Here is a 133450-nt window from a genome sequence, read left to right on the forward strand (position 1 = left end):
CCTCGGCTGGGACTCGGGTGTCGGTGGACTTTGGTCTCCTGGAATCTGCTCTGGCTAGGTCCCGGAAGAGGGGCCAGAGGACACTGAGCTGGGGGTGGGGTGGGGTGTGGTGGGGCGAAGATCCCCCTTTCACAAGGTTCAGGGTCCCAACTGCAGAATCTCGGGACAGCCATCCTGGGAGTCTCTGTCATGCCCCACGAGCAGGGTTCCCTGGAGTAGTGAGAAGGGAAGAGAAGTGGAGGTGGGGGGGGGGGGCGTCCCTGAAATGGACCAGAGCAAACTCAAGCAAAGTCGCTATTCATTCGCCAGAGAACTTAAACTTGGTCTCCTAGCCTTCGTCTTGATAGACTTGCAGAAAACCTTTTAGTAAATTTGCACAATTTGGACCCTTACTATAAGTAGTCCCTTGTGACTCATTCCTAATGTGGCATGAACAGTGCCATGGGCATGACTGTGCAATACTAAGACCGGGATCAAAGATGGCACAAGATTTTCCCGGAGGCTTGGAAAACTTGAGTCATGCAATGTAAGGATAAGAATTGGGTGGTGTACAAAGTTGAGGTGGTTTGCAAGAGCTCTTTCCCTTTGTGGAGTTTTTAAATGTGATTCACATATAGCTGAGTATTAAGTAACTGAATTGGTGGTTGCATTGCTTGGCACCGAGCGGCTGTTATATTTATATATATTATATATATTTATATATATTATCTTTATTTACTTATTGGAGAGAGAGAGACTTGCAGCCCTGAATCACTCCTCGTGAAGCTTTCCCCCTGCAGGGGAGGACCAGGGGCTTGAACCTGCATCGGTGCGCACTGTAGTGTGAGTGCTTAACCAGATGCACCACAGCTTGGTTCTAACCAGTGGATTTTTTTTTAAATGTGCATTTTAGCTCCAGGAACTTCTAAAACATTTTAAAATATGACTAAGCAGTAGTCTGTTTTTGAGCTGACACAGGTTTTCGAGAACACCAGTCTTGTATTGCAAATAATGTATTCCAGTGTTGCATGCCTTGAAAAGACACTGAGGCAGGGTTGGCTCTTAGCTGACTTCTTTTGATTCTTGAAATAGGGTTTGTTGATTTTTTTAGATTGGCATTCTTTTTCCTAAAAGGGTCAGAGAGCACATTTTGCTAGCCGATAGGCTTTGTTGCAACTACTCGGCTCCTTGTCAGCATGAATTGTGAACAAGTCATTAATTTTTTTAGAACTTATATTTAATTTCATATCACTTTCACATAGCATCAGGCTTTTTTTTTTTTCAGCCATGTAAAATGTGAAATTTTTTAGTATGAGGTTTGTACAAAGACAGGCAGCTTGCCAGAGTTGGTGGTAATGATATAGCTTGCCATTTTCTGGTGTGGGTTATTGACTAGAACATTTTTAACCCCGTGAAAGAACAAGTAGTTTTGCTATCGGTATATGTCAAAAATTTGGGGGTATTTGATCTTGGTGTGTGTTTATGTTTCAGGGGTATCTAAAGAGAAAGAGGTCTTTCCCTGAGGTCTGTCCCCTGCCTTGATTTCCTCTCCTTGGAGTATCATACATCAGAATGTCTGCACAGTCAGTGGAAGAAGATTCAATACTTATTATCCCAACTCCAGATGAAGAGGAAAAAATTCTGAGAGTAAAGTTGGAAGAGGACCCTGATGTTGAAGAGGGATCAAGTATCCCCTGGAATCACCTCCCTGAACCAGAGGTTTTCCGACAGCGATTCAGGCAGTTTGGATACCAGGACTCACCAGGGCCCCGTGAAGCTGTGAGCCAGCTTCGAGAACTTTGTCGTCTGTGGCTCAGACCAGAGACACACACAAAAGAACAAATCTTGGAGCTGGTAGTGCTGGAGCAGTTTGTTGCCATCCTACCCAAGGAGCTGCAGACGTGGGTTCGAGAGCATCATCCAGAGAATGGAGAGGAGGCAGTGACAGTCCTAGAGGACTTAGAGAGTGAACTCGATGACCCTGGGCAGCCGGTGAGCCTGCTGGTATCACTTTTCTGAGCCAGAAGCAGTAGGCAAAGTTATGAATTAATTCCACTCAACTAAGTTCTTGTACTTAATGCCACCCCCTCATCCTCACTGTTGTCCATTATCTGTGCTTTTGGTTGTTATTGTTGTGATTTTGCCACCTCTACCTCTGTGCATATGTGTTTTATATGATTTTTTATTATGTATATTTAATTCTGATTCCTATGTTCCTTTTTTTAAAAATTTTTTATATTTATTTATTTTCCCTTTTGTTGCCTTTGTTGTTGTAGTTATTATTGTCGTTGTTACTGATGTCGTCGTTAGGACAGAGAGAAATGGAGAGAGGAGGGGAAAGACGGGTGAGAGAAAGATAGGCACCTGCATACCTGCTTCACCCCCTGTGAAGTGACCCCCCCTGTAGGTGGGAAGCTGGGAGCTCAAACGGGGATCCTTAAGCTGGTCCTTCCGCTTCGCTCCACGTGCGCTTAATCTGCTGCGCTACCGCCCAACTCTATGTTCCTTCTTAACTGAACCAAGTCTTATTATTTCCAGGTTTCTCTCCGCCGACGAAAACGGGAAGTTTTAGTAGAGGAGATAGTCTCTCAGGAAGAAACTCCGGAGTTACCAAATTCTGAGCTTGATGCAGTGGAAAACCAGCTCAAGTGGGCATCCTGGGAACTGCATTCACTCAGGCACTGTGGTGAGGATCAGAGCCCTGTTGGGTAGGAATTGAGAGGATGGGTCTTTTGTCTAGAACTCTGCTTGTTCTGTCGCAGGAGAGAGAGTTGCTCACCTTAACCTGATATCCCAGACATACTAGGTCTGAGACACAGAATCTTGAGTTGTTTTTTCATAAGTAGTTTGCTGAGCTCAGATCTTTTATTTATGAGCACCACCACCCCTTTTTTCTAATATTTATATTATTACGATAGAGATAGAAACGGGGTGGGGGGAGAAAGAGAGGCACCTGCATCCTGCTTCACTGCTTGTGAAACTCCCCACCAGAGCCTCAAACCTGAATTCTCATAATGGTAACTTGTGTATTTTACCAGTTTCTCCACTGCCAAGCCACTGGATAGGAAGTTTTTCCCCTGCCTGAATTTTAGGACAATTTTAAACCATCTTTAAATAGCTTCATTTGGGGAGTTTAATCTTTTTTTTTTTTTCTCCTCCTTCTACTTCTTCTTCTTTTTTTTTCATTATGAACTTTATTCTTTTTTTTCTTTTTAATTTAAGTAAGGATTAATTAACAAAACCATAGGGTAGGAGGGGTACAACTCCACACAATTCCCACCGCCCAATCTCCATAACACACCCCCTCCCCTGATAGCTTTCCCATTCTCTAGCCCTCTGGGAGCATGGACCCAGGGTCATTGTGGGTTGCAGAAGGTGGAAGGTCTGGCTTCTGTAATTGCTTCCCCGCTGAATATGGGCGTTGACTGGTCGGTCCATATGGGGAGTTTAATCTTTATAAGACTAGAAAACTAAATTCTTCGTTTGCCATCTGCCCTACCTTAACTTTCACATTTATTTACTTTTCCCCTCCAGCCCTTCAGTCTCTTTATAAGCCTTCCTTCTTGATTTTTTTCCTTTCTTAATCATTTCTGATAGACTTGCTCATATTTACCCCTTTCCTAAAAGTAGCTGCTACTCATCCTGTAGACATTGTATTCACTCTGCAAGATTTGAAATTTCAGAAAAGTCACTTTTATTTACTTGCTTGGTTTTTACCAGAGCACTGCTCAGCTCTGGCTTATGGTGGTGCTGGGAATTAAACCTGGGACTTTGGAGTTTCTAGTATGAAAGTCTTTGTGCATAACCATTGTGCTTTCTCTCTGGCCCAGAAAAGTAATTTTTTCTTAACATTTTCTTTTCTTTTCTTTTGCCTCCAGGGTTATTGCTGGGGCTCAGTGCCTACACCTCAAATCCACTGGTCCTGGAGGCCATTTCCCCCCATTTTGTTGCCCTTGTCCTTGTTGTTATAGCTGCTGTTGTTGTTGTATAGGACAGAGAAAAATTGAGAGAAGAGGAGAGAGAAAGATAGATACTTGTAGACCTGCTTCACTGCTTGCAGAGTGACCCCCCCACTTGCAGGTGGGGAGCTGGGGGCTCAAACCAGGATCCTTACACCAGTCCTTGCACTTTGCACCATGTGCGCTACCGCCCAGCCTCCAGAAAAGTAATTTTTGCATAACCATTAGGCTGTCTCTCCATCCCAGAAAAGTAATTTTGAAATGAGACTTGTTCATACTTTTTTGCCTACAGGTGACTTTAGTATATCATGCTGATAATTCAGGGTTTTCTCTCACTAGATATATCTGATACTTGAAAATAATTACTCCTTGTGGTCCGTGAGGTAGTGCAGTGGATAAAGCATGAGGTCCTGAGTCGATTCCTGGCAACAGATGTACCAGTGTAATGTCTTTCTCTCCTATCTTTCTCATCAGTCAATAAGTTTAAAATAGAAAAGAATGAGCTCTCTTAAGTAGCAGGACACACAGTAAATACAACTTTTTACAGGAAAAATACTCATTTACTAAGAGCATTTGGGGGGCAGGGGTAGATAGCATAATGGTTATACAAAAAGAGACTCTCCTGCTTGAGGCTCTGAAGTCCCAGGTTCAGTCCCCTACACCACCATGAACCAGAGCTGCTCAGTGCTCTGGAAAAAACAAAACTAAGAGCATATTGGATTTGACGTTTTAGTGTTTACGCATAAGCACAGGATGTATCTCTAACTTAGCTTTAGCCCCTTCTAGTCAGGAGTTTTCTGAGGTTTTTTTTATCTCATTTTGGCTGTGACCTGATCTTAAGTCTTGTTTCAATTTTTTTTTTTCTGACTTTGTTACTCCATTGTTTCATTGTAGTTTATCTTTTTCAAAGCAAAAATATATTATGATAGCCAGGTTTTTAAAAAAATGACCAGGTTTTTAAAAAAATCTTTTTATTTATTATTGGATAGAACTTGAGAGTGGAGAGAGAGAAACAGACACTTGCAGCCCTGCTTTACCACCCGTGAAGCTTTCCCCCTGTAGGTGGGGATCAGGTGCTTAAACCAGGGTCCTTGTGCACTGTAATGTGTGCACTTAACCAGGTGCACCTCTGTCTGGCCTTGCCAGTTTTTTTTCTTACAAAGTTTCATATCTTGCTGTATCATCACTTTGTCTCTATAAACAATTTTAGAATCTGCTTTTTCTAGCCTTCCTTTTCTGATCACTTTACTTATATTTGAGATGGGGGAGACTGAGAAAGAGAAAAACAAACAAAACCCCACGATACTAAAGCTTCCTTCAAAGCAGTGGGAACTGGGCTTGAACCTGAATCATGCATAGGGCAAAATTCACACTATTCAAGTGAGCTAGTTTGCTGGCCTCACTTTTGTTCAGATACAGTTTAATTTTTCATTATGTTATTATTCAGCCTATAGTCAGTGTTTTCTCCTTTGGATACCAGGCAACCTTAACATTAGTTTTCAGAGTACTCTGTAGCTGTATACAGACTATTCATTGAATTTTTTTTTTTTCTGCGCTCAGGAGGTAGCTCACCTGGTAGACTGCACACTTTACAGGTGTAAGGACCACCAGCACTTCCTGAGAGCACCATGTACAGCACGGGGGAAGTTCCAGAATGTGGTGCTTCTCATTCTCTGTCACTCTTGCTGTCTATCTGAAGTTGAGGGAGTAGAGAGAGGAGTCTGCTGAGGAACACTGGAATCATGCAAGGCCCCCACAGGCAAAGAAAAGAACCCCCCCCTTTAAAACAATTTTGTATTAGTGATTTAATACTGATTTATAGAATTGTAAGATAACTCCACACCTTTCCCATCAACAGAGTTCTGTGTCCCCATTCCCTCCATTGGAAACTATATTAGTTCTCCCAACATCACAGATAGGAATTGACAGTTTTTCTATAACTATATATATATTTTATATTTGTCCATTTTTCCTACAGTCCTATCTTCTCTTCCTTTCTAAATCACACCTACTACTTTTGAGTGTCCTATCTCTCCCTCCCCCCAACCCCCTTCCTGGGTCTTGATGAAATTGGAGTTTAGATCCCTCTGGTCATCTTCCTCTATCATTTCTCCCCTGCTGGGAGTATGGACCAGAATTCTTTATGGGGTGCAGAAAGTGGGAGTTCTGGCTTCTGTAATTGCGTCTCTGTTGGACATGGGCCTTGGCAGGTCAATCCATACCCCCAGCCTGTTTCTGTCTTTCCCTAGTGGGCCCTCTCCTCTTTTTTCTCCATCAGGTTCTTTTCTCCGTGAATATAAAATGAGTGATAATGCCATTTTCTGTTTATTTCAGATGATGAAGCTAGGACTGAAAATGGAACTCTAGCTCCAACGCAGGAGATCCCTTTGGCAGTAGAATCTCATGAAGTTCCTGGAACTCTGAATATAGATGTTCCTCAGATTTTTAAATACGGAGAAACCTGTTTTCCCAAGGGCAGATTTGAAAGAAAGAGAAATCCCTCTCGAAAGAAACAACATATATGTGATGAATGTGGAAAACACTTCAGTCAGGGCTCAGCCCTGATTCTTCATCAAAGAATCCACAGTGGGGAGAAACCGTATGGATGTGTTGAATGTGGGAAAGCATTCAGCAGAAGTTCCATTCTTGTGCAGCATCAGAGAGTCCATACTGGAGAAAAACCTTACAAATGTCTTGAATGTGGAAAAGCCTTTAGCCAGAATTCTGGGCTCATTAACCATCAGAGAATCCATACTGGGGAGAAACCTTATGAATGCGTTCAGTGTGGGAAATCCTATAGTCAAAGCTCAAATCTTTTTAGACATCAACGAAGACACAATGCAGAAAAACTTCTGAATGTTGTGAAAGTCTAGGAGGTTTTTGTTTTGTTTTGGTTTATAAATCAGCACTCAGGTCTTTTCTTCAGAAATGAAGATAAAATTAAAAATTATTCATAATAGTTTTATTTCCCTATAGACTGCTAGAAAATCTAGGAAATGTGGAAAAGTTACCATCCACTATTACTTTTTCTTGAGAGAAATGGTGTCATACCTACCTGGAAACTAAAATTTTAAACTTATTCAGGTGTTAATACCTAAAGCTCCCATGTGATGTTTATATTCTTGCTATTTGTTCCAGATAATGAACTATCTTATTCTTTGTCCCATTCTTAAAAGTTACCTTTGTAGACCAATACACTATTTCTGTGTTGCTCACTGACATGTTCTTGTCAAGGATACATTCCCTTTTACACTAGAAATTACAAAGTCAGAAAAATAAGACTCGTTTTAAAATGTACCCTTCTGTTCCCTTTTACCAAGTTTGAACACACACATTTCAGAAAATGGAAGATAAATGTTGTCTAAAAGCTCAACTAAGAAGTGGTATTGATTAAATATCAGAAAATGAGTGGGGTGCCCAGATCGGGGAAGATAAGCAAGTCTTTGTCCCAGAATTGAAACTTACCTGGTGTGATTTTCTGCCTCCAGAAAACTCGAACTTAGTGCATCCTCTCTGCAATTTGAAGGAATCTCACAGCTGAAAATATTCTCCCCAGCACTATTAGAAATTGAACAGCCAAAACAACCATAAAACAAACTAGAAGTATGACACAAGGGAAAAATTGTAGTGAATAGCACTCATGAAAGGCAAATGCAGACCTACGAGTAATGGTCTATCTTGGCTTTCCAAAAAGACTTGAAGGTCTAATTTATTGTTATTTGCCTTAATTTTTGTTAAGGACAAAAAACATTCCTGATAGGTGAGCAGCAAGTATCAGGTTTGTTATTTGATTCCTTTGGTACAAAAGGGATGAACAGCAGGCTAGCAAAGCAGTCGTGCATTGATTATTAATATTTTCTCACGACAAAGACACTGTGCTAGGTACTGTAACTACTATAAGTAGGTAGGTATTTCTTCCACTGTAAGTCATTGGAGGTGTGGTACAAAACTGTTCGCACGTGTTAGGCTTTTCCTGTATCTAAGCCGTCCTGGGTGAGGTCACCTCTGAGGTTCTCTGACCAGGGTGTTCTGTTCCGGGGAAAGAAAGACTCAGTTTAAAGAGCTAGCCAGCCAGGCTCACATTGCTCAGAGTTGAATCCAAGATGTCCTTTCTCTTAACCACATTTTGGAGGTTTGTGAGTCTATAAAAACTAACCAACTTTTAGTAGCGTTGAGGTTATACTTATATGTTGAGTTGAATGGACTGTTCTATTTTAAAAATAACTAGGTTATTAACTAGTTTATTAACTATCAGGATTAATTGAACTATTTCTTTTTTAATTTTCAGTCTTTTTTTAAATGTATAAAAGTAATACATTGTAGTAGTAGGATTATATACTCCTTGGCTGAGAATCCCAGGTACTGTGGTTCTAATATTTAGTGGAAAACTCTGGAAGTTAAAATGCAGAACATGAGAAAAAGCTTTTTTTTATACTGGGCATTGTATGAAAAATGACCCATGTATATACACATTATTTCATAGTTCCAGAGATTGTGGTGACATCAGGTGCTTGGATCAAATTTAAAAAATGGAAGGTGAGATTTGCATGAGCCTTTTAAAAGGTGCAGTAATAAATGCAAAGCCAGCTGGTAAAGTAAGGCAGGATGGAGCTTGTTTATAGATTTCTGATAACAATTCTAAGAAATGTGCTTTATAGATTAAGATTTATTGAAGTATAAATATGTAGTAATGTTATAATGTATTTTAAGTTATACAAGAATATGTAGGGACTTTCATTTGGGTCTTTTTCTCTTTGTGGCTGAGAGACACAACTCAGTGTCCAATAAAGCTATAAACTCCTCCACTCTAAAGTAAAATAATCCTGGGTTGATTGGATTATTTATAACAGTCTTCTTTCCCAAGTAGGTTTTGAGGCGGCATATTTGAAATTGTGCTGATAGATTGTATCAGAGTAGGTGGTAAAGCTAATCTCTTTGTGGCTGGAAGTCTATACTTTTTAAGATCTTGCATCTTCCCTGTCTACAGAGAAACTTCCCCTCTGCTTGATTTGTTAAAAATGCCAAAGATGTTTGGTATGATGTCAGAGCTTAGAGCAAGTAGTACTAGAGTTGGCTGTATGTGTTTATCTTAGTCCGCTCTAATACTTGTGCGTTGTTTAGAAAGGATTCCAAAGTTAAAGCACAGCATTGTGGGGAAAGTGAGCCAGACCCAGAAAATCTGGATAATGGTATACAGGAAGAAGTAGTGTACTAGCTTAGTTTGACTCAGTCCCCACTTAGCATACTGGTTTAAAATAACTCCTGTGACTTATTTCACTGAGATTCATTTTATCCACATACATAATCATAGCAGTGGGGATGGGTAGCTGGCTAGCTGGCCTCTGAAGTAATCTGAGTGTCAGGCCTCAGACTAGCAAAGTAGTAATCATCATAAATTGCATGCACACTGCTGATACCTGCCCAGCAGCCACTGGGTTTTGTTCATTACGACTACATTTTCACTTGATTTCCTTGGAGACTAGGCTCTCCCCACATTTGCAGCCAGTTAGTTGGTTCTTGATCATTTAACAGTATGTCTGTCATTTATATAAGTTGAAGAGGTTATCTATACTAAAGTAATCTGCATGTCAGACATTGGATTATACCTCTCCCACTTAGATTTGTAGACTAGGAAGTAAGATTCAGAGATTGTGTGACTTGCATGTGGCCAATTAGAAGACTCAACCAGTTCTGTGAAATCCAGAGGTATATATTTTTTTCACTATTCCATGAGTGATGGCTGTTAAATCTTGATCAGTAAATTTTATGCTTTTATCTTTTGTGGTTAACAAATGTGAAAGCCATTGTCCATGCTTGTTTGAATTTTGTACTGTCAGTACAGAAGTATAAAATGAAAAAGGACATTCCTTCTCACAGTCTTAAGTGATAATTATTTGATTTGTATTCTTTCAGACTTAGGCATATACATATTTAAGCAAAAAATGTGTTAATAGCTAACACTTGCAGTCACTGTATCCGGGCACTGTTTGAAGCGCTTTACCGTGGCTTAACTTTTCATTCTCACAGAGATCATATGAGGTAGGTACATAGCCCTGTTTTACATGTGCTACACTGAAACTTTATTCCCCCTTCAGTGTTGACATTGTTTTTCATCGGTTTCCTATTCCATTGCATGAATATACTGTTGTTTATTTGACCAGCTCCTTGTTGATAGCTGATTTGGGTCACTCAGTTTTACTCTATAGAGAGATTATAGCTGGCATTCTAGTACATAGAATTTGCTGTGCTTTGTGGGTATTTTTGTAGGATAACTAACTGGAAGCAGATTTATTGGGTCAGAGAAGGAGCACATTTAACATTATGAGAAACACCATCAGAAATATCATACCGATATACAACTCTATCAATAGTTTTAAGAGTGTTTGCCCTCACTCACAACCCTGAGTCCTGAAATATTTTTACCAATCTGATGTGCAAGTGTATCTTTGTTTGATACTAATAAGAAGCATCTTTTCATGTGTTTTACCATTAGCACCTGCTGTTTGTGAGCTTCTACTTTTACACTGTACAAAACTCGAGTGATGCACAAGTATGATGGTAAAGAGAAGCCCTTTTCTCCACTACCTTCACTTCCATTCTTTGTGCCTGTAGGCTACTTCCTGTACATCCTTCTTGTGCCCTTTGTGCATCTCTCGGTGTGCTGTGCATACATGTATAAATGTAATTGTATGTGTTACAGTTTCCTTTTGTTTGTTTTGTCATGCTGCCAGGGTTTTCATGCCTGCATGATTCCCCTGCTTCAGGCAACTTTTTTTTTTTTTTTCTTTAATAAGGAAGGTAAGGACGAAGGAAGGTGAGAACGCCAAAAGAAATTCCACAACACTTACATTGCTACTGCAGGTGCTCCCATGTGGTGGCCAGAGACTTGAAGCTAGGTCCTAGAGTGTGATGGAGTGTGCAGTCTGCTAGGTAATCCAGCTCATGGCACTCTACAGCTTCCTTTTTGTTTATTTATTTATTTATTTTGTCTTAAAAACTATGCTGAAAGTCTTTACATTTCTTGAATGGTAGAATGGAATTCAGTACCATGAAAATGCCATTATTTATTTGCTTGCTTTCCCTTGCTGTTGGTATTGCCAAAGCAAACATCTTTCTTCATGTCTTTGTTCTGGTTGTTAGTACTTCCTTAGGATGGAGCTGTAAGTGGACTGATGAGTCAAAGGGTGTGCTGTCTGGTAAACCCACCTTAACTTGCGTCATAGCTTTATTTTCACCAACTATACAGAAAGTGCTTACCTTCCCTTGACAATTTTTTTTTTTTTAATCTGATGGGCAAGAAAAGAATCCTTTTGCATTTCCCTGGTTAATGGTGAAGTTAAGGTCATTGTCATGTCTATTGGCCATATATTGTTTTGCCATGGGTTGTTCATATCTATTGGGTTCTGTGTGGATATATGTTTGTTTGTTAAGCATCTCTTTTCTGGTCTTCTGGTAACAGCCCTTATTTATTGTGAGAACCCATTCCTTGTGGAGGTGAGTGCATAACCAGGCCTGGCCTTCTTGAGTCTCACAGCCCCTTAGCCACAGTGATTAAAAATAAAGAATGGGCATGTAACTCAAGCCAGGCTAACTAGAGCCTTCCACAGGACTTCTGCTGGAACTCTTGAAAAGAAGGCTCTGTGGAGATACCAGGAAATAAGGACTGTAAGCCTGAATTTGTGTTTTGTGGAGAAAGCCTACCTGAGGAGAAACTTAGATGCTAGCAGAAAGGAAAGAGAACTAAGTTGAGATGTCACTTTTCTGGAGGCCCTAGATCCAGCTGTGCCTAAAGCCTGCCCTACCTCTGGACTTTAAAGATTTGTGAGCCAATAAAGTCCCTTTCTTGTTTAAGATAATTGAATTGGGTTTCTGTCCTAATTAATATAGCTTGTTTGTATTTTCTTATTGATTTGTAGAAAGCCTTTGTAATTTCAAATTCTAGACTGATAACTTTATGAACTATATAGAGGTTAATAAAATTAGCATGGCCTTCCATAATTTGGCTTCTGTCAACTGCCATTTTTGTTACTCTACCCTGTATATCACACACTTCACACACACTATACACCAACAGTAATTAGGCAGTGGTGTTGGGAATATCTGGGTGAGAAGGTTTTTACAAAATGACATCTTGGATAGTGATCTTCCTGTACTTCATTCAGATTCACTAGTTTGAGACCTAAATGAGGGGGTCACTGCCGAGTGGTGCTGCACACCTCTGGCCTTGCTCTTGGGCATTCCCCTCCAGCACTCGGTGTATTTGACCACTGGAGTGCCTCCCCCTGACCTCCATGCCCTCTCCTACCCCCACCCCGAGGTTCTCTCGGACTCACATTTCAGTCTCAGGTCTGTGGACTTGAGGTTGCTCAGGTCCAAGACTGTCTGATGTTTATACCTACTCTCTCAGTGGAATCACATGGGTGGTTACCAAAAAAAGCATATTGGATCTTAAATGATAAGTGGTGAGAGGGAAATAAATTGAGGTGGTACTGCAATCAGGTTGTTCAAAGGAAGATTCCTCAGGTTTGTTTTTGTTTTAGAAGGTGAGAAACAAGAAACTGTTGACAATGCTCATGAAGCTTCCTCCCTGTAAGCACTCCTGGCTTGAAGCCAGACAGCTTGTACTGTCTGCTGAATGAACCTGAGGTGGACTTAACTGCCATCTAATGGGTAGAGACCCAAAATCATGCTAATCGTCTGACCGCATCACAGCTATGGAGCAAATATCAGTAGTGCTTAGACTGAGAAACTAGATAGAGTAGTGGGAGGGTCTTGCCTCCTTAGCGGGGGAAAGTTGAGCCCTTGACTAAATACTGCCTAAAAGACAAAACCTAAAAGGGTCTGAAACTACCCAAGTAGTTTAAAGACACTGTTGTTAAAATTCGTAGGCTCTTGCTGGCCGGGCTTGCTTCACGGCGGGTAACAGAGACGCAGAGACAACGGCTGGGCAGGGAAGCTGTATTTCTTTATTCAGGAACAACGATTCATAAACTAAGACAAACTAATCACCAAACAGAACTCTGCTGTCTCTTTGTGGCGGCACAAGCACTCTCTCTTACTCTCCAACTCAGGAACCCTCCAACTCTGGAACTCTGAAACTCTTCAACTGTGGAACTCTCTTACTCTCCAACTCAGGAACCCTCCAACTCTGGAACTCTGAAACTCTTCAACTGTGGAACTCTCTCTTACTCTGTAACTCTCAAAATCTGGAACTCAGGAACCCTGGAACTCTGGCAGGGTTCCTAGGGGCGGGGCCAAGCGGGCCGCGAAAACTAACTGGACTGATCTAATTCTCTTGGTGGGGGAGGGCTAGAACAAACCAATGTAAAGCATACAACAAGACACCTTAGGCAAAGTTTAAGAAAACAAGGATAAGTTGTAGAGAGTAGTCTCTTTTTTTAACTTTATTGGGATTAATGGTTTATAGTTGACAATTAAATAGTTTGCACTTGTATAACATTTCTTAGTTTTCCACATAATTCATCTCCCTCTAGTTCCCCTGACATGTTCAGGACCATCTCCAAACATTAACTTTTAGTCTTCCTCAGCTTAGAAAGTGGTTGCTGAGAGCAATAGCCTCCCTGCTGCCCTCTTGGTCTGAACCAGTTCTCAGCACACCAGTCAGATCATGCGTCACATTCTCACTTCGCTCCTCAGAATCCTGTCTTATTTTGCTTTGGTTTTATTTCCATCAGGCTTATCATGATCATGCCTACACAATTCCACTGCTTGTGGCACCATTTTTTCCCTTTAGATAAAGGGAGAGAAGAGACACCACAACACTGCTCTAACACTCATGGAGCTTCCCCTCTGCTGGTGGACCCACGTGGTGATGTAGAACTGGGCTCCAGTCTGGGCCCTTGTGCATAACATGCACTCTTTCAACTTGTTCAGATAGAAAGAGGTGATGGGAAAAACATAGCATTGATACTCCCATTGAGCAGTGGGAGCCAGGCTTGAACTTGGGGATGGAACTGGAAGTCTGAGGCATACAAGTCAATGCCTTACCAGTTTGAGCCATTTCAACCACAAATGACTTGTATTTATTATTATTATTATTATTATTATTTTACCTGTAATTAATGCCTCAAATTAACAGTGCAGTAAACTAAGAGCATATTTATAATAAGCATGAAGTGAAAGGTTGTGTGTGTGTGTGACAGAGACAGACAGACACACAGGTCTCACCACTCTGGGGTAACTTAGATAAAGGCTAGCGACAATTAGAGGAAAACACAGCAAGGAAGCTTTCCCCGGGTGTGATGGGGATTGGATTTAAATCTTCCCAGCTGAGGTATTTTGCTGGCCTTAAAAGTTGTAATTTGGTTCTTGGACTCCACCACTCAAGGCTGACTTGCTCAGAGAGAGACATAGAGGGTGTGTGTATGTAAGAGCACACGAGAGAGCATGCACATGCTCCCGTGGGTTCAGGATCGGGGATTCGGGGAGGCTGGGGACACAATCAGCACTGAAGCTTCCTAAATGCAGTGGGTGTTGGGCTGAAACCTGGGTTTCTCACATGACAGAGCAGCTCACTACCCAAATGAGTTGGATTTGGCTTTTCATTTCATTTTATTTTTTCAGTTCCTGGGAGTCAAGGAGGTGATAAAACAGTTGGAGCACATACCTTCCACACATGAAGTGCTGGCTTTGATCCTCAGCATCACATGAGAGCACCAAGAACAAAGACAGGGAGTCGGGCAGTAGCTCAGTGGGTTAAGTGCACACGGCACAAAGCTCAAGGACCGGCGTAAGGGTCTGGGTTCGAGCCCCTGGCTCCCCACCTGCAGGGGAGTCGCTTCACAGGTGGTGAAGCAGGTCTGCAGGTGTCTATCTCTTTCCCTCTCTGTCTTCCCCTCCTCTCTCCATTTCTCTGTCCTATCCAACAACGAAGACAGACAACAACAATAATTACAACAATAAAGCAACAAGGGCAACAAAAGGAAATAAATAAAAATTAAAAGAACAGACAAATTCTATGGGTGATGGAGCAGTGCTTTGATTTCTTCTTCCACTTTTTCTCTCACCCCTCTCATAAAGATGTGAAGTTAAAATAATGGTAGTAAGCCCAGCTCAGCAATAGAGCACATGTGTAAATACTCAATCCCCAGGACTGCATTTTTTTTTTAAAGATAATTTTCACTTAGAGAATTTTCTGCCAAGGACTGGGAGACATGTCATCTGATGGTGTATGGACCTTACCGGGCCTAAATGCCCACGTGCAAACCCCAGAACTACACAGGGATCTCTCCCTATCTTCCCTTCCCCTCCCTCTCAATCTTGCTCTGTCTCCAATAATAAATAAATAATAAGTGATTGAGAGGGGAGGAGGAGATAGAGAGGGAAAGACAGAGACATCTGCAGTCCTGCTTCACCACTCATGAAGCTTTCCCCTATCGGTGGGGACCAGGGGCTTGAACCCAGGTCCTTGCACACTGTAATGTCTTTTAACCAGGTGCACTACTGCCTGACCCCAATAAATAATATTTTTAAAAAAACTTTTAAAAACTTTATTTAAAAATACTATTTTACAAAAGCAGGGAGTCAGGTGGTAGCGTAGCAGATTAAGCACAGGTGGCGCAAAGTGCAAGGACCAGCGTAAGGATCCTGGTTCGAGCCGCCGGCTCCCCACCTGCAGGGGAGTCGCTTCACAGGCAGTGAAACAGGTCTGCAGGTGCCTGTCTTTCTTTCCTCCTCTCTGTCTTCCCCTCCTCTCTCCATTTATCTCTGTCCTATCCAACAATGACATCAATAATAACTACAGCAATAAAATAACAAGGACAACAAAAAGGAATACATAAGTAAACATAAAAAATTTAAAAAACAGGAAGGCTGGTCTTCCTACAGCAATTAGCTGACCCCTGGCTTAGAGATACTTTCCTTTTCCCCCTCAAACATGACTTTCAGAGATGAGATGATCCCATTCCTGCAGCTGCCAGTTGAGAAATTTCACTGGCTGTGTATAACTTGTTGTATTATTGAATAGGTAGACTAAATGAAACCATGAGAAAACATTTCAACAAAACCATGTTCATATAAAAATGACAGATTGCCTAGAGAAGTGGAACATAGTGATAGGTACACATTTAGTCATTTTGTAGATAGTGGGATTCTTTTTTTTAAATTTTTCTTAAATAGTTTTATTTGCTTATTTTGGATAGAGACAGAAATTGAGAGGGAAGGAGGGAGAGGAAGAGAGACACACCTGTAGCCCTGTTACACCACTTGTGAAGCTTTACTCCTGCAGGTGGGGACCATGGGCTTGAAACCTGGGTCCTGTTGCACTGTAAAATGTGTGCACTCCACCAGGTGTGCCACCACCCGACCCTTTAGCACTGCATAAAATAGCAGAGAATTCTTTTCTCTCACAATGAAACAGTTTTTAAATAAAAATTTAAATGGAAAAAAAAGACCAGGCCCAGTGCTAGATGGAGTACAGGCATTTCATGTATGGGACATTAACTTGACCCACTTCATGGTGCCTTCACTTCTCTTACTCTCTCTCTTTCACAGATACACAGTAAAAACTTAAAATATGCTGTTGAGGGGCTTAGTGGTGACACACTTGGTTGAGTGCACAATGTGCAAGGGCACAGGCTCACGCCTCCAGTCCCCACCATCAGGGGGGTGTGGTGCTGCAGGTGTCTTTCTCCCTCTCTCTCCCTTCCCTCTCAACTTCTCTCTGTCTCTATCCAATAAACAATAATAAGTTATTTAAAATATGTTGTTGATTTATCATTAGAGAAGTGCAAATTAAAACTACACTGAGGTTTCACTTTACACCTATGAGAATGATTTATATCAACAAAACAAGAAATGACAGGTGTTAGCAAGGTTGTGGAGAATAAGGGACTCTGTTAACACTGTTAGTGGAAATGCAGACTGGTGCAGCCACTTTGGAAGACTGGACAGAGAGTTGTTAAATAAAAACAGAACTACCAGGCAGGGGAAATAGCATAATGGTTATGCAAACAGACTGTCATGCCTGAGGCTCCTAAGTCCCAGGTTCAATCCCCTGCACCACCATAAGCCAGAGCTGAGCAGTGCGCTAGTGTTTCTCTCTGTGTGTGTCTCTCTATCTGAATCTCTCTCAAAAATAAAATAAAAACAAAACAGAACTACCTTATGATTGAGCAATACTCTTGGGCATTAAACCAAAGGGCATGTAAACACTAATTCAAAGGGACATATGCACCCCATATAGTTCATAGTGGTATTATTCACAATAGCTAAAAAGTGGAAGCAGCCTAAATGCCCAATGGCAGATGACTGGCTAAAGAAGTTATGAGATATTTACTCCATGGAATACTACTCTGCAATCAAAAAGATGATATTGCCATCTTTGAGACAAAATAGAGCTGGAGGTGACTGTGCTTAGTGGAATAAAGAGATGTAAGACAACTCTACTATATGGTTTCAGTCATGTGGAATCTAGAGAATTGATACATATGAACTTGCAACAAAGAAACACCCCCAGAAATAAAAGTCTCTAAGACTTTGTGAGAACTATGGTAGTTATCTTTGGGAGGTGGGAGGGTGAGGATACAGAACTTTGTTGTGATTGTAGTGTGGAACTATAACCTATGCTCTAACAGTCTCGGAAATCATTATTAATCATGAGTAAAAAATGACCCAAAATACACTGTTGTTTGCTAATATTTTGTTGAGGATATTTTTTATGTGATGCCAGGGCCTTGTGCATGCATGACATCACTGCTCAGCAACCTTCCTGGACCAATTTTCTCATTCTTCTCTCTGAGAGACAAAGGATAGAGAAGGAGAGATACCATGGCACTGTTCCATCATCCATGGAGTTCCTAGGATGCACTGTGGTGACCCCATGTTGTGCCTGAACTTAAACCTAGGGTGTTGGGTCCAGGTGGTGGCGCACCTGGTTGAACACACATGTTACAGTGCGCAAGTACCCAGGTTCAAGCCCCCAGACCCCACTTGCAGGGGGAAAGTTTCACAAGTGGTGAAGCAGTGTTGCCAGGTGTCTTTCTGTCTCTCTCCCTCTTTATTATCCCCTTCCCTCTCAATTTCTGACTGTCTCTATCCAACAAATAAAGATTAAAAATAAAAATAATTTAAAAACCCTTGGGTGTTACACATGCTCAGGCCCCTGTTTTACTGAGTAGGCTATCTCCCAGTGCCCTTGAGTCAGTATTTCCGGGATATGTTGATCTGTAGGGTTTGTTTTGTTTTGTTTTGTTTTTGTCTTCAGGGTTATCGCTGGGGCTTGGTGCTGGCTTTATGAATTCACTGCTCCTGTGGCCATTGTTTCCATTTTTATTGGTTAGGACAGAGAGAAATTGAGAGAGGAGGGAAAGGTAAAGGGGGAGGAACAGACGGATGGATGGTGCACACCTGGTTAAGCGCACTTAGTACTAAGCACATAGTACTAAGTGCATGGACCCGTGCAAGAATCTGGGTTTGAGCCCCTGCTCCCCATCTGCGGGGGGGGGGGGGGGAGTTTCACAGTCAGCAAAGCAGAGCTGCAGGTGTCTTTCTCTCCCTCTCTATCTCCCCCTCCTCTCTCAGTCTCTCTGTCCTAGCCAATAAAATGGAATCCATCAGGAGCACAAGTGCTTCACCACTTGTGAAGTGTCCTCCCTGCAGGTGGGGAGCCTGGGCTCGAACCTAGATTCTTATGCTCAGTACTATGTGCGCTTAATTGGGTGTACCACCACACGTTCCCCTAGGGTTTTTTTTTTCTGTGATGTCTTTAATTAAAGAAAATATATATATAAGCCAGAAGATATCTCACCTGGTGGGGCATGTGCCTTTGCATGTGTGGGGCTTTGATTCAAAACCCTGGTCTCCATGGGAATGATACAATACTATAAGTTTTAATTCTGTAAGAAAAAGAAAAAAAGTAGGAGTGGAGAACACTACTCTGTCACATGCAGAGTGGGGGGTCGAATCCAGGTCCTCCTACACTCAAGACAGCTGAGCCACTCCCCAGTCTTCTGGTGCTGTCTTTGACTCTGGTACTAGAATAATACTGGCCTCATAGCATGATTGTGGATGTTTTCCTTCTTCGGTATTTAGGAGGAGCTGGAGGATTGGGGATACTTCTTTAAATGCTTGATAATTCACCATATGGTCCTGGACTACTTTTTTGATTGCTCCCCCCCCCTTTTTTTCTGAGTCAGTCACTTGCCAGTTATAGGTCTATTCTGATTGGTTTTTGCTTTTAATGTTGACAGTTTCTAGCTGATAGGTCTTATGATTCTAGATATTTGTCCATATCATCTAGGTGATCCAGTTTGTTGATGTACAGTTATTCTTCACCCCTTGCAATTTTTTAAATAATATATTCAGTAATGTGACTTTTGTCATGTCTGACTTTAATTATTTTGATAATTTTGGTTTTGAAAATAACACTCGGGGGGCTAGGCTGTAGTGCACCTAGTTAAGTACACATTATCATGAGTGAGGACCTAGTTCCAAATCCCTGGTCTACACCTGCAAGGGAGATGCATCATGAGTGGTGTAACAGAGCTGCAGGTGTTCCTAACTCCCTATCTTCTCCCTTCAATTTTTCTCTTTAATAGCAAATGAAGGAGGAGGAGTTGGAGGAGCAGGAGCAGCAGCAGCAAAAATGGAGGAAGAAAGGACACTAGAGAGCTGAAGTGACCCTCTCACTGCATCATACTACCACATAGTACACAATGTCCATATATTGATGTCGTTGTTAACATTTCAACAGTTCTCTGGCAGGTGTTATTTTGCTCCACAGGGGATATTTAGAAACATCTGGAGACATTTTTGTTTGTAGCTGCTGGAGAGGGTAGGATTGCTACAGGTAGTGATTAGAGGCTAGAGATGATAATAAATGTCCTATAAATGCAAAGGCCCCACCCTTCAGCAACTAAGTAATCCTCTGGCCAAAAATGCCAATAGCACTGAATTAGACAAGTCCTGTGTTAAAGTAGCTCTTGCCAAGTGTCTCCACTGTACTTACTAGTTTTTCCATTTCTATACCCTACTCATTGAAATTGAGTCAACAATCTAGCCTCCCTCAGGGTGGGGAATACATACTGAGCACATTCTGGAGAGGGGAGAAATATACATATTTTATCTGTAATTCCTGAGAGGACTCAAAGGCAATGACACTCCAGTATCAATGAGAATATAGAGATTCTGGCTTGTAAATGCCATTCTATAATACCAGAAACCAGGGCTCCTTTAGAGAAATGGTCAGTGTGGGGGCTTGAGCAAAACAAGAAAAGAGTGAGCCTGAAATATCTTTTTTTTTTTTGGCCTGCAGGATTATTGCTGGGGATCAGTGCCTGCACCACAGTCCACTGCTCCTGGAGGCTTTTCTCCCCCCTTATTGTGGCCCTTGTTTTATCATTGTTGTGGTTATTATTATTGTTGTTATTGATGTCATTATTTTTGCATAGGACAGAGAGAAATGGAAAGAAGAAGGGAAGACAGGGGAAGAGAAAGATAGAAACTTGCAGACCTGCTTCACTGCTTGTGAAGCAACTCCCCTGCAGGTGGGGAGCCAGGGGCTTGAACCGTGATCCTTATGCTGGTCCATGAACTTCGTGCCATGTACACTTAATCCACTGTGCTAGCGCTGGACCCACTGAAATATCTTGTAGAGCTGGAAAGTAAACCAGACATCAAACAAAACAGAAAACAAACAAAAAACTCAAACATTGGGGCATGTCCAAGAAACATAGGAGTCAACTTAAAAGAGCTCCAAAGACTAAATACGCATTCTTATACAAATATCCATTCTTGTGGGTTAAGCGCACATGGCGCAAAGCGCAAGGACTGGCATAAGGATCCCGGTTCGAGCCTCCCGGCTCCCCACCTGCAGGAGAGTCCCTTCACAGGCGGTGAAGCAAGTCTGCAGGTGTCTATCTTTCTCTTCCCCCTCTGTCTTCCCCTCCTCTCTCCATTTCTCTCTGTCCTATCCAACAATGACAACATCAATAACAACAATAATAACTGTAACAACAATAAAAAAATATATCCATTCTTATACAAATTCCATATGGAGAGAGGTAAATTATTTGTGTCCTCTTAGGAAACAGGGCTAGATAAAAATCTATAAGCATACTAAGGGGTCAGGCAGTGGCACACTCAGTAGAGTGCACATAGTACAGTGCTTCAGAACACATTTTCAAGCTGTCAGTTCCCATGTGCAGGTGGAAGCTTCATAAGTGGGTAAAGCGGTGCTGTAGGTGTTTCTCTTTCCCTCTCCTCTCTATAGCCCCTTCCCTCTCAACTCTTTTATTTGTAAAATAGAAAATATTGACAAAACCATAGAATTAAAAGAGGTGAAATTCCACACATTTCCCACAACCAGAGTTCCATATTCCATCCTCTCCATTGGAAGTTTTCTTATTCTTTATCTCTCTGGGAGCATAGACCCAAGGCCCTTATGAGGTGCAGAAAGTGGGAGGTCTGGTTTCTATAACTGCTTCTCTGATGGACATGGGCATTGACAGGTTGATCCATACTCCCTGCCTGTTTTTCCCTACTGGGGCAGGGCTCTGTAGAGGTGGGGTTCCAGGGTACACTGGTGAGGTCATTTGTCCAGGAGAGTAAGGTTAACATCATGGTAGCATCTGAAACTTGGTGTTTGGAATGTGTATTCCTTTGCTTCCTCCTTTCTTTTCTTTCTTTTTTTGTAATTTTATTTATTTTTCCCTTTTGTAGCTTTTGTTGTCTTTTTATTGTCATTGTAGTTGTTGTTGTTACTGATGTCGTTGTTAGATAGGACAGAGAGAAATGGAGAGAGGAGGGGAAGAGGAGAAGGGGAGAGAAAGATAGACACCTACAGACCTGCTTCACCGCCTGTGAAGGGACTCCCATGCAGGTGGGGAGCCGGGGTTCGAACCAGGATCCTTACACTGGTCCTGGTGCTTTGTGCCACATGCTCTTAACCCACTGTGCTACCGCCCGACTTCCGCTTCCTCCTTTCTTGTGAGACTCAGTTCAGTAGTTCTTGTAAGGTGGGGTTGATTGTGGTAAATTCCTTTAGTTCTTGACTATTTGAGAAAACCTTTATTTCACCCCTCATATTTAAAGGATAATTTTCAGGATACAATATTTGTGGCTGGAATTCCCTCTCCTTTAGAACTTTCAATATGTCATTCCACTCTCTCCTTGCCTCTAGAGTTTGTAAAGGGAAATCTGATGAAAGTCTTATACTCTGCCTTTGTATGTTATAACTTCTTTCCTTCCCCTAGCAACCAACAATTTTTTTTCCTTGTCACTGACTTTTGATAGTTTTACAATAATGTGCCTTGGCATTGGTCTTTTTGTATTTATAAATCTGGGTGATCATTTTACCTCTTGGGTAAGAATGTTCTGATGGTTTCCTAAGTGAGGAAGTTCTCAGCTAAAATTGCTCTGAAAATGGACTCTGGGCCTTTGGCCTTGTTCTCTTCAGATATACCTATCACCCTTATATTTGCTCTTTTGATGGAGTTTGCAATTTTTCTTTTTTTTTTTTTTTGCCCCCAGGGTAATTGGTGGGGCTCAGTGCCTACACCACAAATCCACTGTTCCTGGAGGATATGTTTTCCTTTTGTTGCCCTTTTATCATTGTTGTAGTTATTATTACCATTGTTATTGATGTTGTTGGATAGGACAGAGAGAAATCAAGAGACAGAGAGGAAGAGAGAAAAGATAGACACCTGCAGATCTGTCTCACCATCTACGAAGCAACTTCCCTGCAGGTGGGGAGCCAGGGGCTTGAACCAAGATCCATACTCCGGTCCTTGCGCTTTGCGCCATTTGCACTTAACCCACTGTGCTATACCGCCTGACCCCCAGAGTCTGCAATTTTACAGAGAGTTGCTTCAGTCTTTCTAAACCTTTCCTCTCCCTCATCTTTGAATTGAAAGAGTGGACTGGGTGTATCTTCTGGACTGGACATTATTTCTGAATGTGTGGATCTATTTGCTAAGCTTTCTACCTGGGCATGGGTTGCAGTTAGGGTGTCTTCTACTCCCTGGAGTTCTGACTGAAGTTCTTCTTTCAAGATTTGACGATTATTAGTGATATCTGTTCATCTCTGATGTGTTTTAGTTCCATAGTAACATGCCCTTTTAATTCTTGCTTAATTTCTTGGTGAGCCCTTATAATGATCTGTGTAGTCTGTCTCTGAGAGTCTCTCTAAATCTGTAATTCCTTGGATTTCCTCTGTTTTCCTTTTTTTTTTTTAATGGGGAGTTAATGTTTTACATTCAACAGTAAGTACAATAGTTTGTACATGCATAACATTCCCCAGTTTCCCATATAACAATACAACCCCCATTAGGTCCTCTGAATCCTTCTTGGACCTGTGTTCTCCCCATCCACCCACCCCAGAGTCTTTTACTTTGGTGCGATACGCCAATTCCATTTCAGGTTCTACTTGTGTTTTCTTTTCTGATCTTGTTTTTCAACTTTGACCTGAGAGTGAGATCATCCCATATTCTGGCTGATACAGCATAATTGGCTGTTTAGTTCTGTTTCTCTGCTTGTGCATTTTTTGTGCTGGTTATTGATGGCCAGCAGGTGGTTCTATTGTGATCTCTAGGTTTCTCTTGCTTGTATGATCTGTGGCATGTGAGACAGGGCTTGGGGGGTGGTTGCTTTGGGCTGTCACAAATGTTGTGTACTTGCCTTGAATTCAGAAGGCTAAAACCCCCCTAAGTCAAAGACTGAGAGGTTTTAAGCCCCTGTCTCTTTTCTTCTGGCACTAGGGAAAATGTTGCTTGCTTTGCTTAAAGTGAAATCGCCAAAATGGTGCAGCTCAGTGCCTGCCCCGCCCGAACTCTAATTTGACTTTGTTGTTCTTCAACTGCTCCCAGTCCCTTTTTGCTCCAACCACAAGTGAGCATCCATCTGAGGCTGCAGAACTTTCAGCTGTAGATTATGACTTCAGTTGGGTCTCTTGTATTTATTTGTTGTTTGGGGAGGAGAGCTGATTTCACCCCAGTTACTCCATGGCCACACCTCCCAGAAGTCTCCTCTCAACTCTTAACAAAACAAAACAAAACAAAACAAAAAAAACGGGGCCAGGTGGTGGCGCACCTGGTTGAGCGTACATGTAACAATGCATAAGCACTTGGTTCGAGCCCCCAGCTCCCACCTGCAGGAGGTAAGCTTTGCAAGTGGTGGAGCAGGGCTGTAGGTGTCTTCTCTTTCTCTCTCCTGCTCTGTCTCCCCCTACCCTCTGATTTCTGGCTGTCTCTATCCAATAAAAATTAAAAAAAAATAAAAATAAATAAATAAGAGCAAGTTAGTGAAAGGGGCTAGGTGGTGGTGCACCTGATTGAGGCACACACATTACCATGCTCAAGGACCTGGGTTCAAGCTCCTGATCCCCACTTGCAGGGGGGAAGCTTCACAAGTGATGAAACTGTGTTACAGGTGTCTTGATTTTTCTCTCCCTCTCTTTCCTATCAAATTAAAAAGGTAAAAGAAAAAAAGCCCACTTGGAGCAGTGATTTGTTGTTCAGGCACTGAGCCTCAACAATAACCCGGGGTGGGGGGGTGGGGGAGAGAGACAGACAGACACAATACCAGAAGTAATGGATTCATAGTGCAGGCAGTTAGTCCCAACAATAATTCTGGTGACAAAAAAAGGTGAACATTAAAAACAAACTAACAGACAAAAAACAAACTAAACCAAGGGTCTGGCAGTGGCATATCTGGCTAAGTGTGTATGTTATTATTAGGACCTGGATTTGAGACCCCACCCCCATCTGCAGTGGGGAAACTTCACAAGCAGTCAAGCAAGTACTGCAGGTATCTCTCCCTTTCTATCTTTCCTCTCTCAATTTCTCTGTTCTACAATGGGGGGGATGGGGGGACGAGAGAGGGAAATGGAAAATGGCTGCCAGGAGCAGTGAACTTGCCATGAAGGCACCAAGCTCTAGCATTAACCCTGATGGGAATATAACAAAAAAAGCCTACTAAGCTATGCATATACATGCTCTTTAATTTTGTGATCTATTAATGTATTTGAGTAATGATTCTGGTAATCTTTAATTGAAGACAGGGTATTGTGCTTAAAAAGCTATATATAGTCTCTGGGTTAGGTTGTCATCCTCCAAAGAGGATTTACCCTGTCTTCTTTTTTTCTATCTGGCAGAAGATTAGGATCAAATAATGTAATTCACTAAAAGGCTGACTTGACTAGAGATGGCAGTTCAGACATTTTTAGAATTGACCTAAACAAGTTTTATTCTTATTCCTAGGTTATATAGCCTTTTACTATTTATACTGAGATTGTGGTGTGTTTTCAAAAGCACACCTGGCACATTCTGTACACCAATTATTATTCCCTATTACAGTGAGTCTGCAGAGTTCCACTTACCCTCCAGTCTTTGCTGTCTAGATTCTGGGCCTTTTGCCCTATTTAACAATTAGCAAATGTTGGGGAATATAAACTGTCTGAAAATGTCAGGTCCAGCTTGCTGCATTTCTATTCCTTTTTTCTTTTGTATATTTAATTTTTTTTTTAAATTTATGATTGATAGCACTGATTTTTAAAATTCACTTCTAAGACCCAGTGAGTAAACAGATGTAAAGAACTTGAGGAGGATGAGGAGTGTAGCACAGCTTAGTTATTTCATCTGGATACAAGGTGCTTAGTAGGGCAATTCACCAGAACCGTACTCTGTACAATACCTGATACTAATATTCAATCAGTAAATGGAGTACCATTCTCCATACCATGCTTATACTTCCTTTCTTCTGTGTGCTTACTAACAAGTCTGTCTGTGTTTATGCCTCTATTCTCATGTTTCACAACTCAGACATTAGCAACTCCACATAGCCTTCCCTTTCATTTCTCATTGAAATTGAACCCTATCTTCTCTGAGCTCTTACAAGCATGTTACCTACCTTTATGATTACATTAAATCATGTTTTCTGTATATATATAATAGACATTATCACTGTTTTCTGAATCCGTATATTCTTTGTGTATACTACAAAACCTAAAATGTTTGAGCATAGTAATTTAACAATGTTTATTAAACTGAAATATTAATTGAATAATGTAGGATATACAAGGTAAATGATAATAGAATTTTAAATGATTAATACTAGGAAAGTACTTTTTAAAATATACTTACACATTTATGTAGTTATTACTACCAAGGATTTCCTGGGGTTTTACAACTACGCCATTGCACTAATCCCAGCATACTATTTTTTCTTTTCTTTTTTTTTATATAGAGAATAAGGGAGAGACAGAGAAGGAGACATCATGGAATTGCTGCATGGTTTCATCTAGCCTGGTGACTCCCTGTGGTGGCCAGTAGATTTGAACATGATAATGTGTGTGTTGTATCAGGTAAGTTATCTCCTGGTCTCCATTTTTTTCAGACTTAGAAAATAATTTTCATATGTTTATAGCCTGTCATCAATATATCAGAAATGAAGATGTAAAATAAAGTTTGATCAATTTTGCCATTTGAAAAAAAAAATCAATAGGCCTTTTTTTTTTTTAATATATTTTAAACTTTATTAATTTCTGGAGAGAATGAGGTCCAGAGCACCATTATGGCACATGCAATGCAAAGCCAAGCATCAAACTCAGGACCTCATGCTTGACAATCCAGTGCTTTATCCACTGTGCCACCTCAGGCAATAATCTTTTTATTTTTAGATGGACAATACAAATTTGTCATTTGAGAATTATTCTATCACTTTTGATTAATTATAGAATATAAACATAGTAATATTCACACAGATATGAAATTATTTTCTAATTGTATGACTTATAAGCTAAATAGTTGAAAAAGTGACTTCTTAACTGCTAAATTTTATGGGCAGCAAATGCAAATTCTGAAATAGCACACTGGAGTTATGTTGTTCACAGGTTTAATACTGGAACATAATATCATGCACACACACACGCAAGGAAATCAATCACATGTAACCATCACTAGTGTAAGGTAGGACTCTTTAGCTATCAAGAGATATGTATAAAATCTGAGTGAAACCAAATAAAATAGGGAAGAGACTTAAATGTTTCATTCTCAAAAATAATTTCTTGTGCTCAATAAAGGTTTGAGATAACAATACTAAATTATTCCTTTTGGAGTTATGATTGCAAACCCAATCATACTGATTTTTACAATAGTTGATAAACATTGCATCAATAGCTATACATCTTATGATGCTAAAACTCTCACATAGAGAATTATGTTTGAAAGGGATTAGAGATTTTCTTACACAAGAGCAGACAGGAATATCTTCATTTTGCTGACATAATTATTCATACTGAAAGCTTTTTCACAACTTACATGATTTCTCAGAATAAGTTTAGTAAAATGAATTAAATTTCAATTAAATTTTCATTGTAAAACTGGAATTAGTATACTTTCTTGGTGATTTTTTTAATGTAATGTAAGAGGCATGCATTGGTTAAGACCTATCTCATAGTCACCAACAGCATTTATAAAAATGTCTTCTGGAACAGTGTCTCTGTTATTAAATAAATTTGGTGTATAGGCTATAGGTGCTCCTATACTAGCCACATTTAGATGGTTTTCCCCCAGATGAATTTTCTCATGATTAATAAGATCAGAGATTTGGTTAAAACTTCTACTGCACTGAACACACAAGTAGGGGTTCTCGCCAGTGTGGGTTTCCTGGTGTTCGATAAGATTAATGCATGTGCTAAAGTCTTCATCACATGAATTATTACACTTGTGTGGTTTTCCACAAGTGTGGATTTGTTGATGGTTAATGAGATCAGAGAGCTGACTAAGACTTCTGTCATATAGATCACTTCGATATGGTTTCTCCCCAGTGTGCAACCTCTGATGTAGGGTAAGAGCTGAGCACTGATTAAAAGTCTTCCCACATTCATTACACTTATATGGTTTTTCTCCGGTGTGGATTCGCTGGTGTTTTGTAAGGTCTGAGTTTTGAATGAAAGTCTTCCCACACTCATTACATTTATATGGTTTTTCCCCAGTGTGAATTCTCTGGTGTTTGGTAAGGTCTGAGTTTTGAATGAAACTTTTACTGCACTGTGTGCATGGGTATGGTTTTTCTCCAGTATGAATTCTCCGGTGAAGAATAAGGTCAGAGCTTTGACTGAAGGCTTTTTCACAGCTATCACAGTGATAAGGTTTTTCTCCAGTGTGTACTCTCTGATGTTTAGTAAGGTCTGAACTTTGACTAAAACGTTTATTGCATTGATTGCAGGAATATGGTTTCTCTCCAGTGTGGATTCGTTGATGCTTAACAAGATCTGAACGACGACTAAAACTTTTAGTGCAAGCACTACATGGGTAGGGTTTCTCTCCAGTGTGGATTCTGTGATGTAAAATGAGGTTTGAGCTCTGACTAAAGGTTTTCCCACACTCATCACATTCATAGGGTTTTTCACCTGTATGAATTCTATGATGCTTAACAAGATCTGATCTTCGACTAAACATTTTACTGCATTGGTTACATGGGTAGGGTTTCTCTCCAGTGTGAATTCGTTGGTGATTAATAAGATCTGAAAGTCTACTGAAGGTTTTGCTACATTCATTACATGTATAGGGTTTCTCTCCTGTGTGAATTCTTTGATGCAGAATAAGGACGGAGCTCTGATTAAAAGCCTTTCCACATTCATTACATTTATAGGGTTTCTCTCCAGTGTGGATCCTTTGATGTTTAATAAGATCTGAATTCTGACTGAAACTTCTACTACATTGCTTACATGGATATGGTTTCTCCCCAGTGTGGATTCTCTGATGGAGAATAAGATCTGAACTTTGACTGAAGGCTTTTCCACACACATTACATTTGTATGGTTTCTCCCCAGTGTGGATTCTTTGATGTTTTATGACATCAGAACTCTGACTAAAACGTTTATTACACTGCTTGCATTTATAAGGCTTCTCTCCAGTATGAATTCTCTGATGTTTAATCAGATCTGAGCGCTGGCTAAAACTTTTACTACAAAGACTACACTGGTATGGTTTTTCTCCTGTATGGATTCTCTGATGTATAGTAAGATCTGAGCTCTGACTGAATGCTTTTCCACATTCATTACATTTGTAAGGTTTTTCACCAGTGTGGACTCTTTGATGTTTAATAAGGTCTGAACTCCTACTAAAAGTTTTCATACACCAATTACAAGGATAAGGTTTTTCCCCAGTATGGATTCTCTGATGCAGAACCAGGGCTGAGTTCACATTAAAGGTTTTTCCACACTTGTCACATTCATAGGGTTTCTTCAAATGGGATCTTCGATGCCTAATAAGGCCGGTCCAAGAAAAGCTTTGCCCACATTCATCACAGTTATACTGTGTATCTTTAAAGAGATTCTGGTCCTTTTCACTTAATGTCTTACCAAAGTCACAGAGTTCTCTGTATTCAGAAAACTGAAGAACATCATTTCTGTGACTGTCAGCCTCTTCAGTCAGTGGTTCAAATGCCATAATTTCTTCCTCTGAAGCTAGCTCTCCAATCTTGGTCCTATTCTCATCATCTGGAACAATAAACAAAATCCAAGTGGAATGCTCTCTCCATACTGTGAGAAGATTTTAGATGACTTAGATCAGCATTTACCTCTAAAACATCATCAAAACATAGGAGTGCTCCAAAATAAAAACAAAACAGAAACAACGAATAAAAATACTAGGAAAAATCATCAAGTTATGCATCAAAATAATCATTGATAGTGACTTACCAGATATACTGTTTTTAACAGGAGATCTGGGAGTACTGAAACTTAATTATAGTGATTGGGAAAGTTTAGAGTTTAGAAAGTTTAGAGCTAACATTATCAATTTGTTAATATTAGTAAGTAGGGTTAATGCGTACTTTTAAGAGAATAAGGGCTAAAAGAGGGAGAGGTGGGAGAGGAGGCAGTGGTAACCAAACTGTCACCAGCAGGGAGTAGCAACCAGACTGGTCAGAGGCTGCCATTGGAAAAAGAAGCATCATACCCAGGAATAGTGAGAACTGATCTTGAACTATAAAAACTACCACTTAAATTCTGGTAAATATTGAAGAAGTGACTCAGAACACATGGTCCCTTTTGTGAACAACTAAATTTAATGACTGAACTTCCTTATTAAGATGTATCAATCAGGAAAGTTGGGCAAGCAGCTGAGAAATCCCTATACACAACAAAAATAGATATGTATGATGGCTAAAAGCATGGAGAATTTCCTGACTATCAGTTTGTTGGTGTTTGTTTCTTTCCTTGTGATAGCACTGTTTCAGGTTTTTGTCGGATAGGAAGACAGAGGTAAAGAGGCAAAGACATAGCACTATAGCTTCTTCCAATGCAATGGAGGCTGGGTTCAAACCTGGGTCGTACACATGGAAAAGCAGGCACCATACCAGGTGAGCTATTTTGTCAGCCCTATCTGCCCAATGATAAGTGGCATTTACTACAAAAGGCATCATATCATGTTGACTTCAAATGGTCGAGAATTGAAACATGGCATGAATCAATTTCAAGGGGAAAAAAGTGAAAATTTCAAGGCAAATTGAGGAAGGTTGCTATGAGATAACAATAGGAGACTGTGTGAACAAAATTAAGCACATAAGAGAAAACTGGGGGAAACCCCGCTAATATAAACTTAGGTGCAAAGGAGAAAAAAAAAAGATGGGATAAATAAAACCAAATACGATGGTACAGTCAAATATAAATATTGACAAACACATCCTTCCAATAAAATTAAAAACAACCAACAGCTTACACCACACTTAAAGATAAAACATTTAACGAGACTCTTATAGGAACAAGAGAGCAAAGGAAACTTTCTCCACCCCCATCCCCCAGCCAATTTATTTATTTATTTATTAGAGAGAAACAGAAAATTTCTCTGGCACATTTGGTGCAGTGACTCAAACTCAGGACCTCATATTTAAAGTCCAACAGTCTAGCTGTTTCAGCCACCTATCAGGCTGAAAGTTTTTTTTCTTACCATTTTTGTTCTATTGTACAACTTCTATTTAACATTATTAACTAGTTCAATCAGACATAAAAAATAACCAAGAAACAAAAGATTAGAAAAGCTTCCAATGGAGGGGATGGGATATGGAACTCTGGATATGTACTCTGGATATGAACTCTGGATATGTACTCTCTTATCCTACGGTTTTGTTGATCATTATTAAATCAATAATAATAATTTAAAAAGGTCAAGTTATATGGTTATATGCTTAGAGATTATACAATATTGTATACAGAAAATCCTAGTGTTTTATTTACTATAATTTTCAATATTTTATTTATTTTGGATACAGATAGAAAGAGGGGAGGGAGAGAGGGAGAAAGGACAAGAGACATCTGCAGCACTGCTTCACTGCTCATGAAGCTTTGCCCTGCAGGTGGGGACGGAAGGCTTGAACCCAGGTCCTTCATGCATTGTGATGTATGTACTCAACTGGGTGTGTGCCACTGACCAACCCCAGAAATCCTAATATTTTAAAAGCTACCATTACTTGTAAATTAGCTTATTAGTATAACATACAACTTCTTTTTTGATTCTGTATATCAGCAATGGACAATTAAAATTTTAAAAATGTAATTATTTTTAAATTGTAATATAAAGTAAAATAATTACAAAGCAATTCAAGAAAAGATTTGCAATATTTACATAATGAAACTACAAAACATTACTAATATAAATTAAAGAAAGCAAAAATAAACATAAATACTATAAATTGTAGAAATTTTTTTTTTAATTACTTATAAAAAGGAAACACTGAGGATAGAAAGTTTTACTATTTAGTATGGCAGAATTTTCCCCCAAATGATCTATGCATTCACTGAACACTCAAACTCCCAGAAGCTTTTGTTTTTATTTTTTTTAAATATTTATTTCCTTTTCAGTTGCCCTTGTTTTTATCATTGTTGTGGTTATTATTATTGTTGTTATTGTTGTTATTGATGTCATTGTTGCTGGATAGGACAGAGAGAAATGGAGAAAGGAGGGGAAGACAGAGATGTGAAGAGAAAGATAGATACCTGCAGACCTGCTTCACTGCTTGTGAACTGACTCCCCTGCAGGGGGAACCAGGTGCTAGAACTGGGATCCTTACACAGATCTTAGAGTTGCGCACCATGTGCGCTTAACCTGCCGCTCTACAGCCCAACCTGTTTTTAGTTTTATAAAACTTAAGAAGTCAATTCTAAACTTGACATAGAAAGAAAAAGAAGAGCCTAAACAATTAAGAAAATAAATTAGAGAAGTTTTTACTACTTAACTTTAAACTTTACTGTAAAGCTACAGTAATCAAAGCAGTGTACAATTAGGCTAAGGCTAGACATAGCCATTCATGGAATAGACCTAACCATGTGTGGTCTAGTGACCTTCAACAGTAGTGAAGGAACAGTCACATGTCATTAAAAGCTGTTACCACAGGCAGAAATTGAAAAACAAGATCAGAAGAGAAAACTCAAGTAGAACCTGAACTGGAGTTGGTGTACTGCACCAAAGTAAAAGATTCTTGACTGGGGGGTGGGGGGGAAGAGTACAGATCCTGGAAAAGGATGACAGAGGACCTAGTGGGGGTTGTACTGTTATGTGGAAAACTGAGAAATATTATGCATGTACAAACTATTCACTGTCAAATGTAAAACATTCATTCCCCAATAAAGGAAAAAATAGATAAATTTAAAAAAATAAATAAAAGGTGTTACATCTGGCATCATACTGACAAAAATTAAACCTGGCTCTTAAGTGGCATCCCCAGAACTAGTAATGTACCATAAATTTAAAAATAAAAGTTAAAACTATAAATCTTCTAAAAGAAAGTATAAATTGGGGGATGTATTGTTATATGGGAAACTGGGGAATATTATGCATGTACAAACTATTGTACTTACTGTTGAATGTAAAACATAAATTCCCCAATAATAAAAAAAAATAAAAAAAAAGAAAGCATAAATTACTAAGTGACTGAATTATGGAGAAATAAATTTGTGTTACTTAGGTTGCTCAGTCGGTGATGTTCTGCTATAGCAACCCTAGCAGATAAATGAGGTACATTTTTGAATTTTAAACATTTATGGAATTATACTATAGGTTTACTTGCTTTTTTCACTCAACATTATGTTTGCAAGATTCACCTATATTCAAGTTTGTAGCTCCAGTGAATTACTACTCACTACAAGTCATATGTATAATTCAACTTATTTAAGCTAGTCTCCTTTACTGAACAATAATATTTTACTATTACAAACAATAATTACATTAATCTGCTGTACAGCATATAAAATATTTATTTATTGGTGGAGGTGCGTGGTAGGGAAAGAGAATCCTTCTACACTGCTGATGGAATATAAATTGGTACAATCTATGTAGAGAGAAGTTTGGAGAATTCTCAGAATGTTAGAAATGGACCTACCCAATATCTTCTCCTAGTAATGTATTCAAAGGAAACAAACACCCATTCAAAGAGATTTATGTACATCTATGTTCATAGCAGCACGATTTGTAATAATCCAAACTTAGACACAATCCAGATGTCCAACAACAAATGAGTGGCTAAGAAAGGTATAGTATATATTATACAATGGAATACTACTCAGCTGTTAATGATGAAGTTAAAACAATAAAACAAAACAAACAAAAAACCCTGTGACTGGGTTGGTGGTTCAGATGGCAGAGAATTGAGGTTCCTGGTTTGATCCCCAGAACTACAAGTACCAGAGTGATAATCTGGCTTCTCTCTCTTTCTCTATTTCATGTGGAACTCTCTCTCAAATATAATAAATGAAATAAAAGTTAACAACAACAAGAAAAAAGAAATAATGGCATTATCTCCTTCACCTCATCTTGGATGGCGCTTGAAGGAATATTAAGTGAGATAAACAGGAAAAAAAAAAAAGAATGAGTCTCATTCTCACTTGTATGTGGAACTTGAGAAACAAGAACAGAAACAAAAACTCAAAGTTGGACTGCTGTACTGCACTAAAGCAAAGGACTCAGGGGAAGGAGGGCAAGAGTGGGTGAAGAGAGTGGGGAGGGCTTGGACTCCTGCTGCATGATCTTGGAAAAAGGACCTAAGCTGGAGTGAGAGTATCATGGGGAGATGAGAAGTTTTACCAATGTGTCAACAACTGTACTGTAAACCACAACCTTCCCCAATAAAATGATAAAAAATAACCCAAATTGGGTGGGGGTGACAGCACAATGGTTATGCAAACAGACTCTCATGCCTGAGGCTCCTAAGTCCCAGGTTCAATCCCCCACACCACCATAAGCCAGAGCTGAGCAGTGCTCTGGTGTTTCTCTGTGTCTCTCTCTCTGCATCTCTCTCAAAAATAAAAAAAAATTAATAAAAAAAATTAAAAAAAATAATCCAAATTTAAAAAGAAGCACACTGCTTCTCACCTGACAGATGTTGGTGGTCTTCAGATAGATAATTGAGTTGGATCTCCATCTGCTGCAATTTAGCCCTTGACTCCTCAAGGAACAGTCACCACTCCCCCAGCAGATTTCTAATGTCCAGACAGGGCTCGGAGGCAATTGGTCATTACTGGGCCTGCAAAAGATTCATCGTGGAAATTGGAGGTAGAATCTCTGAGACTGGACAGTCAGAAACATCCTCTAGATATAAAAATAAGTGACGATGAAAACAAGAGTTTCCAAGTGTTTGCCTCTGACAGTTTATTAATCTTCCCCATCATCCAGGAGTTAGGTATTAACACCCCGGGGCATCTATTTCCCATTTCAAAGATCAGTGTAGGTTAACACTACCAAAACTATGGGTATAACTGGACAGATAAAACAGAAGGGAACTGTAGAATTTTTGAGGCCAGGTGGTGGCACACCTGGTTTTAAGCACTCAAATTAGAGGGTATAAGGACCTGGGCTCAAGCCCCTGGTCTCTGCAGGGGGAAAGCTTCACAAGTGGTGAAGCAGGGCTGCAGGTGTCTCTCTGTGTCCTTCCCTCTCTATCTCTCCCTCCCCTCTGAATTTCTCTATCTAATAACTAAATAAATATACATATATATGTATGAATTTTTGTCGTAGAAATTAGCATTGTATTCTTTGCAGTCCTGTCTACATTACAACAGTACTAACTCATTCCAGAGGTCTGTCTTTCCCTCCCTTCAGGCTCACTCATTCAGTTTGCTTTTTCCCAGCCCAGCTGCCCCTCCCGGTGCACCCAAGTTTCTCAAGTCTGCAATGGAGCCCAGGGTCTGGCCGGGCTTCCGGGAGCCCTAAGCAAGAGGTCGCGGCGCCCAGGGGAAACCCTGTGGCCCTGATCCCCCGCGGACTCAAGAAACCGGAAGCAGACGGCTGTCTGGCAGCACCAAGACGCCGCCTGGGCGGACACAGTCCCCCTAGCCCCTCGGGCCCCGGGAAACCCGGGAGCCAGCTGCACCCCCACCTCTAGCCTCCTCCGGGGCTGCCGCAGCGCTCGCCTGCCACGTCCGCTCTAAGCATCTGGGAAGTCAGCTCAGCGCTCCCGGGCGCATGCGCGGCGCCGCTGCCGGGACCAAACGGGCGGAGGTTTAACTCCTGACAATCCTGAGAGTTGTCCCCAGCTGGGCCAATGCTAGGGACCTGGTGGGTCTGAGATAGCTTCAGTGTGCATCTTCCTGTCTCTGACCAGAAAGTCGAAATGTATTATTCTTTTAAAAATATATTTATTTATGTATTATTGGATAGAGACAGAGAGAAATTGAGAAGGGAGGAGGAGAGAGAGAGGGAAGGAAACAGAGACACACCTGCAGCCCTGATTTCATCACTCATGAAGCTTTCCCCCTGCAGGTGGGGACCAGGGGCTTGAAAGAAATGCATTAGTCTTAACTTCACCTCTCCAGCACATGAGAAGGAATGTTGTGAAACGCTTTTAAAGGGGGGAAATGTTGGGACCAGGTTGTGGTGCACCTGGTTAAGCACACACATTATAGTGCACAAGGACCCAGGTTCAAGTTCCTGGTCCCCACATGCAGGGGGAAAGCTTCACGTTGGTGAAGTAGAGCTGCAGGTGTTTCTGCGTCTCTTTTCTCTGTATCCCCTCCGCTCTCAATTTCTATCTCTAGCCAGTAATAAGTAAATATTTTTTTAAAAGGAAGGGATATCTTTTTCTCCTATTTAGAAATGTTTGTGTGAATGATTTAACGCCGTTGACAAAATTATCAAATTTCAAGTCACAGCTGTACCATGAAGCAAAAGCAACTCAAAATAGTTTTAACTGATCATGCTCATCAGAGCTCAGCTTATCAATTGAATTCAGAGTCACATTTAGGGAAATTTATTTCTATTCTTGTACCAAAATACACACAAGGCAGTGTGAAGTTGTAACGTCAGGCAATTTATTGAACCACAGAATGAATTGGAGGAAACACTGAGAGAAAATATAAGCACATGTAGATGTCTGGAGAGAGCACTTGTTTACTCAGATACATATTCTTGAAGCTACACATGCACATTAAGACATGCATATTCTCCCTCTCATTGGAAAACTATGGAAAGATACCTAGACATATACTAATCCTGGGGAGTGCTTTCTGCCACAATGTTTGTCTATCTCCTTCATCCCTGTACAGTGTTCCTAATGTTGTTGATACAGTGATTATAATGAAGAAAACAGATGACAGGGGCATAAGTGAGAGGGGAACTCCCTTCCCCCCAGTAGCTTTTCTGCCTACGGGGTTCTGCTATGGTTATTTTTCTTTTAATTAAATTAAATTAAATGTATTATTATTAAAATGGAATGGCTTATTTGTTTGTTTTAGTTTCAGGTCCTTTATTTGCTTAGTCCTTTCCAATGCCAGGGAAAGAACACATCTCGTAGATTCACAGGGTTTGTACATTTTGAAAACATGAGATTATTTTTTCCTCTTAAAATTTTAATTTTTAAAAATTATTTATTGGGCCTGGGTGGTGGTGCACCTGGTTGAGTGCATATATTACAGTGTGCAGGGACTGGGGTTCAAGCCCCCAGTCCCCACCTACAGGGGGAAAGCTTCATAAGTGATGAAGCAGTACTACAGATGTCTCTGTTCCCCTTCCTCTCAATTTCTGGCTGTCTCTATCCAATAAATAAATAAAGATAATAAAATTTTTTAAAAGTAGTGAATGTTTCATTTCTTAATTAATTAATTAATTATTACCAGAGCATTGCTCAGCTCTGGCTTATGGTAGTATGGGGAATTGAATTTGGGACTTTGGAACTTCAGACATGAAAGTCTTTTTGCATAACCATTATGCTATTCCCTTGCTCTACTTTATTATTATTATTAGGGATATTTTTTTCTTTCTTTTTCTTTACCACAGCACTGCTCAGGCTCTGGTTTATGATGGCCTGGGAGTTTTAACCATAAACTTTTGGAATTTCAGGCATGAGAGTCTTCTTGCATAACCACTATCCTAGCCCATCCTCCATGGTCATATATATATATATATATATATATATATATATATATCCTCCATGGTGTCAGATGTATATGTATATGTATATGTATATGTATATGTATATGTATATGTATATGTATATGTATATGTATATGTATATGTATTCACTTGGGGCAGTCTGCTACCATTCTTCCTGTTCTCTCTGGGAATATTCTCCTTTCCCCTATGAAGTGTAGGTTTCTGGCTCCAGCCCTGGGCAAGTGCTATGTCAGAAACATTTTGGGTGCAGTGATTACCTTGACCTATCAAGGCAAATGCAGTAGCCTGAGGACAAAGGATGCTTAGAAAAAATATATAATTGCATTGCTGTTCCTTAGTTTCCAACCGGATAGGTCTGGGTCCACCCAGATGCCCAGACTCTCTGATGACCCTGCTGCTGCTACTTCTGCAGCCTGCGTTCGAGAGTCACTGACACAAAAACAAGCAATGCTCAGCAATTAGTCCCTGAACCTTAAGAATTGAGATCTTCCTCTGCTTTGCAGTCAAGAAAGGGCATGCATGGGCTCTTTTTCATAAATGGTTTACCACTGCAGTCTTCATAGTACCTAGAGGGTCAGGGTGAGAAGAAGGACCTGAAATGGGGGAAATTTTGGAGGAGGCATCAGGGTAAGAAAGGATACTGCTGAGTTCATGGATATATCTTGGAAAGTAAAGAAGGGGTTGAGAGAAGGCATGCATTCAGATGCTGAGGAGGAAAGGTCTGGGTTTGAAAAATGGAGGGTTGGGGCCAGGTGGTTGTGCACCCAGTTAGGTGCACATGTTACAATGCACAATAACTGAGACTCGAGTCTCTCTTCCCCACCTGCAGGGGGAAAGCTTTGCAAGTGGTCAAGCAGTGCTGTAAGTCTCTCTCTCTCTCTCTCTTTCTCTCTCCCCGCCTCTCTATCTTCCCCTCCCCTCTTGATTTCTGGCTGTCTCTATCCAATAAATAAATAAAGACCAAAAATTTAAAAAAAAGACTTAGAAATAGAAGGTGGAGAGCTTCATGCCCAGTCTAAGATCATCTTAGGCTATGTGAAATCTTAGGGATATACAAATAAGACCACAAGATATCTCTAAGAGATCAGTTTAGGTCCTACCCTCTCAAGTAGCAAGTGCAGGTACTTAAAAAAGTCTCAGGGGTGTGAGGGTGACACACCCCATTCAGTACACACGTTACCATGTGCAAGGACCAGGGTTCAGTACACACATTACCATGTGCAAGGACCAGGGTTCAGCTCATGGTCCCCACCTGCAGGGAGGAAATGTCACAAGTGGTGAAGCAGTGCTGTAATCATCTTTCTCTCCCCTTTCTGTCTTCCCCCCTCCTTCTCAAGTTTTCCCTGTCTCTATAAAAAAACAAATAATATTTAAAGTCTACAACTTGACAAATTGTGTCTCATTTATTAATCTGTGAAATTTTCAATTTAATCAAACTGTGAATTTAATAGTTTTCTTCTTGGGGGCCAGGTGGTGGTGCACCTGGTTAAGCGCACATGTTACAGTGCTCAAGGGCCCAGGTTCAAGCTCCTTTTCCCCACCTGCAGGGGGAAAGCTTCACAAGTGGTGAAACACAGATATAGGTGTCTCTCTGTCTCTTTCCCTTTCTATCTCCCTCTCCCCTCACAATTTCTCTCTGTCTCTGTCCAATAATAAATAAATTAAAATATTTTAAAAAACAGTTTTTTTCCCCACTTGGTCATTACTCTTTCTCCTTCCACAGGACCCCCTCCCCCCCAGTTTATTTAAATGGAATTTTGCAGAATGCACTAGTGTTTTGGTCAGATTTTTTTCCCACTGTTAACATACAGTGGAAAAACTATATTGCTGTGAGATAAAACTATATTGCTGTGTTTGTCAATAATCCATCCCCTTTTGTGGCTTAATAGCATTCCACTATATGCATGTGCCAACCTTTGCTTATCTATTCACCAATTGGTTGGCTCTAGGGTATTTCAATTTCTTACTCATTATAAATAACACTGCTGGGCTGGTGAAATAATTCACTTGGATAGTGTACTGATTTGCCAAGCATGTGACCCAAGCAGGAACACAGCCTCCACTGTCATGGCAGAAGATTTGTTGCTGTGGTATACTCCCCTCTCTCCTGAAGTCTCTGTCCCTCTTGGTCTGAAAAAATTGGTTAGGACCAGTATAACCCTGGTGACAACAAAAAGAAAAAACATACTATAGACATGCTTAATTAAAGCTTTATATGATAGATGTATTTTTTCCCTTACATAATAATAATACATATTTATTGTTTTAGGGAACTGCTACATTATTATTTTTTTTAGAGTGGAGAAATCACTTTGCATTCCCAATAATGAATAAAAATGCCATAGTTGAAGAACCACTTTTTACATGCTGACCTCAAAACATAGTGAGAAATTTAGACAAAGGTCAGTGTTCACATACCAAGGTAAAAGGTTGGGTTAACCTTTTAACCAGAAGATGTGACTTTATCCAGGTGTTTAAACAAGGAAATCAAATTCTTAGTTCAGATTCTGCAAGATTTGTTGATCTTTGAGATTTTATCAGATGTGTTACATTTTATGTGTGAGTCTCACAAGACAGTTTGGAATTCAACAGCTTGTTGGATTGGTCAAAGCAAACTAGACCTAACTGAAGTCTACACTGACCGACAATGAAGAAGTTTCTCTTCTTAATGTAAAAGAAACCCATTTCTTTCCAGAAGGATCCATAGTGATAATACATGCATGGGAAAAGATGAAAGATTTTTTTTAGGAGAGAAGCAGGTCACCTACTAATATTCTGCCTAATTTCCAATTCACAATCCATTCCTCTTTGGAGGAAATTAGGCCAAATCAATAAGTTTCATTTAGGCATAGATTCTAGAGCAGTGGTACTTAAACTTTTGGATAGAAAAAGCCCAGGTCAGGGAGGTGATGCAGTAGATAAAGCATTGGACTCTCAAGCATGAGGTCCCAAATTCAATCCCTGGCAACACATGTACCAAAGTGATGTCTGGTTCTTTCTCTCTCTCCTCCTATCTTTCTCATGAATAAATAAATTAATTTTTTAAAAAAGGAAAAAGCTTGGGTTGCCTTTGTGTTAAAAGTTGATGTTAAAAATACAGACGGTGGGGCCAGGTGGTGGTACACCTGACTCAACATACATGTTACAATGCTCAGGGACCCAGGTCCAAGCACCTGGTACCCACCTGCAGGGGGAAAGCTTTGTGAGTGATGGCACAGGGCTACAGGTGTCTTTCTGTCTCTCCCTTTCTATCTCCTATTACCTTCTCAATTTCTGGCTGTTTCTATCCAATAAATAAATAAATAAATAAAGGTAATAAAAATATTAAAAAATATATATGGCAAAGGTGATTCTTCCAAGGGCCCAGTGGGAGTGCAAAGGGCAGTAGTGAATTTATTTGTCATCTGAGAGAATATGCATATTGGTATGAGAAGAACTATTGATAGAAATAATGAACACTGAAGATTCTCCTGGTGAGATTTTACAGAAATGAGAAAACATTACTGGAATCCAAAGGAAAAGAACCTTGTTAGAAAATAGCAGAGTGTTGGGAGTCGGGCTGTAGCTCAGTGGGTTAAGCGCAGGTGGCGCAAAGCACAAGGACCGGCCTAAGGATCCTGGTTCGAACCCCGGCTCCCCACCTGCAGGGGAGTCGCTTCACAGGCGGTGAAGCAGGTCTGCAGGTGTCTATCTTTCTCTCCTCCTCTCTGTCTTCCCCTCCTCTCTCCATTTCTCTCTGTCCTATCCAACAATGACAACAACAATAATAACTACAATAATAAAACAACAAGGGCAACAAAAGGGAATAAATAAATACAATAAATATTAAAAAAAAAAAGAAAATAGAAGAGTGTTGACTGAAGTAAGTTCTTCTATTGGGTGAAAAATAGAAGAATTTATGTGGTCTGCAAAGTGGATAAAGCATTAGATTCCTAAGCATGCAGTCCTGAGTTCAGTCCCTGGCAGCACATGTAGCACATGTACCAGAGTGCTGTCTGGTTCTTTCTCTCTCTCTCTCCTCCTATATTTCTCATAAATTAAAAAAGGAAAAAAGAAAACAGAATTTATGGGGCCAGGGATGTAGTTCAGTGGTAGAGCTCATGCTTTCCATATGTAAGCCATTGGGTTTGATTCCCAGCAACACACACACACACACAGAGGGAGTTTAAATAACAGAAGTGAAATGTACAAACTATGTGTGTTCTTTTTTTCATCAGAGTGCTAGTGCCATTAGTATATTCAGTTTCAGTTTGTACAAATTTAACCAATTGTATGTAAATGAAATTTATTTCTCTCTCTCTCTTTGCCTTGAGGGTTATCACTGGGGCTAGTTGCCAACACTATGAATCCACTGCTCCTGGTGGCCATTTTTACATTTTATTAGATAGGACAGAGAGAAATTGAGAGGGGAGGGGAGATACAGAGGGAGAAAGACAGAGAGATGCCTGCAGACCTGCTTCACCACTGGTGAAGCTTTCCCCCTGCAGGTGGGGAGCTGGATCCTTGCTCAGGTCCTTGAGCTTTGTGTCACATGTGGCTTGCACCTGCTACAAAATGCATTTCAGATCTGGTATTAGAAACTTTCAAATCTGACCTCTGCCCATCCCTTTGCCTAGATTCAGTGCAATCAAGATACTGGGCTGGGTAGACAGCATAATGGTTATGGAAAAGACTTTTTTTCTAAAGGAGATACAGCTTTATTGTGGAAAGACCAAGTTAGCATAATAGTCCATCTATGTACAATATATGGAGGATGTGGTTTCCCATTCACATCTACACTGCCTTCAATCTTAGATGTATTAATTCTTTTTTTTTTTCCTTTTGCCTCCAGGGTTATCACTGGGATTTGGTAACTGCACTTCAAATCCACTGTTCCTGGAGGCCATTTTTCCCATTTTTGTTGCCCTTGTTACAGCTGTTGTTGTTGGATAGGACAGAGAGAAATTGAGAGAGGAGGGGAAGACAGAGAGGGGGAGAAAAAGATAGACACCTGTAGACCTGCTTCACTGCTTGTGAGGCAACCTCCTGCAGGTGGGGGAAAAAGACTTCCATGACTGAGGCTCTGAGACCTCAGGTTTAATCCCCAGGACCACCATAAGCCAGAGCTCAGCAGTTCTCTGCTTGCTTGATGTCTTCCTCTCTGTATCTCTAATTGTTAAAATAATATAAAACACACACACACACACACACACACACACACACACACACACATGGCTAATCCTCAGTGGAGCAAACCTTCAACTTCCCATGGTGATATTCTAAATCCTGTGGTTTCTCTAAACCAACATTTTAGTTGTTTGGCAAAACTCAGCTTGAGTAGTGCATCCTGCAGGAAAGTCACTGTGACCTTTTCCCTTGTGCCTTTACTTATATTTGTACTCTACTGGTCTTGGATATACTGTATTGCACACCACCTTTTCTAGACAGAGTCCACTCACTTGTACTGTTTATATAAATAACTTCTAGAGCTGTTGCAGTCAATCAACAGGTCTGTGGCTGTTCCTCTCCTCTTTCCCACAATTTGAAATAGTGGGTTTAAAAAACATTTTATTGATGATGTGGCAATAGTTTACAGTACAGTTGTTGTTATGAGTACAATTCCTCTACCACCCATCTATTTCTCCCTGTAGAGGTATCTATAGAACAGTTTAATCCCCCAATTTAGGTCTTTTTCACCATCTTGCCTCAGGACCTCAATGCCCTCTTCACTCCTTCACTTACTCTCTTTCCCCAGAGTCCTTTGCTTGGTGGAATGAAATAGTAGCTTCTATTTTCATTTCCTTAATGGTATAAAGAGATCTAATGATCTTTGCTATATATCTATCTTTTTATAGTTTTTTATTTCTTTATTGGGGGATTAATGTTTTATAGTCGACAGTAAATACAATAGTTTGTACATGCATAACATTTCTCAGTTTTCCATATAACAATACAACCCCCTCTAGGTTCTCTGCCATCATGTTCCAGGACCTTTTTATAATTTTTTAAATATTTATTTATTTATTTATTTATTTACTATTGTATAGAGACAGAAGAATTGAGAGGGCAGGGGCAAACGCTAGAAGAAGAAGAAGAGGGCAGGAAGAGATAGAGAGGGAGAGAGACAGAGAGATAACTGCAGCCCTGCTTCACCACTTGTGAAGTTTCCCCTGAAGGTGGGAAACGGGGGCTTGAACCCAGGTCCTTGCACACTGTAATGTGTTCGCTTAATCAGGTGCGCCACATACTGGCCTATCTATCTAATCTGTCTGTCTGTCAGTCATTCTGTCTGCCTCTCTGTCTACCTTTCTCTACCTAGTTGTTTGTTGTCCTGCATCTTGTCTCCATCCATCCATCCATCCATCCATCCATCCATCCATCCATCCATCCATCCATCCATCCATCCATCCATCCATCCATCCATCCATCCATCCTAAACCCTCCTCCTTTGTCAACTCGCAGTCATCCGTATTTCCTTGGAGTTGTAGCCCAGTCTCAATTGCTTCCATACAGACAGTCGCTCCATCTCAGACCCAGCAAAAGCCTCCTACGCCACCCATCGCCTGCGTGCCAGCCACAGAGCCGCAGTCCTCCCAGACTCCTAGAGGGGCGCTCGGGGGGTGGGGTGGGGGGGTTGCCCTCCGCCGACGCAAGCGACTTCCGGGATCGAATCAGCGGCTGGCGGAGCCCAGGGTGAGTGAGGTCCCGGAACTCCCCAAATCACCCGGGGCGGGGGGAACTTGTGTCTTACCTCCTCCGCGGTGGTGTCTGCGGGGCGCTAAGCCTGCGGTTGTGGCTGATGGGCCGCCCCCTCGTGGCGGCTGCTGTCAGCCCGGCTTCCGGCTCCCAGGTCGGCCCGTCCTTCAGTGTGTGGCTGCCTGCCCCGGGCCCGCGCTGCGGGAACCTCCGTGCGGGCTGGACCGCCCCAGCCCAGGCTGCTTTCAGCATCTGCCACTTCTCTGCTTGCACGTCCACGCCCCCTTTGTAGGCCGTATCATGATCCACGTGGTGCTTCCTGCCTCTCCCGACTGTTGTACACAAGTTTCCGCAGCGGCTAGGACTCTTATCTGTGTACGCTCCTTTGCATAACAGACACTGAACAAAGTTGTTAATTTCTTAGTATATTTCACCCCCCCCCCCAACCAAAGCTCAGCTCCGTCTTACGGTGGTGTGTGAGGGATCCTTACGCAGGTTCTTGCGCTTGGCGCCATGTGCGCTTAACAGACTTTTCCCCCCCCTCTCCCACCGGAGTTATTGCTGGGACTTGGTTTCTGCACAGGAATCCACCATTCGTGGCAAGCATTGTTGTTGGTGTTACTGAATAGAGACAGAAATTGAGAGGAAAAGGGGAGGGAGAGAGGGAGAGACTTTCAGTACTGCCTCTCAGGGACTTTGGAGCTTCAAGCACTGAGTCACTTTGCATAACCATTAAGCTGTCTACCCCCCAGCCCCAAAGTTGTTAATTTAATGCTATGGGAAGCACAGACCCTTTGAGGAAGAGCTCTTGCCTTGATGGGGATGAAGACAGGAAAGAGCAGTTTAGGAGAGGAGACTGCTACAGTCAGGAGTGTGATGTCAGACTGCCCCCCTTTTGTTGCCCTTTTTTATTGTTGTATTTATTATTGTTGTTGTTATTGATGTGAGCTGGGCAGGCATAGAACTGGGCCATTTTAATGCTTTGTTTGAAACTGACGTCTCCACACCCAAACCACAGTACTGCTGTACCCCCTCCTCCACTCATTCCTCTGTGTCCTCCCGAGACCCAGTGCCCTAATCTAGGCATTAAGTTACATAAATCTACATGAAACACCAGTTGGCTGTCAGTGGTCAGAGTTTGGATATTATTTCCTGTGTCTGTCTCTCTAAGATCCCAGGCTGATGGGGGTTTGCCTGAGCTCTTACAGTAAGATAACATATAACTAGGAGGAATTTAAGCAAGTGAGTCTTAACTTTAGCGGATCGGATCCTGGTGTCTTGGAAATAGCTCATCGTTTAGTTGAGCCAGCAGCTGTCTTGATCTGGGTGTGGTGAATCCAAGGGTATAGTCCAGCAACCTTTACTGCTGTCGGTGTAGTTAGGTTCACAAGAAAAGGTCCCTTCCACTGGGGCTCTAAGGTTTTGGACTGGTGATGCCTCATCCACACCAAGTCTCCAGGCTGGAAGAGGTGGGGTATTACTTCAGAAGGGACCAGTAGGCCAGCACCAACAGTCTGGTGAATCTGCTGCTGTACCTGTTGAAGTGCCTGAAGAGACTGGAGAAGGTTCTGTGTTGGTATGCTTCTAGTTCTGCTTCTGGGATCCCTTCTGTTACATTGTTTGATGTTATGGTCTACTTACGTGGTCATTCTGTTACACTGGTTTGGTCTCACTCCCCCTGCCTCCGGGAGATTTTGGTTTAGTCCTTGCCTTTTCGTGCTTCTTCCTTCTCCCTGCCCCCTATAGGACATAACTTCCTTGGTTTCTGACTCTTCCCTAGGAGGAGAGAGAAGCAAGACAGAATTGGGCTGTGATTAGATTAGATTAGTTTTTTGAAGCGTTCGTTCGTGAATAAATAAATACTGCTTCATCGCTTAGCCATGTGTCCCTGGTTGTCTGTCTCACGCAGCGAAGCTAGCCCATTTGCGGCATACTGGGCGCCCTGAACTTTGACTGACAGTTCTGGTTAGAGATTTCAGTTAGTTGCTCATCTCTGAGCTTTGGGAGTATAGCAGGGGGTCTCCCAAACACTGTCTCGAAGTTGATAATCCCTGTTGGTAGGGGGTACACCTAGCCCGGAGAAGGGCAAGGGAAGGAGGCGCACCCACCCTTCGCTGGTCTCTATAGTTAATTTGGTCTAAGTCTCTTTTAAAGTCCTATTCATCCTTTCTACTTGTCCGGAACTTTGGGGCCCATAGTCACAATGTAATTTCATTTAATACCCAAAGCCTTTGATACTAATTGAGTGATCTGGGCTATGAAAGCTGGGCCATTGTTGGACCCCATTGTTAACGGAAGGCCGAATTGGGGAACTAGTTCCTGTAGTAACTTTTTTACTGTAACCTAATCTATTCCTGTTTAAGTAGGGAAAGCTTCTACCCATCCTGAAAATGTATCAATGAAAAAAAAGTAAATAACAGTAACTGTTTTGTCCAGGTTTGATTTAGGTAAAGTCCACTTCCTATTATTCTCCTGGGGTCACCCCTCTCATCCGTACTTCAGGGGATACTCTTGTGGGCAGCCCTCCATTAGTCTGGGTGCAGGCATCACACCGGAGAGCAACATTCTTGGCCATGTGTTCAAGGTGTAGGATGTAGTACTGATCCTAAAAAAGTTCAGTCAGTTTGGTGCTGCTGAGTTATGTTGCTTGATGTGTCACCACTTGTGACTCCGTATCCAATCCCCTTTCTTGATAGCTTTCCTGTTCTTTATCTCTCTATGAGTATGGACCCAAGGTCATTATGGGGTGCAGAAGGTGAAAGGTCTGGCTTCTGTAATTGCTTCCACCCCAAACATGGTCATTGACAGGGTGATCCATTACTCCCAGCCTGTCTCTCTTTCCCTAGTGAGGTGGGGCTCCGGGAAAGCGGGGCTCCAGGACACATTGGTGGGGTTGCCTGTCCAGAGAAGTCCAGTTGGCATCATGGTAGCATCTGGAACCTAGTGGCTGAAAAAAGTTAACATATAAAGCCAAACAAATTGTTGACTAATCATGAGCCAGATAGTGTTTCAGGAGTCTCATTTGCTGTTTCCCATTTCTGATATTTTCAATACCTCAATTAGTGTTTGGATCTTGTTCTCAAAACCCTTTGGGGGAGGGTTTATCTGGACTTTTGTCCTGGTTCACTCCTCCTATGTTTCTTGTTTAAACCATTGTATATAGTGTATTATGAGGTCCCTCTCTTAGTACTATTCAATCCACTAATCACACTTGCCTGGATTGACTTGTGTCTAAGTAAGGTACTTAAGGAATTCACAGTTACAGAAATTAACAGTTGTTTCAATGTCGTCTCAATTCTTGAGGTGAAGTATGGGGGCTGTTAAACCCTCTTTTGTTCTTTATCTTCCCTGTAGGCTCTGGGAGCCTATGGGCTTTTAAACTATCAACAGATTTTTTTGGCTTAATTACTCACTCCTAATCTGTGACTTGGTGGGTTCCCAGAGTATTCCAAGTCTTGTTTTGTATTCTCAGGTGATCTTCTTTGTTATTCTTAGTTGACTGGGGAGAGGAGATTCGGCAGCTCTGTAGCTACCACAGAGCTACTCTTTAGCTCTGCCTTTAGAAAAATAATTCTTTTAAAAAAATATATTTATTTATTTTCCATTTTGTTGCCCTTGTTGTTTTTCATTGTTGATGTAGTTATTATTATTGTTGTTATTGATGTCGTTGTTGTTAGATAGGACAGAGAGAAATGTAGAGAGGGGGAGAGAAGGATAGACACCTGCAGACCTGCTTCACCACTTGTGAAGTGACCCACCAGCAGGTGGGGAGCCGGGGGCTCGAATGGGTAGAAAAATAATTCTTAAAAACAGATAAAACACGGGGATTTGAGTGGTAGCATAGCAGGTTAAGCGCAGATGGTACAAAGTGCAAGGACCACATAAGGATCCCTGTTCAATCCCCTGGCTCCCCACCTGCAGGGGAGTCGCTTCACAGGCGGTGAAGCAGGTCTCCAAGTGTCTATCTTTCTCTTCCCCTCTCTGTCTTCCCCTCCTTTCTCCATTTCTGTCTGTCCTATCCATCAACGACGACAACAATAATAACTACAACAATAAAACAACAAGGGCAATAAAAGGGAATAAACAAATTAATTAAAAAAGACAAAAAATAAATAAAAAGGATCTTTTCCCTGAGACAGTAATGCCTTGCTCCAGAATTCTTTATGTAATGATAGAAAAAACAGGGGCCTTGTGCTTCCTTTTATTGAATCCTGACTGGTAACTTTCCCCATCAGAGTCTATTCTGTCTACAAACCACTCCTTGTAACATGGAGTTTGCATTTCCTTGACCACATATCCACCATGAAGTGACTATCTTCTTTGGGTCATGGACTTTAAAATGCTCATGGGTCAAGGAGCAGTGAGATAACTCATCTAGTAGGGCACCTGCCTTGTCATGCCCAACACTGAGGTTTGAGCACATTGGCATACCTATACACCAGGGAGGCTCTGGTGCTTTTGGTCTCTCTGTCTGCCCATCTTTATGGCTAACTAGCTGCGAAAAAAAATCCTAGAGTGGTGAGATGGCTAGTGGCTTGCAAGTTAGAGCTTCTTCTCCCTCTGCACCAAGAACAAAACATAAAAAAAAAAAAGAATGGATCAGATCATTAACAAGATAGCTTTGCAGTCAGAAGTTCCAAAGAGGAGGGGTGTGACTTACTCTCATATGCTATAAGAAGAGTCTGATGATATTATTTTCAAACTCCTCACTCCTGTGACTAATACCTCAATTAGTGTCAAGAGGCAAATGAGGGGTAGGGTTGAAGGAGGTAGGTAGGAGCCCTTACTGTAGATTCTGTGAGAAACAATAGGTGAGGCAGGCAGGATTGGCTAGTTGACATATTTTCAGTGGATTCTCACTGCAGGGCTTGTCCATAGTTATCTGGTACCTAGCCCTGAGGTGACCTGGGTAGCAAGACAGTGGTCCTGGGTGTGGAAAGCTGTCGTATGCTTTACATTGGCTTGTTCTAGCCCTCCCCCTCTAAGAGAATTGGATGAGTCCTGTTAATTTCGCGGGCCTGCTTGGCCCCGCCCCAAGGGACCCTGGGAGAGGGTTCCGGAGTCCGAGAGTTCCTGAGTTCCCCAGTGACAGAGTTCCTGAGTTCCGGAGTTCGAGAGTGCGAGGGTGCGAGAGTTTCTGAGTTCGAGAGTAAGGGAGAGGGTTCCTGAGTTCGAGAGAAAAAGAAAGAGTGCTTGCGCCGCCGCAAAGAGACAGCAGAGTTCTGTTTGGTGATTAGTTTGTCTTAGTTTGTGAATCGTTGTTCCTGAATAAAGAAATACAGCTTCCCTGCCCAGCCACTGTCTCCGCGTCTCTGTTCACCACCGTGAAGCTAGCCCGGCCAGCCAGAGCCTTCCCGAATTTTAACAACAGAAAGCCCTGTGTAAGAGATGGTCTAGGTTGGTTTGGAGGCTTTGGACTGGCTGCAGATGAAAAGCTTACTTGGAGGGCGTGGTGGTGCACCAGGTTAAGCACACACAGTGTGAAGCTCAAGGAACCGCATGCAAGGATACAGGTTTGAGCCCCCAGTTCCCCACCTGCAGGGGGTCGCTTCACAAGCAGTGAAGCAGGTCTATAAATGTCTATCTTCCTCTCTCCCTCTCTGTCTTCCCTCCTCTCCCTTCTCAATTTCTTTCTGTCTTGTCCAATAAAATAGAAAAAAAAAATTGCCAGGAGCAGTGGATTTGTAGTGCAGGCACCGAACCCCAATGATAACCCTGGGGGCCAAAAAAAGAGAAAAAAACTTATTTGCAAGTCATTTTACTGTCTTAGCTAACTTTGTAATGCAAAAGTTAGCAAGTGACAGTAAAGCTTCCACTGTCAAAGCATTGGGACACAAGGTTGCACCAGGCTCTACATTAGAAATTTTATGTGATTTCTAGTTCTGATAATAATACTACAGTGAAGACATAATTAACTCCATTTTTCAGAGAGGAAATAGAATCACGAAGAGGTTCAGTTAGTGACAGATGTTAACACAACTAGTAAGAGACTGTACCAAGATTCCAAATTGTTGAGTCACCTGATGCCAGTGTTTTGCTTTTCCTTCAAGCTAAGTCACCTCTTTGTGGTGTGGAGTGTGTTACAGTGACATGTGGTATGGCAACTTGTTTCAATCTTTATTGGGTATTTGAAAATGTTCACCGTTGCTTCTTTGAAAATTTCCTTCCTTTATTAAAGAGTGGCTTGCTCATACGTTTTTGTGTTCCACCACCTCCTCTCTCTTTCTCTCCCTACAATCACTGGAAAATATTTTTTCCCACCAGCACAGTCTGTTCCTGACTTTAAGCTCCTTTGCAATGCTTTCTTCAGTGGTCCCATGAATTCTCTCTTCTCCTTCACAGTCTGGAAATGGCGATGGCCGTACTTGGAGGTGGTACTGATGAACTTGAATTCAGGGGCTCGTCATTAGGTCTGCATCAGCAATGACTTCTAGAGGGTGACATTTATTTTCTTATGTATTATTAGCACCTACTATGAATTGTGCATTTGGGTTGGCGGGTGAGTGTATAATACTAAGAAAAAACATTGATGTCTAATAGTAAAGAAGATAAAAGAGAAACCTCCAAGAATGACATTTCCTTTTTTTTTAATATTTATTTATTTATTCCCTTTTGTTGCCCTTGTTGTTTTTATTGTTGTAGTTATTATTGTATTATGGTTGTTGGATAGGACAGAGAGAAATGGAGAGAGAAGGGGAAGACAGAGGGGGAGAGATAGACACCTGCAGACATGCTTCAACACTTGTAAAGTGACATCCCTGCAGGTGGGGAGCCAGGGCTCTAACCAGGCTTCTTACCTGGTCCTTGGATTTACACCACGTGCACTTAACCCGCTGTACTACTGCCTGACTCCCATTTCCTTGCTTTTTACACTCACCTTGGTCATTCATGCTCTGTGACCCTTTCCAAATGTCACTACTACATGTGATGGTGATAATCTTCTTGGTTGTCTTAGGCAGTAATCTTTCTGCAGTAAGAAGATTTGGGGGCCGGGCGGTAGTGCAGTGGATTAAGCAAACATGGTGAGAAGTGCAAGGACCAGCATCAGGATCTTGGTTCGACCCCCCAGACCCCCACCTGCGGGGGGGTGTCACGTAATAAATGGTGAAGCAGGTCTGCAGGTGTCTGTGTCTTTCTTTCCCCACCCGCCCCCCCCCCCTGTCTTCCATTCCTTTTTTGACTTCTCTCTGTCCTATCTAACAACAACAGCAATAAGGACAACAATAATAGCAACAATGACAACAACAACAAAATAGATAAAATGGCCTTGAGGAGCAGTAATGCAAGCACCAAGCCCCAGTGAAAACCCTGGAGGCAAAAAGAAGAAGAAGAAGAAGAGGGAGGAGGAGGAGAAGGAGGAGGAGAATGAGGAGGAGGAGAATAAGGAGGAGAAGGAGGAGGAGAATAAGGAGGAGAAGGAGGAGGAGGAGGAGGAGAAGGAAAAGGAGGAGGATGAGGAGAATAAGGAGGAGAAGGAGTAGGAGGAGGAGGAGAAGGAGGAGGAGGAGGAGAAGGAGAAGGAGAAAGAAGGAGAAGAAGGAGAAGAAGAAGACTTTAGAGCTGAACAACTAGATACTTGGATACTTCTAGGTTTATGCCTTGACTTTGCTCTGTACCACCTTGAAATTTTCATGTTCCGAACCTCAGTATTCTCATCCGTGAGATGTGGATGATAATAGTTATTCCATTGTGAAGTCCTTGGCCCAGTACTTCAGAGCCCAGTTCTTTTTCTTTTCTTTTCTTTTCTTTTCTTTTCTTTTCTTTTCTTTTCTTTTCTTTTCTTTTCTTTTCTTTTCTTCTCTTCTCTTCTCTTCTCTTCTCTTTTCTTTCTTCCTTCCTTCCTTTCTTTCTTTCTTTCTTTCTTTTTTTGTCACAAGGATTATTGCTGGGGCTCAGTGCCTGCACTACAAATTCACTGCTCCTGGTGGCATCTTTTTTTTTTTTTCAATTGTTGTTGCTGTTATTGTTGCTGCTGCTGTTGTTGGATAGGACAGAAGAAATGGGGAGAGAAAGAGAGAAACCTGCAGACCTGCTTCACTGCTTATGAAGCGACCCCCCTGCAGGTGGGGAGCCAGGAGGTCAAACTGGGATCCCTGCTCTTATTCTTGTGCTTGGCTCTATGTGCACTTAACCCAGTACGCCACTGGCCAGCCCCCCAGAGCCCAGTTCTTTTTTTTATAAAAAATTTAAAAAAATTAATTTATTTTATTTATTTGTTCCCTTTTGTTGCCCTTGTTGTTTTTTATTGTTGTAGTTATTATTTTTGTCACTGTTGTTGGACAGGACAGAGAAATGAAGAGAGGAGGGGAAGACAGAGGGGCAGAGAAAGACACCTGCAGACTTGCTTCACCACCTGTGAAACAACTCCCCTGCAGGTGGGGAGCCGGGGCTCAAACCGGGATCTTTATACCGGTCCTTGAGCTTTGTGCCACCTGCACTTAACCCGCTGCACTACCACCTGACTCCCAGGCATGAAAGCTTTTTTGCATAACCATTATGCTATCTCTTTAGCCCTATTACATTTAAAATATACTTTTAAATGTTTATTTACTAGTATATTGTATTGTAATAAAAACAGGAAATAAATGGTACTGTGGGGTACACAATAAAGTAAAAAATACACATACTAAAAATACTAGTATAGCAACCAACTGCAAGAATGAGATGGATTGAAACTTCGAGAAGTGATATAAGATACTGGAAGCTGATTTCTATACTACTGTTGTGCATGACCAGTGTCTGAGCACATGTACATTGCCACAACACTGACTCCTCAGAGAGCTGGTTATAACTCCGAACAGTGGCTAAACAAGCAGATTAATAAATGGGGATAGCTGCAGTGTTTCTCCATAATCTATAGTCATGTTATTGAGAGTGTTGTTCCACACATTATTGCTAAAGGCTGAATTGATATTGGTTGGTACTTTTTTTTTTTATTACTTTCTATTTCATAGCCTGCGGAAATTCTGAATCATCTTTTAATGTGTCATTTATATAGTAGCTCCCTTTTAGTTTTCTTTACAGTGTTATAATCCCTGGCAATTGGCAGCCAATAGCCTTTATTTAGGGGGTTGGGTGATGGCACACCCAGTTGACTACACATGCTACCATGTTCAAGGACCCAGGTTCAAGCCCCTGCTCCCTACCTGCAGGGGGGAAGCTTCATGAGTGGTGAAGCAGGTCTGCAGGTGTCTGTCTTTCTTCTTCTCTATCTCTCCCTCCTCTCTCAACTTCTCTTTGAAATGACATATAAAAATATAAAGGAAGGGGGTTGGGTGGTAGCGCAGTGGGTTAAGCTCACATGGTGCCAAGCACAAGGACTGGCATAAGGATCTGGATTGAGCCTCCTGCCCCTGCTCCTCACCTGCAGGGGGGGGTCCCTTCACAAGTGTTGAAGCAGGTCTGCAGGTGTCTATCTTTCTCTCCCTCCCTGTCTTCCCCTCCTCTCTCGATTTCTCTGTCCTATCCAATAGTATCAGTGGCAACAATAACAACAACAACAAGGGCAACAAAATGGGAAAAAATGGCCTCCAGGAGCAGTGGATTCATAGTGCAGGCACCGAGCCCCAGCAATAATTTTAGAGGCAAAAAAAAAAAAAAAAAGGAAAAATGGCCATTGAGAGCTGTGTGTTTGTAGTGCTAGCACCCCTGCAGCAACGCTGGTGGAAAGAAAAAAAATTAAGTGTATTTCACCAAAGTAAAGGACTCCTGGGGCATGACAGTGGAGGAGGACCAAAGCTGGGGGTGGAAATTGAGAAATTTTATATATGAATCAGCAACTATATTTATTGTAAGCCATCAATTCCTCTATAAAAAATAAATAAGCGGGGGTCGGGCGGTGGTGCAGTGGGTTAAGCGCAAGTGGCGCAAAGCGCAGGGACTGGCGTAAGGATCCCGGTTCGAGCCCCCGGCTCCCCACCTGCAGGGGAGTCGCTTCACAGGCGGTGAAGCAGGTCTGCAGGTGTCTATCTTTCTCTCCCCTTCTCTGTCTTCCCCTCCTCTCTCCATTTCTCTCTGTCCTATCCAACAACGAATTGCGTCAACAAGGGCAATAATAATAATAACCACAACGAAGCTACGACAAGGGCAACAAAAGGGGGGAAAAATGGCCTCCAGGAGCGGTGGATTCATGGTGCAGGCACCGAGCCCAGCAATAACCCTGGAGGAGGAAAAGAAAAAAAAAGAAAAAAAAGAAAAAAAAAAGCTTGTACTTATCTTCTTTTTTTTTTTAATATTTATTTATTTATTCCCTTTTGTTGCTCTTGTTGTTTTATTGTTGTCGTTGTTGTTGGATAGGACAGAGAGAAATGGAGAGAGGAGGGGAAGACAGAGAGGGGGAGAGAAAGACAGACACCTGCAGACCTGCTTCTCCGCCTGTGAAGCGACTCCCCTGCAGGTGGGGAGCTGGGGGCTCGAACCGGGATCCTTATGCCGGTCCTTGTGCTTTGCGCCACCTGCGCTTAACCCGCTGCGCTACCGCCCGACTCCCACTTACCTTCTTTTTTTTTTATATTTTATTTATTTTCCCTTTTTGCTGCCCTTGTTGTTTTTCATTGTTGCTGTATTTATTATTGTAGTTATTAATGCCGTCATTGTTAGATTAGACAGAGAGAAATGGAGAGAGATGGGGAAGACAGAGAGGGAGAGAGAAAGACAGACACCTGCAGACCTGTTTCACTGCCTGTGAAGGGACTCCCTTGCAGGTGGGGAGCCTGGGCCTTGAACCATGATCCTTCCGCTGGTCCTTGTGCTTTGCACCACATGCACTTAACCTGCTGTGCTACAGCCCGACTCTCACTTTTACTTATCTTCTAAGCACATCTCTCCCTGTGTCGTTTTAGCACTGTCCATGTCAGAAAGTAGCTGGAGAACTGGAATTCAGAAGGCATCTTTGTCACCACCTTCATCTTTTCCCTGCCTTATCCAAGCCACCTTTCCAGACTTTCTCTGCCCAGCATGTCAGAAAAGGCTGAGTTCTTAACATACTACTCTCCAAAAGAAGATGTATCTGTGAAGGCTGAAGAAGAAAATTATGTCTGGGGGCAGGAATTTGGCCTTCAGGGAAACACCTACAGCCAGGAGACTTTCTGTCAGCAGTTCAGGCAGTTTGGTTATTCTGACTCTGCTGGACCCCGGGAGGCCCTGAGCAGACTCCGGGAGCTGTGCAGACAGTGGCTGAGGCCGGAGGTGCACACCAAGGAGCAGATCCTGGAGCTGCTGGTGCTGGAGCAGTTTCTCACCATCCTGCCCGAGGAACTGCAGGCCTGGCTGCAGGAACATCACCCAGAGAATGCAGAGGAGGCTGTGACTATGCTGGAGGAGCTGGAGAGAGAGCTTGATGAACCAAGGCAACAGGTAAGGTAGAGTGCTTTCTTGTTTTGCCCACTGGAAGTTAATGGCGGAGAGTGTTGCAAGTGGTGTTGACTTGGTTAGCAGAGAACCATAAACTTCCTATCTTCAGGTATTGTTTATTGTCCATGGAGGTCATGGGGACTTTTAGTCCTGCTGTTTTCTGTCTAATCATCTGAATGAGTTTCCTGTTCCTCCTGTCTTGCCCTGTTAATCTTGGGGTCTTTGAATTTGTGTGTATGTGCGTGGGTCTTCCTATTTGCATTATTACATCACTCTTGGAGGACTATTTAATAGTTTTCTTTCCTAGAGAGTGAGATACATAGAGGGAGAAAGATAGGCAGAGAGAGATCGGGAGACACCACAGCACTGTTTCACCACTCATGAAGCTTCCCTTTAACATGGTTCTACATGGTGTCTGGGGGCTCAAACCTGGGTCCTTGTGCATGATAAACATGTGCCCTGCTGGATGAGCTATTTCCCTAACCTCCAAGGTTTTCCTTCTGTAAGTGTTCAGAATCATTGTGTTTGTACTTGATTACTCCTAGGACCCAGCTCCTAGCCAAGGAATGATCTGGAAGGAAATGACATCCACGAGAGAACTGAAGTCTCTGACTAGCCATTTGCAGCCCTTGGAGAACCAGTGCAAGAGTGGAGCTCTAGAGCACCAGGATTTGAATGGGAGAGGTGAGGAGCTATATTCCCTGTGGGGTTGGAGGCAGTTGAGTGCAACTACCTGTAGCCTGATTCATTTTCACGATCACACACACCTGTGGCTGTCATTTAGTGTTGTGGAATGACCCCCTTGTATAGAAATATTTTCCCATTGACTCTACCTAGAAAGTGAAGTTTTGCTATAATTAATATTGAATTAATAATAAGTCTTTGGGACTGGCAGATAATTCATAGTGCATGCTTTACAGTGGGTGAGGACCTGAATTCAAGCCTTGACTTCTACCTGCACAGGGGGAAGCTTCATACACTGTACGTCAGTACTGTGTTATCTCTTTTCTCTTTCTCTTTCTCCCCTCTATCTATACAAATAAGGAAAAAGTCCACTGGGAGCAATGGTAGAATCATGCAGGCATGAAATCCCAGCAATGGCAAAATAATTGTCAGGGACTGAAAGCAAACTGAATGCCACAGATGACTGGGTAAAGAAGTTATGGGATATATATGTATTCCCCCAATGGAATACTGTGAAATTGAAAAAAAAAAGATGATAATATTGTGTCCTTTGGGGCCAAATAGATGGAACTGAAAGTGCTTATGTTTAAGGATGTTAGAAAGGAAGTAAAAGAGAAGTACTAGGTGGTTTCGCCCATATGTGGAATATAGAGAATTGAAACTCATGAACTAGTTAACAGTAAGAGTGACCAAATTTTCTTTAAGATTTTGTGAAAACTATGGTGATTATCACTGGGTAGAGTGGAGGATTGTGGGAGGGCACAGAACTTTGGTGGTAGGTGTGGTGTAAAACCATACCCCTGTAATATTACTATCTTGTAAACCACTATTAAATTACTAATAAAATTTTAAAAAAAGAATTAAGATCTTACAATCATGTAAACTACTATTAACTTACTAATGAATTTTTTTAAAAGAATTAAGTTCTTGGGCTGGAGAGATGGCATGAGTGGTAGAATATATGCTTTTCATGTTCAAGTCCCTGAGTTCAATTCCCCATACTGTATAATATTAAGAAAAACAAAGACAAAAACATAATACCATAATGATGGATAAGTGTTATCCTAGTCTCCCTCACACACACAGTCTCACTTAAAATAAAAGAATTAAGATCACTAATAATATCCATCATCTGTGACAATCAGCATCTTGATTTTCTTCTTTTTCTTTTCTGTATCACCTTGGCTTTGCTATTCCTGTTTGACTTTTTCAGATTGAGATAATAAGATAGATAGATAGATAGATAGATAGATAACAACACCAAACTACCTCTACTGCAGTAGGGTCCCAGGCTCAAATTTTTGATTATACTCCGATATTCTGATTTTCTTTTTTTTTTTTTAAGATAAATACAGAGGCAGAGAGAGGAGAGAGAGAGAGAAAGAAATTATGTAGGTAGGGAGGGAAGGAGAGGGAGAGAGAGAGAGATTAACTCCACAGCACTGAAGCTTCTTTTGGTGTGCTAGGAGCCAGGCTTGAACTTGGGTCACACATGTGGCAAAACAGTGCACTATCCAAATGAGGCATTCTGCCAGTCCTCTGATTTCCAACATTATTCTCCCACTGGGATAAAGATGGATACTGTATCAGTAACAGAAACCACATAGTAACTAGAACAAGGAATGTTTTGTTTGTTTGTTTGTTTTTTGACCAGAGCACTGCTCAGCTCTGACTTATAGTGAGGCTGGGGATTGAACCTGGGACCTTAGAGCCTCAGGCAAGAATGTTTATTGCACTACTTACTGATGGTGCTATCTCCTCAGTCCATAGGGAAAGTTTAATAATATAACAGTTAAGTGCACATGTTACCATGCTTTAAGCCCCCAGTCCCTATCTTCAGGGAGAGGATTCACAACCAGTGAAGGAGTGATACAGGTCTCTCGCTCTATCTCTTTCTCTCTGTCCCATCTCTATTTCCACCTTCCATTTTAGTTTCTATCTGTCTCTATCCAGTTAATGAATAAAGAAAATATTAAAAATAAATAAAATCTAAAAAAATGATTAATTATAACATGGAATTATTTTTATAACTTAAATAGTAATTGATTAAAAAATAAAACAAAAAGCCTGAAAGAATATAGGGATAACACTTGTAGGGAGTCTAGGACTGAAACAGAGCACCAAAGGAAAGAGCACATTTGGAAGAAGACGCCACTTTATCCTTTTCCCTGCCAGGGTTGAGACTCAGAACTTGTTAGAGAGAATATAACCTTGTTTTGAAGCTAGGGATACTCACTGAAGTGCTGTGATGGCTGAACTTTCTGGAAAGCTGGAACTTGACTTACCATGGGAAGCCACTCATGAGACACAGGGTCATGGCTGTATGTGCCGTATCAAATTTACTGCAAAGTCACTCTTTAGAATGATATCTCTATCAAGGCCAAGTAGTGGTGCACCTAGTTAAGTGCTCATATCACAGTGCACAAGGATCCAGGTTCAAGCTCCTGGTCCCCACTTGCTGGGGGGAAAGATTCACAACCAGGTCTGTAGGCGTCTATCTTCCCCACCCCTCTCAATTTCTCTGTTTCTATCCAAATAAATAAATAAAATATTTTTTAAAAAAGAATAATATGAGAGTTGGGCGGTAGCACAGTGAGTTAAGTGCAGGTGGTGCAAAGAGCAAGAACTAGTGTATGGATCCTGGTTTGAGCCTCCGGCTCCCCACCTACAGGGGAGTCGCTTCACAGGTGGTGAAACAGGTCTGCAGGTGTCTTTCTCTCCCCCACTCTGTCTTCCCCTTCTCTCTCCATTTCTCCCTGTCCTATCCAACAACGATGACAACAATAACAATAATAACTACAATAGTAAAACAATAAGGGCAACAAAAGGGAATAAATAAATAAATAAACTTTAATTTAAAAAAGTAATATTTCTACCCCATATCACCCTATGGTGAAGACACTTTGGTAAAGGACCTTCTGGGAAACCACACTTGGGGATAGCGCCTCTAAAAGTAGTTGGGGAGTAAGCACTTTGGGGATAACTACACATGTTGCAGGGACAGATTATACCAGAACCATGAAGAAAACCCTCTTTTCTCTAGTTCCTTCTGGAGCTCTGCCATTAACACTCACAAATACCAGTTTTCAATGGAGAATTATTTCAGTATCACAGGCAGGACATTGAAGGGTGAATTTGAAGTAGAGATGCAGTATAGTAAGAGCTAGTAAAGATGTGAAGGGTTGAAAGCAAAAGGACTTAATGCTATGGACAAAACTGTCCTTATAGGCAGAAGATCCAAGGCTTATTAACTTGGTCACATTAAACTTTTCTACCATCCAGCTACCCTTCACTAAGTAATATTACTAACTTCCCATGTAACTTAGCTGTAATAAGAAAATGCATTTGTTCAGTTTGATTTTTATGATAGTTAAACTGCCCATTAATTTTTATTCTGTTTTTATCACCCAGTTTCATGAGCTTAGTTAATGAAAGTCTACCTCAGAGATAAATCAGTTCATTGTATGCTGAGAAAATTATAAGGTCAAAAGTCCAAAGGACAAACTCTTGACTTTGGCAATTCACCAAAGGAATATATATCACTGAGGCATCCTGGGAAATCCTCACTCTTCTCTCATGCTTAAAAAAGTTTCTGCATCAAGGAGGAACCATATCAAGTGGATTTTGAAAAGTCATTTCCTCAAGTTCCTTCTCTTAAAGCAGACAAATGTCTAAGTCACACAGGGTAGATTATTTCAACTTCCTTCTTTTATATTCTTGAGGAACATATGCTACTGCAATTTCTTAAGTCTTTTTTGGACTTTTTTCACAGTGAAATTTGCTATGGACTAAACTGTATCTTTCCAAAATTCCTATGTTGCGATGTCCATCCCAAGTTACTCAGAATCTGATTGGATTTGTAAATAGGGTCTCTAAAGAAGCAGTAAGTTAAAATGGGATCATTAGGGTAGATCCTAATAAAATATAACTGGTAATTTTACTTAAAAGATAGAGATTTGGAAACAAACAAAACAGAGGGGTAAACTTGTGTCGACACAGTAAGGTGTCTGCCTGAAAAACAGTGAGAGAGAAAGGCTCATGAAAACCCATATTTACTGACAGTTAGAATTTGGACGTCTTTTAGTATTATAAACAAATTTCTCACAGCCATCTGCTGGTATTTGTTATGATGATCCAAGCAAACTAATAAAGCATTTAAATATTCTTTCCTACATTCATGTGAAATAATCTTAACTTTAATTCTATTCAGTTTCCTTTTATATATATAGCCTGTACTTGCTGTGCAGATGTTCCTCAGGCTAGTGCCAGTTCCTGCGAGAGTTGGGACATTCTTGGAGTGCCTGTTCTGTCATGTTGTCCTCTCAGGCTAGTGCCAGTTCCTGCGAGAGTTAATATGATATTCTTGAAGTGCCCTTCCCAAGCAATCCTGTCCCGGCTCGTCACTCCTGGTTTTTGCCCTATAAAGTCCTTCTTCTTCCACCCCTCTCTCTCTTGCCCAGTCTTCACCTCAGTGGTTAGACGCAGAAAATGGTGCTGCACAAGGCAGCCATTTTGGCTAGCTCCACGTGTCCCGAACCACTGTGCTCTCACTCAACTCTGAGGTGCCTGCGTGAATAAAGAATTGTGTTCCCTCTCCACTCCGGATCTTCTCTCTTTCTCTACTCCGAGTTGCATCAGACACCTGGCGCCCGAACAGGGACCGACCTGCCCAGACGCAGGTAAGTATACAGCCGCTTGACTCTCTGCGGCCTCGTGTTCCTCTCCATCATGGGAGACTTCCCATTTTACAAAGAGGCTTCCCAAACCCTTTATTCTTTTTTAATGGGACAGGTTTTCTATCTCGGAGACATTTTACTTGGGACCTCACTGTGGATCCTCTTGGCTATGTTTGCAGCCTTCGGGATATATATAGGGTGCCCTGCCAAAAAGTTAAGGAACCTTGAGGATGAGATACAAGAGTTAAGGGATATTGTCTTGGCGCTTACCCGCCCTAAGCCCTCTGCATTTTGCCCTGATGTTTCCGTTTTGGCAGACACGTGTTTGGCTTCTCTGGCTGCTGCTGCTGCTCCTCAGGTGGCTTCCACTTCTGTGACTCCTCCCCCATGCTGCTACCTCGTTATCAGAGAAAGTCCACACATTCCCGGTAAATGTGGCCCCCAATAGACAAAACCCTCAGGTGTGGCATCCATACTCTTACAAAGAAATTATAGAGCTCCGGCAGACAATTAAGGATGATGGACTTCATGCTCCATGGACCAAATCCATTTTTCTCCAGCACCTTAATACCCCCCAAGATTGGAGGGACGTAGCTTGTGCTATGCTCCCAGACCCCCTTTACCTGCAATGGGAGGCATGTTTTCATGATGAATGCTCAAAACAATCCCAGAGAAATAGTCAGAATTAGCTGTAGAGGAATTTTGATGCAGTGTTTGGAGCGGGAGAGTTTGAAACCGGAATTCAGCAGGCAGAAGCCAAGTTTCCAGCTGGTTATTTTGAACAGATATGCATCTGCTCATCACAAGCATGGAAGAGGTTAACCCCACTCACAGGAGAGGCCTCAGTCCACATTCTTTCCCTTCGCCAAGAAACTGATGAATACCTAGATAAATTCATTGCTAGGGTGCGGTCAAGCTTAGAGAGAAAGATTTATAATCCTGAAGCCTGTTTTCTCTTCCTGCGTTCTATTTTCTGGGATGGAATGCTACCAGAATTCCGTCAGGCCTGCCTCAGTCTTAAACACAAACACCAGCTAATTGGATTTTAGCGACACAGGAACTTAGACCAGGCTCTTATGGGGCACCCATTATGATACAGGCTTACACAGCTACCCCACATAAGCAAAAGGGGGCTTGCCTTCAGTGTGGTCGCCATTGGTGTAACCAATGTCCAGATAAGCCGTGACCCCGCCTCCAGTCAAGACAACCATGCCTCCAGTCAGGGCAACCCTGCCTCCAGTCAGGGAGCCAGAGGCCACGAGCACCTTGTCCTAGATGCCAGAAAGGTTTTCATTGGAGGAGAGATTGTTGGTCTAAGTTTCATAAAAATGGCACGCCTCTGAATGGTGCAAATTCAGAGCCTGAGATTTTTGTGGACCACTCCTGTTTTAGAACGAGGTCACCCTACTATGACAGTAAGGATTGGCAATATTCCTTTTAAATGTTTTATTGACACAGGGGCAGAAAAGACGATTTTGAGTCAAGCAGAGGATCCCCAGAGTTGGAAACTCCTCTCAGGGCCCTGTTTACACAGAGTTGGAGGGTTGACCCAAGCCTTTCTCTTATGAGATTTGCTTATGTGGGAAGACCCGGAAGGGACTACCGGACACTTCCGTCTTTTGGTAGCTGATATTAGCACCAAACTACTGGGCAGGGATCTTCTGGAATCTCTTGATGTTATAATATCCACAGATGCCTCTGCAGAGCGCAACACCCACTCCTGTGAGACTTCTAGATCTAACCAGCACCCCCAGTACTAACTGCCACTGTTCGTAACCAAACTCCCTGCTTAGATTGGCTTTCTAATGAGCCTGTCTGGGTGGAACAGTGGACTTTGCCTAGGGAGAAGCTAGAAATTTTAAAAGAGCTCATCCGAGAGCAGTAGTCCTTGGGACACATTCGTCATTCTTGAAGCCCATGGAATACTCTTGTCTTTGTGATTAAAAAGTGCTCGGGAAAATGGTGCCTCCTCCAAGATCTCCGTGCGGTTAATAAAACCATGCAAGTCTGGGGCTCCCCCCAAAGGGGTTTGCCTCTTGCTTCTGCAATTCCCACGGGAATTCCAATCATAGCTATTGATATACAGGATTTTTTTTTCTCTGTTCCCTTACACCCACAAGATTATAAACATTTTGCCTTCTCTGTTCCTTCTATTAATAACGCCAGGGTTAGGGTTAGGGTTAGGGTTAGGGTTAGGGTTAGGGTTAGGGTTAGGGTTAGGGTTAGGGTTAGGGTTAGGGTTAGGGTTAGGGTTAGGGTTAGAAAACTGACAATGGACCTGTGTTTACCAGCAAACAATTTAAAGATTTTTGTTCCTTCTGGAACATTACTCATATCACAGGCATTCCCTATAATCCACAGGGACAAGGCATTGTCGAGAGGGCCCATCAAATCCTTAAGGCTCAATTAAATAAAGATAAAGGAGGAATGTACCCCCCCAATATCCAGCTAGCAAAAGCCTTAACTACATTAAATCTCTTTAATATTTACAAAAGCTTGAACCTACCTCCTATTATTCTTCATTGGCAAACACCGTTCAGCCTCCCAGCTATCAAGGTCAAATGGAAAGATCCACTTGATAAAATTTGGAAAGGGCCTGACCCCCTATTGACCATGGGGAGGGGTTTTGTATGTGTTTTTCCACAGAATTACTCCAAACCTGTCTGGGTTCCTGCCCACCATGTCCGGCAATACCCGCGTGATGGCACTGCTATCCCTGAAGAATAAGAAATACTGTAAGAGGACTAGATGCAGGATGCACCCCAGGACCCATAACACGACATGGCGGAATCTGAAAAATCTGGCTCACAGAGCCTCTCTTCTACCCCTTCTCTGAATATCTTATGCTATGACTGGCCAGTTGTGTCTTGTGAGTGAGTGTGTTGAATGACCAAAAATTTTTGTGTGACCCATTTTTCTCAGAGTACGCTGAAACTTAATTGACTTTATATAAAAATGCTGGCCGCAGCCAAGGTTTCTAGAGACATCCAGAAACATTCCAAAAAAAGAAATTTTTTTTTTCCTCTTTTGATTTTTATATATGAGTCTTGGTATAAATGTAAAGTGCTTAGTCTTAAACTGTGTGAGTAAAGACAGATCTAAATTTGTTTTTAAAATGATACGTTTTTGTAACAAAAGTCTCCTCCTGTGTGTTCTAACTAAATGTTTATGGGTATGTTTCAATTTTTGTAAACCTTAACGGTTAAAAGTGTAACCTTGAAGCTACATTATTACCAGGCAAGGTAAAATTAATTTGCTAAAAGTAACTATTTAAGGTAAAAGTCTAAATATTTAACGTGACAATACATCCCCAAAACTAAAATACAAAATCTCTATACAGGACGCTTTTGGAGGCCCCCCAAAAGTGCCCTGTAAGCTGTCTTGTGAAAATTAATCCACAATAGATCTGGCATCAATCTGACACTGTAAATATTAAAACCATTGTCACTAACATGCGTTAACTCTCTAAGCAACCTGAGTCTGTTTATAGTCCAAAGTAAAAATAGTTAAAAAATAAATATATATATTTTAACTAAAATTGGTCTGAAGATCCTGCTGTAGAGACTGCTACAGGAGGTCACATTAGATGACCTTTAAACAAAATTATAAAGATACCTAAACCAATTATAATCATTGAATTATCAATTATAGTAAACGTCTAACTTGTTAAGTTTTTTTTTTCACAAGTAATTGACTACAACTATGTCAAAGCCTTCACATGAAGAAACATCTGCTCATATAGTAAGTTATTAAACTATAAAAAGTTCCTCCATATACAACTTATGTAAATTAACATTCACATATTTTTCTACACTTAACTGGTGTATCTCGTTTTGCCACTATAGGCCTGCCTTTATCAGCCAACAATTTAAAGATGTTTCCCTTTATAACATCACCCATGCCACAGACATCCCTTACTACCCCCAAAGACAAATGGTTGTTGAGAAGGCCCGCCAAATGCCTAGGCTCAATTAAGTAAAGAAAAAAAAAAGAGAGATACATCCCCCCAATATTCAGTTGGCTAAGGCACCAAACCTCTTTTTCTATAAAAAATTTTGAATCAGATGTTCTGCTAACCACGGGAAGCAGATTGTTTGTGTTTCTTTCACAGGATTCCTGGAAAAAACCGTCTAGACCTCTGCACACTCTGACATCGCCTACTAGACGGCACAACTACAGTGACACACTCCCCGAGGCCCATGATATGACCTGACATGATCTGAAGAACTTGATTCACAAACTCCAAGGACAAAACTTTCTTACTGTCTGTCTGCTCTTCCTGCTTCTGCTTTGCCTGTCACATTTTGGCGGTTCCAGCCCACTTTCTACAGAAAAGTGGAATTCTGGTGGCTGACCTTCCCCATCAAGACAGACGTGCAGCATTTCATCCCCTGGCATTTCTTCCGTGGTCATCTCCTTTGGACTGATACTTCTATTGGACTTACTGGTACACCTCTTGGACACATTACAGAATTTTACAGCAGCTTCCTTCCATTCACGCTGCTGGTTTTTCAAAGACTGACCCGCAGTAGTTCATGGACTTTGCAGCCAGTTGCCTTGGGGACTATACAGCGCCGAACAGTCCCTTCGCATGGCAGGCCATGCCCTGCCGCCTGCAGGTCCTGTCCTTTGAGGCAGGAAACACCCTTCCCCCATTACTAAGCCCTGCCCCCAGAGGCAGGAAATGCCCCTTTGTGCACCAAGCCTTTCCTTGGCATCACACTGGCTTTTACTGCTCCCCTACTTGTCCCTTCCTGTTTTGTTATAGCATTCATGTTTATGCTCAAAAGGTTTCTGCTCACCTCTACACTACTATTCCTCTGTCACAGATGGAGTCTTTTACAGACATTGAACCATCTTAATGCAATGACTAGATAGAAAGATAGGAAAAGATGTAGAAATATTGTGAGGAGATGGTGGAGCCTGGCAGAGCTTAACCTATGAGATGAGTCCCTCCAGATAAGTCTCTCTACAGAGGGGTTGAGCACAGGGGGGACACATAAATCTCACAAGGTTGGTGGCCATGTAAGTCTCCCCTCCCCCACAAAAAGTCCTACATCTTCACACCTGAGCATGGCATTCCTTAAAAAACATTTAAGCCTGCTCCACTCTAAATTTCCTATACTGTGGCCATTAGGTATAAAGAAAGGGGGAGATGCTGTGCAAATGTCCCCTCAGGATAGTGCTAGTTCCTGTGAAAGTTGGGATATTCTAGGAGTGCCTGTTCTGCCATGTTGTGTCCTCAGGCTAGTGCCAGTTCCCGTGAGAGTTAATATGACATTCTCAAAGTGCCCTTCCCAACCAATCCTGTTCTGGCTCGTCACTCCTGGTTTTTGCCCTATAACGCCCTTCTTCCGCCCCTCTCTCTCTTGCCTGGTTTTCACCTCAGTGGTTAGACGCAGAAAAGGGTGCTGTGCGAGGCGACCATTTTGGCTAGTTCCACATGGCCTGAACCACTGCTCTCTCACCCAACTCTGAGGTGCCTGCGTGAATAAAGAATTGTGTTCCCTCTCCACTCCGGATCTTCTCTCTCTCCTCCAAGTCGCAGCACGACATGTACTTAAAGATCATAAGTAAATTACCCTTTGATCCTATTTTGACTTAATTTTTCACTGCCTCTGAATACATCTGTTCCCATCTCTCCTGTTATCTTGACACATTTCTATAGATGTGCTTCCATTTCTCCACTTTCATTTGAAGTTCAGGGATCAAAATGAAGTAAAATCTTGAATGAGAGTCTGATTAATTTAGAATGTAAGATTCATGTGACCTCTTATCAGTCACACTTGATTTTTTTTTATTTGTATTTTCACAGTGGCATTACATTGTTGACTTAATTACAATATTGCTACAGTAATTCCATCGTTCAGTCTTCCTTGGCTTTAGCAATATTTCCTTTACCATCATTTAGGCCTGATCTTTAAGTGTGTGGTTTTTAATAACCTCTATTGTGTTCCTATTATATCTCATTATGCTGTTCTCTTTTCAGTCTAAGGAATCTTAGCCCCCACCTCTGAATAATTAATGTGGATCATGTTTTTTTTTTTTTTTCCTTTTAGGTTATAAGGTTTAAGCAACTGGAGGGACTCACCTTGACTTTAAGTGTCACTATGTCATTTCTACAACCTTACATGTTTTGTTACAATTTTTCTTAATTTTTTTTTACTATTGGTAGTTTAACAGTATATCTTCCTGGAACAATAGCCCAGGAAAGAGAGATCTAAGTACAAAAGAACTCTGTAATTGAGTGAGAGAATCAAGATTAAGAAGGAAAAAATGAAAGCAGGGGTTGTGGTCTTAATTAAAATTTTACCCTGGTCTACTCCAATGGGAGGTAGAATGGTTTGGAAGACCACCGAACCATAATTGCACTGCCCTGTTGTCCCTTATTGAGACATAAAAATAGAGGGTGATTATAAGTTTTTAAGAGTTTTTCTACTAATTGGTAAATATTTCATTTGGTTTATTTTATTCTTTTTATAAAAAAATATTTACTTTAATGAGAGAAATACAGGGAGAAAGAGAGACATTAGAGCACTGATTAGCTCCTGCTCATGGTGGTACTTGCTGGGGATTGAACCTGGGACTTCAGAATCTCAGGCATGAAAGTATTTTACATATCCATTACGCTAATCTCCCCATCTCTTGGTTTATTTTCTATATCATTATTATTGTTATTACTATTATTATAAAAATACATTTCATCTGTTCATACACACACAGACACATGAGAGCATCATTCTGGCATAAGTGGTTTTGAGGTTTGCTCTCAGGGCCTCATGTTTGCTCTAACTGCTTCAGTGCTCTAACTGCTGCACAGCCTCCTTGTTTCAGACCTCATTTCTATTTTGTAAAAATGTATTTTTATGAGAGGGAGAGAGAAAAGAGAGGGAAGAGAGAATCACTGTTCAGCTCAGACATATGGTGGAAACTCTGGAACCTCAGGCATGCAAGTCTGTCAAGTCTGGTTACACTCTTCTTTTTCTATTGTAATAAAACCTTTTATTTAGCATGGGAAGCAAATAACACTTGTACTTTCTATTCACAAATTTAGATGGCAAGCTGCTGGATGACATAGAATTGACAACAAAGCAAGAAATTATTGAATGTGTTGCCTCAGTGGCCATGATATCCCCAGGAAGACTCCCAGAGGAAACTCATTTAGGACAGATCAATGAAGAAGTTTTGGAAGGCCTAAACAGCTTTGAAAGGTTGAAAGAAAATGCTGAAAGTAACTTAAGTCAGTTCTCTTCCCATGGAAGCTATTTTAGCATGGCAACCCTAAATGAGAGAACTTCTACAGAAACAAGTACCCTTGGATGTAATGAGAGTGAAGGAAGTTTCAGTCAGAACTCAAATATATCACTACAGAAAATTCACACTGGGCGAAAGCTCTATGAGTGCTTTCACTGTGGGAAAGCCTTTTGCCAGAGATCAAAGATGATAAGACATCAGAGAATTCATACTGGAGAGAAACCTTATGCATGTAAAGAATGTGGCAAAGCCTTTTGTTGGAGTTCAGACCTTGTTAGACATCAAAGAATACATACTGGTGAAAAACCATATGAATGTTGTGACTGTGGCAAAGCATTCCGGGGCAGTTCAGAGCTTATTAGGCATCAGAGAATTCACACTGGAGAGAAACCTTATGAATGTGATGAATGTGGGAAAGCTTTCAGCAGAAACTCAGTCCTTATTCAGCATAAAAAAATTCACATTGGAGACAAAGGATATGAATGTGCTGGATATGGCAAGACTTCTGGTAGAAATTTTATTCTTACTGAACATGAAAAAATTCACACTAGAGAGACACCCTATGAATGCAGTGAATGTGGAAGATTCTTCAATCAAATCTCAGCCCTCACCCAGCACCAAAGGGTTCACACAGATGAGAAGCCCTTTGAATGTAGTGAATGTAGGAAAACATTTAGATATAGGTCAAGCTTTATGCAGCATCAAAGAACTCACATCAGAGTTACAATCTGTGGGTAAGATTTGCACTAATGTGAAATACAAATAATGCACTGTGGAATGAAATTTCATAGAAGATAGAAGTTTCCTAAGAACAGAATTTCTATTCACCTGACCCACTTCAGTAGATTCACACAACTAAATGCTTGTTGAAATGTTAAATGGAAACTATTGTAGTAATATGATGCTTCTAGTGTTTCCTAGTAATATGATGCTTCTAGTGTTTCCAAGTACATAGATCCTTATCCAGTGAGAAAATTTGGTGCAGGCCAGGGAAGTGTTTTAGTGGTAGAAGATATGCTTTGCTTTTATGAAGTTCTGAGTTCAACATATAATGATGGACATAGAATGATGGAGAGGTTTTCTGGAGTTACCCGAATCTTTTTCTCTCTGTCTCTTTGGGGGGGGGGCACTACAGTATCCAGAATCTTAAGGGAAAAAAAACATGTTTGCCAACTGGAAGCATGTACTGAGAGTGATTCAATGATCTTATAATTGAATTATGCTTTGGGTCAGTTTTTAGTATCTGGGGAGAAGACGGTAGCTCATTCTTACCAATTGCGAGTTTGTTTCTCAGTCCTGAACTTCCTACTGTGTTCATTAACATCTGTTTATATAGTGAGCACTTGGGAGAAGTATGACCATTGCTCTTCCCAGAGTTAAGGGCTAACAGGATATAAATTTTTATTAAATAAGTATGGACAATAAGGTGTTTAAAGTGCTTTTGCACGATAAATAAAAGATTCTATCAAACTAAATAGTAAAGATACCCAACCTGGTTTCTGAATCACTAAAGGCTTCCTAGATGTGATGAAATCTCAGTGGAGACTACAGAAGTCTATCAGTGTCAATCAAATCAAGGGCAAGAGAGAAAAGAACATTATAAACGAATAAGAAAGAAAGCCATTGAGAATTGATCATGTCTTTATGTTATTATTCTCACTGGAATGAACTGGTTTTCAGACCTTGGTTCATAATCCAGGATGGGTTGAGTTGGGTATCTTGACTCAGACTCCTCCATATTGTCCCAGTAGACCTTGAAAAACTAAAGAGAAATAGTTTGATGAACAACTTTGGTGTGTTTTATAAAAAAAGGTCAGAAGGAAAGAGGGAAAGATACCACAGCACTGAAACTTCTTTCAGTATAGTAGGGGTCTGACTAATGCCTGGGCCGTATGAATGACACAGGTATACTATATAGTTGAGCTATCTTTCCAGTCTGAAAAAGACATGTCTATACCCCAGAGAAAGCTGTATTAGAAGCTGGACAGGCAGTGGGGAATGAAGTGTTTATCTCATGACCTTGGGGACCATAAATAGGAGGTATACAAGAATACAGGAGGTGAAATTGAGGGGGCAGTCTTCATGTTTCAAGTTTCTTCAACTGTCATTGTCAGGTCATTCAAAATGTTAAGGAGTAACAACAACATATATGACCACCAGGTGATTCCATATTTCTATATAACTGAATTGTTCTTTCTGGTTGATATTTGTAATTGTTGATGATAGAGAATGGTGGTATGCAAATCACAATCCTACCAGTTATAGAAACATTAACATGCTGGAGTAATAAAGTTGAGTTTTAATGAGTTTTAAGACTTACTTTAAAGTGTCATTTTCTCTAAACAGATATTCCAGAATGTCTAATAACTTACTTAATTAGGACTCTAGAATTTATGGGAAGACACTAAGAATAGCTCTACTTCGAGAGTCTTGTATTTCTCAAGTATAAAGATATATATTCAATACACACAGACACGTTTGTCCACCTATGTACACCTATTATGTGTCATTTGTCAATTTACCAATAAGCGAACACAGAACTTTGGATGTGGTATATACCCTATAATCTTACAATCTTGTAACTCACTATTAATCACAAATAAAAAATTGGGAAAAATAAGGGAGTAATTACTGGATGGTTTCATTCATATGTGGAATACATAGAATTGAAACATATGAACTTGCAAAAAAAAAAAAAACAGACAAAAAAGAACCAAACTAAAGTTAAACTGCCTCTAAGACTTTGACAATTATGGTGGTTATCACTGGGTAGGTGAACTTTGATGGGCGGTATGGTACAGAACTATGCCCTATCATCTTATAATGTTGTAAACCATTATTAAGGGAGTTGGGTGGTGGCGGAGCTGGGCCTGCGTAAGGATCCTGGTTCAAGCCCCTGGCTCCCCACCTGCAGGGGAGTCGCTTCACAGGCGGTGAAGCAGGTCTGTGGGTGTCTATCTTTCCTCCTCTCTGTCTTCCATTCCTCTCTCCATTTCTCTCTGTCCTATCCAATAACAACGACATCAATAACCACAACAATGTTAAACAAGGGCAACAAAAGGGAAAATAAATAAGTTATGAAAAACATTATTAAATTTATAAAGGGGGTTGGGAATTAGTGTTCAAATTAGTGTTCTTAGTTAAGGGGGCCAGGCGGTAGCACACCGGGTTAAGCACACATAGTGTGAAGTGCAAGGAGCTGAGCAAGGATCTTGGTTCGAGCCCCTGGCTCCCTATCTGTAGGGGGGTCGCCTCACAAGCAGTGAAGCAGGTCAGCAGGTGTCTGTCTTTCTCCCTCTCTATCTTCCCCATCCCTGTCAATTTCTGTCCTATCAAAAAAAAAAAAATTGCCGAGCCCCAGTGATAATGTTGGAGGCAAAAAAAAAAAAAAAGTTAATTTCTAAGGCTTGAAATTGATGGATACTATGTACAACTTAATAATACAGAGAAAAACCAAGATGGAAGGGATAGGGAGACACCTGCAGTAGCACTGCTCCACTACTTTGAAGCTCCACACCTGCAGATGGGGACCAGAGGCTAGAATCTGGGTGCTTATGCATAGTATGCCATTTCCTGGAACCATATGTGTATTTTAAATATTTCTTGACTATCCTAGAATGCTTTTCTTAAATTGTAGAGATTAGTAGTAAGAAACATTGGAAGACATAGAAATGCACAAGATAAATTAAGTTATTGCATAACTCATAACTATTAAGGCATAGTTCTAGCATTTTAATGTATATATTGTTACATAAAATCACATTATATATTTAAGGAGATATGCTTTGCCATTTCTCCTAGTGTTAATAACATCTTTTTGTGTGTGTGTGTCCAGGGTTATTGCTGGGGCTCAGTGCCTGCACCATGAATCCACTGCTCCTGGAGGCCATTTTTTCCCCCTTTGTTGCCCTTGTTGTAGCCTTGTTGTGGTTATTATTGTTATTGTTGATGTCATTCATTGTTGGATAGGACAGAGAGAAATGGAGAGAGAGGGGAAGACGGAGAGGGGGAGAGAAAGATAGACACCTGCAGACCTGCTTCATCGCCTGTGAAGTGACTTCCCTGAGGTGGGGAGCCGGCTCTAAGCTGGATCCTTATGCTGGTCTTTGCGCTTTGTGCCACGTGCGTTTAACCCAGTGCGCTTAACCTGGTGCGCTACTGCCTGACCCCCAACACATCATTTTTTAACAGCTTTTTAAAATTTTGCATGTATTCATGATGGTTTCTGAAGCATAAATTTCCAAGTAGAATTTTAAAAGTCAAAAGACAATGCATAAGGCTTCTGGTATTTTGGGCAAATGATTCTATTCATTTATTTATTATTATTTTTGCACACATTTTTTTATATTTACTTATTTCCTTTTGTTGCCCTTATTGTTTTATGGCTGTAGTTATTCTTGCCATCATTGTTGTATAGGACAGAGAGAAATGGAGAGAGGAGGGGAAGACAGAGAAGGGGAGAGAAAGACACCTGCAGACCTGCAGACTTGCTTCACTACTTGTGAAGGGTCTTCCCTGCAGGTGGGGAGCTGAGGGCTCAAACCGGGATCCTTAGGCTGGTCCTTGCGTTTTGCGCCTATTCATTTATTTTTTAATCTTTCTTTTCCTTTTATTATTGGGTAGAGACAGAGAGAAATTGAGAGGAGGAGAGGGAGAGAAACAGAAACACCTGCAGTGCTACTTCACCACTTGTGAAGCTTTCCCCCTGTAGATGGGGACCAGGGGCTTCCACTTGGGTCCTTGTGCACTGTAATGTGTGCATTTAACCAGGTGAGCCACCGCCTGGCCCCTTTGATTCTATTCATTTCTCAGCAGCTATCAAGTCCCAATTCCCCTGAATCCTTACTAATTTTAGGAGGGGTATCACCTCAACTCTTGCTTTAAGAAATACATTTTTAATTATAGCAAGAATGAACACTTTCTGTCCACTAGCATTTATTCTTTTATGATTTGCCTATGTAAATAATACTTTATTTAGACTTATTCCCTTTTGTTGCCCTTGTTTTATTGTAATTATTATTGTTGTTATTGATGTCGTTGTTGGATAGGACAAAGAAATGAAGAGAGGGGAAGATAGAGGGGGAGAGAAAGATAGGCACCTGCAGACCTACTTCACCGCTTGTGAAGTGACTCCCCTGCAGGTGGGGAGTAGGTGCACGAATTGGGATCCTTACGCCAGTCCTTGCGCTTTGCGCCACGTGCGCTTAACCTGCTGCGCTACTGCCCTACTCCCAAACTTATTTTTAAAATGTATTTATTGGCTCGAGAGATAGGGGAAAGGAGATAGACAGGGAGAAAGACCACCTGTAGCACTGCTCTGACATTCCTCCCTACAGGTGGAGACCAGGGGTTTGAAGCTGGGTTCTCATATGTGCACTCAACTGGGAATGCCACTGCCCAGTTCTTGTTGGAACTTTCACATGGAACAATAGTAGTTTAGTGGCTCCATGAAGAAATTTGCATTCCCAGCCCCAAGTATGATGGATTGGTCTGGGGACCAGTGAAGGGTGAGATGGTAAGAAACGACAGCTGTAAACAATACAGTCAGATCATTTTAGATGCTGATGAATCATGCACTTGATGTGTATAAAAGGTTTGTCTGGCTTTAAGCTTTTCCCCCCTCTAATTAACATACTGTTGGAAAAGAATATTCACAATAAAAGTGATTCTAGAGTCTTTGATTGCTTACTGTAATTCCTGGCATATAGTAACCTAGTGCCAGTTATCATTACTCTCATTATTTCCCTCCTTCCCCTCCCTTTTATAAGAAAAATATGATCTTTAAGAATATATGTTCAGGGCAAGGCAGGCAGCGTAACAGTTATGCAAAAAAACTCTCATGCCTGAAATGCCCAGGTTCAATCCCCTATACCACCATAAGCCAGAGCTGAGCAGTGCCCTGGTTAAAAAAAAAAAGTGTATATATATATATATATATATATGTGTGTGTGTGTGTGTGTGTGTGTGTGTGCAATTAAAAACACCAAAAAAAAATTGAGTTCCTACTATGTGTTCATAGTTTGACCTTACCAGTTTTTATCAATAAAACCTCAAAAACAAAGAGCAACAACAACAAAAACCATACACACATGATCCTAAGTTTTCCTCAATCCAGAACTGCAGGAAATAACTAATATATATATATGTAACAAAGTCAATAGCAAGTTATTTCTTACCAATATATGTCAGAACACTAGTAACCTCTTTTGGAACATACATTGCATCAATTTCTACTTAAGTTTGTTCTTTTTATTACTATTTTTTTGTTTCTTTTTTCCATAGGCATTTATTCCTTCTGGCATTCTATTTAGCACATGCTTATCTATGTATAAGCTAGAAAATGTCTTTTGTTTTTCATCCTCATGAAGAATCCTTTTTCTATGCATAGGATTCTAGATTCCCATAGATTCATATTTTTGGGTAAGGTGTGTAATAGCTCCAACTTAGTGGTATACTGACTATTTTCCTGTTGCTGACTGACTTATGTACCTTTTGCCTTGCACTGTCAAGCACCTGTTAAGGATACTTTTTCTGCTAGTTCCTCCAGAACAGAGTAGAGCTAGATTACCCATGACTTACTCTAATACTTTCCTTTAATATTGTCTTTAATAAATTCATGGGGGCTGGGTGGGAGTTACAGTGGGCTAAGCGGATATGGCACAAAGCAAAAGGGCTGGCGTAAGGATCCCAGTTCGAGCCCGTGGCTCCCCACCTGCAGGGAAATCACTTCGCAGATGGTGAAGCAGGTCTGCAGGTGTCTTATCTTTCTGTCTTCCCCTCCTCTCTCGATTTCTCTCTGTCCTATGCAACAGCTATGACAACAATATCAACTACAACAACAGTAACAACTACAAGCGCAACAAGGGCAACAAAATGGGAAAAATAACCTCCAGGAGCAGTGGATTTGTAGTGCAGGCACCAAGCCCCAGCAATAATCCTGGAGGAAAAAAAAAAAGGAAAAGGTGGAATACTGATGATATATAAAACTGAACATATGCAAAGTGCCTGCAGAGTATCACAGACCCAATATTCTGGAGCACTTGAGTTCAAGGGAGTTTCTTAAGGTACGGTGTATGTGCGCACATGTGTGTGTGCGCATGCGTGCATGTTGGGGGATGAGAGGTCAGGGTAAGACATCAGTGGAAAAATAAGATGGCAGCTAAAGAAGTTTCTTTGCTACACAAAGGAGTCCTAAATCTGTGAGAGGAAGACAGAACTCTGTTGAGTGAACCTCCAGACTATTTTCTCTCAATACCCCCATGGAAGTGCTAGCCTAGCCTTCAGGCTGGGAAGAAAACTATTAACCCTTTCTTGGAGTGACACAGAACTAAACAATGCTCCTCAACATTTTCTGGCTCAAAGACTTCAGGTCTGCTGTCTATTAACAGAAACTTTAAAAAAGAAATTAACTTTATTTATTTCGATTGAGACAGCCGGAAATTGAGAGGGAAGGGGGTGGTAGAGAGGGAGGGAAGGTTGGAGGGAGAGAGGGACACCTGCAACACTACTTTACCACTTGAAAAGCTTTCCCCCTGCAGGTGGGGATCAGGGTTCAAACCCAGGTCCTTGCGCATTGTAACATGCATCCAACCAGATGTGACACGACCCAGCTGGCCCCTTAACAGGAAATTTTCTACAGGTTCACATTTTGCTACTTAAGCCATGAGAATATGGCTATATATATCCATGTCTCCATTGCAAAGAAACTTGAGAGAAATGCTCCACACAAAGTAGCTGCTTTATTTCCAGATATGCCAGACATTCTTCTTGGCCTCTGTCTGTCCCCTGCCCTGGAAACAGTTCCACAGCCATCTTACCTCCCTGGCTGGCTATCTGTCTTCTACTCAATTGTTAAGTTCACCCAGTAGTTTTTCCTGTTCTAAGGCTGAGTCCCAAAGCACTGATCATACTGCATTGTCTGCTAGTCTTACCCATTAAGCTGTAGAGATCATGCCCTATTGGATCCCAAGTTACTGTTGGAAGAATAATCTTGTATTTTCTCATTGTTTCATTTCTGGTCTGCTTTAATTCAATAGCCAATGGTGAAACCATTTCCCCATTTGTCTTGCTTCTATGCCACTGTTCTTAACTGGTCAGTTACATTTTTGTGTTCCTGAGATAAAATATTTCTTGACCTGTTCACACAGTCTTTCATAGCTGGCAGACTGAGATGCAGTCACAGGATCTGGATAGAAAAACCTTTTCACGATGTTCTCATGAAAAATGAAGCTTCACTCCTATTTTTCATATTTCCTGAGTATTTATTAAGAGAAAAATCTGGAAACAATCTTCCATCTGCCATTCTAGTCATTCATACCGTTCAAGGGACAATTTACATTAGTGTTGGAAATTGCTGCATCAAATTATGCTGAATCATATCGGCTCAAGACCTAGTAGTTTATAACCTTTCTAGTCTTGCTCCAAAATAAACCTTTGAAGCTAAAAAGGTGTACATCTGACTGAAATACTTATAATGCTCGATATTCACTGGTTACTTTACAGTGTGAACTCTCTGATGGCGCATAAGGACTGACTTGTGCCTAAAAGCCTTGCCACATTCACTACATATATATGCTTCGTCCCCAGAATGGATTCTTTGATGCTGAACAAGGGCTGAGCTTCTTTTGAAGGTCTTACCACACTCATTACACTGATAAGGTTCCTCTCCACTGTGGATTCTTTGATGTCTGATGAGGTTTGAACTCAAACTGAAGGCTTTTCCACACTCATTACATTCATAGGGTTTCTCTCCACTGTGTATCCTCTGGTGGGTAATCAGTTCGGAGCTTTGCCTGAAGGCTTTCCCACACTGATTACATTCATATGGTCTCTCTCCTGTATGAATTCGCTGGTGTCGAATAAGCTTTGAGCTTTGGCTAAAGGTTTTCCCGCACTCGTTACACTCATAGGGCTTTTCACCAGTGTGAATTCGTTGATGTATAATTAGGTAGGAACTCTGACTGAATGCTTTGCCACATTCATTACATTTACAGGCTTTCTCTCCAGTGTGAATTTTCCGATGTCGAATGAGGGCTGAGCTCTGATTGAAGGCTTTGCCACATTCACTACATTCATAGGCTTTCTCACCGCTATGAATTCTCTGATGAATAATCAGATAGGATCTCAAACTAAAGGCCTTCCCGCACTGGCTACATTTGTAGGGCTTTTCTCCAGTGTGGATTCTCTGGTGTTGAGTTAGAGAGGAATGTTGTTTGAAGCTATGCCCACAAACATCACACCTATAAGGCCTCTCTTCTGTAGGGACTTTCTGATACATTATGGAGTTTGTACTTAGAAGGAAGCTTCTTTGAGGCTCGTTTTTTCTAGAGATGATGCTTCTCTTTTCTAGAGATTTGTGTGTGAAGATTACTTGATTAAAACTGCCTTCTTGGGATAAGGATCTTAATTTCTCCCCTGTAGCACTTCCCTGCTGCCACTTGGAACTGCTCTCATGTTCACTAACGTCTTCAAATGAAGGTCCCTGGGGAAGTCCTTGTGCTTTTTCTCCAAGCATGTCCTTTGGTGCTGATTCATTCTCCTCACAATCTGAAATGATAGTAGCAAAAACCACATTTCATTTCTCCAGTCACTCTCAATGCTTACACTTTGTAAGGGAATATAAAAGCTTCCATTTACAAAAGATGTTATTGTCCATATGTATCTTTTCTTTAATGAGTCAAAACAGAGCTCTCGTCCTCCTTCACCTCCTTACTAAAATTATGGTGTGTGCCTACACTTTTAATTCATACTTTTAGCCCCCTTCTAATACTTGAATTGATTATTTACTATTTTTTCCTATTATTCCACTTCTTTCTCCATTAACTCTTCCTCTTCATCAGCAATTAAATAAGCTCAATTCTCTTTATTTTTCATCACTTTCCTTTTACTGATTTATGTGGAGATAAGAATCAAACACAGGGAGTTGGGCAGTAGTGCAGCGGGTTAAGCGCACGTGGCGCAAAGCAGAAGGACTGGTGTAAGGATCCTGGTTTGAGCCCCAGGCTCTCCACCTGTAGGAGAGTAGCATCACAGGCACTGAAGCAGGTCTGCAGGTGTCTATCTTTCTCTCCTCCTCTCTGTCTTCCCCTCCTCTCTACATTTCTCTCTGTCCTATCCAACAACGACATCAATAACAACAACAATAATAACCACAACAATGAAAAACAATAAGGGCAACAAAAGGGAAAATAAATAAATAGTAAAATAAAAAGTACTTAAAAAAAATAAAAAGAATCAAACACAGGACCTCATACATGTAATCCATGCATTCAATCCCTGAGCTATGTCCCTGGTATGCTCTTAAGGAAAGCTCTTTGTTTACATATCTCCTTTTGGCCCTCTTTCATTTTTCTTTTCTTTTAAATCTTTTATTTATCTATTTATTAGAGAGAGATAGAGAGCAGTTGAGAGGGGAGGGGGAGATAGAGAGGGAAGGAGACAGAGACATCTGTAGCCCTGCTTCACCATTTGTGAAGCTTTCCTCCTGCAGGTGTGGACCAAGGGTTTGAACCCAGGTCCTTGTGCACTGTAATGTGTGTGTTTAGCCAGGTACACCACCGCATCGCCCCTATTATTTTGTTCTTAAGAAGGGACTCATTTAATTAATTTGTGAGATAGAATGAGGGAGATAGAAAGAACCAGAGTATCACTCTGGCACATGTAATGCTAGGGAATGAACTCAGAATCTCATATTTGAGACCCCAATATCTTATCCACTGTGTTACCCCCTCTTATCTTTTAAAGTTCAATCCTTTACCTACATATATTCTTCCTGTAACCTCATTCACTCTTATTTAGAATAAATCTTGAAAAGTTCTGGTCTTGTTTTCTGCCTCCTCCCCCAGACCCACACCATTTTCATCCATGTCTCCAACTTCAAGCTGCTTAATCCATGGGTATTTTCTCATTCCAACTGATCTTATTCAATTAATCTGTGCAGCACTGACACTGGAAATCACACCTTCCTTCTAGAGTCATTCTCTTGCAGTTATATTAAGACTGATTTCTGTGGCCATTTCCTTTTATACTGAAGGCCAATCATTGAAAGTTCATTCAGATCCTGTTCTTGGCTTGCATATATGCTTATTCCAGCAGCTCTACCTCCTAGGTCTTAGAACATACACTATACGCTAGTATATCTCTAGGTTCTGAATTCTGTCCTTATTCCCTCTATTATTCTCTGGCTTTTCACATTTAACTACTAGCTTAGCATATTTGTGACTATTTCACAAGTAGTAAATATCCCAAACTAAACACATCATGAAGTATATTTCCCCCTTATATCTTCCCATTTATATGGGCAGTACCACCAGTAACCAAGTTGTTCAAAATAGAAGCTTGAATATCACCCTCAACTACTATGCCTCACTTTGTACTTTTAACAATTACCAACAACTGCAGTAAGACTTAAGTGTTAGTAAATAGGACTCAACTTTGATCTTCTCTTCTTTCTCACCATAATATATCTTGATTTATTCTTTGTGGTCACTTAGACTACAAGTCTGTAACAGGGCTTACAAAAATATGTATTTGGTCTTCAATTTCAATCTTGGAGAGTTTTTAAAACATTTGGAATGTCCCAAGTAGTAGGGGTGATCAGAGTACTTGAGGAAGATGGGTCCTGAAATTGGGGGAGCTTGGAATGTTACTACTCATGACCACAGAATGTGAGCTCAGATCTATAGGGATGCAGAGGTCACATAGGCTTCTAAGCTGAATATGGGCCCCAGATCACATCAAATCGATGGGGTTTATAGCCAACAATATTTGTACCCCTTTCTCATATTAGGGAGCTACTCTCTTCCTTGATCCAGCTTTCTGGTCCTTTTTCCAGTCATGACATCATCTTCCCAGACAATAACTTGGATCCACCTGCATTTCAGATTTCAGGCTCAGGGAGGAAAAAAAAAACAATAAAAAACTAGTACAGTCATGGGCCCTTTGAAATATAACTAAAATAGGCCTACTAGCTATCTATAAAACAGAGACCCCTCCACACACAACTCTTCATCTGTACTATTCTAGTCTTTAGGTTCATGATTAAACAATCCATTTGGCTTTATATGTTAACTCTTCTTTCAGCTACCAGGTTCTAGATGCTAGCATGATGCCAAGAAGACTTCCCTGGATAGACAACCCCACCAATGTGTCCTGGAGCCCCAATCCTCCAGAGCCATACCCCACTAGGGAAAGAGAGAGACAGGTTGGGAGTATGAATCTATCAATGCCCATGTTCAGCAGGGAAGCAATTACAGAAGCCAGACCTTCCAGCTTCTGCATCCCATAATGACCCTGGGTCCATGCTCCCAGAAGGTTAAGGAATAGGGAAGCTATCAGGGGAGGGGATGGGATACAGGTGGTGGGAATTATGTGGAGTTGTACCCCTCTTATCCTATGGTTTTTATCAGTGTTTCTTTTTTATAAATAAAAATTAAAATAGAATAAATAAAATTTGAAACTGTAGAGAGGAAGGTTAGGAAATTTCTGATTATAGTCACATTGGACCGAAATGTGGGCTGGGTGACCAATTACTTAAGTTCATGTCTTATGGTGAGGGGCAGTCTTGGGAGAGTGAGCCCTTAACCTGTGGGGTCTATGTTATTTTGGTGTAGTATCAAAATTGCTTAATAGTGGGACCCTCCTTCCCTACCCCCACCATATTCAATATCTGAAGTACTGTGGATAGGTACACACAGTTTCACTTCAGCTTGGAACACTCCTCCCACCAATTTACCTGCCTCTCCACCTACTCAAGAGTTCAAGCCTTAATGCCTCTTCCTCATATCTCTAAGGTAAACTCTGTAATACCCAAGGCTGACTTTTATCCTATAATTTACCATCCTATATTGCAATTGCTTTTTTTTTTTTTTGTACTTGCCCACCACCTCATCTAGATCTAAAGTTCCTTTAGAACAGAGAACCAGTGCGTACCAGATACTATTAACTTTTGTAATTAAAGAATAAGTGAATCAATAAATGATAAGGAAACTGAGCAGAGGGCTGGCTGGAATTAATGAAGACTGCTAAAGACAAAGCTGCTAAAGTAAACACTTCAGATCAAGAATAATAAAGGTGTGGCTCACTTGTGGCAAATGTGAAAAATTGTGAAATGCAATTAATTCATATCCTCAAAACCAGAGACCTAACTGCTAAAAAGTTTCTACTTCTTACCCCTTTGGGCAGACAGACAAGGCTTCCAGGGCTTCAGCTGTGTCTTTAAAGGCTGGAGTTGGATGTTTGTTAACTCTTCAGATTCTCCCAGATATGTTGAATGTTTCCAAGGCACTGCTGGTCCCTGTGGACTAGCTGGGACCTGCAATCAGTAAAATATGGTTAGCTTCTTCTTTTTTTATTTTTGTCTCCAGGGTTATCACTGGGGCTCTGTGCCTGCACTACAAATCCACTGCTCCTGGAGGCCACTTTTTTGTTACCCTTGTCATTTTATTGTTGTTGTGGTTGTTACTGATGTCGTTATTGTTGGATAGAACAGAGAGAAATGGAGAGAGGAGGGGAAGACAGAGAGGGGAGAGAAAGATAGACATCTGCAGACCTGCCTCACCACCTGTGAAGCGACCCCCCTGCAGATGGGATGGTTAGCTTCTTAAGGAAGACCTTAGAGAAACTGCTCAGTAAACACTTCAAAGGGATTAATAAACATGTCCAGAGATGAGGGGGAAAAGAACAAGTTAAGATAGAGGTAGATATGGTCTTAGCAGTTAGCCACTTCTGGGATTTGATTAGACAAAACTATTTCCATTGTACCAATGTCACATGGTACAGCGTAAAATTCCTTCTCCCAGAACACATTGTTTCTCTTGGTTCTTACCTGCTGCCCTGGATCATCAAATTCCCTCTCCAAATCCTCCAACAGAGTCACAGCTTCCTCGCCACTTTGTGGATTGTGCTGCTGAACCCAGACCTGCAGCTCCTCAGGCAGGATGCTCAGGAACTGCTCCAGCACCAGCAGTTCCAGAATCTGTTCCTTTGTGTGGAACTCTGGCATAAGCCACTGACAGCAAAGCTCCTGGAGTCGGCTCAGAGCCTCCCGAGGCCCAGGAGTCTCCTGGTAGCAAAACTTTCTGAACTGTTGTCGAAACAGTTCCTGGCAGGACCGAGTACTCCCATTCTGTTTAAACTTCTGACCCAAGGAAAGACTTTCTTCCACTTTTACTAGTATTAATTCTTGTTCCTGAGGTACCTGGGTTGAAACTGCTCTGGATTCCATGGCCATTATGGGCTAAAGCAGCTTAGCAAGAGGCTCACTACTGTGCTTCAAAGCTTCTTTGAGTAATCTCTTCTGTCCTAAAGGATACAAAAACACTGTTGGTAATTTATAGCAGTAAAAAATTACAAAGAACTTAAATAATAAAAATTAGTCTTCCAACAACCTATTTGAAAAGGAGCAAGTGTGAAAAATATAGAAACATTAAAAAAAAAAAATAAAGCAAGTTTGAGACTAAAACAACCCTGTGGCAAACTAGAAAACACTCACTTTAGTGTCTATTTTGTAAAACTCCTCTATTTCTAATACCATAAGAAGCTATTTTAGAAGTAAGTAAATGCAATATGCCATGAATACTACATAAAAATTTCCTTTAAAAATACCTATTTATTAATGAGAGAGAACCAGAACATCACTCTGCCATATGTAATGCTTGGGACCTCAAATACAAGCTTGGCTTCATACCTACTGTCCCAACCCCCAGACTTCAACATCTTTCTTTTCAATGCACTTTAAAAAATTTATTATCTTTATTTATTTATTAGAGACAGGCAGAAATTGAGAGGGAAAGAGAAGACAGAAAGGGAGAGGGAGAGAGAGACAGAAGGAGGGAGAGAGAGACACCGGCAGCCCTGCTTCACCCCTTGCAAAGCTTTTCCCCTGGAGGTGGGGACCAGGGCCTGGTAACATGAGCTCCACCAGGTGGGCCATCACCAGTTCCTTCAATCCTGATTTAATTACAGAAAAATCTGTCTTTCAAGCTTGCAGAACCCCTTTTAAATAAAGAATAAGCCTCTAATTCCAAGGGCAACATCCAGTTAGGATTTAATAGTGCTAATTTTTAATAATGCATTTTTCTTGGCTACATTCTATGGCAAGTAATACTGGTTTTTATTCAGGCATAAAATATTAACAAATTCTTATTAAATGTGTGTTATTTTGATTTTTTTAAATACTAAAAAGAAGGTAGTCATTTCATCAAGTTTGACATCACTGCATTTTTACAACACCAGGGCATTTAAAATACAGGCTTCACCCTGAGCAGGGTATTATGATTATATAAACGCTTTTGCTAGTGAATAAATGGTTTGAGGGATCAACTGAAAAATGTTTTGCTAAATGCTTATGTGTTTAAAAACAAATCAGGGGTATAGGAGAACACAAAACGGTAACTCTCAGAACACATGGGAGGAAAACAATCAAAATACAGCAACAAACTATTACGTGTCAAATTTGTGATAAAGTTCGTATCAGATCTGATTGGGGGAAATGCTAAATGGGAGAGGGCATGCCCTTGAGTTAACGGGACAGGTAGGTAAGACAGTCACCCTTGTCAACTGAGTTAACTTTAGTGACTAGGCTATAGCTGTGGGTCACCCAGCATCCAGGAGCTGGCACAAGGCAGCTTCTGTGTCTACACGCGGCGAAACCACGGCGTTTGCAGAGCCACTGGGCTGCAGCAACCACTGCCCCTTGGCTGGCACCGGGGCTCGCACGCTGCCCTCCGAGACGCCACCCGGAGGCTATTCTAGAATGGGTGGCCGAAGAGGCGGGCTTCTCCCCCTTCACAAACCACCCAGGCTGCGTGTCCTCCCCAACCTCCCTCGCCTCGGGGTCCCGCGTCCCTCACCGCAAAGCCCCGCAGCGGTCAGAGAGCAGGCTGCCAACCTGCAGAGCAGAGCCACAAAGACCGGAAGTGCGAGCCCCCAGCTTTCCGCTCTCGTGCGCTCCCAGTCCTCCGCCCGCCCCGCCCAGTTAGATTCACAGACAGCCAATCAGTGCTGTGGACCCATCCGCTGGTTCACAGACAGCCAGTCAGAGCCGTGGACTCACCGCCTTCCCTGAGGAACCGCTGGAATTCGCGGATCTGGAAAGCCTCGGCGGATCTATGACTTGGGGGCCGGCGAGAGGTCGCCCCTCTTCTGCGGACTCTGCCAACCTCCTGCCACCCTGGTCTCCCACTGCGGTCAGCCGTTCTCTGGGTCTCGTCACCCCCCGGGTTCGTTCTGCTTCCGATTTTAAAGAAAATAGTTCAGATTTTCTTGCAACTTTAGTACTTTTTAAGCATTCCCGACAAGAGAAAACGCGTGAAGCAAAAGCCCAACCATCACTTACATGCTCTCCCCGTGGCAGCTGTCAATATACCACCCCCATTCTGCAGCCTTAGCCACTGCTCAAAGTCTGCAGCACCCATACCTGGGGAGACTGGTGTCTCAGTCTGCACATCTAACTAAGGATTTCCCCCTCCATTTTCTACTGGAACTTAGATGGTCTTAAGTTTCGTAGATGAATTTTCTTTGGCCATTTAATAGGTGAGAAATGATGCCATTGTTTTTGGTTGCCTTAACTCACATTTCATTATTATTGATTTAATAATGATCGACAAAACCATAGGATAACAAGGGTACAATTCCACACAATTCCCACCACCAGAGTTCCGTATCCCATCCCTTCCTTTGGAAGCTTTCCTATTCTTTATCCCTCTGGGAGTATGGACTCAGGATCATTATGGAGTGCAGAAGGTGGGAGGTCTGGCTTCTGTAATTGCTTCTCTGCTGGACATGGATGTTGTCAGGTCCATCCCAGTCTCTCTCTTTCCCTAGTGGGGCGGGGCTCTGGAGAGGCGGGGCACCAGGACACATTGGTGAGGTCGTCTGCCCAGGGAAGTCAGGTTGGCATCATGGTGGCATCTGCAACGTGATGGGCATTTCTTCTTTTTAACTTAACGAACTTAAGATATCTCTACACCTCATCTGTGTAAGTTTATTGACCATTAGAAGAATGGTGGTATCATTATTTTGAGATATTTACATATTAATTAATGATATCAACTCTCCTTTGTTACAAATGTTCCTCTTTTCTTTGTATTTATTTGTCTATTTATTTTTAGAATTAAAAAAAATCTTTATTTACTGGATAGAGACAGCCAGAAATTGAAGGGGTGACAGAGAGGAAGAGAGACAGAGAGACACCTGCAGCCCTGCTTCACTACTCGTGAAGCTTTCCCTCTGCAGGTGAGGACTGGGGCTTAAACCTGGGTCCTTGTGCACTGTAACATGTGTGCTCAACCAGGTGCACCATCACCCAGCTCCCTTCTTTGTATTTATTTATTTATTAAATATTTATTTACTCCCTTTTGTTGCCCTTGTTTTATTGTTGTAGTTATTATTGTTATTATTGAAGTCGTCGTTGTTGGATAAGACAGAGAGAGGAGGGGGAGAGAGAAAGGGGGAAAGAAAGACACCTGAAGACCTGCTTCACCACCTGTGAAGCGACTCCTCTGCAGATAGGGAGCTGGGGGCTCGAACCAGGATTCTTCAGCCAGTCCTTGCACTTTGTGCCACATGTGCTTAACCCGCTGTGCTACCGCCCAACTCCCCTTTGTATTTATTTTTAAAATGTTAGTACAAAGTGGTGCACACACAGAACAATTCCTTTTTTGTCTATTAAAACAGTTGAAGCAAACATATTTGGAAAATATGAAAGTCTGGATTCTGTAATTGCTTCCCAGCTGAACATGGGCGTTGACAGGTTAATTCATACTCCCAGCCTGTCTCTCTCTTACCCTAGTGAGGAAGGGCTCTGGGGAAGCAGAACTCTACGACACATTGTTGGGGTTGTCTGTCCAGGGAAGTCTGGTCGGTGTCATGCTAGCATCTTATCTCCCCATTTTTTAAGACTAGGGAAAGCCTCTGCGCCAGCAGACTTTTTTCTTATATTATGTGCTAACATTACTTCATTACCAACAAGGGACAGGTCCCGGGGCTGTCAGCATCTCATGAATGACACAGACAGATGGGGAAGGTGAACAAAACTATTAAGGTTGTGGTAAAAAGGCAGAAATCTTAGAGAAAAAGGAGCAAAAATAATAATATACCTTGAGAATGCCATATATTAGAAACGACAGAAATAGGTTTTGGAGAAGACGTGGGGGAAAGGTGCTTCTGCACGGCTAGTGGGAATGTAAATTGGTCCAACCCCTGTGGAGAATATCCTGGAATTTCCTTAGAGCACTAGTAATGGACTGACTGTATGACCCAGCCATACCTTCCCTGGAGATTCATCCAAAGGAAACAAAAACACTTATCCAAAGAAGTTTATGCACATCTATGTTAATAGCAGCATAATTCACAGTAGCCAAAATCTGAAAGCAAGCCAGATGTCCAATGACAGATGAGTACATAAGAATATAGCGATCTATACAATGAAATACTATTCTGCTGTTAAAAATAATTGTCATCTCCTTTGCTTCATCTTGAATGGAACTTGAGGGTCCCTTGTTAAGTGAGATAAGCCATAAAGAGAAAGACAAATACTAGGTAATCTCAAATATAGGTGAAATTTAAGAAACAAGGGCAGAAAAGGAAGACACAAACTGGAACTTAGACTGGGTGTGGTATATTGCAGCAAAGCAAGAGGCACAGGGGAAGAAGAGGAAGTGAGGGGTGGAGAGTATGTTGGGTTGAGGTGCATGATGCCACTAAAGCTGGGAGTGAGGAGGCTTTTCACACACCTATCATGGGGAAAGGAGGAACTGTTCCCACATGCCAACAACTGTACTGGAAGCCATTAAGTCCCCAATAAATGATAAAAAATAAAATTTATTATTATTTTTTATTTTTATTTGTGACTGATAGTAGGTGAAAAGATTGAAAGATTACAGTGTAAATAGAGTTCAGTACCACACCCACCACCAAATTCTGTGTCCCTATCCACCCCAAATACACTATTAGTATGTGATTGTTCACAACATAATGATGTCACAATCTTTATAGTAGTCCTAAAATACTAAACAAAGTTTAAAAAATTTATATCCTAAATGACATTATTTTATTTTAATAAACATTTCATGTATTTATGGGTGATTATTACTTATTGTATTGCTAGAAAGAGATAGGATGCATCATAATTCTGTTTTTTTCTTTTTTAGTTCTTTTTAAAATATTTATTCCCTCTTGTTGCCATTATTATTTTATTGTTGTAGTTATTATTGTTGTCGTCATTGTTGGGTAGGACAGAAAGAAATGGAGAGAGGAGGAGAAGACAGAGTTGGAGAGAAAGACACCTGCAGACCTGCTTCACCGCCTGTGAAGTGACTCCCCTGCAGGTGGGGAGCCGGGGACTCAAACGCAGATCCTTTATGCTGCTCCTTGCGCTTTGAGCCACCTGAGCTTATCTGCTGCTCTACCACCCGACTCCCTTCTTTTCTTTCTTTATCGGGTGGATTAATGGTTTACAATCAACAGTAAAATACAGTAGTCTGTACATGTGTAACATTTCCCAGTTTTCCACATAACAATTCAATCCCCTGTAGGTCCTCCTCTGCCATCATATTCCAGGACCTGAAGCCTCCACCCCCACCCCCAAACCCTAGAGTCTTTTACTTTGGTACAAGACACTAAACCCAGTCCAAGTTCTGCTTTGTGTTTTCTTTTCTTTCTTCCTTCCTTCTTTTCTTTTTTTAAAGATTTTATTTATTTATTGATGAGAAAGATAGGAAAGAGAAAGAACCAGACATCACTCTGGTACATGTGCTGTTGGGGCTTGAACTCAGGACCTCACACTTGAGAGTCAAGTGCTTTATCCACTGCGCCGCCTCCTGGACCACATGCTTTGTGCTTTCTTATTTTTCATTTTCATTTTTATGTGTTTATTCTTATATTGGAAATATAGTAGGTGGTAGTCTAACTTTTCTTGTTTGATTGTTCTGTATAATTTAACTTAAAAATATATTAAAGAATCCAGTACTAGTGAAGGCTTACTTAAATAAATTTAATTAAAATTATATAATGGAGTACTGTCTAGACTTTGGAAAGAAAGAGATGTGTGGGGCTGGGGAAACAGCATAACGGTTATGTAAAAAAGACTTTTAAGCCTGATACTACAAAGTCCCAGGTTCAATCCCTAGTACCACCATAAACCAGAGCTGAACAGTGCTCCTGCAAAGAGAGAGAGAGAGAGAGAGAGAGAGAGAGAGAGAGAGAGAAGCGCAAGGACCCATGCAATGATCGGGTTTGAGCTCCTGGCTCCACACCTGCATTAGGGTCTCTTTACAAGTGGTGAAGCATTGTCTGCAGATTTCTATCTTTCTCTCTCCTTCTTTATCTTCCCCTCCTCTCTCAATTTTTTTGTCATATTAAAAAAAAATAAGTAAATGGCTATAGGAGCAGTGGATTCATAGTGCACACACTGAGTCCAGTAATAACCCTAGAGGCAAAAAAGAGAGATTTTTGAATATATGTTTTTATGAAATGCTTTATACAATTATGTCTAATATAAAATGGAATTTGCAAAAATAATGCAATGTTATCCTCATTAAAATAAAAATAAATTTTAAAAGAGAAGAGAGATTGATAGGTAATGTTAACTCTACTTCTGTAGGTGATCTGATTCCCTTATACAAGAAAGCTAGACACTAGGGAAGATAATCCTATCAAGTCTAATAAGATTATATATTCAAACAGAATCCACTCACTTAGTTGTAATAGATAACAGGCTGGGGATTTATAGATAATTTCTAGGATGTGTTTTAAATTCCCAATGGGATAGAAATTGATTAAATTTTAGAAATTTACCCAACAATTTCTGCTTACTTGGTGTCTTAATCTGTTGCTATAAGAAAAACACTATAGACTCTGGTTTATGAACAACAGAAATCTCTTCCTACAGCTCTGGAGGCTGGGGAACCCATGGTCAAAACATCAGCAGTTTCCATTTTTGGTGAGAATTCACTTCCTGGCTCATAACCTGGTGTCTGGTAAGTAAAGCTTTTCATTCAATGAAGTGTAACTGCATGAATTGCTGTCCTCTCCACAGTGAGTTCTCTGCATCATCTTGCTCAAGTGAAATAGGCTCTCTGAGATGCTTGTAACTGTAACTACTATTCAGTAACAAAGGATAGAGGACATGGCTTCTGATCAAGAGAATCAGAGCATTATTTCATTGGCAAATATTACTAAACATGAGTATATGTAAAACAGGGAGGAAATATGAGAGATTCAAATAACGACTTCAAACTATGCTTAATTCACTAACTTTAGCAGATTAGCCCCCCAAGTGTAGGATTTTTTTTTCATTGATATCTCTTCAATATGGCTTAGCAGAAAAGAAAGTACTGGTGCTATAAAAGGAAAACTTTAGGAGCTGGGCTATGTACCCAGCTAAGCTTATATATTACCATGTGTAAGGACCCAGGTTCAAGTCCCCAGTTCCCACCTGCAGCCAGGAAACTTTGCAAGTGCCGAGGCAGTATTGCAGGTATTTCTCTCTCTCTCTCTCTCTTTTTACAACCACTAAAACAAGTGATAGTACTTGAAGGATTCAAAGAAGTGAAGGACTTTTAGAGAGGAAAATTTTGAATAATATACTTAAGTTTGTTTCAATGTGTACTTAAGGCCAGGAGAGATGACTGGTGGCATAGGATGCATGCCTTACCGTGTGTGTGGCCTAAGTTCAAGCCTAGGCACCACATGGGAGGTGGGATGGCACTGGAGAGGCTCTGATGCTGGTCTGTCTGTTTCTAAATGAAAAGGCAGCTGGTAGCAGTGAAATCATTCATGCACAAGGCTCTGGCTCTGTCAAACAAGCTTGGGATTTGTTTTTAATCAGGTACAGTAAGATAAGCAAAGGAGGAACTGCTTTTGAAAGAAGAGCTTACTACTCTGTTTCCTGGGAGATAGGAAATACCACCTGCCACTGAGGACCACTCACACGGAGATGCAGAGAGAGAAAGGGAACAGGACTTAAACCTTTCTATAATAATGGGAAGTAGAGATGGAGACACTCCCAAAGGGCAGGAAACAAAACACACAGCTAAAGTTGTGGTTGGAGGACTTGCAATGTGATTTCCCAGTGCCAGTTGGTATAAAAAAAAAAGCACCAAACAAACAAAAGAAAAAACAAACCTTGGGTCATAACATGGTCCTATGACTTAAAGATACTTAAATCATCAGCTATAATACATCAGGACTAGTGATCACACTATTTCATTGTATTCCTATTAGCATGGAATCACACATGAGCTTTGTGTATTTCTGCATGGTAAGAGATGTATTTACTGAGCGACACCATGTTTATTTGTAGTCTGTATGAGTAAACAAAGGCCTTGTTTGCTAAGCTGTTTTCTCTCAGCTTTAATGTAAGAGATGTCTTTGGTGTTGTTCACTGAGGTGCATTCTTATAATTGCCATGCCTCCAACAGAGTTAAAGTTCTTCTTATTTTATCTTTTCATCCTTTTCAGCTTCACTACAAGTCTCTGGAAAACATCAAGTCCTATTTCTTCATTCTGTCAGCCACTGTAGGATTCTGTTAGGATTCTGTTCTGCTTTAGGGATGATTCCACAAAGATGCATTCTAAAATCAGATCCCCCCCCCATTTATTTTTTTTCCAAATACACAGAGGTGGAATAATGAAGAGAACAAATCAGTTAAAGTAGTTGAGTAGAGGCTGGCCAGTGGCCAACTGGGTAAAATGCTCATCTTTACTACTCTTTTTAAAGAATGTACTGTACAGGGCATGGAGTTTTCATCATCTTGAGATTGTTTGATGTTACCTTTGAATCATTTATAACATTTTGATATATTTTTAAGTATGCAGTCAGTAGTGTACTGGATGTTGTACTGTAGTAACAGATAATTTCTTTCTTTTTTAAAAATTTTTCTTTATAAAAGAGGAAACACTGACAAAACCTTAGGATGAGAGGGGTACAACTCTACACAGTTCCCACTACCAGAACTCCGTATCCTATCCCCTCCATTGGAAGCTTTCCTATTCTTTATACTTCTGGGAGTATGGACCCAGGGTCGTTATGGGGTGCAGAAGGTGGAAGGCCTGGCTTCTCTAATTGCTTCCCCGCTGAACATGGGTGTCGGCAGGTTGATCCATACTCCCAGCCTGTCTCTCTTTCCCTAGTGGGGCAGGACTCTGGGGAGGCAGGGCTCCAGGACATATTGGTGGGGTTGTCTGCTCAGGGAAGTCCTGTTGGCATCATGCTACTATCTGGAACCTGGTGGCTGAAAAGAGTTAATATATAAAGTCAAACAAATTGTTGACTAATCATTAACCTAAAGGCTAGAGTAGTGCAGAAGATTTGGGGGTCTCTGTTTTGAAGATAGCTAGTAGGCCTATTTTAGTTATATTCCAAAGGGCCCATGACTATACTAGTTTTTTCCTGAGCCTGACATCTGATATGCAGGTGGATTCAAGTTGTTGTCTGGGGAGATGATGTCATGGCTGGAAAAAGGGCTATAAAGCTGGATCAGGGAAGAGAGTAGCTCCCTAATATGGGAAAGGTGTATAAATATTGTTGACTTGTAAAGCCCACTGATTTGATCTGGGGTCCATATTCAACTTAGGATCCTATGTAACCTCTGCATCCCTGTAGGTCTGAGCTCGAGTTCTGTGGTAATAGGCAATTTCTTATCTTCCCATCTTTGCAAAAGTGAATAGATTTTTCTTTCTGCCTCCAGGGTTATTGCTGGGACTCAATGCTTACACTACGAATCCTCTGGTCCTGGAGGCCATTTTTTTCCCATTTTATTGAATATGACAAAGAAATTGAGAGAGGAGGGGAAGATAGAGAGGGGGAGAAAAAGATACCTGCAGACCTGCTTCACCGCTTGTGAAGCTTTTCCCCTGCAGGTGGGGGTGGTGGGGCTCTCAAACTTGGATCCTTGCGCTTAGTACTATGTGAGCTTAACCTGGTGCACTACTGCTCAGCCCCACAGCGTTCTTAAAGAAAAAAAAGTAGAGGGGTTTGGTGGTGCGGATTTCATTTCATTGGGCTTCAGATTTTTGTATTTACTAATTGGCAAATTGTCAAATCTTAATTATTATTTTTTCCCTAAAGGCTTGGAGCATTGTACCAAAGCAAAGGACTCTGGGGAAGGCAGACAGGGAGGGGGTGGGAGGAAGGGAGACTTTCAGGACCTGACACATGATGATGGAAAAGGACCCAGGTTGGAGGTTAGAGTGTTGTGGAGATGCCTGTCATGGAGAGATGGGAAATTGTAAATATGTGCCAACAATGGTATTGTAAACCATTCGTTTTCTGACAAAAACAATAAGTAAAAGAAAGAAACACAGGCAAAAAAGAAAAGAAGAAATCATAGGAATACTTTACTTTTACAATCAAGTATGAGTTTGGGGAACTCTGCCTGTATGGAGATAAGACATTTACCCATCTCCCATTTATCACTCAATGGGATGCAATCCAGTTTCCTTTTATAAATCTACTGAAGCCAGAGGAACATCGAAGATAGTGACCTTCTTATTGCCAAATCTAGTGGCCTTTCTGAATCCTTATCTTTTCTTGAATTATAGCACCTATCATCATTAGCAGCCTATCCATCATCTTTTTTTTTTAGGTTTATAGAACACTATTTTTCCCCCTGCCACTCCATTTATACTTTGCCTGGCTAGTTTCTCTTTATTACCTGCCTCCTTTGTATAGGTTCCTGTCAAGCTCATCTTCAGCAGTTTTCTTATTTACAAATACCTTCCTTTTCTTGGGGAGAAATTTCATTCTTCTATGTAACTTCTTCCTTCCTTCCTTTCTTTCTTTCTTTCTTTCTTTCTTCCCATCACACTCTCTCCCTTTTCCTTTCTCCTTTCCTCCTTTCCTTCCTTTCTTTCCTCTCTCTCTCTCTCTCTCTCTCTCTCTCTCTCTCTCTTTCTTTTTCTGTTGCTATCAGGGTTATTGCTGGGGCTCCATGTCTGCATGACTAATCCACCACCCCTAATCGCCTTTTTTCCTTTTGTATGTGTATGTAACTGGATAGGACAGGTAGAACTTGAGAAGGGAGGGGGGAATAGAGAGATACCTGCAGACCTGCTCCATGCTCATGAAGCTCCCCCCTGCTGGTGGGATCAGGGGCTTGAACCCAGGTCCTTGAACATATATGAATGATTTCCTTTTTTTCTTCAAAATATTTAATTATCTTTATTTATTGGATAGAGACTGTCAGAAATCAAGAGGGGAGGGAGAGAGAAAGGGAGAGAGGAAGAGAGACACCTGCAGCTCTGCTTTACCACTTGCAAAGCTTTCCCCCTGCAGGTGGGGACCAGGGGCTCAAACATGGGTCCTTGTTCATTGTAACATGTGTGCTCAACCAGGTGTGCCACAACCTGGCCCCATATGAGTGATTTCTAAATATGCATTTCTATTCCTGACTTGTCTACCAAAGGAAAACTAATCTTCTTTTATTACACCTTTAGCATCAAATGTGTGAGTTTTCCACACCAAATAATTCTCTCTCTTTGGAGAAAGATCATTCATTTATGCTACTAACTTTCCAGAATTAATACAGACCCCACAGGTGTAAGACTTAGTCCTAGAAAACTATCACCTCCAACTGGATGCCAACCACAGATAGTGGATTCTCAGCTTATCCAAGTTTCTGTCCAATTTGGTTACAAATTGGAGGTGTCCCACACTGTCACCCCATGGGTTTTGAAATTTTCTATAATCATTCACAGAGCACAGGGAAACACTTGTTTACTACTGTTTATGAGTGATACAAAGGAGCAGTCAGATAAGGTATGGAGGGTGAAGTCAAGAAAAGTCCTTCGGCCGATCTTGGATGGACCTTGAAAAATTCATGTTAAGTGAAATAAGTCAGAAACAGAAGATGAATGTGGGATGATCTCACTCTCAGGCAGAAGTTGAAAAACAAGATCAGAAAAGAAAACACAAGTAGAGCCTGAACTGGAATTGGCATATTGCACCAAAGTAAAGGACTCTGGGGTGGGTGGAGGGAATACAGATCCAAGAAGGATGACAGAGGACCTAGTGGGGGTTGTATTGTTATATGGAAAACTGGGAAATGTTATGCATGTACAAACTATTGTATTTACTGTTGAATGTAAAACATTAATTCCCCAATAAAGATATTAAAAAAAAAAGTCCTAAGTGCCGAACATTCTGCCCTGCGAATATGTTCAAGAACCACTCTGGATGTATAACTTATATATATATTTTTCTCTTTTTTTGCCTCCAGGGTTTTCACTGGGACTGGACTGTTCCTGGTAATCCTCTCTCCCCCCCTTTATTAGATAGGACACAGAGAAATGAGAGGGGAGAGGGAGACAGAGGGAGAGAGAAAGACACCTGCAGACCTGCTTCACCACTCATGAAGCAAGCCCCCTGCAGGTGGGGAACTGGGGGCTTGAGCCTGGATCCTTACCAAGCAGGTCCTTGAGCTTTGTGCCATGTGCGCTTAACCCGCTGCACTACCACCTGACCCCCAGTTTACCGTACTTTTATTATTCTCTAAAAGGATCACATATTAGTTATAGCTTAGAAGTGTAATAAAATATAGGAAGATTTTAAAAACAGTTTTCTTTCTTTTTTAATATTTATATTTATTTTTTTCCTTTTGTTGCCCTTGTTGTTATATTGTTGTAGTTATTATTGTTGTTGTTATTGGCTAGGACAGAGAGAAATGGAGAGAGGAGGGGAAGACAAGGAGAGAGAAAGATAGACACCTGCAGACCTGCTTCACTGCCTGTGAAGCCACTCCCCTGCAGGTGGGGAACCATGGGCTTGAACTGGGATCTTTACGCTGGTCCTTGCGCTTTGTGCCACCTGCACTTAACCTGCTGCCCTACCGCCCGACTCCCATATGAAAATTTCTGAATGCCAGTCTACACAGAAGTGCCTAAACTACAGGGTAAATTATTCAATTTGTATTAAATCATGTGTCTTAAAATTCTTGCTAGTCTTTTAAAAATTGTATTAGCAATTTTGCTATCTATGTTAATAGTCGAGTTATAGGGGCTTGGTGAAGGCACACCTAGTTGAGCATAAATGTCACCATGTGCAAGGACCCCAGACTCAAGCCCCTGGTCCCCACTTTCAGGGGGAAAGCTTTACAAGCAGTGAAGCAGTATAAGTGTCTGCCTTTTTCTTTCCCACTTTATATCCCTTTCCTCTCAATTTCTCTCTTTCTCTCCCCAATAAAATAAAAATGTAAAATAGTATAGTCACATATAAAAAGTTAGTGTGGGGGCTGGGTGATGGTGCACTTGGTTGAGCGCACGTATTACAATGTGCAAAGACCGGGGTTCGAGCCTCCAGTCCCCACCTGCAGGGGGAAAGCTTTGCAAGTGGTGAAGCAGTGCTGCAGGTATCTCTCTGTCTCTCTCTATCACCCCCTTTCTCTCTTGATTTCTGGCTGTCTCTATCCAATAAATAAATATAATAAAAAATAAAAATAAAGCATTTAAAAAAGTGTCATCAACAGTAAGAATGTGACATTAATCTGTGTATTTAAACTAAAAGGAGCCAATGAACCTAGTAAAATGGTTGGAGCCATATAATGACCTCTACTGCTTTGGAAATTCTAGTCTGACTGGAACCAGTAGAGTAAATACAATTTGTTTGCCCTGTAGTCTATTGTGGTCTTTATCCCTTCTGAATACTCCACAGGAAAAACAGTCACAAGTTTCTTGAAACATTGACCTACAATATGCTGCCATCTCTTGGAAAAAGGAAGTAGAGCAGTTCATTTGCATCCTGTTGGCATCTCTCTCTCTCTTCCATTAATCTTTTTTGTTGTTGTTAGTGACTTAATGGTGGCTTAATGCCCTTGAGTGCCATCTGTTAATCTCTATTTGTTAAACTAGATTATTTGCACTTAATAAGTCATAAATATTCCATTTAATTTTTCATTTTGTTCTTTGTTTCTCCCATTTTGCTTCTTGTGAGCTACTAAAACATATTTTATAATTCAATTTTAAATTTATTTATTTATTTTTTTCCTCTAGGGTTATTACTAGGACTCAGTGCCGGCACTGTGAATCCACTGCTCCTGGAGGTTATTTTTTCCCCCTTTTTTGTTGCCCTTGTTATTATTATTGTAATTGTTGTTATTAATGCCATTGAATAGGACAGAGAGAAATGAAGAGAAGAAGGGCAGACAGAGATGGGGAGAGAAAGATAGACCCCTGCAGACCTGCTTCACCGTCTGTGTAGCGACTTCCCTGCATGTGGGGAGCCGGGGGCTTGAACAGGGATCCTTAAGCAGGTCCTTGCGCTTTGCGCCACCTGCGCTTAACCCGTTACACTACCGCCGGACTCCCATCTGTCATGTTTTGAATATATACACTAAGTCTTTGTGTAGACTTTGTAGTGGTTACTCTAGAAATCATACTCTCTATATAAATTATCATTGTCTGCTTGTGGTGACAGTAACCAATTTGAAGGAAGTGTAGAAACCTTCTTTTACATTTGTTTCTCCCATTTATCATGTGGCTACACCTCATTTTAATGTTATTTTATTGTTATGACAGAGAAATTGAGATATGTTTAGAATGTGTATACAGAAAATTCAGAGATGGAAAATATCTGTTGTATTTACCTACACTTTAATTTTTTTCTCTTCCTGATGTTTCAAGATTCCTTCTTTTATCTTTTATTATATTTTCTGATTCCAGAACATTGTTTGGTAGGGAATATCTATCAGCAACAAATATCTTACTTCTCTTTCACTTGAAAATGTCTAATTTCTCGTTCATTTAAAAGTTTTTTTAAAAAATATTTAATTAATTTATTTTTCTTTTTTGTTGCCCTGGTTGTTTTTATCATTGTTGTGGTTATTATTATTGTTGTTGCCAGATAGGACAGAGAGAAATGGAGAAAGGAGGGGAAGACAGAGATGGGAGGAGAAAGATAAGACACCTGCAGACCTGCTTCACCGCTTGTGAAGCAAGCACCTTGTAGGTGGGGAGCCAGGGCTCAAACCGCCATCCTTACGCTGGTCTTCAAGTTTCACACCATGTGCACTTAGCCTGGTCCGCTACAGCCCAACCCCCTATTTTTAAATTTTTAAAAAAATTTTATTTATTAGATAGAGACAGAGAAATTGAGAGGGAAGGGGGAGGTAGAGAGACAGAGAGATACCTGCAGATGTGCTTCACCACTTGTGGGGACCAGGGGCTTGAACCTGGGTCCTTTAGCACTGTAATGTGTGCGCTTATGTAGGACCACCACCACCTGTCCCCCATTTAAAAATTTTTTTGACCAAGGTTACCACTGGGCACCTACATGATTCCATTGCTCCTGGTAGACTCTTTTCTTTTAAATAGTATTATTTTATTTTAATGAGAGAGAAAGGTAGAGAGGCTGGAGCACTGCCCAACTCTGGATTAGAGTGGTGCAAATTCTCCGACATATCATCGATTTTTTTCAAGTGTTCTAAAATTATTAACAGTGGTATGAAAATCACATGTCCTGAAGTCACAAAAACATATTGTCTAGAACAGGACTGAAGATACTGGATGTAGTGGCTGGGAAATAGTCTAACAGGTAGAGTGTGAGATTCCTTGTTTGATTCAGTGCTTCACATGTACCGGAGTGGCCCTCTGACTTCTCCTTTTAGTCTCTCTGCCTCTTGGGAAACTCTCCCCATCATATGCAATAAATAAAGTTGTTGTAAGAATGGGGATAGATGGTAAATTCTGCAAACTCACTGAGTCTATATGTAGCAACCTATAGCCAACATCATACTCATTGATGAGAATCTGAAAGTTTCCCTCTCTGGCCACGTACAAGGCAGGGCTGCCCGTTATCACCATTATTATTCAACATAGTGTTGGAGGTCTTAGCTATAGCAACTAGGCATGAGAAAAGAATTAAAGGGATTCTGATTGGAAAAGAAGTTAAACTGTCTCTCTTTGCAGATGTTATGATTTTATTTATAAAAAGTCCTGAAGAATCCAGTAGAAAACTCTTGGAAAATATTGAACAATATAGAAGTGGCAGGCTACAAAATCAATATGCAAAAAATTAGTGGCATTCTTCTATACAAGAACTAAACTAGAAGAAGAAGACATCCAGAAATCAATCCCTTTTACTATAGCATCAAAAACAATCAAACAATTAGGAATAAAGTTAACAAAGGAAGTGGAAGACTTGTACATTGAAAACTATGAGTCACTCTTCAAAGAACTAGAGATACAAAAATATGGATATATATTCCATGCTCTTGGAAAGGAAGAACTATAATAGTCAAAATCACCATCCTATCTCCATCAATACCACTAAAATTCTTTAAAGGAATAGAACAAAAGCTACAAAAATTTACCTGGAATCAGAAAATACCTAGGCTTGCCAAAGCAGTCTTGAAGAAAAAGAACAAGATTGGAGGCTTCATATTTTGTGACTTCAAACTATATTACAGGGCTACTGTAATAAAAGAATGCCTGGTACTGGAACCAAAATAGACACACAGGTCTCTGTGGAATAGAATTGAAAGTCCAGAAATAAGCTCCCACACCAATGGACAACTAATTTTTGACAAAGGGCCCCAAAACATTAAATGAAGAAATGAGAGTCTCTTGTGGTCTGGGAGGTGGCGCAGTGGCTAAGGAACTAGACTCTTAAGCATGAGATCCTGAGTTCAATCCCCGGTCGCACATGTGCCAGATGTCTGGCTCTTTATCTCTATCCTTCTATCTTTCTCATTAATAAAATAATAAAAAAAGAAATGAGAGTTTCTTCAACAAGTGGTGTTGGGAAACATGCAAACAAATGAAATTGGACCACCACATATTACCGTGCACAAATGTCAACTTTAAGTGGTTAAAAGACATGAACATTAGACTAGAAACTATCAAATACATAGAAGAAAATACTGGTAGAACACTTCATGATATATGCTTCAAAAAATATCTTCAAAGAGTCAAATCCAGCAGCAAAGAAAACAACAACAAAAATAAATCAGTTGGACTACAACAAACTGAAAAGCTTCTGTATAGCAAAGGATACCATCACTTAAACAGTAAGATACCCTACCGTGTGGGAGAAGATCTTTATACTTCATACATCACATAAAGAACCATTACCCAAAAGTACATGAAGAGCTCAGTAACCGTAGCACCAAAAAAAGGTAAACAATCCCATTAGAAAAAGGGGCAAGGGCATAGAAAGAAACTTCACCAAGGGGTCCAGGCAGTGGCACACCTGGTTAAGTGTACACACTACAGTGTGCAAGGACGCAGGATCTAATCCCATGTCCCCACCTGCAAATGAAAAGCTTCATCATTCTATTTTCATAAACTAAGCACCCCCAATGAATCAGCACCTAGATCAGTCATCAGCCAGGGGCCGGGTGGTTGTGCACATGGTTAAGCACTCATATTGCGGTGTGCAAGGACCTAAGGTCAAGTCCCTGGTCCCCACATGCAGGGGGAAAGCTTCACAAGTGATGAAGTAGAACTGAAGGTGTCTCTCTGTCTCTCTCCTTCTCTGTCTCTGTCCACTCTCAATTTCTCTCTGTTTCTATCCCATAATAAAAGTTAAAAGAACGGGAGTTGGGCGGTAGCGCAGTGGGTTAAGTGCTGGTGGTGCAAAGTGCAAGGACCGGCAAATGGATCCCGGCGGTGAAGCAGGTCTGCAGGTGTCTAGCTTTCTCTCTCCCTCTCTGTCTTCCCCTCCTCTCTCCATTTTTTTCTGTCCTATCCAACAACGATGACATCAACAACAATAATAACTACAGCAACAATAAAAGCAAGGGCAACAAAAAGGAAATAAATAAATATTAAAAAATCTAAAAAAAATTTTAAAAATTAAAAGAACAATTTCACTGAGGGAGAAATCCAGAGAGATAACAGACACATGAGAAAGTGCTAAATGTTACTGATTACTAGAGAAATGTAAATAAAGACCACACTCTTGTTTTATTTTGATTTGTTATGTATTATCTTTATTTATTTACTGGATAGAGACAGCCAGAAATTAAGAGGGGAGGGGGTGATAGAGAGGAAAAGAGACAGAGAGACACCTGCAGCCCTGCTTTACCACTCTAAAAGCTTTCCCCCTGCAGGTAGGAACTGGGGGCTCAAACTTTGTGCATTGCAGCATGTGTGCTCAACCAGGTGTGCCACCACCTAGTCCCTTACTTATTTTATTTTTAATTAAATCTTTTATTAGTGATTTAATATTGATTTACAAAATTGTAAGATAGCAGTAAAATTCCACACGGTTCCCACTGCCAAAGTTCTGTGTCCCCATCCCCTCTATTGGAAACTGCAGTAGTTCTCCCAAGGTCACCAGTATGGGCTGATTCTATAATCATACATATATATATAGCCAGTTTTTTATACTGTGTGTGCTTAACCTGGTGTTCTACTGCCCAGCCCCTATAACCAGTTTTTCAATGGTCTTGCCTTCACTTCCCTTCTAAATCACTCCTCCACCTGTTATTACTTCTGGATGTCTTTCCTTATTTTGTCCTCTTCTCTATCAGGTAAGAGAAACAGTGTCTGGCTTCTTCTAGTGTTTTCCAGATTTGTTCTTTTCACTGCTGGTATAAAACCAATATCCTTGTTGACAAATGCTTCAGGTCCTGGTGGAGTGGGGTGACAGAGTCCTCTGTTTTACTTCCCCTATCATTTACCCCTCTGGGAGTATGGCCCAAAAGTCTTTTTGGTGTGCAGAAGGTCGGTCAGAGTTCTTCTGGCTTCTGTATGTAAAATCTAGGTCATTTCTAGGGTGTATATAACAATTTATTTGCCAAAAGAAAAAGACATTAGAATATTAAAAAATATTCTAGCTGAATGTTTCTAGTGTTTGTCACCCATTCTATCTGGGACTAATTGTTCTCTGGGAGTGGAATGAAATAGCTCCTTTGTGAAAGAAAATGACCTCACAATCATTTAGGACTCCTTTCCAAAATTACACACTCAAATTCTTGTTATCATTATTATTATTTTCACATGCAGAGCTTTTGTGAGATGTACAATCATCCATGTTGATTTTATATAGCTCATGTATTACTTGGGGTATCCTAGCTCTTTGTTAGTGTCTAATCTAGTGCCACGCTCCCAAAAGACTCTGAATCTGGCAAGGCCACAGTAGGATGAAATTCATAGCTGTTTCTTAAAAAAAAATAATGCAGTCCAAGCTGTTTTTTGTGAGTCTTAAGTTTAGATTTAATCAAATCCAGCCAAAATTATTCCACCCAGCAGCTATTACCACATTCCTCCTTTTCAAAGCAGCTAAAACCATGAAATTGTTGGCAGTCACATCTAATCCTTTAGAAACAAAAAATTCTTATAGCCTCCCAGTTGCTAACTTCAACTTCCTCTTCCTGCTTAACATGTTTTGCGAGGGGGGAAAGAAAAGGATAACTCTTCAATTTAATGCAAGATGATTTTCCGCTAAAATTTTCTGGAAAAGGATTGTGTGTCTAAGGGAAATAGTGACTGTAAAACTCTGGTTTATAAGAAAATCAATAACCATATACATATACTACCTAAAAGAAGAAAAGCATACATCAAAACTAAAACCAGATAGTGCTAGTAACCTCCCACCTATGGTAAAACTACTAGTTTTTACCGACTTAAGTATTTTTTTGAACTGCAGTTATTGAAAACCTCAAAGCTGGACTGAGTCACAATTCTCTTTGTTCACATTTTTTAAAAAAATTTTTTATTTAAGAAAGGATTAATGAACAAAAACATAAGGTAGGAGGGGTACAACTCCACACAATTCCCACCACCCAATCTCCATAACCCACCCCCTCCCATGGTAGCTTTACCATTCTCTAGCCCTCTGGGAGCATGGACCCAGGGTCGTTGAGGGTTGCAGAAGGTAGAAGGTCTGGCTTCTGTAATTGCTTCCCCGCTGAACATGGGCGTTGACTGGTCGGTCCATACCCCCAGTCTGCCTCTCTCTTTCCCTAGTAGGGTGTGTCTCTGGGGAAGCTGAGCTCCAGGACACATTGGTGGGGTCTTCAATCCAGGGAAGCCTGGCCAGCATTCTGGTGGCATCTGGAACCTAGTGATTGAAAAGAGAGTTAACATATGAAGCCAAACAATTTGTTGAGCAATCATGGATCCCAAGCTTGGAATAGTGGAGAGGAAGTGTTAGGGAGGTACTCACTGCAAACTCTAGTGTACTTCTGCTTTCAGGTATATATTTTGCAATAGTTTATGGATATGTGTGAACATAAGCTCTCTCTCACAGAAACTGGTGTATATCTAGGTTATGGGACTTTGTTAGAAAGTGAACTACCTGAGATGAAATTAGAGTGTACTATTAAAGGAAAGGTCTCACCCGAGTAATGAAGCTAAAGGGTTGTCATTCCACACCTGAAGTCTCTGGACACAGTCTGAGGTGAAGCATGTTGAGGTGGCAATCGTTGCGTTGGTTAGGTTGTGATCGGCGGATGCAATATTATTTGATATGGATTGGGAGAGGCGTGCGGGAAAGTGGGCCATATCCTAAGGTTCCAGGACTGGGGGAAATATAGGCTCTATAGTGAAGATGTGAGGTTCCTGCTGTCTTAGGGTTCAAAAAGACAATGGATAGTTAATGTTATCATCACATTATTTGGTAATTGGGTTAACTTTGAAAAGTCCTTTTGTTAGGGTTTGCTGTATAGTACCCAGTATCTTATATAGCTGTGCCACTGGTTGCTTCTGATCTACTTGGTCTAGGCTTTTGAGAGAGTCCGCATATCAAATGCACAGCCTATATATTAAAAAGACTCAGTTTGTGTTTTTAAAACTTTGAGACATACAATTAGTTTTCCCCCTCTCATATTAATTAACTAGTGATTTATATGACTACACTTTACTAGGAGTGTACATAAACACCATTCCCACCACCAAAAGACTGTGTCCCATCCCACCCACCCCCCCCCCACCGGCCCAGGAAGCCGCATGTCCACCCTCCCCCTCACCACAGGGTTTTTACTTTGGTGCTCTGCTTTCAATTTAGTCAGATCCTGATTTTAGTTTCCCTTTCAGATCTTCTTTCTCAACTTCTGTTGATGAGTGGGATCATTCCATACTTATCTTTATCTTTCTGACTTAGTTCACTTAACATAATTCCTTCTAGCTCTGTCCAAGATGGGTCAGAGAAGGTGGGTTCATTGTTCTTGATAGCTGCATAGTATTCCATTGTGAATATATACCACAGCTTTCTCAGCCACTCATCTGTTGTTGGGCACCTGGGTTGCTTCCAGGTTTTAGCTATTATGAATTGTGCTGCTATGAACATAGGAGTACACACCTCTTTTTGGTTGGGTGTTATGGAGTCCTTGGGGTATAACCCCAGGAGAGGAATTACTGGTTCATATGGTAGGTCCATGTCTAGCCTTGTGAGAGTTCTCCAGACTGCTCTCCATAGAGACTGGACCAATTTACATTCCCACCAGCAATGCAAAATGGTTCCTCTGTCCCCACAACCTCTCCAGCATTTGTTGCTGCTGTCCTTTTTGATGTATGCCATTCTTATAGGAGTGAGGTGGTATCTTAGTGTTGTCTTAATTTGCATTTCTCTGACAATCAGTGACCTGGAGCAGTTTTTCATATGTTTTTTAGCCTTTTGGATCTCCTCTGAGGTGAATGTTTTGTTCATATCTTCTGCCCATTTTTGGATGGGGTCATTTGCTTTTTTGGTGCTAAGTTTGCTGAGCTCTTTATATATTTTGGTGATTAGTTTCTTGTCTGATGTCTGGCATGTGAAGATCTTCTTCCACTCTGTGAGGGGTCTATTGGTTTGTTTAATAGTTTCCTTGGATGTGCAGAAGCTTTTCAATTTGATGTAGTCCCATGGGTTTGTTTCTGCTTTAGTCTTTCTTGCAATTTGGGTTTATTTCATCAAAGATGTCCTTGAGGTGTAGGTGGGAAACTGTTTTACCAATGTTTTCCTCTAAGTATTTGATTTTTCTGGTCTAACATTCCAGGTCTTTGATCTATTTGGAGTTGATTTTTGTTTCTGGAGAGATAAAGTGGTTTAATTTCATTCTTCTGCATGTTTCAACCCAGTTTTCCCAGTACCATTTATTGAAGAGAGCCTCCTTATTCCATTTAATGCTTTGGGCCCCCTTATCAAAGATTAGACGTCCATAGGTGTGGGGATTTATTTATTATGCTATCTACCCAGCCCTCTTATTTGCTTTTTTCTTTTTAAAAAAAATTTTTAAAAATATTTATTTATTCATTTTCCCTTTTTGTTGCCCTTGTTGTTTTATTGTTGTGGTTGTTATTGTTGTCTTCGTTGTTGGATAGGACAGAAAGAAATGGAGAGAGGAGGGGGAAACAGAGGGGGAGAGAAAGACAGACACCTGCAGACCTGCTTCACCGCCTGTGAAGCGACTCCCCTGCAGTTGGGGAGCCAGGGGCTTGAACCGGAATCCTTATGCCGGTCCTTGTGCTTTGTGCCACCTGTGCTTAACCGCTGCGCTACCGCCCGACCCCCTCTTATTTGCTTTTTAAATAAAATGGTTGGAATCAACTTTTTTTTCTCTCTCTCTTTCTTTCTCTCTCTCTCTCCCTCCCTCTCTTCCTTCCTTCCCTCCTTCTCTCTTTCTTCCTTCCTTCCTTTCAGTCTTTCTTTCTTTCCTTCCTTCCTTCCTTCCTTCCTCCCTCCCTCCCTCCCTCTCTGCCTGCCTGCCTGAGGCTGTAAGGTAAGAATGCTGTGGTGAAGGAGTGTGGACCTTAATCTCTGTTTGCTTAATACAAACATTAATCTCTTTATGAATTATGGAAGCCACTTCTGGGAGGAGAAGGGCTCTAACCTGAACGAATCACTGGAGTGCAGCCATCCACAACTCTCAGGGGGAAGCACTTAAACTAAAGAGCTGTCCTCCCTGGGCCATCAATCCAAATCCAAAAGTGTCTGTTCATTAGCTTGCAAGTGGCCATCTGCTGCCTTAATCATGTGTTTCCTTTCCCCTCTGGCTGGTTATCATCATCTGGTCTTGCCCCTTCACTAGTTAGCTCAAGTTTGATCTTTAGGTGAACCACAGGCTCATACTATTCTTTTTTTTTTTTTAAAAAAAGATTTTAATGTGAAACATAGGAGAAGAGAGAAAGAACCAGGCATCACCCTGGTACATGTGCTGCCGGGGATTGAACTCAGGACCTCATGCTTGAGAATCCACTGCACCACCTCCTGGACCACAGGCTCATACTATTCTAATGGAATAGGAGTTTTTGGCTCTTCCATGTGTTAAATCATTTGAGGGAAAGATGCTATTCTAACTTTTACAAGGACTGGTTATTTAGTCTCTGGGTTGATAGTTGGATTTTGCTGAGTACTCCCAAATTGTTTTATTTAATAAATCCATTTCCAACTTGGTAGCAAAGATGGTACTGCTCATATATATTTTCAAATAGGCAGTAATAATAATAAAAGAAACTGAAAAATAAGAAAACACAAAGCAGAACTTGGACTAGGTTTGTTGTATTGCACCAAAGTAAGACTCTGGGGTCATCGGGAGGGTTCAGGTCCTGGAACATGATGGCAGAGGAGGACCTAGTGGGGGTTGAATTGTTATGTGGAAAACAGAAATGTTACACATGTACAAACTACTGTATTTTACTGTTGACTATAAACCATTATTCCCCCAATAAAGAAAACTAAAATAAAATAAATGGGCAGTATCCTTTGTTGCTCCTCTTCATTTATGTGGATCCATTTTTATGGTATAGATAACTAATGTTAACAGTTTCATATGCATGATTTTGTTTTGTCTACATGTATATGTGTGTGTGTGTATTAAAGTTTTATCTGTAGCAAATAAAGCAATAGAGGAAGATTTTTGTAACCTGGTGGGATGGAATGTGAGAGTGAGGGAATAAGGAAAGTTTTGTGTATAATATGGAAAACTAGAAGCTTAGAGTCAGATTTGAATCACACTAAAACTTAATGCAGAAGGTAACTAGTTTGGGCAATAGTGTATAGTATATTTACTAATACTGCTACAGAGCCAGTTAATTCTTTTCCTATTATGTAGGTCTAGTTTGGTTACTACATTTAATTTATATTATTCCATTTGTATAGACTGATAGTGTCAAATAAAATATAAAATATCCTAGATTGACTAGAAAAATACACTAAACATGGGAATTGTGTGGAATTGTACCTCCCTTAATCTATGGTATTGTCAACATTTTAAAATTTTTTTATTATCTTTATTTAGTGGATAGAGACAGCCAGAAATTGAGAGGGAAGGGAATGATAGAGAGGGAGAGAGACAGAGAGACACTTACAGCATTGCTTTACCACTCGCAAAGCATTCCCCCTGCAAGAGGGTGCTGGGGACTTGAACCCGAGTCCTTGTGCATTATAATATATGCACCCAACCATGTGTGCCACCACCCAGCCCCTAAATATTTCCATTTTATAAAAAAAATACAAAAAATACACTAAATAGATGTTTAGAAAAATTCTAGACTTTGACTTCTCTTTGAAAAAAGCTGTTTTTTTTCTTTGTTTGTTTTGTTTTTAAGTTATGAGAGAGAAAACCAGAACACTATTTTGGCACATGCAATACCAGGGATTGAACTTGGGGCCTCATGCTTGAGAGTCCAATGCCTTATCCTTTGCACCATTTGCTAGACTTTTTTTTTTTTTTTAATACCTATCCCACAAAGGGAAATATGAAGAAAATTCCATCCAGCACTTTCCTGGGAGAGCTCCTTAGCATGAACTGGAGAAGAGGTGGATCATCTTCCTTCCCACTCTCTCCCGACTCTCTTTGCATGTGATTCCTTTTTATTTTATTTAACTTTGTGTATTCTTACTTGAGTCCTCATTCTTCTCTGACAAGGCTCAGAGAAAATTGTGCTTCTAATAGTTTTATTTATTTATTTATTTTATGCCTCCAGAGTTATTGCTGGGGCTCAGTGCCTGCACCATGAATCCACTGCTCCTGGAGACCGTTTTTTTTCCCTTTTGTTACCCTTGTTGTAGCCTTGTGGTGGTCATTATTGTTGTTGTTGATGTCGTTCGTTGTTGGATAGGACAGAGGGAAATAGAGAGAGGAGGGGAAGACAGACAGGGGGAGAGAAAGGCAAACCTGCTTCACCGCTTGTGAAGCGACTCACCTACAGGTGGGGAGCTGGGGGCTGGAACCAGGATCGTTGCCTGGGTCCTTGCGCTTTGCGCCACGTGCACTTAACCGGCTGGGCTACCGCCCGACCCCCTGCTTCTAAGTTTTAAGGAACTACAATTTAAGAGTTCTTCTAAGTCACGAAAGAAAGGATTATGCAATATGTTGTTCTGTAAAGTTACTTAAAATCAAGGAGATGAATTTTATATGACTGTTAACATATCAAATTCTTAAAGTCAGCTATTGGTTATATTGATTTATTCCCCCCTCTGTTTAAACCTTCTTTGAAGTGTTGTGAAAGTCTAGGCCTTGGGATGGCAATATTGTTATTCTTCAGCTAGACATGAAAATCCTGTTGATCTGTTCCACAGCATCAGTGTGATAGTTTGGAAATATAGAATTGTTTAGTGGAGGGAAGATGGAGTATACCTTCATAATAAGAAAATCATGAACTACCAAAATCTAGATCTTAGAGACTGCCTATGCATCCGTTTTCCATCATCTTCCATTTTAAATTACAGAACCACTAAGGAATGTTTTGGGGAAAAACCACCCACCCACCCAACCAAACAAACGAACACCAATGGCGTCCCAGCTACCATAAATCTATCATCACTGAGAAGGTGAGGAATAGCTCACCTGGGAGATACCACACTTTCCCATGCATAAGGACCTGGGCAGGAGCCCCTGCCCACCACAGGGAGTCCACACTGCCATGTTTTCTAGAAAAATAGAACACGTTTACTGTCTTGGAAAATTCAATAGGAAATATTTAGGTTGCAAAACTGAATGAGTGCTATGCCATTAATTACAAAACATCGCCAAAAAAAGGATATACATCTAGGTATTTATCTTCCGATATACTTAAGTGTCTGCATAACGATGTGAGTACCGGAATGCTTATTACATCATTGTTTGTTGTAATAGAAAATTGCAAGCAAGTGATGTGATAGTCTGTGGGGTTAGGCAAATTATGCTACATCCATATGTTGAAATAACATAGTGATTTGTAAAGATAAGATGGCTATAAATACTAGTGTAAAACATTCTCCTTGACATATTTTATGCAAAAGAAAACTTAATTTTTTTTCTTTTGCCTCTAGGGTTATCGCTGGGGCTTAGTGCCTGCACTATGAATCCATTGCTCCTGGTGGCCACTTTTTCCATTTTATTGGATAGGACAGACAGAGAGAAATTATATACATATATAATATGTTCCTGCTGGGATGCAATACATTTTTTTCTTTTTCTTCATTGTCTTTATTTATTGGATAGAAACAGCCAGAAATTGAGAGGAATGGGGGTTAGAGAAGGAGAGAAACAGAGACACCTGCAGCCTTGCTTTACCACTCTTGAAGCTTTCCCTCCTGCAGGTGCGGACTGGGGGCTTGAACCTGGGTCATTGTGCCCTGCAACATGTGTGCTGAAATAGGTGTGCCACCATCTGACCCCACAATATATATATTTCTTTATTGGGGAATTAATGTTTTACATTCGACATTAAATACAATAGTTTGTACGTGTATAACAGTTCTCAGTTTTCCAGATAACAATACAACCCCCACTAGGTCCTCTGTCATCCTTCTTGGACCTGTATTCCCCCCCCCCCATCTCAGAGTCTTTTACTTTGGTGCAATACATCAATTCCAGTTCAGGTTCTACTTGTGTTTGCTCTTCTGATCTCATTTTTCAACTTCTGCCTGAGAGTGAGATCATCCCATATTCACCCTTCTGTTTCTGACTTATTTCACTTAACATGAATTTTTCAAGGTCCATCCAAGATCGGCTGAAAACGGTGAAGTCACCATTTTTAATAGCTGTGTAGTATTCCATTATGTATATATACCACAACTTGCTCAGCCACTCATCTGTTGTTGGACACCTGGGTTGCTTCCAGGTTTTGGCTATTACAAATTGTGCTGCCAAGAACATATGTGTACACAGATCTTTTTGGATGGGTGTGTTGGGTTCCTTAGAATATATTCCCAGGAGAGGAATTGCAGGATCATAGGGTAAGTCCATTTCTAGCCTTCTGAGAGTTCTCCAGACTGTTCTCCACAGAGGTTGGACCAATTGACATTCCCACCAGCAGTGTAGGAGGGTTCCTTTGACCCCACACCCTCTCCAGCATTTGCTGCTGTTACCTTTTCTGATGTATGACATTCTTACAGGAGTGGAGTGGTATCTCATTGTTGTCTTTATTTGCATTCCTCTGACAATCAAAGACTTGGAGCATTTTTTCATGTGTTTCTTGGCCTTTTGGATGTCTTCTGTGGTGAATATTCTGTCCATGTCCTCCCCCCATTTTTGGATGGTTCATTTGTTGTCTTGTTGAGTTTGGCAAGCTCTTTATATATGTTGGTTATTAAATTCTTGTCTGATGTATGGCATGTAAAGATCTTCTCCCATTCTGTGCGGGGTCTCTCGGTTTGGGTAGTGGTTTTTTTTTTTTTTGCTGTGCAGAAGCTTTTTAATTTAATGTATCCCCGTCAATATCCCAAGCACATTTTTAGGAGAATAGAACAAATGCTACAAATGTTTATCTGGAACCAGAAAAGACCTAGAATTGCCATAACAATCTTGAGAAGAAAGAACAGAACTGGAGGCATCACAGTCCCATATCTCAAATTGTATTATAGGGCCATTGTCATCAAAACTGCTTGGTACTGGAACATGAATAGACACACTGACCAGTGGAATAGTATTGAGAGCCTAGAAGTAAGCCCCCACACCTATGGACATCTTATCTTTGACAAAGGTGCCCAGACTATTAAATGGGGAAAACAGAGTCTCTTCAACAAATGGTGTTGGAAAAAATGTTTTGAAACATGCAGAAGAATGAAACTGAACCACTATATTTCACCAAATACAAAATTAAATTCCTTCTGCAACCCACAATGACCCTGGGTCCATGCTCCCAGAGGGCTAGAGAAGAATGGGAAAGCTATCAGGGGAGGGGGTGGGATATGGAGATTGGGTGGTGGGAATTGTGTGGAGTTGTACCCCTCCTACCCTATGGTTTGGTTAATTAGTCCTTTCTTAAATAAAAAATAAAAAAAATAAAATTCCAAGTGGATCAAGGACTTGGATGTTAGACTAGAAACTATCAGATACTTAGAGGAAAATATTGGCATAACTCTTTTCCGCATAAATTTTAAAGACATCTTCAATGAAACAAATCCAATTACAAAGAAGACTAAGGCAAGCATAAACCTATGAGACTACACAATAAATATTTTTAAGATGGATTCTTTTATTTATTGGAGAGAGAGAGAGAGAATCCACAAGAGTACACACACTTGTGAAAGGGAGAACCTGAACAGCACTCTGGCATATGCGATACTGGAAATCCAGTTTGAGGCCTCATTCATACATACAAGCCTGATGCTCCACCCCCTGCACTTCCTGGGCCACAATAACAGAATGCATGAAAAACAAGCCCCGAGAGGATATAAATGAAGATGGCTGCTGTTTTGGTTTGGGTGTTTCCTCCCTCATCATTCACCACAGCTGTTGGTAGGGCTCTGTACCTACATGATTCCACTGTCTCAGGCAGATTTTTCTCTCTCTCTCTCTGTGTGTGTTTGAGTGGGAGAGACAGAGAGGCAGAGAGATAGATGGAGGGAGAGGGATAAAGAGAGATACCACATCAGGACTCCACCACTTGTGCAACTTCCTGTATGAAAATGATCCCTTGTGATGGGTGTGGACTTGAAACTAGGTCCGTGTGCATAGGAAAGTGTGAGGTCCACCAGGCGAGCTATCCCCTGGTTCCAGATTCTCTTCTCTTTCAGTGGTAGTGTAAAAACAAAAATTCCTTGTGACAAACATTTCTGACCCTGATGGAATCAGAGTTCAGAGCTCTCTGTCATTTTCCCCTAACATTTCCTCAGGCTGGGAGAATGGACCAAAGATCTTTTGGGGGCACAGAAGAAAGAGATATGGCTTCTCTGCTGGACATGGGTGTTGGCTGGTTGCATCATATCCTCATCTGGGGCAAATAGCTTACAGAAGCCAGACTTTCCACCTTCTGCATCCCACAATGATCCTGGGTCCATACTCCCAGAGGGTTAAAGAATGGGAAAGCTATCGAGGGAGAGGATGGGATACAGAGTTCTGGTGGTGGGAATTGTGTGGAGTTGTACCCCTCTTATCCTATGGTTTTGTCAGTGTTTCCTTTTTATAAATAAATAAAATTTTTTAAAAAAGAAATCTGGCATCATTTTGGAAAGTCTGGATGTGATCAATTAAATGTACTAGGTTTAAGCAACCAAGATGTCCAACAACAGACTAGTGGTTAAGAAAGTTATGGTATAGGGGCTGGGTGGTGGTGCTCCTGGTTGAGTGCACATGTTACAATGCTCGAGGACCTGGGTTCGAGCCCCCAGTCTCCACCCGCAAGGGGAAAGCCTCACAAGTGGTGAAGTAGTGTTGCAGGTGTCTCTCTGACTCTCCCCTGCTCTGTCTCACCCTACCATATCGATTTCTGGCTGTCTCTATCAAGTAAATAAAGTTATTTTATTTTATTTTATTTATTGATTCATGAGAAATGATAGGAGAGAGAGAAAGAACCAGATATCACTCTGGTACATGTGCTGCCGGGGACTGAACTCAGGACCTCATGCTTGAGAGTCCAATGCCTTATCCACTGTGCCATCTCCCAGACCACAAAGTTATTATTATTATTTTTTAAAGAAAGGTATGGTATATATATACATAATGGAATACTACTCAGCTATTAAAATTGATGAACTTATCTACTTTGCTTCATCTTGGAAAGAACTTGAAGGAATCATGGTAAGTGAAATAAGCCCCTGCCCCAATAAAGTAGTGTAAATACTGGATAATCTCACTTATAAGTGAAATGTAAGAGATAGGGACAGAAAGGGGAAACACAAAGGGAAGCTTGGACTGGGTGTGGTGTATTGTACCAAAGCAAAGGGCTCTGGGGAAGGGGAGCGTGGGGGCAGAGAGGCCTCTGGGGTCCTGGCACAAGATGGTGTGAAAGGATCTAAGTTGGGGTGGGAGTGTTTTGCAGACACCGATCGTGGGGTGATGAGAAACTGTACCCATGTGTTAACAATGGGACTGTAAATCACTAACCCCCCAATAAAATGATAAAAGCAGTATATTTAATCATTCACTGTGTTCTGTGAGACGTGGAAACTTATGCATCTTTATCTTTCATTGGCCTGACAGGTGATATTTCAAGAGCAAAGCTGGTACCTATTTATTGTAATTGTTACTATTATTATAGTTGTGCGTGAACCCCAAGCACTCACACATGCAAGATATGAGCTCTACCACTGAGCCCCCCTCCCTGGCCCTGGTACCTATTTCTCATTAGCAGAAAACCCAAGGCAGAGCTTGAAGGATTGTTCATGTTACATTACTAGTCAGTGCAAAGTATCACCCTATTCCATAAAGAATTCTCCTCCTCCTCTTCCTTCTTTTTGTTAAATGCTACTAGTTATCACTGGGATTCAGTGCCTGCATGATGAATCTACTCCTCTCAAAGGCCATTTTTCCTCTTCCTCTTCCTCTTCCTTTCCTCTTCTCTCTCGCTCTCTTTCTCTTTGCCTCCAGGGTTATCTCTAGGGCTCTGTGCCTGCTCTATGAATCCACTGCTCCTGGTGGCCAGTTTTTTCCATGTTTTCTTGGATAGAGCAGAAAGAAACTGAGAGAAGAGGAGGGATGGGGGGGTGAGAGGGCAGGGATAGATAGCATAGTGGTTATGCAAAGAGACTCTCATGCCTGAGGCTCCAAAGTCCCAGGCTCAATCCCCCATACCACCATAAACCAGTGCTGAGCAGTGCTCTGCTTAAACAAAAAAAAAAGGGAGTGAGAAAGATAGACACCCGTGGACCCCTCTGCTGCGAGCACTGCAGGTGAGGAGTGGAGTCTCAAACCCAGGTCCTTGTGCTTAGTACTATGTGCACTTAACCAGGTGTGCCACTGCCCAGCCCCCTCTTTTTTTTTTCTTTGATAGGTTAGAGAGAATTTGAGAGGAGAAGAGGGAGATAAAGAAGAGAGACAGAGAGGCACCTGTAGGACTTGCTTTACCACTTGTGAAGCTTCCCCCTGCAGGTGGGGAGCTGTGGACTTGAACCCAGGTTCTTGCCATGGTAATGTGAACTCTTCACCAGATGCACCACTGCCCAGACCCCACTTCATGAGTTCTTATATTTTTTATTTTTCAAATTCTTAGTAATGATTACACAAATAAGTTATTATTTTTTGCATAGATGAAAAGGAAATGATCTTTGATTAAATTTTATTCCAGGCACAGAAAAATTGTTTATGATTATAACTTTCTTAATTGGCATATAAATTAACTTCTGTGGCTTATCTCCTAAAATATATGACTTATTAAAATTGGAGAACTTTTTTGATTTATACATTCAGTTTTCATGTACACTTTGTGGTATTTGTTTCATTCAAATTAGTAAGTAATCAAATTGCCAAGTTATACTTGCGGCCAGTGTTCTAATTAGTTTGAGGTAGTAACTCATTCATATGAAGCAACAGAGCAAGACAGACGTGTGATATAACTGAGACTAACTTATTGCAAGTAAAAGTTTTACTATATATATGTTTTTTTGCTTTCAATTTTTTAAAAAATTGAAACCTCTATTTATTCAAGAGATGAGCACACTTCATGCTTTTCCCTTCCTTTCTTTTCTTCCTTTCTTTCTTTCTTTCTTTCTTTCTTTCTTTCTTTCTTTCTTTCTTTCTTTCTTCCTTCCTTTTTTTTTTTTTGCCTCTAGGGTTATTACTGGGTCTCGGTGCCAGCACCACGAATACACTGCTTCTGTGCTTTCTGGAGGCTATTTTCCCTACTTTGTTGTCCTTGTTGTGGTTATTGGTTATTATTATTGATGTAATAGCTGTTGTTGTTGTTGGATAGGACAGAGAGAAATCGAGAGAGGAGGGGAATACAGAGAGGAGGAGAGAAAGATACCTGTAGACCTGCTTCACAGCTTGCAAAGCAACTGCCCTGCAGGTGGGGAGCTATAGGCTCAAACCGGGATCCTTACACTGGTCCTTGCGCTCTGTGCCATGTGCAATTAACCCGCTGCACTACCGCCCAGCCCCTCCCCATGCTTTTTCTTTAAAGTTTGCCTTTTTTTTTTCTCCTAGGAAGTTATCAGATTCATAATTGGGAGACTAAGATTTTCATTGTAAGATTTGGCAGGCAGCTGAGGATGGCAAAAACAACATGCACTTGAAGTTAAACCAAGGTTGGAATCTGATGTAAAAATTACTAGCTGCCTTAGATAAATTGTTAGGGATATACATCGGCAGCCTAAGCTTTCCCTCTCTCTCTCTCTCTTCTTCCTTCCTTCCTTTCTTTTTACAAAGTTGGAGAGGGGAAGAGGAGAGAGGAGAAAGTAGATTCACAGGAATTTTTCTGCTCAGATTTCAACTCATTTATTTTTAAATATTTTAAATCTTTTTATTATTTTATTTTATTTACTTATTTGTTATTGGATAGAGAGAGAAAATGAGAGGAGAGGAGGAGATAGAGAGGGAGAGAGACAGAGAGATATCTGCAGCCCTTCTCCACCACTCATTAAGCTTTTCCCCTGTAGGTAGGGGTCAGGGGTTTGAACCTGGGTCCTTGTGTACTGTAATGTGAGCGCTTAACAAGGTATGCCACTGCCTGGCCCCCTCATTTTTTAAATAAGTGGCCTGATATTGTGAGATAAGAGACTTTGCTTTTATTATTTTTATTTATTATTGGATAGAGACAGAAAGAAATTGAGAGGGGAGGGGAAGAGAGTGAGAAAGAGAGAGACAGACACTTATAACCCTGCTCCACTGCTTGTGAAGCTTTCCCCCTACAGGTGGGGGCCAGGGGCTTGAACTTGCGTCCTTGCTCACTGTAATGTGTGTGCTTTACTAGGTGTGCCATGGCCTGACCCCTGACAGCCTAAGCTTTATGGTACAGAATTGCTTCAAACAAAATTGAAGATGAGATATTGTACCTATGTGTCAACATCTGTACTGCAATCCATTAATCCTTCAATGACCTAAAAAGAAAAAAAAAGTGTATGATTTCTTTTTTCTTGTCTGTTAGGGAGCTGAGAGACAACAACAGAACGCATAAAGGTGCTCAGGGACTGGGCAGTGACACACCTTCTCTTTGAGTGTGTCCCTGGCTGTGTGTAAGGAGCTAAATCCAAGCCTCTGGTCTCCACCTGCAGGTGTCTCTCTACCTCTTTCCTTTGTTATACCCTGCTTTCCTCTTAATTTCTGCCTTTATTTTTAAAAAATCTGTCAGTCAGTACATGGAAGCAGTTATTGTCAATTTGGTCTTTAATTCAATAAACATTCATTGAATACCTACTACATTCTCAGTATCTTAAACCTTTCAGATTGCTTTTTAATGAAAGTATATGTTACAGAATATTATTCCATAGTAAAAGGATAAGTGATATATGCAGACATTTCCTACTTGTCTATGATGATTAATATTACTCAGTGTTCCCCTGAGCCCAGATGATCCTTTCAAGTGAGTAAAGATAAGTCGTAGGATTTCATATTTAAACTTTTTATTATTTTCAAATCCTCAGTTCTTAGAAACCTGTAACCGAATTGACTGGCTTTCTTTCTGGGAAACGTGAAAAATCTATAGCTTAATCCTATATATTAATTTAACAGTTAAAGCTCTATGTGCACACATGCTGTCTATTGTCAGAATATACTTTCTTTTTTTAATTTATTTTTTATTTTTTTCCTCCAGGGTTATTGCTGGGCTCGGTGCCTGCACCATGAATCCACCACTCCTGGAAGCCATCCCCCCCCCTTTTTGTTGCCCTTGTTGTTGTAGCCTCGTCGTGGTTATTATTATTATTGCCATCGTTGACGTTATTCGTTGTTGGATAGGACAGAGAGAAATGGAGAGATGAGGGGAAGACAGAGAGGGGGAGAGAAAGACAGACACCTGCAGACCTGCTTCACCGCCTGTGAAGCGACTCCCCTGCAGGTGGGGAGCCGGGGGCTCGAACTGTCATCTTTTTAATTTTAATTTTATTTAATTTTTATTATTATTATTATTTTTCTCCAGGGTTATTGCTGGGCTCGGTGCCTGCACCATGAATCCACCGCTCCTGGAGGCCATTTTTCCCCCCTTTGTTGCCCTTGTTGTTGTAGCCTCGTTGTGGTTATTATTATTGCCATTGTTGATGTTGTTTGTTGTTGGATAGGACAGAGAGAAATGGAGAGAGGAGGGGAAGACAGAGAGGGGGAGAGAAAGATAGACAACTGCAGACCTGCTTCACCGCCTGTGAAGCGACCCCCCTGAAGGTGGGGAGACAGGGGCTCGAACCAGGATCCTTACACCAGTCCTTGCACTTTGCGCCACATGCGCTTAACCCACTGTGCCACCGCCCAACCCCCTAGAATATACTTTCTAACAACCTGCTCCTTGAAAAACTTATTTATTTATTGAATAGAGACAGAATTTGACAGGAAAGGGGGAGAAAGAGAAGGGGAGAGAGAGAGAAAAAGAGACTGAGAGGGAGACCTGCTGTACTGCTTCACTTCTTGTGAAGTTTCCACCCTGCAGGTGGGGACCAGGGGCTTGAACCTGGGTCATTGTGCACGGTAACGTGTGCACTCTACCAGGTGCGCCATTGCCTGGTCCCCACCTTGAAATTTTTAAAGAAATACATAGTAATAGTTGCCATTACTCAGTGTTTCTGCATATCAATTACACAGCCTATATATTAAAAAGATTCAGCTTGTGTTTTGAAAAACTTCGAGACATACAATTAATTTTCCCCCTCTCATAGTAATTAACTAGTGATTTATATGACTACATTTTACTAGGAGTGTACATAAACACCATTCCCACCACCAAAAGACTGTGACCCATCCCTCCCACCCACTCCCACCCCCCACTGGCCCAGAAAGATGCATGTCTACCCCTCACCACAGGGTTTTTACTTTGGTGCCCTACTTACAATTTGGTCAGGTCCTGCTTTTAGTTTCCCTTTCAGATCTTCTTAGTCAACTTCTGTTGATGAGTGGGATCATCCCATACTCATCTTTATCTTTCTGATTTAGCTCACTTAACATAATTCCTTCTAGCTCTGACCAAGATGGGTCAGAGAGGGTGGGTTCATCATTCTTGATAGCTGCATAGTATTCCATTATACATATATATATATATATATATATATATATATATATATATATATATATATATATATATATATATATGTATACCACAGTTTTCTCAGCCACTCATCTGTTGTTGGGCACCTGGGTTGCTTCCAGGTTTTAGCTATTATGAATTGTGCTGCTATGAACATAGGAGTACACACCTCTTTTTGGTTGGGTGTTATGGAGTCCTTGGGGTATAACCCCAGGAGAGGACTTACTGGATCATATGGAAGGTCCATGTCTAGTCTTCTGAGAGTTTTCCAGACTGCTCTCCACAGAGGCTGTACAAATTTACATTCCCACCAGCAATGTAAAAGGGTTCCTCTGTCCCCACAACCTCTCCAGCATTTGTTGCTGCTGTCCTTTTTGATGTATGCCATTCTTACAGGAGTGAGGTGGTATCTTAGTGTTATCTTAATTTGCATTTCTCTGACAATCAGTGACCTAGAGCAGTTTTTCATATGTTTGTTAGCCTTTTGGATCTCCTCTGAGGTGAATGTTTTGTTCATATCCTCTGCCCATTTTTGGATGGGGTCATTTGCTTTTTTGGTGCTAAGTTTGCTGAGCTCTTTATATATTTTGGTGATTAGTTTCTTGTCTGATGTATGGCATGTGAAGATCTTCTCCCATTCTGTGAGGGGTCTCTTTGTTTGTTTAATAGTTTCTTTGGCTGTGCAGAAGCTTTTCAATTTGATGTAGTCCCATGGGTTTGTTTCTGCTTTAGTCTTCCTTGCAATTGGGTTTGATTCATCAAAGATGTCCTTGAGGTGTAGGTGGGAAAGTGTTTTACCAATGTTTTCCTCTAAGTATTTGATTGTTTCTGGTCTGACATCTAGGTCTTCGATCCATTTGGAGTTGATTTTTGTTTCTGGTGAGATAAAGTGGTTCAATTTCATTCTTCTGCGTGTTACAACCCAGTTTTCCCAGCACCATTTATCGAAGAGAGCCTCCTTTTTCCATTTAATGCTTTGTGTGCCCTTATCAAAGATTAGATGTCCATAGGTGTGGGGATTTATTTCTGGGCTTTCAATTCTGTTCCACTGGTCTGTGTGCCTATTTTTGTTCCAGTACCATGCTGTTTTGATGATGATGGCTTTATAATATAGTTTCACATCTGGGCGTGTGATGCCTCCATTTCTGTTTCTTTTCCTCAAGACGGTTTTGGCAATTCTAGGTGTTTTCAGGTTCCAGATAAATGATTGTAGTGTTTGTTCTATTCTCTTAAAGAAGCTTGGTGGAACTTTGATGGGTATTGCATTAAATTTGTATATGGCTCTGGGGAGAATATTCATTTTGATGATATTTATTCTTCCAATCCATGAGCATGGGATATCTTTCCATTTCTTGGTATCAGTTTCTATTTCCTTGAGTAGCGACTCATAGTTTTCAGTATACAAGTCTTTCACTTCTTTGGTCAACTTTATTCCTAGGTATTTGATTGATTTTGCTGAGACAGTAAATGGGAGTGATTTCTGGATGTCTTCTTCTTCAGATTTAGTGTTTGCATAAAGAAATGCCACTGATTTTTGTACATTGATTTTGTAGCCTGATCCCTTGCTATATTGCCTAATAACTTCCAGTAGTTTTCTGCTGGATTCTTTAGGTTTTTCTATGTATACAATCATATCATCTGCAAATAGTGGGAGCTTGACTTCTTCCCTTCCAGTCTGTATTCCTTTGATTTCTTTCTCTTGCCTGATTGCTATGGCAAGAACTTCCAATACTATGTTGAAGAGTAACGGTGACAATGGATAGCCCTGTCTAGTCCCTGATCTGATGGGGAATGCTTTCAGCTTCTGTCCATTGAGTATGATGTTGGCTGTAGGTTTGCTATATATAGACTTTACTATCTTGAGGAATTTCCCATCTATTCCCATTTTTTGTAGAGTTTTGAGCATGAATGGGTGTTGGATTTTGTCCAAGGCTTTCTCTGCATCTATTGAGATAATCATGTGGTTTTTGGCTTTGCTTTTATTGATGTGGTGAATGACATTGATTGACTTACGGATGTTGAACCAGCCTTGCATTCCTGGGATGAATCCCACTTGGTCGTGATGAACAATCTTTTTGATGTGTTGCTGTATCCGGTTGGCCAAGATCTTGTTTAATATTTTGGCATCTATGTTCATCAGAGATATTGGTCTGTAGTTTTCCTTTTTTGTTCTGTCCCTATCAGCTTTTGGTATCAGGGTGATGTTGGCTTCATAGAAGGTGGAAGGGAGTATTCCTGTTTCTTCAATCTTATGGAAAAGCTTAATAAGTATAGGTACTGTTTCCTGAAAGTTTTGTAGAATTCATTTGTGAAGCCATCTGGTCCAGGACTTTTGTTGTTGGTGAGGTTCTTAATAACAGTTTCAATTTCTTTGTCTGTGATTGGTACATTTAGATTTTATAGTTCTTCTTGGTTCAGTTTTGGAAGGGCATATGCTTCTAGGAATTGTTCCATTTCTTCCAGATTCTCTAGCTTGGTGGCGTATAGTTCTTTATAGAAGTTTCGCAGGATTCTCTGGATTTCTGTGGTGTCAGTTGTGATATCTCCTCCATTGTTTACAATTCTTTTTTTTTTCTAAATTTTATTTATTTATTTTCCTTTTTGTGCCCTTGTTGTCTTTTTTTATTGTTGTTGTAGTTATTATTATTGTTGTTATTGATGTGGTTGTTATTGGATAGGACAGAGAGAAATGGAGAGAGGAAGGGAAGACAGAGGGGGGAGAGAAAGATAGACACCTGCAGACCTGCTTCACCGCCTGTGAAGTGACTCCCCTGCAGTTGGGGAGCCGGGGGCTGGAACCCGGATCCTTACGCCGGTCCTTGCGCTTTGCGCCACCTGCACTTAACCCCCTGCGCTACCGCCCGACTCCCCCATTGTTTACAATTCTATTAATTTGAGTCTTCTCTCTTTTTTGTTTGGTGAGTCTGGCTAGGGGTTTGTCAATTTTGTTTAATCTTTCAAAGAACCAACATTTGGCTTCATTGATCTTTTGTATGGTTCTTTTATTTTCGATGTTGTTTATTTCTACTCTAACTTTAGTGATTTCTGTCCTTCTGGTTGCTTTGTTCCTCTTCCTCTAAGTCCTTGAGGTTTGCAGTAAGGTTGTTCATTTGAGCTTCTTCTTGGTGTTTAATATGTGATTGTATGGCTATAAGTTTCCCTCTCAGAACTGCTTTAGCTGTGTCCCAAATATTTTGATAGGTTGTGTCTTCATTTTCATTTGTTTCCAGGAACATTTGAATTTCCTGTTTGAGTGAATCTCTGACCCAGTTGTTCTTGAGGAGTATGTTGTTTAGTTTCCAAATTCTGTGACTTTTAATAATTTTCTGTTTGTTGTTAAATGTTAGTTTTATTCCACTGTGGTCTGAGAAGATACTTGGATGATTTCAATGTTCTTGAATTTATTGATGCTGTCTTTGTGGCCAAACGTGATCTATCCTTGAGTATGAGTTATGTGGATTTGAAAAGAAGGTGTATTCCAGTTTTTTGGGGTGAAGGCCTCTGAAAATGTCCAAGAGGTCTAGTCTGTCAATCTCTTCATTCAATTCTCTTGTATCTTTATTGGTTCTCTGCTTTGTTGATCTGTCTAAGTGTGAGAGTGGGGTATTGAAGTCTCCCACTATTATTGTATTACTATTGATGTATTTTTGAAATTCTTTCAGTAGGTGCTTGACATATTTAGATGGTCCCTCATTGGGTGCATAGATGTTAATAATTGTTAAGTCTTCTTGGCTGATTGATCCTCTAATCATTATGTAATGTCCTTGCCTATCTTTTATTACTTTATTTAATTTAAAATCTATCGTGTCTGAGATGAGAATGGCTGTTCCTGCCCTTTTTTTGTGGTCCGTTAACCTGTATGATAGTTTTCCATCCTTTCACTTTAAGTCTGTGTTTATCTTGTTGTGACAGATGGGATTCTTGCAAGCAGCATATGGTTGGATTATGTTTTCTGATCCATCCCCCAACTCTGTGCCTTTTGATGGGTGAGTTTAAGCCATTGACATTTATTGATATTATGGATTTAATGTATTATAGTGCCATTGTTCAAAAAAATTTTTTTTGTTTGCTCTAATATATTGCCAGTATTATAGTGATGTTCTTGTTTATAAGAGGTCTTTTAGAACCTCTTTCAGGGCCGGTTTGGTGATGGTTGCCTCCTTTAACTGTTGTTTGTCTAAGAAGGTTTTGATCCCTCCATCTAGTTTGAATGAAAGTCTAGCAGATATATTATCCTTGGTTGAAACCCTTTTTCATTCAGGGCTCGATAGATATCTTGCCATTCTCTTCTGGCTTTTAGAGTTTGAGTGAAGAAGTCTGCAGATAATCTTATGGATTTTCCCTTGTATGTGACTTTTTGTTTCTCTCTTGCAGCCTTTAGGATCCTTTCTTTATCCTTACTTATTCTCATTGTGACTATGATGTGTCTCGGTGTCTTCAGGTCTGGGTTGATTCTGTTTGGTACTCTCTGGGCCTCTTGAATCTTGATGTCCTTTCTGTTATTCAGGTCTTGGAAGTTTTCTTCTATTATTTCCTCTAGAATGTTTGCTTCCCCTTCCTCTCTTTCTTCCTCTGGCAGGCCAATTATGCGAATGTTACTTCTTTTGAGATCATCCCATATGTCTCTGTTGTTTTCAGCGTCTCTCAATCTCTTTTTAAGCTCTTTCACCTCTTTTTTAGTTTTCTCTAACTCATCCTCTGTCTGATTAATTCTGTTTTCTGCTTCTGTTAGTCTGCTTTCCCTTGCCTCAGCTTCTTTCTTCATTACTGCTGTTTCAGCTTTCAGTTCTCTAATTGCCTCAAGATAATCAGTATTTTCCTTGGGGGTCTCAACTGTTGTTTCCCTAATACTGCCATTCCTTCCCTCCAATGTTGTTTTCATTTCTGTGATTAATAAGTTTATTATTGCTTGCATACTTTTCTTATCTATGGTTACTTCTGGCTGATTTGTAGTTTCTTCTGGGCTCTTGTCTTCATTCATTGGAGTAGCAGTTTTATTTGTTTTTGGTCTACCCATTTTTTTGATTTATGTATTTCTTTTTTTATGCTCTGTTGTTCCTCGGTTGTTGTGTCTTGAGTACAAGTAACACTGTACTTAATACCTTTATGACAATTGCACTCACCAACCTCAGGAATTACAGTAGCAACTGAAGCAAGTACTGAAGCAGTTTAATCACTACCAGTTAGCCAAACAATTTCTCCAGTCCATGAAAAAATAGTAACCAAATCCCAGTGAAGAAGAATGAGAAAAGAAAGAAGGGATAGCAAGAATAGACAGTTATGTGAATCTACTATCCACTGTATATTCTAGGGGTAACAAGAGGGGAAAGTGAAGTAGAGCAGAGATACACACATAGAGAGTCCACTCTGAGTCAGATTTCTTCCCCAAAATAATTCACAAATTCAGAAAGGCAAAGAAGAAGGAAGGAAGAAGTGTATGACAAGATTAAAAAAAAAAAGAAAAAAAAAGAGACAAGTGAGAGAAAAGAGAAAAGATAAGAAAAAGAGCTGTAATTAAAAATCAGTGAAAGGAAAGTTTTTTTTGATTATTTTTAATTTAATTTAATTTAATTTAATTTTTTTAATTAGCTAGGAGGAGCAGGCAGGGAGGGAAGAATCTGTAGAGCAGGTAGGAGTAACGAGACAAGTTTCTCCCACAATAGATAAGATGCCCACTACCCTAGCAATGAAAGATACCCTAAGAGTTAATTCTGATCAACCTAAAGGGGGGGAAGATATATGCCTTTATATAATATTAATAATAAAATAGAGCAGAGTAAAAAAAAAAAAACAAAAACCCTGTCCCAGATTACCTCAAATCTCATGATTAGAGGCAGCTGATTGTTAAGAAAGAGGAAAAAAAAAAAAAACCTCAGGACTAGACAAGGATAGCTGAAATAGACAGTTATGTAGATCTACTATCCACTGTATATTCTAGGGGTTGCTAAAGGAGGAACGGATGTTGAGCAGAGTGTTAGTGAGCATAAATCAAACCACCATCCACTGTAAGGAAGCAAAGATGTTTATTGACGAATTGCAATCCAGGCCGAGATGGTGACTGGTGTTAGTCTACCAAGCTCGACCCCGAACAGGGCTCAAGCCACACAATTTATAGGAATTCAGACTACACTCAGGGAGGGGGAGCACATCACCTTATCAACCTACATCCAATAACAGGCTATAGCAAACACAAAATCCAATCATTTCAAACTTAGCAAAAAGCGGGTCCATACAAAGCAAAGCGCGGGCTATTTTCAAATATAGTAAGATCACACAACCAATAGAATTCAACCAGGCAGGGTCGCCACATCCTCCTGCCATCGGCTATGACCACCCATCCGGTAGACAGCACACCACAAAGTCTGTGCAAAGGTCCTGATAAGGCTTGTCCCCATGCAGGGTCCTTCGAACAACTTACAAGACAATGGGTGGCCTTCACTGATTAGGTCCTGATAAGGCTTGTCCCCAGGTAGGGTCCTTCGAACAATGGGTGGCCTTCACTGATTAGGTCCTGCTTATTCAAGGGGGAAGGGGCAAGGAATTTTCCACTTCATACTACAAGCAACTCATACTAAAAGCACTTAACAAACAACTGCATAAAAAGGGAATTTCAAGGCTACTGCCTTTTACACAGAGATACTCGCAGTGTGAGTCCAACTCTGAGTCAGAATTCTTCCCGCAAATAATTCCCAAATGTGTATCAGTGAATTCAAAAAAGCACACTGTTTGGTGGTGTGGGGGATGGGGCCTGTGGCTTTGGAAGCTGTAGGATTAAGCAAGAAAGGATGGCAAGAATGAGAAAAAGAAAAAAAAGAGAGAGAGAAAAAGATAAGAAAAAGAACAGTCATAAAAGAGCAGTGAAAGGAAAGAGGTTTTATTTATTTATTTATTTTTAATTATTGAATTAGCTATGCGGGGTGAGGTGGGGGGGTTGGCTACTTAGAAAAAAGGTCAGAGGTTTCAGAAGGGTATAGACTTAGAATGAATGATACTCCCTGGTGGGACAGGAAATTTGGTAAAGAAAGGGGCTCAGCAGGGGGAAAGCTTTGCAAGTGGTGAAGCAGTGCCGCAGGTGTATCTCTGTCTCTCTCCCTCTCTCTCCCTCCTGGTCCTCTCAATTTCTGGATGTCTCTATCCAATAAATCAATAAAGGTAATAAAACATTAAAACAAACAAAGAATAGGGACATTTCCAGTGGAGAGGATGGGACATGGAATGCTGGTGGTGAAGACTGTATGAAATTGTATTCCTATTAAATCAAAATCTTGTTAATCTTGTTAATCAGGCAGTAGCACAGCGGGTTAAGCGCAGGTGGTACAAGTGCAAGGACCGGCTTAAGGATCCCGGTTCCAGCCCCAGCCTCCCCATCTGTAGGGGAGTCGCTTCACAGGTGATGAAGCAGGTCAGCATGTGTCTATCTTTCTCTCCCCCTCTCTGTCTTCCCCTCCTCTCTCCATTTCTCTCTGTCCTATCCAACAATGAATGACATCAACAACAATAATAATAACCACAACAAGGCTACAACAACAAGGGCAACAAAAGGGGGGAAAATGGCCTCCAGGAGCAGTGGATTCATATGTAGGCACTGAGCCTTAGAAATAACCCTGGAGGCATATATGTATATATATAGTTACTCATTATTAAATCACTAATTAAAATAGATATAACTGACCTTGGTTCCATACTCCCAGAGGGTTAAAGAATAGGAAAGCTACCAGGAGATGGGATGAGATATGGAGTTCTGGTGGTGGGATTTGTGTGGAATTATACTCTTCTTATCTTATGGTTTTGCCAATGTTTCCTTTTTATACATTTTTAAAAAGAAACTTAAAAAAAGAATAAATATAAAAAATAAAAATAAAAGAAGATATAACTATAAAAAAATACAAGAAGAAAAGAATAGTAATGGGAAAAAGAAAAAATGGTTTTCATGTGTCAATAATTGTTCTGTAAACTATTAATATTACCTTAATAAAAACAATTTTAGAAAAGAAAAATAACCACATTTAACAGCTAGTACCACCCTCCACTACAAATTCAGACCTAATATAGAACCTTGCTTGTGACTCTGACTCTTTTGTTGGTCATTGTTTTACTGTATTTGGCAGATTCAAGATCTCTCAAAATGTGTTTCTCAAGAGACACCAGGGGAAAAAGGGTTATATGATCCCAAATAATCTGGGAACTCCTGTATACCTTCTCTCCCCTCAGGTCAAGAGCCCCCCCCCCCCACCGGCTCAGGGGATGATTAATAAGCAGTGAAGCTGGTCTATAGATGCCTATCTGTCCCTATGTCTCCATGTCTGTCACCATGCACGTTCTAAACTCTATGAAGGGGAGTCAGGCGGTAGCACAGTGGGTTCAGCGTACGTGGCCCAAAGTGCAAGGACCAGAATAAGGACACGGTTCGAGCCTCCGGCTTCCCACTTGCAGGGGAGTTGCTTCACAGGCGATGAAGAAGGTCTCTCCTCTCTCTTTCTCTCCTCTCTGTCTTCCTCTCCTCTCTCGATTTCTCTCTGTCCTATCCAACAATGACAACAACTTCCCTCCCTCTGGGAGTGTGGACCAAAATTCTTTCTTTGGGGGGTATAGAAAAAGAAAGGAGTTCTGACTTCTATAGTTGCTTCTTTCTTGAACATGGCTATTGGCCTGATGACCAGACCCCAGCCTGTCTCCATCTTTCCCTAGTAGGTAAGGGCTCTAGAAGGTGAGGTTCTGGGATATGTTGGCATTTCTCTATCTACCTCTTCTGCGTCTTCTGCCTCACTGCTATCAACATCATCCTATGACCATTGGCATCTCCATTTTGAAGATTGCTAGTAGGCTTATTTTAGCTATATTCCAAAGGACATATCACTACACTAGTTTTTAGCCTAACCTCTTATATGCAGGTGGACCCACGTTATTGTCAGGGGAGATGGTGTCATGGCTGGAAAAAGAACCTGAAAGCTGGATCAGGGAAGAGTTTACCTCCCAAATATGGGAAAGTTGTCTAGATATTGTTGACTGTAGACCCCATCGATTGGTCCTGGTGCCCATATTCACCTTAGGAGCCTATGTGACCATCACATTCCTGTAGGTCTGAGCTCACATTCTGTGGTCATCAGTAGGATCATTCCAAGCTGCCCCAATATCAGGACCCATCTTCCTCAGGTGTAGCCTAGAGTATGTTGTCCAGCCTCCCTTCAGAGGATGGAACATTCTCTACCATTGTTGATCCTCATTGATGGCAAGGTCCTATGTGGGGTCACAAAGGGGTTTATTGTGTTGTTCCTGATGTAGATGACCAGTGACAGGTCCTGTGAAATAGGGCATATGAACACGTGTCCATAAATTAGGACAAAACATATACCTGCACAGTAGTCTGCAGTGAGTCAATAAATGAAGCAAGCAAGTAGAAAGACCTAAAAAGACACCATAAAGTTCCTAAGGAAAGTTTCTATTTAGACCTAGATACCCTCCTCACCTACTTCCTATTACACTTCCCTCAGTCACTCCAAAGCTAACCTTATCAAAGCAAGGACTGCAAATGGTGAATAAGGGCAAGAGACTGGCATACTTTAATGATGACTCTTTAGTCACTATCAGACCACCCCATCAGCTGGGGCCCTAGCCGTGGAGTCCTCAGATTCCCACACAGACTTGAGGGGCCTAGACCTCAAATAAATAGTTTTTAATGAACAGTTTAAAAAATATTAAATGAGAGAGAGAATGCGGATGGATGGGAAAGAGGGAAACTTCCGTGGTGTGAGATATGTGGGTCTATAGTGTCAGGGAGGAAGCATGAACCATCAGCTTTCTGCCTCTGCTCTGCTCCCAGGGACATACTCAGGGCCCAGACACTTGCAGAATTGTGAACCTCAATATCAACCTCTAGGCCTTCCCTTCTATCTCCCCCTCCATCCCAATTTTGCTGTCTCTACACTATTAAATAATTTTAAAAAGTTAAAAAAAAAAACAGAGTTAGACAAGGGTAGATAGCATAATGACTATATAAACAGACTCTCATGCTTGAGGTTACAGAGTCCCAGGTTCAATCCCCAGCACCACCACAAGGCAGAGCTGAGTAGTGCTCTGGTAAAAAAGAAACAACAACAACAATAACAACAACAACAAAAAAACACATAGAGCTAAAGGACATATTGAAATGTCACTTGTCACCTGGCAGTGAGGCAGAAGACAACACTGGAAGGGACAGAGCTGGTGAAGGTTAGAGAAAGAAAAGGCAGGCGAAGGACTCAGTTTGCAGGAGCCAACAGGACATAGGATGAAGCCTAGGGGTTGATATTGAAGTTCACATTTCTGGACACAGAAAAGGGAGATGCAGATGATGCTGATGACGGGGAGGCAGAAGATGCAGATTTGAAAGAAGGAGATGATGCAGTCGGCGAGAAGGTAGAAGATGAAGAAGAGGAAGAAGAAGATGATGCTGATGACTGAAGGCAGAAGATACAGAAGAGGGAGAAGTTGGGAAGCTGAAGATGCAGTTCTCCCTCTTCTGCCACTTTTTGTGAAAAGTTTTGGAGTCAAGAAATTCTCTCTACTGGCTATTGTGTTGCTTTGCTGTGTGTGTGTGTGTGGGGGGGGGGGAGTGGGAAGTGTTGGGGGCTGTTGAGCTGGGACTCTTCCAAAGGAGGAGATCCCTGGCTATGGTGTCTTTCTATCCCTCTTTTCTCTTTCCCATCTTTCTCTTTCCATCTCTGTCTTTGAATCAACTCTCTCCAGATGAGGCTTAGATGTGGTCACAAGCCCAGTGAGGCCCAAAATCATGAGGTGACCTGTGTTCAGCCCAGCACCACCCAGAGCCAGGACAGCAGGAGACATGCCACATGGCTTGTCTGGGGTTCAGATGCCCCTGGCTCAGGGGCAGAGGGCCTGTGGGTTCAGGAAGTGACAGGTGCTCACCTGCTGCACAGGTTGCAGTTCCCTTTCAGGCTCCTGGGGTCCTGGCCCACCCTGAGGTTGGTCCTCTAGGAGAGGGGCCCAGTCACTGTAAGGACAGGACCCTGAGTACCAGATAACTCTGCCCTTGTTCCTTCGTGGGGGCTTGGGAGGAGGCTGACACCTTCCCTGGGCCTCAGGCACTTCCATATTGTCCTGGGGACCTTGCAGGGCCATATATGCCTCCAGGGAGGGCTCAGCTTCTTTTCTGGTGGGAGGCACCTGCCCTGTGGTCTCACAAGGGTTCAGGCAGCCTGGCTTGTCCTCCTTTGTGTCTTGCAGGTCCCCTTGGTCATCTGTAGAGACAGGGACACAGGGAACTCAGCCTGAGCCTCTCTGCATGTCTGTTCCTCAGGAGTCTGGAGAAAAGAAACCCTGAGGGGACACCAGAGACCCCAGCTCAGCAAGGGAGGCAAGAGTCCTTCCCTCACATCCATGCTTACCCAGCCAGCTCTTAACTGGCTGTGGCTAGACCCTTCTTTTCAGGCAGGTCAACCCTCAAGACATGGGGTCACACATCACACCCCACACCCAGGCATTGGGGTGTATCCATCAAGCTGTGAGGACTCAGAGGTGTGGATAGTAGCTCCATTGGCCATCAGAGGTGAGGCCTGGAGCCCTAAGAGACCAGATTGCCTCAGGGTCCGTCAGCACCTCCTGGCACCTCAGGCTTTGCCCTCAGTTCTTGTCTTCTGTGAGTGTTGGCGTGTCACCTTTTTACAACTGTCCAGAGGTAGGGACCCTCTGAGGAGGGCAGCAACATTCTCTCTGCCAGGACAGGCCCTCACCCAGAACCTCCCATGTGTTCCCACCCCCCTAAAGAAAGGAGACCCACTGATGGCAGACTTGGGGCTCTCCCACCCCGCTATGCAGCCCACAGCATATTCAGCCTTGGGGAAACCATCAGTTACCCCCAAGTCCCCAACCCCCGCTCCCCACCTTTAATCTATATCCCATGTGATATCCTGGAAGTGAGGGTGTGGACAGAGGTTTTAGTGGCCAGAGTGACTTGGGATTTAGGAGTTACTCCTAGGAGTCAGTTGTGAAAAGCTTTGGAGTCAACAAAATAGCTCTACTGGCCAGTGCGCTGCTTAGCCCTGTGTGTGTGAGAGAGCAGGATAGAGCTTGAACTTCCAGGGAGGAAGCTCCAGGGCTGTTGTGTCTTTCTGTCTGTCCCCCAGCCCCCAGCCCCCTTTTGAGAGGTGGTGTACATGGCATGACCCACCCGATGGCCCCAGAATTAGGAAGTAACTTGCGGTCAGCCCGACATATGGAAGGAAGACACCCTCTGTCTATTTCACTCTCATTCTTTGTGTGTGTGTGTGTGTGTGTGTGTGTGTGTGTGTGTGTGTGTGTCTTTCCATCTCTGTCCTTATATCAACTGTCTCAAGAGAAACTTTTAGGTGGTCACAGGCCGCATGAGGCCCAGAATCATGAAGTGACCTGTGTTCAATCCAGAGCCAGCCACAGCCAGTAGAGCAGGGGGCAAGCCACGCTCCTAGTTGGGGCATCAGGTCTCACAGGACCTAGTGGCAGAGGGCCTGTGGGCTCAGGAAGAGACAGGTGCTCATGTGCTGCACAGGTTGCAGCTCCTTAGTCCTACTCCACCTACCCCAGGCTTGTTCTCCAGGGGAGGGAGCCAATCCCTATAAGGGCAGGACCCCGAGTACTAGACAACTCAGCCCTTTTTCCTGCAAGGAGGCTTGGGAGGGGCTGCTACCTTCCCTGGGCCTCATGGCCCCAATATTGTCCTGGGGATCGAGCAAGCCCACACTTACCTCTAGCAGAGACTCAGCTTCCTTGCTGTTGGGGAGCATCTGCTCTTCAGTATTAGGGGGACTCAGGCCACATGGAATGTCCTCCCCTGTGTCCAGTGTGTTCCCCGTGGTCATCTGCAGAGATAGGAACACAGTCACTGCCCCTTGTAAGTCCTATTATGGACATATCCCCTGTCATAGCTGACTGTGAGGAGGGTAGGCAGCACATACTCTGAAGGATTCTCACCCAAAACTCCCCATCCCTCATCCTCCATGTGTCCCTTTCCCTGTGGCCATCTGCAAGGAGAAGCTCTGATAGTAGATTTCTCCCCCAAGGGACTTAGCACCCCGACTCATCCCAGAGTATATTCAGCCTTTTTGGGGACCACAGAGCCCTCAGCCTTATTCTTCCTGCCACGTCTCAGCCATTGTGACCTCACTAACTCCCAGGAAGTGAGGGTGTGGACAGAGGCTTCAATGGGCAGAGTGCCATAGGACTGGGGAGTCACTGCTAGGAGTGAGTTGTGAAAAGCTTTGGAGTCAACAAAATAGCCCTCCTGGCTAGTGTGTTGCTTTGCTCTGTGTGTGGGGGTGGGGTGGGGGAATGAGTAGGGATAGGGGCTGTGCAGTGGGGACTCTCCCAGAGGAGGAAGCTCCTTGGCTATGGTGTCTTTCCTCTCTCCTTTCGCTCTCCCATCTCTCTATCTCTTTCCAACTCTATCCTTGAATCAACTCTCTCCAGATGAAGTTTAGTTGTGGTCACAAGCCCCATGAGTCCCAAAATCATGAGGTGACCTGTATTCAGCCCAGAACCACCCAGAGCCAGGACAGCAGGAGAGAAGCCACATGGCCTGTTTGGGGTTCAGGTGCCCCTGGGCTCAGGGGCAGGGTCTGTGGGTTCAGGAAGTGACAGGTGCTCACCTGCTGCACAGGTTGCAGTCCCCCTTCAGGCTGCTGGGGACCTGGCCTGCTCTGAGGTTGATCCTCTAGAGGAGGGGGCCAGTCACTGTAAGGACAGGACCCTGAGTACCAGATAACTAGCCCTTGTTCCTACGTGGAGGCTTGGGAGGAGGCTGCCACCTTCCCTGGTCCTTAGGCAACCCTTGTTCTCCAGGGGACCTTGCAGGGCCATATATGCCTCCAGGGAGGGCTCAGCTTCTTTTCTGGTGGGAGGCACCTGCCCTGTGGTCTCACAAGGTGTCAGGCAGCCTGGTGTGTCCTCCACTAAGTCCCGTGTGTTCCCTGCGGGCATCTGCAGAGACAGAGACAGAGACAGAGGGAGCCACAACTGAGCCTCTGTGTGTCTGCTACTCATGAGCCTAGAATGACAGACACTTTGAGTAGCCAGTAGACCCCCATCGGGCCACAAAGGTGCCCTCACACTCCTTATTTCTAGTCATCCCTAGACTTGAGGTGAGGCTAGACCCCTCCTCTCAGTCATGTCCTCTCCCAGGGGAGTTTTTTTTCTTTTTCCCCCTTTATTGGGGAATTAATGTTTTATATTTGACAGTGAATACAATAGTTTGTACGTGCATAACATTTTTCAGTTTTCCAAGTAACAGTACAACCCCCACTAGGTCTTCTGTCATCCTTTTCCAGGACCTGTACTGTCCCCACCACCCACCCCAGAGATTTTTACTTTGGTGAAACACACCAACTCCAGTTCAGGTTCTACTTCTGTTTTCTCTTCTGATCTATACCACAACTTGCTCAGCCACTCATCTGTTGTTGGACTCCTGGGCTGCTTACAGGATTTGGCTATTACAAATTGTGCTGCTATGAACATAGTTATACAGAGATCATTTTGGATGGCTATGTTGGGTTGCTTAACATGTATCCTCAAGGAGAGGAATTGCAGGATCATAGGGAAGGTCCATTTCTAGCCTTTTGCTGAGTGAGGCAAGACAGTGTGTGCTAAGAAGGCTAATTTCTGGTAATATGAGTTTATTTAAATGAAGATGATTTTAGGATGGAGAAAATTGTGCACTGTACCCACGTTAGTTCCCTAAATTCAGTTTCCCAATGAATCAAAGACCTTTATGGAGTCTAGTCTTTGTCATCTTTGTATTTCATATGCTACTTTTGTAAATAGATGTATCATGTTTAGAACTGATAATTAGGTGGGTACACACGATACCCTTTGAATTCCCTAGTAGATGTTTCACTACCAGTTTCATTCATAGAAGGGTAAAGGACATTTATTGAATGTCTGGGTATTTGTATTCTGTCATCCTTTAACAAAAAAAATAAGAAGCATTCATCTCCCAGCTTATGTATTGTGTGTTTGTGTGCGTGTGTGTGTTTGTGTGTGTGTGTATGTGTTTGTGTATGTGTGTACTGAAACAAGGGCAGGATCCTGTTATCCAACAATGTTTGTTGCTATAGAAAATAATTAATGGGAGCCGGGTGGTGGCGCATGGGTTAAGCGCACATGGTAAAAAGTGCATGGAGCAACATCAGTATCCCAGTTTAAACCCTGTCTCCCCATCTGCGGGGGGTTTGCTTCACAGGCAGTGAAGCAGGTCTGTAGGTGTCTATCTTTCTCTCCCCATTTCTATCTTGTCCTCCTCTCTCAATTTGGCTTTGTCCTGTTCAACAACAATGACAGCAATAACAATAATAAGAACAGTGATAAACAAGGGCAACAAATGGGAAAAATAAATAAGAAAAAGAAAAGAAACTCTTATTCTTAGTGCCATTAAAAAATTAATATCTTGACATAGTCAGAAGTCCCTGAGTTACCCCTCGACACCTGCAGCGCTGCTTCACTGCTTGTGAAGCTGCTTCACTGCAGGTGGGGAGCCAGGGAATTGAACCAAGATCCTTACTACAGTCCTTGTGCTTTGCGCCACCTGCAAATAACCCGCTGTCCTACCACCCAACTCTTGGCCTTGGTAGATTTTTAGCAAATCAACCTATACTCTGACTGTGTGTGATGGTCTTTGTTTGGTGCAGAGAAGGGCCCTACATTTTCTTGGTGAGTTGTTACACTGTGAGGATCCAATGTCCCCTTCCCACAAGTCCAGACCCATGGTCACCGCACCTACATGTGGCAGTCCCAACCATCCCATGGTGCCTGGGGTCAACTGGGGTCACATGGAGGGAAAGGAATAATGTTCTAACTTCGCAGAGAGCAGGCAGCAGGGCTGAGTGAGGACTTCCTCCTGCTAAGGTGACAGTGTCCCCAGAGGTGACTGATTATCTCCTGACGGCCACAGGGCCCAGAAGATAGGAGTCCCCCCAGGGGCCAAGGATGGGGTGCAGGAGTGGTTACTCAAGTCTGGTCCTGGCCTCCCAGCTACCTCATGAGATGACCTGCCCACTGACTGGACTCGGTGCAGTGATGTGAGTGCGCCAACCAGCAGGCTACTTACTGAGCGAGGGGGGGGGGGGCTGTGGGGAGATTTGATGGCTGGCCTTGCAAATACTCTGCACTCCCAGCCCCTCCTGTGGCCCCTCTGTGTGTTACAGTGACCACCCTGAGGTCACATCCCCAGGCACTGTAAAAATGAGGCTGCTCCCCCATGGAGCCACTCCAGGTCTCTGAGGACCTGAGGTGCTCTCTGAAAAGGACAGCTCTGTGCTCCTGGAGAGAAGCCGCT

At 41.4% G+C, this 133450-nt stretch overlaps 4 protein-coding genes across 13 annotated transcripts in view; 2 read left to right on the forward strand and 2 right to left on the reverse strand.

Annotated features, from left to right (window-relative positions):
- ZNF24 (zinc finger protein 24) overlaps positions 1–11934 on the forward strand; it is a 12485-nt gene extending 551 nt beyond the window's left edge. Inside the window, exons 1-4 of one of the 2 annotated variants that reach the window (XM_060173738.1) lie at positions 138–526; positions 1471–1971; positions 2518–2665; positions 6273–11934. In XM_060173738.1, coding sequence (XP_060029721.1) covers positions 1552–1971; positions 2518–2665; positions 6273–6811 — 1107 coding nt within the window. In that variant the 5' untranslated portion in view covers positions 138–526; positions 1471–1551 and the 3' untranslated portion in view covers positions 6812–11934. Of the gene's footprint in view, positions 1–137; positions 527–1470; positions 1972–2517; positions 2666–6272 lie in introns of those variants that run through there. The other variant, XM_060173737.1, reaches the window with a different exon arrangement.
- A 14611-nt stretch (positions 11935–26545) lies between these two features.
- LOC132532409 (zinc finger protein 271-like) lies at positions 26546–44279 on the reverse strand. 3 transcript variants are annotated; one of them, XM_016193628.2, is made up of 3 exons: positions 44010–44279; positions 34265–34415; positions 26546–29397 (listed from the first exon to the last, which is right to left on the reverse strand). In XM_016193628.2, the coding sequence occupies exons 2-3, from the start codon at positions 34311–34313 to the stop codon at positions 27305–27307; spliced, it is 2142 nt and encodes a 713-aa protein (XP_016049114.1). In that variant the 5' UTR covers positions 34314–34415; positions 44010–44279; the 3' UTR covers positions 26546–27304. The 3 variants fall into 3 exon arrangements, with proteins under 3 accessions (XP_016049114.1, XP_060029712.1, XP_060029713.1); XM_060173729.1 differs by lacking the exon at positions 44010–44279 and adding an exon at positions 35268–35346; XM_060173730.1 differs by lacking the exon at positions 44010–44279 and adding an exon at positions 35268–35336 and having other exon boundaries at positions 34265–34480.
- LOC132532408 (zinc finger and SCAN domain-containing protein 30-like) lies at positions 43870–105539 on the forward strand. Of its 7 annotated transcripts, none has more exons than XM_060173732.1 (5): positions 43870–43951; positions 54796–55309; positions 55852–55990; positions 88811–88898; positions 104935–105539. In XM_060173732.1, exons 2-4 carry the CDS (start codon positions 54911–54913, stop codon positions 88885–88887), a joined length of 615 nt encoding a protein of 204 aa, XP_060029715.1. In that variant the 5' UTR covers positions 43870–43951; positions 54796–54910; the 3' UTR covers positions 88888–88898; positions 104935–105539. The 7 variants fall into 7 exon arrangements, with proteins under 7 accessions (XP_060029715.1, XP_060029716.1, XP_007535619.1 ...); XM_060173733.1 differs by lacking the exon at positions 104935–105539 and adding an exon at positions 90382–90533; XM_007535557.3 differs by lacking the exons at positions 88811–88898; positions 104935–105539 and adding an exon at positions 67721–70540.
- Positions 75321–83864, reverse strand: LOC103124795 (zinc finger protein 397). The gene is made up of 4 exons (XM_007535548.3): positions 83772–83864; positions 81746–82221; positions 81091–81232; positions 75321–77466 (listed from the first exon to the last, which is right to left on the reverse strand). The coding sequence occupies exons 2-4, from the start codon at positions 82148–82150 to the stop codon at positions 76412–76414; spliced, it is 1602 nt and encodes a 533-aa protein (XP_007535610.3). The 5' UTR covers positions 82151–82221; positions 83772–83864; the 3' UTR covers positions 75321–76411.
- Positions 105540–133450: the final 27911 nt, after the last annotated feature.

This window comes from Erinaceus europaeus, chromosome 15 (assembly GCF_950295315.1).
Source record: "Erinaceus europaeus chromosome 15, mEriEur2.1, whole genome shotgun sequence".
NCBI lineage: Eukaryota > Metazoa > Chordata > Mammalia > Eulipotyphla > Erinaceidae > Erinaceus > Erinaceus europaeus.

What these genes read in the sequence shown, in the direction of transcription:
- LOC132532409 (XM_016193628.2), bottom strand. Translation starts at nt 34,313, where the DNA reads ATGGAGATCCAACTCAATTATCTATCTGAAGACCACCAACATCTGTCA. An exon ending in AGACCACCAACATCTGTCAG is followed by an intron (nt 29,398 to 34,264) that starts GTGAGAAGCAGT and finishes TTATTGTTCCAG; the next exon opens with ATGATGAGAATAGGACCAAG.
- LOC132532408 (XM_007535557.3), top strand. Translation starts at nt 54,911, where the DNA reads ATGTCAGAAAAGGCTGAGTTCTTAACATACTACTCTCCAAAAGAAGAT. An exon ending in TTGATGAACCAAGGCAACAG is followed by an intron (nt 55,310 to 55,851) that starts GTAAGGTAGAGT and finishes GATTACTCCTAG; the next exon opens with GACCCAGCTCCTAGCCAAGG. An exon ending in CCAGGATTTGAATGGGAGAG is followed by an intron (nt 55,991 to 67,720) that starts GTGAGGAGCTAT and finishes TCACAAATTTAG; the next exon opens with ATGGCAAGCTGCTGGATGAC.
- LOC103124795 (XM_007535548.3), bottom strand. Translation starts at nt 82,150, where the DNA reads ATGGCCATGGAATCCAGAGCAGTTTCAACCCAGGTACCTCAGGAACAA. An exon ending in TTGATGATCCAGGGCAGCAG is followed by an intron (nt 81,233 to 81,745) that starts GTAAGAACCAAG and finishes TACTGATTGCAG; the next exon opens with GTCCCAGCTAGTCCACAGGG. An exon ending in TTGTCTGTCTGCCCAAAGGG is followed by an intron (nt 77,467 to 81,090) that starts GTAAGAAGTAGA and finishes CTATCATTTCAG; the next exon opens with ATTGTGAGGAGAATGAATCA.